Source organism: Thermobia domestica, chromosome 8 (genome assembly GCF_964235325.1).
Source record: "Thermobia domestica chromosome 8, izTheDome1.hap1.1, whole genome shotgun sequence".
Classification (NCBI taxonomy): Eukaryota; Metazoa; Arthropoda; class Insecta; order Zygentoma; family Lepismatidae; genus Thermobia; species Thermobia domestica.
In genome coordinates this window covers 213,364,730-213,508,908 of record NC_137461.1, presented here as the reverse complement: position 1 = coordinate 213,508,908, position 144,179 = coordinate 213,364,730, and the positions used below count along the sequence as shown (strand labels likewise).

The 144,179-nt window shown below is 33.3% G+C and overlaps 2 protein-coding genes across 2 annotated transcripts; both read left to right on the top strand.

Moving 5' to 3' along the window:
* The first annotated feature begins 40,928 nt into the window (after positions 1 to 40,928).
* Positions 40,929 to 64,598, top strand: LOC145692453 (pyrethroid hydrolase Ces2a-like). Its single transcript, XM_081767762.1, has 3 exons — positions 40,929 to 41,131; positions 62,742 to 62,876; positions 64,593 to 64,598. Exons 1-3 carry the CDS (start codon positions 40,946 to 40,948, stop codon positions 64,596 to 64,598), a joined length of 327 nt encoding a protein of 108 aa, XP_081623888.1. The 5' UTR covers positions 40,929 to 40,945.
* Positions 64,599 to 65,377: 779 nt separating this feature from the next.
* LOC145691944 (carboxylesterase 1F-like) lies at positions 65,378 to 102,513 on the top strand. Its single transcript, XM_081767247.1, has 9 exons — positions 65,378 to 65,518; positions 66,819 to 67,004; positions 69,515 to 69,705; positions 72,503 to 72,677; positions 80,812 to 80,904; positions 82,921 to 83,024; positions 83,726 to 83,861; positions 99,238 to 99,364; positions 102,256 to 102,513. The coding sequence occupies exons 1-9, from the start codon at positions 65,449 to 65,451 to the stop codon at positions 102,431 to 102,433; spliced, it is 1,260 nt and encodes a 419-aa protein (XP_081623373.1). The 5' UTR covers positions 65,378 to 65,448; the 3' UTR covers positions 102,434 to 102,513.
* The last annotated feature ends 41,666 nt before the right edge of the window (positions 102,514 to 144,179 follow it).

Here is a 144,179-nt window from a genome sequence, read left to right as displayed (position 1 = left end):
AGTCACTACACTAGCAGAGAAAATTGCTTATTGCATTCGTTCGAGTACAAAGGCTATATGACACGGTGACCTTCAATTTAAGGTAGAACCATAAGCACCGCAATACGATCAAATTTCAAGGCACTCCTCATCAGGACTCCAACCCAGGACACGGTGTAAGGAAGGCGCAAGTGCATGATTGTAAATATTTTGCCGTAATTTAAATGTGTTATACGGAGTATTCATATAGTTTTTGGCCAAGAAGAAAAGAAAAGTTGTAAGCTGTTGTAGTTTTATTCATTGCTTATAGCATTGTTTCAAATTCTTTAGAAATAAATAAATAATAATAAAAATAAAAAACTTCCACTGAAATCTAGTTACATACATTAAATCATACTATCCTTCGATATGGACAACAAACCCATGTGCAAAAATCCTGCTGCTCTGTAACAATAGATAGCAATTTCCAAGAATTGTCTCACTTCCCTCTATGCTCTGTACCTTCAACCATAAAATACAAGCATCATATGATCTCTGCATCTTTCGGAATGATGGGAGAATTTTGAAAACGCTACGTCTTATTCAGAGTTTACGAAGCAGAGATGGATATTTTTGCTAACTCTCACTCACACTGACCTACCAAAATGAGGGTGAGAGAGGGTGGCCCCCTTGAGAGCAAAAATGAGTGAGGGTTCCAATCTCTGGCTCAGACATCGTCAAGAATATGCTTTTCCTTCGTTTTGTAAAGTTTCTTCAATCTTCCTTTTCAATGCTCCACATGGAATGCGTTTCTTATGTTCTTGCCTCTGAAGCAAATGAGTCCACGTAAGCGCGAAGCGCGTGCGGGCTCGCGATCACACTCACTTCTTTCAACTGTGATCGCGCTCACTTGGGCTCGCGCTCAGTAATCTTAACTGTACTCGCGCTCGGTCGCACTCGCGCTCACTAATCGTAACTGGGCTCGCGCTCACTTCTCTCTACTGGACTCGCGCTCACTCGCGCTCGCGCTCACTTGGGCTCGCACTCACTTTTTTCAACTGGGCTCGCGCTCATTTTTTCAACTGGGCTCGCACTCACTCGGGCTCACGCTCACTAATCTCAAGTGGGCTCGTACTCACTCGGGCTCACGCTCACTAATCTCAAGTGGGCTCGCGCTCACTCGGGCTCGCGCTCACTTTTTTCAACTGGGCTCGCGCTCACTAATCTCAACTGGGCTCGCGCTCACTCGGGCTCGCGCTCACTTTTTTCAACTGGGCTCGCGCTCAATTATTGAGCGCGAGCCCGATTGAGTGCGAGTGCCGAGCTCACGAGCGCCGGGCTCGCGAGTTTGGACACCTATGCTCCGCACTCTGCCTTTTGGATTCTGGATCGTATTCGAACATCCAGGATTCGTCTCCAGTTACGACCGAGTCTAAAAAGTCCGGATCACTTTCACACAATGCCAACAACTCCTTGCAGCGCAAAACTCGAAGTTCTTTTTGTTCGTTCGTCAACACTTTCGGCACAAGCTTCGCACAGACCTTTCGCATTTGCAGGTCCTTGGTTACTATCCCATGTACCGCAAATGTGGACATGTTTAGGGTGTCCGCGATTTGTTGAATGCTCACACGCCGGTCTGAGCGCAACACTTCACGCTCAGTGTTGGGCCGTTGTTGGGCGTCCTGGCCGTTGTTGGGCGTCCAGAACGGGGCTCGTCGGCAACCTCCTCCCGACCCTCCTTGAACGAATTGTAACATTTTTCGATCTGGGATCTTGACAAACACTCCTGCCTGTAGGCCTTTTTCATCACCTGGTAAGTTTCCGTAGCATTCTTACCCAACTTGACGCAAAATGTTATGACGTAGCGTTGTTCTAGGGAATCCTGCATCGCGCCGTGTTACAACTTGTAAAAACGTGTTTCACGCACTGTCGCTGCTCGCAGCAGACTGACTCCGGGCGCGTTTGGAAGGACAGACAACCCACTACTTTTTCCGCGTCGGCAGCGCGCGCTGCGGTGGATTGTTGAGTCAGGGTAGCATCATGCTCATTACTTTCATAATGAACCCTATATACAATTATGCTTACATTATATTTGAAACCACTTTCTCAATCTGTAATTAGTCTTTTAAATATCTGATATTATATTTTTCGGCTATCGTAATCTTTGCCGATTTTCTATTCGCAGTGTTAGGATTATTCTTAATAATATATTTTCTTGTTTTCAGTTAATGAGTTTGTTATCTATGAGAGGACATACGTATAGAGCTCTTCAAATTAACTCCAAATACAACACAAGCTACTTTTATGCTTTTGACTATTATCAACCACAATATTCTCGACCTAATCAATACAATGTTGCAGGTAAAAACTTTGAACAATAATATTTTACAGTTACATATTAAAGAAATCTTAATTATTAATAATTTGAGTTACATCAATCTAAATCTTATTTTCATTTTGATTCATGTACAATTTATAGCATGAGGGGAAAATAAATATAAAATAGGCCTATTAGCCATTACAAGAATGGCGTAAGCTTTACATCTTAAACTCAAAGTCTGTCAGTTTTGTTTCGTAATTTATTCAGAGAGGAACGTTTTTCTTTAAAAATTGTATACAAAATAATAATAGAAATATTTAACTCGAATATATGTTCACTAGCAGCGTTCACCCCGCTTCGCTGCGGTCACCCCGGAACGCAATAAACTTTGTTACTTAGATAATTTTTACTTTTTCGCTTTCAAGTGATATGATAAAAACCATAGAAGATTGCAGTAAATCTTAACATTATATCGCCTGTCATTTATGTTAACCCGCCCCGCTTCGCTGCGGTCATCCCGGTGCTGGCATATTGTAAAAGTGTCTGTAAAAATAAGCAAATCAATTAAAAAATTTTAAACAGAAGATTCGAGCTATTTTCCGCTGTATATCGCCTGTCATTTATGTTAACCCGCCGAGTGACACGGTCATGCGGGTTGCATATAAATACGTTTATTTTTACCTATGATGAACTAATAACAAAGGATTTGTGGACACCTGAATGGTCAATTATCTCAAGACACTGGTAATTAAAAATTAAAGTGATATGATAAAAACCATCTAGGGTCCAAATCCTAATAACCCCCCAAAAATGAAAGAAATTGGTTCAGCCGTATTAGCGTGATGAGCGGACAAAAAATTGTACGTTCTCTTTTATATATATAGATAACGTTTTCCTTGCCATTTGAAATGATAATAGAAGTTAGATCTCCATTACAGACCTTCAAATAACATTTTTCTCGCCATTTAGATTGGAAACAAGAAACCTTTAAAAATGTTCTTTTTTCTTCAATATATTATGTATATAATTAGATTGTGCAATATAACATTTCATTTTAAAAATCGATTTATTTATGAAGAAATCATCTCGAAAGAGATAATTTAATAAGGTTGATCAAATATGATATACTTTCGTTTGTACTTCGGCATCATTTGTTACTGTTGAATTTCAAAGAAATCTTCTACAATACTTTGGTTTTGTGATGTCCTGTAGAAGTAATAAATGTGAGTTATTTTGTGTGTGTACTTAGAGAAAAAGTAGGTAAGTATATATTATAATTCACTTTGGGATTTTAAAATACCGTATGAAACCAGCTAAAACAGACGCAGGAGAGGAAGCTGAACTGGATTCCATTCCATGCAAATCTCGGTAAAGTGAGAACAATTATTATTCCACATGAATCCTGTAACCTAGTCTCTCTCATACATTTTATAAAGTCTGTTGGATATTCAGATAGAAAGTAGTCACAACCCCTTATGTTGTATGTAGTAGTTATGTCCCATAACAGTCTGCATATCCTTTGATTCAGATATTGAAAAAAGAAAACTTAGGACAAGTTATATTGATGACGGTTAAAAAAATACAAGAATTACTATCACAATATATTCCAATTCAAGAACTTGTTAGTTTGTAGCATAAACCAACACACTAAGAAAATTTTTTTAACCTCTTATAAACTAATCTGTGTAAAGTGCTAGCTGAGAATTGATATGTAAATATATATTTATTTTTCAAAAATTCAGGCGCTTTTTACTCAAAGTTATCCTCATAATTCCGACGTTGCTCTCTACAAGCAGAGAAACAATACAATTACGTTGTATCGACTTGCTTTTTGTTAATGAAAACATCAGAACTTTAAAATGATATTAACCACAATCTATAATGTTCTTTTTATTGTAAAAAACAAGCTATTAATGTCATTGTGTTTCAAAGATAAGGTCGTTCGAAAGTCCTCTTTTGTTCGTGGAATTTCACAAAAATTTGAAAAATATATAGTCCTATAAAATCACAATGGAGGATTCAATGTTCCCTTTCAGCTTACGAATTGTTCCTGCTATATTCTGATTGAGCTGAGAGTTAGCAAAGCATATAGCAAATTATCAGTAGAGAGTGATCACACGATATAGGTGACTAGTCACATTAACATTATTCTAGAGAACAGGTGTCGCATAAAGCTTTTCGTGCAATAAAAGGAGAATCTGGCGAGCTGCCTGGCAAGTTCCACCATCACGTTAAGAAATGTGCATGTCATGATTTATAACAGACTACTACACCCAGCTACAGTTTCATGTCACCAATTACAGCAGCGTTGCCATGAAATTATTTCAAAGTTACGACTGTCGGTAAATATTGAATAATATTATATATGTACAGAAACTTAATGGGTTTTCTTCATCTAATGATTTATTTAATTTGTTGGGTCTCAGAGGTATACTAGTAAGAATCATAATTTTTAAAGTTTCTTTGAAATCTTTTGAAAGTTTTCTATGAATTATTTTCAAAGTTTCATCTGAATCTATGGCTTTGTGTGTGAAAGTTTATAATATTCGATGAATCTTCGCGGAAAACTCACTCCCTATTGCAGTATATAGAAGATTAATTTTATCAAGGTGTCTTAATACTTTCGTTTTTAATTAAAAAATCTTTCTTCCCTGCAGTAAACTACTAAAATAATTATAGTTTAATTTATTAAACTTATTTATAAAATAATATAAAGTTAATCATCACATTCATTATATTTGTCTGTAATACGATACTCTTCTTTGTCCTTCAGGCGTTGATCATTCTGCAGAATTGAAATACCTGTATCCCAGAGATGAAAGAGGCGAACCACTGGATGAAGAAGGGGAACGGCTTTCCCGTAGATTAGTTAGATTATTTGCCAACTTTGCAATGTATGGGTAAGTATTCTTCTATATACATAACAAAATGACATTTATGTTGTTTTTTGTTTTGTATACTGCTAAAGAAACTTACAACTGCATATCAATTTATGTATTTTGTGAAACACTTCGGCGGAAAAAATATAATTTAAAAAAATTATGTTACTGTTTCACATGTACATACTTTGAATAATACAAGGTGTACCGGTTAATAATGTAAATTTTGTAAGCAAAGAAAACACTATAATTTTAAATTAGAAACAACACATGTATTTGATTGAAATTAATTACCATAACCATCTACACGTTTCTTCCATATTTCAGGGAATGTAGATACCATCCCAATAGAACGTTGCTTCCTTGGAGGCAAAACATTTTGAGACCCACTTTTCTACTTCTTCATACGTTATGAAGTGCAGCTTACAAAGTGCGTGTGCCTTCGAGCATACATGTAGTAATTTGAATAGGCAAGGTGTGGTGAAAATGGCGGTTGAACTAATATTTCCCAGGCAAAGTCCTTTAACATTGTCTATAACAAGTTTTAAATTGTGTGATGGTGCACTATTGTGGAGCACAATTATCCTGCTATGTCTTGTTGCCCTTTCTGGTTGTTTGATGATCAAAGCATGGTCATGACTGACTATTTGTTGTTGATAGCGATCATTGTTAACGATTTCATCGGGTTCTAGCAGGTCATAATAAACTACACCCTCGTGATCCCACCATACACAGACCATTGTCTTTTTTTCGAACCGATTTGCCGTGCTGTAGGTGCTTGCGGTTGACTGAAATGAACCGACGATTTTCTGAGTTAAAGATTTTAAAAGTAAATCCACTTTTCATCGCCAGTCACTATACTATGTAGAAAGGACTTTCTTTGGTGCCGTTGAAGCAAGAGTTCACTAGTAATTTTTCGATTATGCATTTGTCTTTCGGTGAGTTGATGTAGTACCCATTTCCCTTCCTTTAAAATAATTCTCATCGTTCTCAAACGATTAGAAATTATTTGCTGAGCAACGTTTAATCTTGCGGCAAGTTGTTTTTCAGTTTTACACGCATCTTCATCCAATAATGCTTGCAGTTCTTCGTCTTCAAACTTTTTTCACATGAACTGGCCGTTCGTTGTCGTTCACATCAAGATCACCACTTTTAAAAAGTTAAAACTATCGGTCACATGTATCTTGTTATGGAGCATATTCACCGTAAGCTTACCAGAGTATAGGATAATTTTCAGTACAATTTTCTTCAAAATAAAGTAATGAATCAACACCTTTTTTTGTCACGAACTTTGATATGTTTCAACGTAAATGGATTTCGCCCCACTTGACGAACGAGGATTTGATGTTTCTTGTCCCTCGAATGAAGTAAACTACATATCACCTCGCATCCCAAGCAGTGTACTGCAAATTCATCTATTGAAAACTATCCGCATGTTTAACCAATACACCAGGTAAAAATCAACAACGAAAAGTAAATAGAGAATTCTTAATACTAAAGAAAGTAAATACATGATATTCATATCTGTAATCATTATAGTGTACATAATTCGTGAACTCTTAAATTATTATCGTAACAAATGCTGAATATTACAGTATATGTATGAATGTTATAATAAAATAGCCATAGCTCTACGATAATTATATTAGCGCACGTGCGGTGGTGTACCAAAATTTTGGTTGGTAATACTAAACAATCTTTGATTATGTAGCTTGGTGATAGTCAAGATATACACATACATTCTTCGATCAATACGATTCAACCAACCACATTCTGTGATTTTCTAATCAGCAAAGGTGATGACTTTGTGTAACCTTATCACGTCCGATGAAGTTCAGCTAAGTGGTTATTCTACTAAAGAAAAATGTTAATCCCGGACAAAATCAGTAACTTATTCATGAAGTGCCATTTCACATTGTCTAGGTTATTATGTTGTGTGAAGTAAGTCATGTCTGTGTTAGATCTCTATTTTTTTTTTTTTTTTTTTTTTTTTGGAGAATGAACATAAAGATATTCCAACAGTCACCGCTGAGCGGCGAAACATAATGTTACGGATGTTTTTCATTCGATATGAGACGTCTTGACCTAAGAAATATGTAAATGGAACAAGATGGTGCTACTAATCATACGACAGTAGTGTCAATAGCAAGCTTTTGACGACACTTTCCAGGACTCCTCATCTCCACATTCGGTATTATCCATTTGCACCCAGATCTCCCAATCTAACCACACCGGACTATTTTCTATGGTGTTATCTAAGCGAAAAGATGTATACCAATATTCCGCTACTGTGAATTAACTGAAGAAAAGTATCCAAAGAGAGATATCAGCCATTTCTGCCGAAACCTTGCTCCAATTTATGCCGAACATAATTGTTAAGGATTGCTTTCGTTCAAGTGGTGCCCATCTAAGAAATTTAACTAAGCACAGCGCAAAACGTCCGTCCTGTGGCAACATGTTCTACATAATTGGTAATAAGTGTAGTATTCAATGTGCTTCATAAATGCATTTTAAATGTGTCCCACCAATATGTGTGATTTAACAGAAAAATGTCCAAAGGTATATACCAATTCATATATCTCATCGAGGTAAGCAAAATTATATGGGTGAATATAAATCCTGACGTGTAGCTTTTCAGAAAATCGTCAAAAATAATTCCTTTTCTATAGTTTTGTTGTACAGGAAGCACGAAATGCATGGAGATAAAATGTATAATGAAGTGTTCTCTCATTAAGCTTTTCATTAACACAAGAATAGTAAACAATATGGTTAATTAGATATAGCAGAAAATTATGATTGATACTAAAAATATTTTTTTAAACTATAATATAGTGAAAATTAAGGTACATATCAACTGATATGCTTCATTAAGCTGAACAAAATGGCACACTTGCGGAAAATTATCAAGTGTAGTTTTCGAGAAAATAGAAGAAAAACTAATTTTTGTGTATCATTCGTAGCCAATAATGACTGAAAGCTTTATTCAGCTGGAAAAAATAATTATTTATTTACTGTATGCGGATGAGGAAAGAGCACTATTAAGCAGTAGATTGTCTCAATTGCTGTTTATCTTCTAATAAGGTGACATACTCTAACTCCTATCAATAAGGTAATACTGCCTTTAAATACCCAACGGTCACTAAACCATACGTATCCGTTTTGAAGATCTGGCCAGACACCTTACGTACTACACTGTTACGGTACTTAATTCTCATATGATTTGTATTAACATATTCCTTGTTACTCTTATGCAGAAATCCTACAGCTGCAGACAATCCCGTGGATAGCGTTCCTGAATGGCCTCCTTATACATCAGAAGATGAACAATATTTGAAGATTGATAAAGAATTTGCTATTCTTCAGAATTTTAAAAATGAATTCACCATTTCTGCACAAGAAGGATTACCTCAACCTGAGCAGACCTTGCAATAAATGTATACTTCAATGAAGGAGGGAAGAGCATTTTTCACACTATGGAGTTTAGCAAATTAATATCAATAAAACAATACAATCAATTGTTTGTAAAATGCAATATAGCAATGTTCAGTGTATAAACTACGATATTGATAATATCTTCTATTTCCATTGCTGTTCTTTATAATTACAATAATAAAGGATTACGGAATATATTTACGTATCACATATGCCAAATAAACAATTAAAATGTCAAATTTAGAAACTAGCTGAATTAAATAAAAAGAAATGAAGTTTTCCCACATCTATCTTGACTGAGAAATTTTGTTTTTCGTTTCCAGGTCATTACCGATTACTTTTCGTTCAGATATTACATCCATAAAAGATATATTATAGTACGTTCCATCTTTTGTTTACCAACTTATATAAATAAAAAAATTATATCCGAAAGGAAAAAGTAGATAAACACTCAAAGAAGTAATAGGGCGGAGAATGTCAGCAAAGAGTGAAAAGTGCAATCGAATTATCTGTTTAGCTATTTGTTAGAGTAACATTTAGCGATAAAAATAATTTAGTTAGAAGGTCAATAGTGTTAATAAGAACTGCAGTCAAAATCAAATGGTTAGAACTTTCCAAAGGAATTATAATTTACAGTTATGGATGAGCTATTGCTTTAAGAGTTATAGACATATTTTACAATTAAGTTCAAATTGTAATTCAGAATCTGCAGAGTATCTGCAATTCAGAATGTTTCATAAACGTGAAGAAAATGTAAGAGTAACTTTATACAAAAAAAAGTTCTTTATACTCAAGGATATATTTTCTGGTCTGCTAGTAGACAATCTGAAACACTAATATGGAAACAAAAAAGTGTAACTTCAGGCACTCATAAGGCGGTTAGGTGGACAAAGAAACAACAACAACATGTTGTGTTTCATCCGAGTTTCGAGTTTTGTGCTGGCTTATTATCGTTTTGAAGTTACAGGTGTATGTCCATGCTTTCCATGTACATTATGTTGGCTGAGAGTATTTTCCACCTTATTTGTGTGACCGACACTGTAGCAATTCCCCAACATTTACCGTGGTTTAGGGGGCGGCTTCACAAGCCTTGATGTGCTATACAATTTGCATTTCCGTTTATTGGTTGTTATCGGTTCGATATGTGTTTCTTCTGGTGTTCAGCCAAGAGGTAGTTGACTGTAGTTCTCGTATTTCATGAAACATTAGAATATGTAGATTCTCATGACTGCCCTAATTTCATATATGACCAATTGTCACTCTGTCGGATTCTTTCTGAAACACTTTTTGTGTACCGTGTAGATATCGCACGTGGGCCATTGCTGCATGTTCCTGGGCCGAGTATTCATGCCCTTGAGATGTTATTAATCTGTTAATTATAAATGGCGCACTCATTTGGCCAACCTTTGGAGTACTGCTATTATTTCCTATATGCCTAGTGACGTTGCAAATTCATTGCCTTATGCAACAATAGTAACGACTTGTATCACTGATTGCGGAACACCCTTGCACCATCGGACTTTCACCTAGTAATGCGACCCTGTTGCTGCCACCGAAGAAGAAATGTGCCAACGTGCTTCCTCTCGACGTTTTTCCCATTGTGTGATTGTTTCAATGGTGGCACAACCAACCCCTGTTTCCATGTCGAATTTTGCAGATGAACCCGTTGGAGATATTCACGATACGCCACTGGTGTTGCTACTATTTTTATTGCATTCTACACATACGATTTGGTAGTTCAATTGTTTGTTTATCGGCTCTACGTACATTATTAGCTGAGATAAAGGCCTGCTACGGGTAGTCAAATACAAGTCTGCAACAACGCCACTAGAGGCTAAATGGAAAACGATATGTCAAAGTTTGTCCTCTAAAATTGCATGACATTTAATGTCCTTTCGAACGATTCCAACAGTTATACCACATTCCTTTTCAAATTTTGGAGTTGTCCTCCCGTTGGAGGTATTCACGAGACGCCAGTGGTCTCGCTACTATTTTTATTGCGTTCTACACATACGATTTGGTAATGCAATTTTTTGTTTGAAGGGTCTACGGGCGGTATTAGCTGTGATATAGGCCTGGTACGTTCTTATTGAATCGCTCGGTATATATATATATATATATATATATATATATATATATATATAGAGAGAGAGAGAGAGAGAGAGAGAGAGAGAGAGAGAAAGAGAGAAAGAGAGAATGAGAGAGAGGGGGGAATGAGTAGATGGATGGATATAACTCTTTTAGGAAACAGACCATACAAGGTAGGCAAAAGCAAATATTTTACTGGATACCATAAATGACAAGTAGAGACCTGTACAACATCCTAATAATCGTATGATGAAAATAGGCAGCACTGCGAATATCCTGGAAACGAATTGTCCAAGATAGATGGCTGTTAGAAAATATTGGAAAAATATTAATCCAAGAATGGATTGAAAATTGTTGATAATGGTATGTATGCGATTTCAAATATACATAACCTTCACTACTACATATGCGATCCCGGTTCCCATTGTTGATATCTGAGGATTTGATATTAAGAAATAAATGCTTATTCCTTGTTCTGAAATATCATATGTTTAACCCTGTAGCTGTAAGAAATTCTAGAAACAAAGATAGTTAAACGACAATTTACTGTTCCTGGTTATTATTAGATAAAATTGCTTTTGTGTCTGGCTATAACAAACCAGTCTGCCAACTCGAAATATTTTAACAACCAGTTCAAGTGAACCGGTGCAAACAGGTTAAATAGTACCACTGAAAAAGACTGAACATTAACTTAAAAATCTGGAGACATGATACACGTTTTATATATATTCCTAGTCTCCGTCTTAATTTTGTATCAACATCGGTGATCCAACGAAATTTACCGAATCAAGACTCGAAAAGGGGCTCGTGCATCAGCCAACTGACTGCCAAGGAACACTTCGGAGATACAGTTACGCTTAGAATATTTTGACCAAGAAAATAAACTATGTACTCAAACTGTTTTCTTTACCAAAATATTAAAATACGTTTCTTTAAGTAAAGAGCACGTGAACATATACGAGTATGTCCGGAGAAAAGTTTTTTTCTAATCTGCTTTTAAAATTTAATCATCCCATTACAGAAATCTTACAAAATATTCTATGTAAACCAACTACTTTTATGAACTGACCATTGAACTGTTAAAGATGTCGCCTGTTTTCATATATTAGCGCAAATTTCATTCTTTAAAAATATATATATATTCTCCCTTTAGTTTACCCCTTTAACCCTAAGTACTCGCGCGGGGTGTTCATAGACCCCAACCAGGTAACTTTTGTATTGCTAGCCAGAAGTCCTGATGAAAAAAATATTAAAAAGTGTCTCAAAACGAGTTCAAAAAATCTGATTGCAGCAAATACTTTTAAAAACATGTGTAAAGTTACGCTACATTGTCTTAATTATTTAAAAAAAATATATTTTTATTTTAATAAAACAAATATCAATTTGGCGGTCTACTGGACCCCCTCGCGAGTACTAGTGCCACAAAAAGGGCGAGTAAAAATTTTCTTTGCGTGGTCTGAAATAGAAAAAAATCAAAAATTAAAATGCTCATTCTACTGTATGCATATGGCTCATGACTCAGGATGGATACGGTGAAAAACATAACGAAAGGAATATTGTCACGTGATCTCGTCAGTCAATGAAACTGACAAGTAAACCTTACGTTTGGGTGAATCGAGTTGCTGACTGAGACACATATGAGAAAGTAGTATTAAATGTGGCCAGTATTTTAGCGAAGTTGTAGGTGCGAAACTCCAGGGGACTAGGAGATACAGCTACCAGAACATCACATGGAAGTACAGAATAGTCTTCATACAGTTGGAGTTGAAAGCCCGGTAAGACCTCTTGTAACGACAAAAAGTGAATAACAAATATATGGATACATATTAGGACTAGGGGGAAGTCATATAGTAAGGGTATATCTGACGGCGGACATCTTGAAATCCGCTATTTTGAATAAAGGTTAAGTTTTTAAAATAGGAATAGGGTCATGTGATACATGATTTAAGGCGCAAATTTAATCAGAAGAACAATGGTGACGTTAATTTTGATTTACACGCAATTGGTAAAAAGTTACAGGGAAATTAAATATTGTTGCAGCATATGTAGTAGTCCTTTACCCCACCTTGTAAATTTTGTGTTAATGATAATAATTAAATAAAAAGAAGGTGGATAAATATGAGGTCTATGGTAAGAAATGCCTTGATGGCGGCCATGTTCAAATCCGCTATTTTGAATCAGACAAAAGTTTTAAACAAAACGCATAACAGTGACACCTTGTTAATAGCAAATTTTACCAAAAATCCAACGGTATAACCATTTTTTATTTATCATTAACCAGCATTTGTTATCGCATAAACAAGTTGTTAATTTAAGGAAAAATGACCAAAATGGAATTGAGTCATAATTAAACTTGGGTCTTTCTTCCAGTACAGCATCAAACAACTAACATTGTAACGCCAACATTGTATTTCTGATTAACTTCTAGCCCGAAGTCATCTATTCCATTATTTTATTCCCATTTAATTTTGTGCTGGTTAATGATAAAGCAAAAATGTTTATACCATGTATCACATGACCCTATTCCTATTTTAAAAACTTAACCTTTATTAAAAATGGCGGATTTCAAGATGTCCGCAATCAGGTATACCCTTACTATATGACTTCCTCCTACTCCTAATACGTACCCATATATTTGTTATTCATCTTTTGTCGTTATAAGAGGTCTTACAGGGCTTTCACCTCCAACTGTATGAAGACTATTCTGTACTTTCATGTGATGTTCTGGTAGCTGTATCTCCTAATCCCCTGGAGCTTCGCACCTACAACTTCGCTAAAATACTGACCACATTTAGTACTACTTTCTCATATGTGTCTCAGTCAGCAACTCGATTCACCCAAACGTAAGGTTTATTTGTGAGTCTTGGCTAGGCTGGGTCAGGAAAGAAAATATGCGACCAAGACATAGACTTACATTGAACTGACAATATCTATTCACAGAATTAAGCTGTAAACTTCGTTCTTGTTTCAGTTTTAAGTTCATAGAAAAGATTTACGAATGCAATTTTGCATCAATGCTGGAAAATGGCCGAGATTATGTAAAAAAAATATATAGTTATTCTCATTTAACCCTAGGAACATCAAAGTACTTTTGGGTTACATGGAACACCAACGGGGAGGCCTCTGAGGCCCATAGCTTAAAGGTCATTATTTCTCACGAAAAATAATTTGTCTTGTCCGATATGAACTTGGGGTGTCTATTTTGTCTTACTGCTAGGTTTCTAAGTACAGTGTTGCCAACGATATGTGTGTAATTGTTTAAGTTACCATTTTTTTAAATTTATGTCAGTAACTATGACCTATTTATTTTATTTGTTTGTGTAGAAAAAAAAACTATCAAACAGATCAATAGCAACTTAGTATAGTGTAGTATGTGTACAAAGGCGGCTTCTAAAAGCATTTTGGTGTGACACTGTAAAATGGGGTAGAATGGGGGACGAGTGAGGTATACTTCAGTATTCCAATGAATTCAGGATTAATCATGTGTAATTCCATCCCGGTTATCCTTGCAATGGCGAAATTATTTCAAATTTTGTTTCCACGAAAAGATGGTCAGTGTAAAGAACGTTCATTAGACACTATAGAGGATGTTACAAGAGAAGCAGTGTTGCCAACCCAACAAAACTTACAATTTTTCTACTAGCACAACGTCAAGTTTTTGCACCTATGGAATGAACATGTAAGACGTAAGCAAACAAGATACGACTTGTCTGTCAGTTTTGTAAACTAACACCACTACAGCATTATGAATATTACAATGGATTCACTGCAAGCACTGGCGCAAATTCCGGGGGGACGAGGGGGACCTGTCCCCCCAATCTTGGACCTGGGGGGACTGTCCCCCCAATAATCTGACTTAAAAAGTGCTTATTGGGATAAGTGTGATGATTTGTGTCCGACTGCCACAAAGGAATGTGAGATGAAATTGATTTCTCTTGGCTTTTCCATTTTTAATGAAAATGAAGGTGTGCGACTGTGTGTGACGTAACCTGATTTGAAATATTATCTCCTCCTCTCCCCTAGGCCCTAGAACACGAAGAGTATATAGACTACCCAATGTCAGTAGAACCCATCTTTTCAGTAAATGCGCATTTCATCTATTTGTAGTATCAGCCTAAGCATCTACTCATGCTTCGTAAGCCAACTCTATGGCCTATGGAACCCGGAGGTTCAATGCCGTGTTCACAAAAGCTCTCCATTGACTTCTATCCTTAGCCAACTGGATCCAGTTTCTACCTTGCATTCCTATTTTTGCGAGATGCATCTTAATATTGTCTTTCCATCTGCGCCTACGTCTTCCTAATGGTCGTTTTCCGATTGTTTTACCGCTAACACTTTGAAAGCGTTCATACACCGTGTACTTTCTTCCATCCTGGCTATATGTCCTGCTCACCTAAGCCTCCTAGACTTGATGACCCTAACAATGTTTGGAAAGTCGTATAATTTACGTAGTTCCTCGTTATGAAGTTTTCTCCATTCCCCATTCTCGTTCCTCTTGGATCCGAATATTAGTCTGAGGATTTTGTTCTAACCATACAAAACATAGGCAAGATTATCGTTTTATATATCTTAAGTTTCAAATTCCTCGATAGAATTCGCGACGACAAGAGATTTTGAACTGAATAATAACACGAATTCCCTGTTTTTAGTCGATATTTAATTTCTTCGTGAATATGATTTTCGTCTGCTAATATTGATCCTAGATTTTTGAAAGAATCCCCTTTATCAAAAGTATTATTTAATATTTTAACGCATTCATAATTTGCCGTGTTACGGTCCCGACGCACTTCCATTTATTTAGTTTTATCTGTATTTCTTTCTATTGTTCTCATTTCATCCCCTATTAAATTTACATCTCAGCGTACGCATAACCTAGTGAACACCGTTCAACTCTAGGCCCTGGTTGCCATCTTTGATTTTCCTTATAGCGTATTGCCGGGCAAAGTTGAATAATAATGGCGACAACGCATCTCCTTGTTTCAGACCATTCTCGATGTGAAAGCTCGTGGCCAAAAATTTTCCTACCCGGACTTTACTTTGGGATTCATTTAAACATGCCTTAATTAATTAATCTAATTAGCTTTTTCGGTATTCCAAATTCTGTAAGAACGTTGTACAATATTTCTCTCCTAACCGAATCGTAAGCCTTTCTAAAATCAATAAATAGTCAGTGTGCTGGGCTACTGTATTTCCACTTCTTTTTGAGTATTTGGCGAATGGTATATATTTGGTCGAAAGTTGATCGATTTCGTTTAAATACGCACTGATAATCTCCAATAATTTCTTCTGCGTATGGGGTCAGTCTTGCTAATAGAATGTTTGAAAGGATTTTATAGGATGTTGACAGAAGAGAGATGTCTCGATAATTATTAGTCAGTTTTGTCGACTTTCTTGTAGATTGGAACAATGATTGATTCTTTCCACTCTTGTGGCAATTTTCCCTTTTTGTAGATAAGGAGGATGACTTTCTGTATCTTGTTCTATAACTTTTCGCCTCCAGGTAAAATTAACTCAGCCGGAATTTCGTTTACACCCGGAGATTTGTATGTCTTTAATTTCTTTATAGCGATTTCTACTTCTATTCGGTTGGGTTCTGGAATATACGGTTCTGTGGTGTGTATCTCCCTTTCGCCCCGCACATTAATTTTTGGCTGCGTGTTAAGCAACTCGTCAAAGAAATCTTTTCATCTATTTAAAATGCTATCTGTATCAGTGAGAACCGTTCCATCAGCTTTCTTTAATATAAGCACGAGGTTGATAGCCTTTCTTAAATTCGTTGATCCCTTTCTACATGTAGCGAATGTTTTTATTTTTATTTTTATTTTTACTATTATCTTCAAGTTCCTTAATTTTAGTTTTCAAAAAATCGCGTTTCTTTGTTCTAAAAGTTTTGGAAGTTTCCTGCCTGATGTCTATGAAATTTTTGTAGTTATTTCATTCGGATTTTGTAGCCACCGTAATGTTGCCTGTTTTCTCTCTCTGCTAGTTCGAACCATAGTTTGTTCCTACGTATTTCCACGGTTTCCAATTTTTCTTTTGAGAGAGGATGTTTTGTAAGCATAAAAAAGAATTCAATTGCTGGAATATTTTTCTCCATAATCTTAACGTTACATCTGTTAACTAAAGAGTATATGACATGCGTCAGTTTTCTGTAACGACTCCTGTAATGTTATTGAGATTATAATCATTTTGCTCAAATACGAGTATTGTTGCGTCATACATAATTGATATTCTTTCTTCATAGTTTTGGGGAAATCATTATTTATATTATTATAAAACAATTTTAACGTTGATCTTTGTGAATGCCTAATTAGAAACATACCAATTATAAATGTGCATGTATTCAAATTTCAGAATGTGTTCACGGCAGTGATTTGTAATACTGATATGTACTACTACTTCATCTACATCGACTAATATATAATATACTCTACAACCAGTTCACCTCAGAAATTAGATTCATCTACCGTAATATGAGTTTCATCTCCCTTCTCTAGTATAAGCCTCAAATCTGCCCACCAACCAATTTTGAAGACAACGAATGGCGTATTTAGGATTTTGTTTCGAAGGGCTATGTCCAACACAAGGAAGGAAGAAGTGGGCAATTGCCCACCTGAGTTTGAAAATTAAATATATTTTAATTTATGCATAAATTGAAGTTATAATGACAAGAATTGCAGACCGATAAATCCTATATGATATGATACAAAAAATTAGGAGTGATTCTAACCCTTCATTCTATTCATACAAGAGAAAGGAAGCATCCTCTTGGCCTTCCTAATTTCCCGGGCTAATTATTCCCCCGTTTTGATTTTCTTTAATTAAAACATTTAATTCAAACAGTTCTTTTAAAAGTAAGTAACCGATATAATTTTTCCTTTGTTATAAGAACCAAAGTCCTGTCATGTTGATATCCGCGCAAGTTGGTGTGGAACACCAGTTTCGCTTATCAACTCCTCTTAGTTTTGGTGTTACTGATGACGGCCGACTTGAATCACAACTGACAATGGTCGATAAAGTATGATAGACGAAATGAAAGAAAGTAACGTCAAGAAAAAGAAACAGAAAAGTAGAAAGGACGAAAGAAAGAACAAAAGGATACAGTTCTTACATGGAATGAAATTGACTACTGTATTATTTCTAAACAAAGAGCATAAGAAAATGGAAAATCAATGACATTCTTAGAAATGGTAAGAAGGATAATTGTTGTGCGTAGAATGCGAAAAACTAACAAATTTATTTCGGGAGGAGCTTGAGCCCAGTCCGATAGTCCCCTAATACGCCACTGAAGACAATTCTGCTCCCCTGATCCTTCACAGCATTGTTTTTCAACTTCATAAATATCTTGAACATCGCTTTATATATATATATATATATATATATATATATATATATATATTATGGAACGGTCTTACCTGTCCCCCCAATGTTGAAGACACATTTGCGCCGATGACTGCAAGGCATAGTTCCTTTCCATTACTATTGAAACTATTGAATATATATATATATATATATATATATATATATATATATATATATATATATATATATATATATATATGTATGTGTGTGTGTGTGTGTGTGTGTAGCAGGATTGAAGGAATAAACTAATGGAAAATAAAATATTTAGGTGCCAGAAATTAATAAGAAAAAATATATACTTATATACTAATTTTTATATTGTGCAGTTGGCAACACTGCACCAGAATAATAGCTTAGAGTGACCCTTCATGTTGTAATACTAAAATTGTTTCAAAGGAAAGTAAAACAAGTAGCCCTAACACTGGAATATAACAGTTAGTGTATGCGATGAATAGCCCCTTAGTACTACCAAGAGAGAACTCTGAGGCCCACAACAGTTTCTTTATTTATAAATAGAAAAAACAAAACACTAAAAACTAAGCAAGTACGTTTTTTGATTAATGGGTCAAGCTTGAAAATATCATTTTTTTTCAGATTTTTTATGCAATTAGAAATGTTAGAAAATATAACAAAAATAATATGTGGACCTCCGAGGCCCTCCGTTGGTGTTCCTAGGGTTAACAATAACACTAGTCAATAAAATGTTACTGTTTTGCTGTAACTGGAAAGGAAACAGCTAATCTTTGTTTTGGGATATCCTGAAAATGAAAATGTTAATGAAAATGCAAAATTAGCTCTCTTTTTAAAGTTATGGCAAATTTACTTTACTGTCTATATAAGTTCTGCATGTATTTATTTCGTTATTTTTCCTCGGAGAAAGATCAGTGAAGGTGCAACCTCTTTGCCTGGAGTTAGTAGTTTACTGCTAGTGATTCCATGATTAATGCCCAATAGTAATCTGCTATCATTGATGCACACCACTTTCACTGGTGTCTCATTTTCATGTCTAAAATTTGCTGGTGGAAGAGTTCCCCGTGCTCGTCGCTTACAACACCACAGTTGTCAAGAAAGGAGTAAAAGTGGGAAACTGAGAAATGTAACTTTAAGGACATGTTGCACCGTGATCTAGCGTAGCAATGCAGAAGATTTACCACAAGATCCTTATAGTTTTCTGCCCTCTTATTTCCCAAATTTTTTTTTGACACTTGAACAAAGACAGGTGGGACTGGAACAGGCAGTCCGTCTCCGTGAGGCACTAGTCAGATGGCCAACGGTATGCTGGGGTATGTCAAGGAAGACTTTTTCTTCTTGGAAATTTCATGAGTTAATGGAGTTGTCATAAAAAGTAACAATCATATACATAGTTTGATAGTTTTCGCCACATCATGGGTATCGCAAAGTCCATGGAAGATCCTTTACATTTCCACCACGAACGAAGACTGGAGACACAAGGTAAGCAACATACATGAGGAGCCCAGGGTTTGTACTGGTCCCCGATTTCACATCCAAAGTACAGTCTGTACGCCTTTTAAAACATATACTATGGCGTTATTGGCCTCCTTCGCGATTTCAATGTACCCTGTCCGCAAATGTAGCAAAAATTATCAGCACTGTTTACGCATTTGCCAGGCATGTTGAATCAGAAGAATTACAATGACCACATGCGCGAACTGCACTTCAATAACACGCACTTCTAGCACAAGAAGAACACAGCTTGTAAGAGACTGGAACTACGCTTAAACGAAACATGCTTCGCTCTTCCCTGCCTATTCCTCTTCTACTCCCCCTTGTTGCTACAAGCCCAGGCTAAAAATAGTGACAAAATACACATAGCTATGGTTGCTTGTAAAAAACTTAATCACTATGTCTACCATCAACGGGATTTCGAAGTCGATATGGGAAGGGATTTACAACGACTGTTAATAAAATATAATACTTATAATGAAATGCCCCCCCCCCTCTTTAACTTGGAAACGAGAGCTAATTCGAGTTTTTCATTGCCGTTTTCGTTATCAGCGTGGTCGATATAGTTAAAAAGACATTTATTTCATTCCAGTTACATTTTCACTGTTGGCTAGTGTAATGTTTTATTGGCATATAACTCAGAAACTAACCTAGATATTAAAAACTGAGTCGACATAAACGTCATAGAGTATAATCGTATCTCTCAAACGATGCGACTTGTGTTGGTCTATCTTAAAAATTAAGGGAGATAGTCTAATATTTGTGAAATTGGGTGTGCAATTTTTGGTAAAATTACATCCTTCTCAGGTGCCTGCTATAATGGTTTCGGGTGCACTCACATGTCTCCTCTATTCAGCTTGTGATACTTCCTTAAGGTTCTTAAAACATAAAAAAGTATTTAGTCAGATGATCTGAATATGGTCAATAACACCGCCATTTAGGATTCAATATGGCATCCAGATGAAGAGGCCAATGTAACACTTTGACAGTAATATGTTGTTACAAAATTAAGCTGGAAACTTCGTTCTTTTTGTCAATTTCAAGATAATAATTATTTCCTTCTTACCTATCGTTTATTACTAAAATATGGCTGTTATTGTTATAAAAGAGTGATTTTTCCGGTTTCTAAATGCTGTATCAGCGGTAATTCTTTCTGCTGCAAAAGACAGTGAAAATCTAAATCAAAAGAATAATTTTCGAAATCTTTGATGAGCCAATTTGTCATAAAACCTTTGAACTTCTGTCATCAGCTGCATCTGCGGACTTCATCTGTAGACAAGGAAGTCCGTGTAGTAGGATTTAACCTCTGAACCGTCTATTCTGTGTTTAATCAGTAACGTTATGGGAGTAAGTGGCTTAAATCTTCGGAATATAGTGTATGCAAGTAACAGTGTAGTTCAAATGATGAGTTCTCGCCAGTACTCAAGAGCTTACACATTTTCATACACTAAGCTTTGGCTGAACTAAAGTTTTAGCTATTAACTGAAGAAGTTGTTTTCAGGCGTCAGTTGGAGGCTAGATTTTTTTCTTGTTATGGTTTCATTGTATATTTAACCCATAAAAATAAATTTACGGGTTGGATGTGGTAAAATACTTTTATGCGCTATTATGGTTCAAATCAGATTACTCGCACTTCGTTTCTTAGAAGGACGGTGGGTCAGGGTTTTTTATCTCTAGTGCATGGAGTCCCTGCATCGATCTCCTGCCAATTAAATTTATGGTGAGCAAGATACTTTAATCCGTGGGTTGTTTCGGGGTAATCCTGTTACTTCCAAATTCTCATGCTTTTTTGTCATCCATCATATTTTACTTTTCCCAAGCTAGGTGTTCCTTAGACTAAAGGACGTAAATGTGAAACATTAAACTGAAGGATTTTAGTTCACTTAATTTTCAACTTGTATATATAGTCACTTAATAAAAAATATATCATTACTATATACAAAGTGCTTACACCTCAGTTAGATAGTTTGAAAATTCATTTAAACCTTTCCGACTGAGTGACCAAATTGTAAACAAATTACGGACATCTGACATGAAAGGAAATCTCGTTATCACTTATGTTATAAGGGACCGTCCCGATCAAAATTACTTGCATGAGAATTTGTTTCAATATCAACACGTAGGCGTGAACTCCGGTGACCACCATCTGTCAAGAATGGAAGCTGTTTTCTTGTTTTTTCATTGTCAAATGATACAATAATATTAGTATTACAGTATATTTTTTCAGCCATAACTACTACTATTCAAGTTAATTTATTAATTCAGGAATCAAGATTATTAGCGTAAATCCTTCGTATGTGAAGTCCGACAAAGAAAAGAGAATCAGGCACTAGTCAAAGGTACTACCTAAAACTTTGTATATTCTTGATTGCTTACACGTATTAGGGAAAATTATTTCTTGGTTTTAGGAAATTACTTATTTAGTTATAATAAAACCTTTATTTAATATGGATACCCTTAGTTTAATTTTCTGTAAAGACATTTATAAATAAACACATGTTTTATCATCTACGTTGGACACGGAATTTCGAGTAAAGACAGACTTATTGTTAGTGAATGACTTCAAATATTTATATATTTAATAGATAATCGTATCATATTTAATATGTGTTGGTTTATCATTGAATGTTTTCACTTTGCTTAACAATGTAACTTATCCCTAAACACTGTAAAATGCATTTTAATGTAGTTTTAGTGTATTTCATATTTTTATTTTAGATAGTAATTTCTTTAAAATCAGTAGACAAACAGTAGATAGTAGTAAGTAGTAGATAGTAGTAGTAGTAGTAAACAGTAGACAAACAGTAATATTGTTTAGTTTTCATTCTAGGAGGTGCAGATTATTTAGTCCAGGAAATGTACGAAATGACCGAGAACAAATTGCAACAGAAATATTTTTTTTTTTTTCATTTTCTGCACCTATGAAGTGTTCTGAATAACATATCAAAAGTATATCAAAATCCCATTGGAGGAAACCTGCCATATTGACCGCCATTTTGAAAACTCTTATTTTGAACTGTAAAAGACAGTTTGCAGTACAGAATTCACTGTAGCTTGGCTCCTATCCGTACGATTGCTACAAATGCCATGTCAAAATGTAGGAAAATGTTTGCACTAAGCGACGCATATATTTATATATTCTAGAGAAACAAACAAGGAAACTGTATTTTTTAATGTTAAATTGTGTAACTTACCTTATGAGATGAATAGAGTGGTGTTTCACTGTAGGTAACAAACTTAAATGTTTGAAACTTCTTTATCACTTTCACTTTCGTCTTCTGGTCTGGTTGCAGTTTATACAAAAAGTATCCTTGCCTTCAGAACAAGCCGGAGAACAGTCGGTGCCATGCTTCCGGCAAGAGCAACGGTTTGATTTACATTCTGATTTAGAGCCACACCGTATGACGGAAAGCAGAGTCGATGGTGCTGGCTCCATATCAGTCAAAATAGGAAGCAATGCACCATTCAATACTTGCCATCCCCATTCTATTGGTTGTAATGTACGATTTCCAAGCCATTGCTGTACCTGGTAGTATACACGCAAGCTATAAAACTTTGCAGCCGCTGATCTTGGTGGTAAAGATTTAGGATGCACTGGAGTTACATTTCGCGATATCTTGTGCAAAAAAAATCTATATCGAAGTGTGTTTGGATATTCTTATTTTTCCCCATTATAGATAACAACTAGGACTTTTCTCCAGCATATATCACCTATTCTTTGGTTACTGGTGATCGATTAAAGATATCAACACACTCCATTAGTACCTGACGATGAGTGGTAAGAAATTTCATTGTATTTCCTTTTCCAATACCAAACAATTGAGACGTTGTATCACATCCTAACAAAGCATGAAGAAATTGTAGTACATGACGAACGTCGTCGCCTATCTCCTGTACTAGCGAAATTATCCCAAGTTTTAGACTTCTGGTCGTGGGTCTTGACCTCTGGTTAAAAGAGAATTCTTTTGCATGTTGTGAATACATAGCAGCAAACAACTAATATATCAGCGTCATCAGCTACTACGATTGTTTCATGTTCAAAAGCAGTAGATATTGCTATGTCTACTATAAGAACATCAGCATCACCTGGTAAATGCTTGATCTCGTATCCTGCTTGAACGAGACTGTTGCTAAGCAACTAAATAAACTTTTGTTTATTCTGGTTATTTGCTAGGAAGTATTCTTTCTTTATGGTCAATGTCATTTCAGCTATTACCTTAGCGAAAGGTGTACTACGACCTTTCCTCCGTCGCATATGTGCTGCAACCTTAGTAGAGAGAGCCTCTGAACATCCATCATCTATGATTATAGCCTACTTATACCTTCTCTGAACGTACATTACGCACTTCTGACATATATCTGAAAACCTTATTCCACTGGACCAGAATATCCGAAGTAAAAGAGCGCCTCCGTCAATTATGTACATAGTGATCTGTAAATACGTCTGAGAACTAGGTATAGGAAGCCAGAGCGTATCTGACCTTGGTGATTGGTTGGCTAGGCGAGGTAGAAGGCAGCTATTAAATAAAAATGCTGGAAAACTACATAGTACGCAAATAAAGATTTCGTCACTTATATTTCCGAGTGCAGAAACCACAATTATAAGACGCTGGAAGAGCAGAAATGGATCAATTTGAACAATGTCGTCTTGAATGGGGATATATATTGTCACTCCCATTGTAAGAGCTTGTGTTTTATGACTAAACTTGTGATCCACTACTTTCTTTCCTGTCATTTATTGCAACACACTGATTTCTAGTGTCTCTGCTATATCTATATTTACATTGGCAGGGACAATCACAATGGAAGTTAAACTTTGCAGCGATTTATCCGTTTGAAATGTGTTTAGTGTGCTTAAGAATTCTAGAATTTTACGAACATCTTGAGAATCACGCAGCTGTCATCTTTCAGAGGCATACTTGTGCTCTTCACTAGTTTCGTATATGATCCCTGTAAAATCTTGGAGTGCGCTATTAACTTCAGAACAGGTTGCCATTGACTGAACCCATATTTGCCGTTGCTATTCAGTCATATCCCGTCCTCTAGTAAGTTCACCCCTTCCTTTGTGGACTCAAGTGCACTTGGATCTCATGAGCACTTGCTCAATTACGAAGTCCGTTGATAACCCACCCCAAAATTGATCACTTCGTCTCACTACGAGAAAACCATAAAGAGACTTTTCGTAGACAGCAGGATGAGTAACATGAAGCTGCTACATATTCTGAAGATGTAAGTAAATGCATTTTGTATATTGGTTGTGACCTGCTGCTGCATAAAAGGGAAGCATGTCGTGAAGACTTTGCAATGTAGAAGCCAGTTTCCAGTTCTTTCTGCAATCAGAAACTTCTTCAATATATCGACCATTCTTCTATACATTTTCCATAGCGAGCTCCTTCCACTAGGCCCTTTCTTTTGGATTTTCAGTTCATTGAAGTATTCTGATATTACACGAACTTGTTCAAAGCAAAAGTATCTGAGTCTGAACCATAGTTTATAGAGAATATTACTGTGTTGCAAAGATGCTTGATGTTATTGAGATGTTTCTCAATATTCACTTGATCACTCGTGTGTTTCTCTTCATAGTCGTGAGAATTTTCTACAGACCGTTCTACGCTGATATAATCGACTTCATTGGTGTAAGAATTTCCTGAAGTATTATCTGTTTCAATAGTTTAGGCTTCAAAATTGTAAGAGTCTCCTAGATCTACAGGGATTCTTAATACTTCACCTAAGAGAAGGACATTCATAGCAGCATCAACGAGAATATATCCTCTCCTTCCTCTGGTTACTGCATTCCCACTTAACATGTGTGTAACAGCATTAAGTGCATACACTACCTTCAAAATTTTCTGCAGACCACTATTTTCCATAAGACGACCGATACTACCAAGGAACCTCATTTCCGTATGTAGCCCACCAAGTGAAATAACTACCAAGTAAAAGAACTACATATTTAATGTCACTGCTGCAGGGTTCATTTGATACAAGTACTATGGTTAACGCTTTGCAGCACACAGGCTGATCGAATGTGACCACAGGTGAAGCCTTCTGCTTCTTTGCTTGCTTTGATACAAGCAATAGCGCAGAGTATATGCACGTGAGATTCGTTGAACCCATGTCTATAATAGGTACACCTACTGTCCCAAATCCCGGGGGATGAGGTGGACATGCGAATCCCCAATCGTAGAACTGAGGGGGACTATCCCCCCAAAAATCCGACTTGAAGTGTGTTTTTTTAAAAAAAAATTGATGATTTTTATCCGATTGTCCACCTCAAATCTGCTCCTCTAATCCTCCACAACAACTTCATAAATATTTTGAACTTCATAAATATTTTGAACATCGCTTAAAAATACGGGAACGGTCTTACCCGTCTCCTTCCCCCCAGCAATTTTGAAGACAGATTTGCGCCGCTGGGTAGACCGATGATTTTCGTGGATAATTACCCTTATGTAGCATATACATTGTTGCAGACCAACCAGGACAAGGGAACTTTGCGAAGTGGAATAGTTTCCACAGTAGATCAGGAAGTAATTTCTCCTTATTACGGTCACTGCGTATAGTTTCTAGCTCCGTATATGACATACAATTAGCATTCGTTATTGAGTTATAACTTGTGATGTTAATGTTTCCTGCACTGATAACATCTTTTACTGATACATTTTACCTTGGAATGATTTTGCGTACTTCGCCAAAATTTCCAGGAGTTACACTTGCAATGATACCCATCCCATGAAAAGTTCCATGTCAATCAAGGGTTCTACGGTCTACGTTATCTGTCGCATGGTGTAGGAATTGATGTGCATTTACGTTAAGATTCATAGGAGATACAGCTGCATTGCGTTCAATGTATGAAGAATATAAATCATACTTGTTCAAGGAATCTATAAGGAATCTGGAGCCGAAATGATGATATATTTGTACTCCTAGACCTATTTGCGAAGGTGCGATGAGTATTTGGGGCCTCATAGCTTGAATGATTGACTGACCAATGGGTGCTACTTTGTCGTGCCTCGGTCCAATTAATCCGAAAGGTAGTTCACATAGACTTTGTGGAATATATTCAAGAGCTTTGTTCACAGATGCCATGTCACTAATTTCTGGATAATTATCTCCATGCACTGGAATATCTTTGATGTCAGTATTCAATAATTTCGCAGCCGTTTTAATAATGCGTATCTTTTCACAGGTGGGATCATCATCTCTTGGATTGCTGTAGTGTCCTTAAAAAAATCGATCAGCAGTATGTACTTTTGAATGTCAATACATTTTATCGTCCTAGCATCTCAGTTATCACTACCGAATCTTTAAAATGTTTCGTCATTTGCTGCTTCATGTATTTTTCACAGAATGGCTGCTCCGAAGATCCTCCCTGCTCTAGATATTGCTTCATTAATTCCACTAGATCAGTCACGCTTCTTTGTTCATTGCAGACTACTTTATTATACTTACATTAGTATGGGTATACGTATAAGAATGACCAGAAATTAGCGCCTTCACCAATATCTCCACTGCAATCACATATTCCTCAGAAAACTACTTCATATACATACATTAGAATTAAAATTAGTAAGTTATAACAGGAAGATTATTTTATGAAAATATATACATCGCTTAGTGCAAACTTTTTCCTACATTTTGACATGATATTTGTAGCAATCGTAAGGATGGGAACAAAGCTGAAGTGAATTATGTACTGCAAAATGTGTTTTACAGTTCTATATAATAATTTTCAAAATGGCGGTCAATATGGAGGGTTTCCTCCAAGAGATTTCGGTAACTTTCGATATATTGTTCAGGGCACTTCATAGGATCAGAAAATAAAAAAAAAAATCATTTCTGTTGCAATTTGTTCTAGGTTACCCCTATTTTTTCAGTACCGCTCCTGGACTATTTTCTACGATACATTGTGTATTCTTGGTTCCTACATTTCCATAGGATGTTTTGTGTATTACCTTCTTTTCTCAGATAACTTAATAACGGAGTAGCATTCTCCTTTTACTATAGCGAGACCCCTCGTGGCTAAGCGGTTGGCGTATCCGCCTGTGGTGGGTGAGGGCCCGGGTTCGATTTCCGGCAGGAGCTTATGTGGTTCGGATTCGCTGCTTAACGGGACGTTAAACTCAAAGTCAACTCAACTTTTACTATAGCAAAATGTATTTATCCTTCTTTAGTATTAAGCCTTTCAGACCCAGATCATTTTTGGCTTCTTCCTACATTTTCAATTAGTGACTTATTGCTCAAAAACTATTTATCCGATATGGTTAAGTCTTTGTACTTTAGAAGATGGATATGATTATTTTTTTTGGTGTAAGTTACATTGCAGTATTACCAACGCGATGAAATTATTGACAGAGATGTAGGTGTGAAACTTAACAAAATAATCCCTAACCGAACTTCAAGATTTTATGTAGCTGCCACCACTGTTGCCACATGGGTCCAAGTAACCTAAAAAATTGTTTGGTATGTTTCAATCCTTCCGACAGGGGCTGGATTTCATTAAAACGGATTGTAGCAGCTAAAAAGAAGGCCACTGCAATGAAAATTACGTCTGAACTCAATTCCGGCCTACAGAACTCGGTTTCATCGAAAACAGAGCGACGAGAACTTCATACAGTGAAAATTCATGGCAGGGCCGCTATCGCCAAACACCTGGTCACAGCAGTAGATGCGAAGAGGCGTATCCAGTGGTGCAAGAAATACAAAACGTTTACTAATGAGCAGTGGAAACATAATGTGGTCCGACGAATCGCCCTTCATTTTGCTTCCAACAACCGATCGTGTTTACGTATGGAGAACACCGTCGCAGGCCTATGATACAGACTGTCTGCTCCCAACTGTAAAGCATGAGAGTGGTTCTGTAATGGTATGGGCAGTAATATCTGGTAACATAATAGCCCTGTAATAATGGTAATAATGGTTTTCTGCAGGTCCAATATAGCCCTGTATGGGATTATGAATGCTAAGGCATATGAGGCTATTTTGGGGGACTCAGTTCTACTCATTGCCCAAAATATTGTTCCCTGATGGTGATGGCATCTACCAAGGTAATTTGGCACCGTGTCACGCTGCAAAAACGGTGAAATCAGGGATTCAGAAGCATGACCAGGAGCTATCACACTTCCCCTGGGTCCCACAATCACCAGATCTGAACATCATTGAGCCATTTTGGTTTGAGTTAGAAAGGCGTGTTCGGCCTCATAACCCTACACGAGCATCTCTTAAGGAACTGGAACATGTTTTGGAGGAACAATGGTACAAAATTCCACACACTACGATTCAGGAGCTGTATACGTCCATTCCGCGTCGGATCCAAGCTGTTTTGGACGCAAAAGAAGGCCCCATACCATACTAGGTATGATTTTCACACTTTTGCAAAGGTTTTAGATTTTTTGTCCAACTCCTGCATATATAGAAATTATTACAATTAGTACGATGAGACAATAGAAGTAGCATTATTTACGTTAAACGTTAGATATTGAGTGAATGCATCAAATGGTTTGTAACCATAAAGCAATTATCACACCATATACAAATCGCTTGACAATTCACGAATAACTGATACATGAATAGGCTAAATGGCAGTTCTTTCTTTAAGTGAACAATTATTTAGATTCAAGTTGAATATTTAAGAAAAAAAACAAGGCATAAAGAACAAGAAGAATTCAGTAAAGTCACAAAGGATGAATATTAGTCTTTGGTATTAGCTCTTTTAAGATCACAGTTGGCTATTGATATCTCACGAAAAATATTTTCGGTTCTTTAGTCAATACCTTACACAATATATAACGATTTATACGCAGTACTACTGATAAGTTCTTATTTGTACTTGAAGAAATTAATTTATATTAAGTCTTTCCCTTGTAAACGATTTCAAAATAAGGTAATTTGTCGAAAGTAATTGTTTACACAGTTAAAATCTCCTTATTGTAAATTGGTCCAATGATTGTTGTCAGATTGAGTTACTATCCCTTGAATTGCTTAATAGCTTGGTCTCAAAATGTATTAACGTTTTGATGAATAGAGTTGTTTGATGAATATAATGAATTATTTGTAGATAATCCTATGAGCTGCTATTAAGTGTTGGTCGATATAAATATCTCGAAGGCAGAAAGTTGTTCAATATGCACTTATACTGAATTAGTAAGGTTGGCCTAAATTAAAGAAGTCACTAATAACTTTACATTTGATACTTTATATACTTGTACTTGGATTCAGCTAACACTGAATGTTAACAGAGACTAACGGTTTATAGATCTTTCCTATGCAATGATATTAAATTAACGAGGATTGCCTGACTATTTGTATTACATCTCACTAATAATATTTTAATAACAATTATAATACAATTTATGTCAAGAAACATGATTTATGAAACAAATTCTTTTCATTATTATTATTTATTTATCATATGTGTCTGTTACGACGACGAATCGAAGTTCAGTGCGAGAGGGTCAACGATAGTTTTGATTTACTTCCTTTAAATACTCTAGGGAATCTAGATACAAGCGATTCTATCTAGATTCCCTAGAGTATTTAAAGTATCTAGATACAAGAGATTTAGGCACATTGGTAAATAGAGTTCTTCTTTATAATCAGACGCAACGAGCTCTTCCCGATTTACTTGAATAACTACGTCGATGTACATTGAAACATGTCTCAATATAGGATTTAGTATAATAAGTAAATATTTAGTAAAAAGTAAATATCCAGGCATAACCATGGAAAAATGCAACTAAGGGTTGAAATCTTCCATCTCAGGAAATACTAATTATTAACAAAAGAAAAAAAAACATGTAGATTACTAAATTGTCAACAATACGTCATGTCGTAGCTAGTAGTTTACGTTGACAAATAAGTACATTGACGAAGTTCCATGCTCTCAATCATACGGTGTAATACTTCAAAATATATTCCAAACAAGGAAATTAAGAAGAGTAATTCCTCTTTAAGCGTAAACTGTGTGGTAAACTGCAAAACGGGGAAAATTGACGAAAGTTTCAATAAGAAACTTCTTTTTCAAGCAATATATTCGAAAGAGTAAAACGAAATTGAAGTTATTATCTGGGTAAGTTACACTAACTGTTCTGTACCTGAGTAGGAGAAATCTTGTTTAAATATACAAGAATTACTACAGAGACAGTTGTTCCACAAATGCAAAGTCGTTAAAAAGAAACAAGTACTATCAACCTTGGCTGATCGTTCACTTCGATAAGTGTACTAAGAACTTTTTTATTTAATATGTATAAAACTATACTTAATATTCACCTTTATTGTTTTGCTTTCATAGTTTCATCTTATTATTATTAGAGAGGAAGAAATGAATACTGACTTTAGTAGGAATCTTCCATTTCAATTACTGTCTGCTTTAAGTATGCAGTTTTATACTGGAATTAAGTGAAAATTATTAACTATTTGCATGAAGGGATAAGGTAGATTAGTTATATAACATCAGGTAACAGAGAACATTAATATGCGAACTAAAATCTTAAGTTATGGTAACTTTAATACTACTAGAGTGGCAACACTGTGACAAGTTTCGTATGCATGAGATTAGTAAAACATAAAACCTTTTGCTCTCTTAAATAGTTAATATTTTGATACTAAAACAGAGATCTCACTCCTAAATTGTCATATAGGCTCACATAACTTCCGATCTCAAGTAATCTTAAGTTATGGTAACTTTAATACTACTAGAGTGACAACACTGTGACAAGTTTCGTATGCATGAGATTAGTAAAACATAAAACCTTTTGCTCTCTTAAATAGTTAATATTTTGATACTAAAACAGAGATCTCACTCCTAAATTGTCATATAGGCTCACATAACTTCCGGTCTCAAGTAGGGAAAGGTGCAAGCTTCACTACAATTAGCGGAAATATCCTTTAATTTAGATTGTCCACTTCAATAAGAGCAGATGACAAAAATAGCCACTAAATGGCGAAATGTTTTAGACCGTGATTCATACTCACGCTTTTAAATGAGTATGTAACATTAATATTATGAATATTATGAATCTGTAACATTAATTCTTTAGTTATTAGTAGACTGTCTCCAACGTGAAGGCGAAAAAAGAAAACGTGAACTACAATGGTGAACTACAACTGTAAAATTTGACTTCCTTGAAAAGACTCATCAGAAATAATTTACTTTGATGTATTTAGCGTAAACTATATCGGCATTCTAATATTATCACTTTCTACAACTTCTGTTGTATTAATAAAAATAATCAAAAGCCAAGTAGACATAACTGTATAATTTCTACTGTCTGATATGTACTAAACTTGATCTGATCAGTAACAGATTTTTAAGATATAAAGGAACGGAGAAAATTTTGAAATCCAGAGGAAGTTAAGTTACATGACCTATCAACTTCAATAAGGTGGCAGCAATCAAGAGCTTAGATATATTCAGCAGATATTAGATGACTTTCATTGGTTATATTTTAGGTACACTAGCTCTTGATATGAATTAACTTTAGCCTATCTCAACTACTTAGATGAGAATCAACCTGCTAGATCACACACTATAACGATGGATACTTTCATGATGGTATTGAGGAAATACATCAATAGTAAAAGCTATGCACCATACTCAAATTATAAATTCAGTACTCCTTGTGTCTGAGAAACGAGGAGCCCAAACTCGACTCAATATAAACGAAGTTTATAACAATTGCCATGAACTATAACGAGAAACGAGAAGAATAGAGAGCAACTGCACTCTAATCCACTCAGGAACTAAACAGCATATACAACACCCACACTATTTGTACTATGTCGACGTAAATTCACGTGCTACACAGCAATAAAAGTAACAGTCATTACGTAAACAAAGTGAGCAACTGGTGCCTGTATGTAAAGAACTTATTACACTCAATTATTTAATCACACTGTTATTTATTAAAGAGCACTCGCTACCATAATCTGAAAACTGCATAATTATACTCGCAATTTACCTGTCCATCATTTGTTTTTCTTAATAGGGGATAGCTACACTTAAATGCTGTTAACTAACGTACAGTTAACAAAGAAATATTCATTACAATATTGGCACACCCACGTACCAAAATTTACTGCCACTGCATAGCCATCGGATAGTGTTCATAAAGGATGCCACAATTTTATGTAATAACATTAATAATAGATAACAATAATGCTGATTCTGACCAGTGACTAAAGGCTGAAGCACTTCCTCTAAATATTCGTATCGGCGATGAAACTCTAAAATTGAAGCAACAGGCATTACACTTTGTTTTTCAGTTGTCGTGTAATTTTATTAACCTTAAATTCAATTTATAAGGAAACACTATTGACAGATCATAATACGTGTTTACTGTACGACTCTAGTAAGTTAACGCAACTGCCTGTTTTCTAACTATATTATGAACTATTTCAATCTTATGAGAGTTTCTAGAAAGTGCTCATTTGGGGGGAGAAAAAAGTTAAAGGCTTGAGAATATCATGACTGCACATTCTATTATGCAATAACATAAAATAGCTGATTACAGATACATTTCAGAAATACACACAAGAAGTTACTAAAATAAACATAATAATACCAACACAAAAGAAGTGACCATTTACATACTAACTTAACACATGCATCTAAATTTAGTTCTTAGACACTTAAATTGTTGCTTTAAATATGTGCTTTTAGGCTTAAAGAACAAAAAAATTACAGTCACGGTATTCCAACAAGACGATTACATTGACATATTGTCGGAGCACTAGAGATAATTCCGAGGAGCTAAGATGTTAAGTCATTTTGATTATTTTGGTCGTCCTATCAGGGAGCGACCACTGACAGCAACTTCCTACATAGCTAGCAGTTCACATTTGAACTTACTCGCACATTGTAACGCTTGTTATCATGCCAGATAATACAAAAACTACGACTGTCATTTTCCAATACATAAAATCCTTCAATCCTGCAATCTTAATTTATACTCTATACCTACTGCGTTAAAGTTATAAACGCGCCTTCCAACATTAGCATTCCACTTTGGAGACTATTTAATTTTGCTGAAGACCCATGTCGACTCTTTAGGACTGTTTGGAGCAGCACCTGGGTTACTACGTGGGATTATCCCGGCGACACTTACCCCAGTGCTAATCCCTCAAGTGCGTCAATGGTGTGAGAAAAGCATTTATAGTGAAATCTCAATTATAAACTCCTGTATATATATATATATATATATATATATATATATATATATATATATATGTATATATCAAAGTGATAAAGGGCTACAGTATAGTGAAAAAGTAAATTGTGATTTTGATAAAGGAAATAATTACACATATTCAGTGTTAAGTGTTGTGATCATTTCTCTTCCTTATTTTTCTTTTTCTTTTTCTTTTTCTTTTTAATAGTATTCTAATAAATAAGTATAGTGTCATTTAACCCAGTGTGTATTCGTTGTGTGTGTGTGTGATATTTGTGTGTGTTATGGTCTGGATGACTGTCTGAGGCTTTCGAGACGAGACATCCGAACCTCCCGGCGCCTAATGCTCATCACATCATTGAGACCGACGAGCAATTTTCGAACAATTTTGTAATCCCTTCTTGGAGAGCTCCTTCAATGTCCTATCCAGTTAAGTCCGGGCCTCAGGAGAATACTCATTGGCCGGACCACGTATTACAACGGAGGACAGACTACGACCAGAAGATTACAAATAAATGGCAGCCCGAACGGCGACTCGATACCTGGACGAGTACAAATAAATGGTCCCCGAACAATGACCCGATACTCTGGGCGGTTACACAGCCTTTGGTAATAAGGTTTGAAAAGAAAAAGCCATAGCCTTTTATAATTTTTGCTATGTTAAATAAGGGTTGGAGAACGTACCATGAATAAGAATAAGTAAACAACATTATTCTCTGTTCCTTAAATGGGGGTTGCGAGAATGGTCGTAAAAAGAACGAGTTGTGCATGGCACTCATTGTTCCATACTTTAACGTTACTAGTGGTGCCACATATCATGCTGCCATGGAAAATGGACTACATGCTGCAGTAGTACTCCCTTGTGTAGATTGAGCCGAGTCAGCAAAATTTTAGACGTCATAGGTAAAAGGTGAGTGGCCCGGGGTCAATGACCCAGGGGTACCTAGGACCACCCACTCCAGATGCGGGCAGGGGTACCTTGGTCTTCCCCTTAAATTCTTCACAGGTACATAGGACCACACCCCTTAAATTTTGGAAATTGCCAAATCTAAAAATTTGGTATGGTAGCCTAGGACCAGGGTATGTACCTCTATCAATACCGGGGGGATCAATTTCGTTCCCTACCATGGGTAAAAAAATTGCCAAAAAGTTAAATTTCGGGGTTTTTGACCTATTTTATCTCCTTTGATGAGGTTTAATTACCCTATATGGTTATATGGGCGTATATAGGGGTCCATTACCTTTCATAAGACATGATTATATTGATGAACCCCTTTAAACTTTTCGGAGAGGTACATTGACCAACCCCTTTAATTTTGGAAATTGCCCAATTTAAACATTTGGTATTATAGTATAGAACCCTAATATATATCATGATAAATTTGGGTGGTCCACCCCGTTTCTTTTTAGGGGTACAAAATTGCCAAAATATAAATGTAAGCAATACGTTGTACCACGTGTTTGGTTTTGGCCCATTTTATACCCTTGAATGAGGTCATATTACATTATATGGTTATATGGTCATGTGTAGGGGTCCATTTCCTATCATAAGACAGGAGTACTTTGGTGCACCCCTTTAAATTTTAGGAGGGGCATATTGGCCACCCCTTCAATTTGGGAAATTCTCCAATTTAAGCATTTGGTATCATAGTACAGGACCTCAACATGTATCATGATAAATTTGGATGGTCCACCTCGTTCCCTATCATGGGTAAAAAATTGACTAAATATTAACCTAAGCAATACTTTTACCACGTGTTTGGTTTTTACCTAAGTTATCCCCTTTTATATGGTCCTATTATCTTATATGATTATATGGGCATGTATAGGAGTCAATTATCTTACAGAAGACATAAAGGAAAAATTTTAAAAGAAAAATTTCCAAACTAAATTTTACACGAAAAATTTCAAACAAAAAATTTCAATCTAAAATTTGGAAACGAAAAATTTTTCGATTTTTCGGAAACGAAAAAAGTTTAAAATGTGACAATGTCCTGGGCTCCTAATCTCATCATAGGTCAATAACTGATCACGTGACCATGCTAATATTTGACAATGATTTACCCAATAAATGAGATACCACCCAATTCTAAAAACAGTTACCAATTATTGATTTAACAATAAGAAATGTAGCCCTCCCAAAATTTAAGATTGGTACATAAATACACCGGTGTCTTATGAAAAAGCAATGAATCTTGTACTCATTCAATAATAAAGCTGTATCAAAAAATATGTCAATAACCTTTAAAATTTGAATATTTGGCCATAAGAGGGACACCAACTTGTTATTTGAAAATTCCCAAATTTAAGGAATGATTCTATATACCCCTACAAAATTTAAAAGGGAACATAAAAATACAGAGGTAATAAACCTCTGTACACATTTGTTCTTATCAAAGGGAATAATCACTTCGGAAATTTACATTTTTGACAATTTTTACCCATGAAAAGAAACGAGATTTATAATGGTATATATTAAGAACCTATACTATTATACCGAATTGGGCAATTTTCTAACTTTAAGCTTGAACCATTGTACCTCTGCCAAATTTTAAAATTGAAGCATCGATGTACCTAAGAAATAAAATAGATCCCTGTACACATTCATATATTCATATAAGGTAATAAAACCGCATTAAAAGGGGCAATCAATAACCTCCGAAATTTGAATTTTTAACAATTTTTTATCCATAAAAGAGAACAAATTGGACCACCCAAATTTATGCTAATACATAATAGGGTCCTATAGTACTATATTAAATGTTTAAATTTGGCAACTTTCAAAATTTTTCAACGGGTGCACTAATATATCTATGTCTAATGTAAGATAATTGACCCCTATACATGACCATATAATCATATAAGGTAATAAGACCTCATAAAAGAGGATAACTTAGGTCAAAACCAAACACGTGGTACAACATATTGCTTACGTTTATATTTTGGCAATTTTTACCCATGAAAGGAACGAGGTGGACAACACAAATTTATAGTAATACATATTGGGGTCCTATGCTATGCTACCGAATTTTTAAATTAAACAAATTCCAAAATTTAAGGGGTGCGCCAAGGTACCCCTCCCAAATTTTAAGAAGGGTGCACTAATATACCTATGTCTTATGTAAGATATTTTACCCCTATACATACCCATATAATCATATAAGATATTAGAACAACATAAAAGGGAATAACTTAGGTCAAAATCAAACGCGTGATACAACGTATTGCTTACGTTTATGTTTTGGCAATTTTTTACCTATGAAAGGGAATGGTGGACTATTCAAATTTATCATGATACATATTGAGGTCCTGTACTATGATACCAAATGCTTAAATTGGAGAATTTCCCAAATTGAAGGGATGGGTCAATGTATCTCTCCTAAAATTTAAAGGGGTGCACCAATGTACTCATGTCTTATGATAGGAAATGGACCCTTATACATGACCATATAACCATATAAGGTAACAGAATCTCATCCAAGGGGATAAAATCAACCTAAAACAAACACGTGGTACAACGTATTGCTTACATTTATATTTTGGCAATTTTGTACCCCTAAAAGGGAACGAAGTGGACCACCCAAATTTATCATGATATATATTAGAGTCCTATACAATAATACCAAATGTTTAAATTGTGCAATTTCCAAAATTAAAGGGGTGGGCCAATGTACCTCTCCGAAAAATTTAAAGGTGTGCATCAATATGCCCATGTCTTACGAAAGGTAATGGACCCTTATATACGCCCATATAACCATATAGGGTAATTAAACCTCATCAAAGGGGATAAAATAATTCAAAATCCCCCGAAATTTAACTTTTTGGCATTTTTTTACCCATGAAAGGGAACGAAATGGACCCCCGGAATTGGTAGAGGTACATACCCTGGTCCTAGGCTACCATACCAAAATTTTAGATTTGGCAATTCCCAACTATTTTCTTTACTCGTTATTGTTGTGTCATAGCATGTATGAACAGAAGATGGCAGAAATGTTGCGTATGTAACTGTTGTCAGACAATTCGCAGGTTTACAATATTATTGTGACCGATTACAGAAAGCATAGGACATTATTCGTTACTTGGCATAAGTGGCAAATATATTTCACAAAGCTTTGCTCTTATTAAATGATAAATACCAATGCAAATTCTCTCAGGTAGTAATGAATTATTTTTGATATGGTCGGAATCGATGTACTTGGTGCTGAATTAACACACAAGTAACACGCTAAAGTGGTAGACATTTTGTGTTGTTTCAAAACCTCATTTTTTACAGTGTACAAATGTACATTGCCAGGGGTAGTTTTTTAAATGAAATTGTATATTAAATTAATGTGAATGCACTTAAATAAACAAATAGAAAAATTGAGCTTGAAGAACTTCCCGTTAATATTTTTTAAACATTGTTTGGCTAAGACAAGAGAATCGGAGGGGGAATCATTCATGGATAGGCAAATAGGTTTGATATTGCAACCGCTGCTTCTGGAGTCCACGAATCGTTATGTATTCTACAAGCTTCCATAAACTTTGAATGTGGGATAGAAACAATACAAAATTTTGTGACTAAGAATTTCTACCTGAGGAGAATTGCGGAAGCAGGAGTTGATGAAACTCAGTGCTACATTTAATTTTGCTTAATCTGTTAGAATTCCAATAAATACTGTCAGAAGTTATAAATAGGACACGATATCTCGTACAATTCTTATCACGGAATACAGACTTAAATCCTGTTTTCATTTATTATGGGATGAGCGAAAGAAAACGTGTATCAGAATAACCCTTAGGTTTGAAAATAGTATCCGAGAGCAATATACCGCCGTACTTTCCACTTTGCTAATAGAGATTTACCAGAAAGTTTACCGGCCAGTTTACTAGAAAATATTTTGCTCCGTTCAGAAAAAAAAAATGAGAGCCCAAAGTCAACATCAACACGTAATTTTAGGAAAATAATGCAACAAAATAAACAAGTTGTTTTGAAAAATTATGTGACTCTAATCAATTTTAGAAGACACCCATTCCTTACTTTTAGAAGAAGTACGCATTCCTCACTTTTAAAACACCAAAAAATGTTACATTTAATGAAGATTGTAACTTGCTTTCAAATTTATAGTTCGATCTTCCAAATAGTGCCGCAATGGCTCAGCGGTAGAATATTCACCTCTGGGCATCGGGTTCCTGATTCGATCCCAGTTCACACCAAGTGAGCTTTGTGTTGAACAAAGACCATGTGTGTGAGATTTCTCGTTTCCTCCCACTTTCTTCATTCCACCATTTCATTCGTCATTTTTGTTTTCAGTCTTCGGAATGATTTCCGTGGCATTTTACAGCACGTTATTTTCGTACATCACTTTTGAAGTCAATATTTTTAGCTGTTCAAGGTAGTTCATCTACTGTATCAATATTTTTTCACCATATCCTTATGAACTGCATGCTTATTTCACATTGCCTTTGTATTCCTTGAAATAATGGTACTTATTTTTTAATCTTTAGTCTCTCAATTCTTACATTTTGTTCTGTAACTTTACTGGACTTGTACTGAGTGGTATTATTATACCAGATTATACCAGACTGGTATTATTGTACTGACTGGTATTATTATTATTTTCAGCAGATCTAATGTGATCGTGCTATTCACAATTAATCGTTACATCAGTTTATTTCCGGTTTAATTACCTGAACATGTTTTCTAACCTTGCTGGGACTAAGGGGGTTCGGTGGCTCAGTGGTAGAGTGTTCACCTTCAGTGCTTAGGGTCCCTATTTTGATCCCAGTTCACGCCGTACAGACCTTGTGATGGACAAACACTTTGCTCGTGGGTTTTCTCGGGGTTGTCCGGTTCCCTCACACTTTCTTCATTCCACTATTTCATTCATTTCCCATAATCACCGTCTCCTTTAACCTAATCGGCATAATCGTGGGACGTGAAAATGAAAAATTATCTTGCTGGTACTAATTTTAGACAAATTGTTTCTTCTTCCTTACATACGTTACAATTTTGAATTTTCATTTTATAATAGTCTATAAAGTGGTATAGCATTTTAGTAAACAGTTTGTAGTAATCCAATACAGGAACGTTAGACTTCTTAACATTAATTAAGTACTACTCAATGAAGTAACTATGCATTCTAAGTCTAGGTATCCTAAATACAGCTGAAGTTTGCAGTCACTATTTCTTTAAATAAATTATGTAGTACAAAGCACAAAATCCACTATGAAACCAGACCTTTTTCCCCTTCCATGATCCAATATAGATATATTGGTGGAATTACGTGAGTGTGCTTGGAAACTCTACCAAAGTTGCTTTAGTTCTCAAGTTATAGATTTTTTTATGTATTTTCCTTTCTTTATTTCGGTAGTATTTTTTCTTAAATGTCGCATTTTACAATTTAAATCGTTTTAATAAATTTCTATTTTAATTAGATTTTTCTTTAGCCTCATGTTTATATAGTTCCTGACACTTTTTAAGCAATTTTCATAACACAAGTAAACATTCCAATTCTGAACAACAGATGAATATATTGCAACAGTTTTATCGCAGCGGTTTATATACTTATCGAAAATTAAAGTTTCTTGTCATCAATGAGGATATAAGAGACATATACCTACAGTTTAAAGTGGAATCTGAACAATCATAATGCGTTCAAATTTTAGAGCTGCCTCGTCAGGAATCGAAACTAGGACTACTTGCACGAATGACGCACTCGCTAGTATTTATGGGAACCAGAGAAGATGGCTCTGTGGTAATGGTGTTATATAAAATAGTTCAGTAAACCTAACAATGTTAATTTAGATGTAGACTGACAACTATATGTCCCAAAGATTTTTTAAATCAATAACGAATCAAAATCCCATGCAATTGGAAATAATCATAAAATTATTATACAATCTCATATGTTGAAAGTTTATAATAAGATAAAAAAACATTTAGAAAATAAAGATGAAAAGAAGATAAGATAAGATAAGTGTTAGTTTTACCTTGAACTTGAATTTATTGAATATTATCAAGATTGACCTACAAAATATCCCCACACGTATGTTTCTAAATGTAATAACTGATAAATTTAATCATGAGTAGTGACTAAATGAAGTTATTGATACAGACTTCACTAAGAGAAATGTCTGCAAAAAGTGTAATTATTTTTGTTATCTTATGATACGAATTTGGTTTTTCATAATTGAAATATTTATCTTCGCTTGATTACATTTAGAAACTTTATATAAGAGGAAAGATATGTTTTCACAACGAAAGCAGTACTTCAGTGTGTTTGATCGTAGAGATGATTCAGCAGTGGATAATTTTGACTATTGCTCTGGTTGTGTATGCCCAAGATGCACCAGTGGTCGATCTTCCAGGATTAGGGACATTGAGGGGAACAAACCTCGTGACAAGAGGAAATAGAACCGTACAATCTTTCTTAGCCATTCCTTATGCTAAACCACCAAGCGGGGAAAGAAGGTTTCTGGTATGTACATAACATGTTCCTGAGAGTGGGAAGAATTCTTGTGTTTACTTCGAATAGAGCACATTCATGAAGAGCTACTTTTACTAAAATGTTCTCATTATTACTAATTCTTTTAATCACGTGAATGCAGAACTAATCACTTCTTACAAGTTTTTACCTTTTGAAAACAGTAATAAGTAGGGAATTCGTAATGCTGAAGAGTTGAACACAGGTCTATATTTTTATTCCTTTCTGCACATACTTGATTCACTGCAGATATTTTTTCCATGAAAGTTTTTCGTTCACATTCCTTATTCATTTGGTTTCAAATAATCCAATAATAATACAGAAATGACAATTGAAACGCACATTCAATTAGGTTATATGTTTCATGAACGTCTGTTACTTGATGGTTCTCTTTGCAAATTCCCAACATTTTCAATTATGTCTAGAATATTAACGAATGTTTAAGAAAGCAAATTGATAGCCAAATGACCAGTATTAAGATATTTTTTAGGTTTATGATTTATAAAGTTGTATAATTCCCCTTCATGTATAGACAGTCTCAATTATTTTTCTATCTTGAAACACTTTTGTAACTATCGAGCTAATAAACAAAATGCGCGTAAGGTTTGTACGAAGAGAATTTAAAAAGGAAGCATTATGAACCACACTCCAATATCACCATATTAAAGGTGTTGCCAATTCAATATAAAAATCCATGAGATTTTAAAGAGAAATATGTCGAAAACTATTAGCGCAATATATTTGTGCTACTGATGAAAGGAAATAACACATTTGAAAGTTAATTTTTTTTTCAAAATTTCTGCAAAATATATTAACTTCTAGGGAAGAATCCCTGAGAAAGAAGCAAAAAGAACAAATATCTCCGGCTCTACTGTACTTCAGCAGTAAAAGAGAGAAGTAACAACATACAAGTATATATATATATACATATATATAGGGTAAACCTACCTAACTTCGTGGTATAGGTTATTTCGTGATACGAGACAAATTATTCTTCACAGAGAGAGGTATACATTATAGATAGAGTTACAGTGGTGCTCAAGTGAGGGTAGGGATACCGACAAGTGGTGAAAAGGTTTCCTAGTGGCAATTGTTACCGTGCGGCCGTCACTCGCGATGTTAGTTGATGCACAGGATAGAAAGCGATTTTCAGTCATCTGACCTTCGAAGACAAAAAATATTTTGTGTCTGTGTACGGTGTTATTGTGTAGCTTTTGTTACAGACGTTTACACTAAAAATTATCTGGTTGTCATTTTGTGTGAACTCTTGAAGTAATGCAACTGTAAAGCAATAGACGCTTATCAAATTGCATCATATTCTTATAAATTTTGTGTCAGAATGGATCATGGTCGTTTTGAGTTTCACTCTCTCTTCATCTTTTCCTTCATTAAAACATTTTCCATAAACAATATCATATCTGGTTTCACTAAAACGGAAATATTTCCTCCGAATCCTCACACAGTATCCAGTGAAGCACTTACAAGAGCTCCAAGAAGTCTCGATTCCTCCCTGGACGCAACTAGGTCTGTACGCGCTAAGGATAAATCACTCGCTTAGAACAATAGTTTTACATCACCGATGGATAGTCTTCTGTGTGCAACGAATTTAATCCTGCCTGACAAAAACAATACTGTTTCTAGCAGAAAAGCTAACGAGACATGAAGGCAACAGTTCATCTTCCTGATCAGGCCACAAGTCAACGGAAAATGTCATTACAGTGCAACATGATTCTCCAGGTAAAAAGAACAAGTGACAGGTAATCAAAATGATGAGTTGAGCACTGGTAGTAACGAGCGCTAAGGTTCGGGAAGAAATTGTAGCCCCTGGATACAGTGCTGCTCCTGTTTACGGTGGTTTCATGAAAGGAGCTAGAGTTTTAATTCAGCTGACATAACCATTTTCAAGTGCAGCATATGTGCAATGACAAATGAGTGATAGAGACGGTGATAATTAATATAACGTGAGTACACTACCGTATCACGAAATTAGGTACACACCCGAATAAGGTATGGTATTACGAGGTTAGGTAGCTCAAACATATTGTGTATTATGTTTCTTTATATTCTTTGTTTTGTATTGTTTACGCTTCTCTTACTACAACAATTGTGTTTATGTTCGGAATTCCTAATATAGAAATTACATCTATCCTGCATGCGTGGAAATGTGTATTTTTTCAGTCATCCTTCTTAATATCACCGAGTTAGGTAAGTTTACCCTACATTTATATATATATATATATATATATATATATATATATATATATATATATATATATATACGTGTTATTTGTTCTTCAATACTTTTATAAGTAAAATAAATAAATAAATACATTTTCTTAAGCTTGACTCATGTCTTCAGATGGTACCATATGCCTCCTTTTAAGAAAGAAAATTTGTGTCTATACAACAGAAAGTATTCGGTGCTTTGAAATATGAGAAGTGTTTTTTTCGTTGTTACGATACAGCATACATTTCCTTGACAGTTATCTACTACATCGCCAATTCAGAAAAGCACTCTGAGATGGTATTAGCATTACCTTCTTGTTTAAGTGTAAAAGTCTGGGAGGTACAAACGTTTCTGATGAAACAGTCGGGTGAGTCCGTACGTATACTGCAGAAGTCAACACGGCACGACAATCTGGAACTACATATTCCGCAACCAACTGTTCCGAAGATTTTTTTAACACGATTGTGATGAAGGGGTTGCAAAGGCAGTTAACGCAAATTTCGTTACCTGGCGATCTTGCTAAATTATAAACATTTTGTAATTGTATACAGAACGCTACGGAGAATGACGATTTCCTTGATTTTCTACTGTTTAATGACGAAGTGTCATTCTATTTGAGTGGTAAGTTCAATCGCGGTACTGTTCGTATCTGAGGTGTTCAACAACTACAAAATACATTATAACATGAACGAGATTCTCTAAAAGTCAACGTGTTTGTTACAGTGTCTAAATGAGGAGTGTACTGTCTGCTTTTCTTAGCGGAGAACACATGATTGGTATGCCATTCCTCGACATACTACAAAATGAAATGATATGAAACCTTTGAGTTTTAGGTCCCAAGTTATTCCGGCTATGCTAAAGGATATGGTGATGATGAAATAATGAATGAAATGGTGAAACGAAGAAAATGGAAGGACACCGAAAAACCCCGAGTACACCCACGCACACGGTGTTTGTCCACCACAAAATTCATTTACCGCGAGCTAGAATCCAACTAAGGCCTCCAAACACCAGAGATGAACGCTCTACCGCTGAGCAACCGCGGCCCCTTGACATACTACATTTATGGTCGTTTTCATAAGTAAATGGGGATTCCAAAAATTTCATATTCTAATTTGTTGGAATACTGCTCTGTTGGCATGAAGTGCGTTGCTACCTGATTAAAGAACTCTTATTCCATTGGATCGTGCGATATCTTGAAGATGACTTGTCGGTTTTTCCTTGGCATCCTAGCTCTCTCAATATGAAGCTTTCCGATTTTTCCTTTAGGGAAGGTAAAATATGCAGTAAACATACCTCAACTTCCATGAAATTTGAATGAACTTCACAATCGCATTACAGGCGTGTTTACGACCATTAGTAGATATATACTAGATTGAGCGTAAGCGCATCTAAACTACGGCATAGATATATGTCGTGTGACGAATGGCGACCACATCTAACATTTGTAAAACTGTATTTGAACCATGGACAATTTTTCTGTATTTCTATGTAGCATTTGACTCCAAAGAAGAAAGAAAACACTATAGGCGGGCCAATATAATTTATTAGAAACAATGGTAATCAGTACGTTTACTTATCAGATTAGAAATTATATCGCAGGTCGGATACCGCTGGAAGACTACATCTGACCCACTGGGTGTAGTTTACGTATCACTGATCTAATCAATCATATAATTATGCACACAAAGTTTTAAACAATCCAATTGAAAAAGTGACACTGAATTTACAAAATAGAATATTGAACGATTATTAATTTCTAGTGAATAAATGAATCAGTAACCTGCAAGAAGAGATTATTAGACTAATGAGATTGGACCAAACTCAATATGCATATTTGGTATTATTATAAATTCAAATACGTGATAATTAGTAGTTTTCTAACTGTTAATAATACATTGTTCGTTTCTGGATAAAATAGACTCTTCAAAGTTACACTGAAACATTGATGCATATTGTTCCTTATATAACTGAATCTGTCGTTTTCTCAACTTTTTTATGTATGTTGTTCCGTATATGATGGTAATACAAATTTTACCAAACTTTTCGAAATAAAAGAGGTTTCTTAAAAATCACGTTTATTTTGATGTACTTACATCAAAACAAGTTAAATATATATGTTTTATATTTTTAAAAATTCATGCAGAAAGGGGTAACAAAATCGATTTTAAAGAAATTTGTATCTTAGAATATAACGTCTGGTTAATGATGCTTTAAATTTCCCAGACATCTGTATGTTCAGATTGCGTCCCATAGTAATTAGTCCGGATAATTACAGGTTTATTATAAATAATCTCATGATGAACTAGTACACGCTTAGGTACTTTGGTATTGTAAGGTCTGTCTCACTTGCTTTTGTACTCTTATAAAGCTCTCCAAAATTTGATGTTTGTGGAATTATCACTTCGTTAGTTTGCAGTATTAAATAATGAATAAGTTGTAGTAAGTTTCTATTCAAAATGTAGCTTTGAAAAATGTGATAATCTATTGTAGATAGTTTCAAACAAATGCGTTGTTTCAACAAGAGTAACAATCTCGTGGTAGCGCAGAATATATAAAACAATTACTTCCTAATTATATTTACGTCACTCAAAATTTCAGTGATTTTCATCTATTGGAGGTAAGAAGGATGTTTCTAGATAAATTGACCGCACATTACATCAAGATCTATAAAATATACAAGTATCAATGCACACAGAGTACATATGTAATAATTGGTAACAAATAGAAGTAGTGAGGGAATGGGGATTCTGCAGAAAAATTTATTATTAGCCCATTTTAACTATATGTCACCCTATCATCTCTAATAACTTCTAATCTACCCCCTAATAATTTTTAGCGCACTCCCTATCCCAAATAACTTCTATCACATCTCAAATAACTTCTATCTTACTCATAAAAACTTCTAATGCATTCTATCACTAAATTTAGTTGCAAAAACAATCACTAAATCTGGTTATAACCGGTTTTGACTTCAAAAATCATTAAATCTGGTTATAACCGGTTTTGACTTCAAAAATCATTAAATCTGGGTATAACCGGTTTTGACTTCAAAAATCATTAAATCTGGTTATAACCGGTTTTAACTTCAAAAATCATTAATCTGGATACAAAAAATCGTTAAATCTGGTTACAAAAACAAAAAAAATCACTAAATCTGGTTACAAAAATCTGGTTATAACCGGTTTTAACTTCAAAAATCATTAAATCTGGTTAAAAAAATCACTAAATCTAGTTACAAAAACAAAAAAAATCCTAAATCTAACAACATTTAACAAGAATGAACAATTGCATTTTAAACTCTGGTACATACTCTTTCAAATGCCGTTTGAATTATCAAAATCGGATAAAAAAATAACGAATTTAGCATTTTGCCGCCTGTATTTATATAACCCAACACAGAAGGTTTGTGCACACACACACACACATTTACAATTCAGTTTGCTCGAGAGAAGCAACAGCATACATGTATGTATTTAGATTTATATAGTCTCCCTCTTTTTCTTTCTTTCTTAGCGTGGGAACGCGACTTGCTTACATCATCATACATTCATCCACACTCACATTCTCTTCAGTCAACCGGAGCAGCAACAACATATTTTCTTTCTTTTTAGAAGCAACTCCGCCAGCATTAACCCAGATGAAACCTTTGCCGGAGTGTCTGTCTTTCATTTCTTGATTCACAATCGTTGCTCATGAAAATTTCTGATCGGACAACTTCAACTATGCAAATTAAAAAACTTTCCGTGTTACTTAGCTAGCATGAACGAGAAACTGTTTAAATAAACCGCCAACAAAACTAATGTTTTACCATGCAGTGTCTCCAACTCAATATTTTTTTCGGAACGTTCCAGGATTTTAATTTTTCAAGATATCGCTTTAAAACATATAGGGATGAATTCACCCCATTACTAATAAATATGATAATTGTTAAAAATGAGTTGGCAACACATAGTTATACCCCCAAATAAAGTTAACATTCAATAGCTCAGTCCCTAATTAACCGATTTCAAAAATTCAAACGGCAAATGAATACCAATAACATAACCAATTTTATAAAATGCATAAATGGTTGCATAACTCTCAGGATATGTTTTCCTTTTTCAATATCTCTACTAATTTTCATCAAATCGAAAAATAAAAAATACTACCATAACCACAATAAAATTCTAAGACTTTTTTAAAGAATAACATTTTCCAGAAAACTCAAAAATAAACCCGTAAAAAATTCCCGAAACTTTGATTTTGTTATAACTTCACCAAATATTCATCGATTTTAAAAATTTAAACGGTAAATGGTTTATATTTTCTTATAATGTTTTTCTAACGTGTTACTGGTTGCCTATGTCTAAGGATAAAATTACAAAAACAACTTTTATGACTTAAAAATATAAATTTTACCTAAAACTAAACTATATATAATTACTCACTAACACCTATCAACTACACCACACATAAAAGTTAACTAAATTTTACCTAAAACTAAACTATACATAATTACTCCTAACACCTATCAACTACACCACACATAAAAGTTAATTAAATTCTACCTAAAACTAAACTATACATAATTACTCCTAACACCTATCAATTACACCACACATAAAAGTTAATTAAATTTTACCTAAAACTAAACTATACATAAAAGTTAATTAAATATGACTTAAAACTAAACTACACATAAATACATTTTAACTATATCTTATAATGCCCCCAAGCTAAGGTACTTATACCACCTTCTAGTATATATCTTTTGTCATCATTCGAATCTAATGCTAACTTATTTACAGCTATAGTATATACATCATGCTTACAACTTCGAATTAGATTTATATTTTTATATGTTTTCACATCATTGAATAGGGTTTGCTTATAATCATCAAATTGTAACTCTTTTGCTACTACACATTTCGTTATTCCTTTTGCTTTTTTCTCCTCTTCATTCTCAACTTTAAAGGCATACATCTTTGATCTTAACCCAATAAACTCCGTCATTATTTTACCTTTGTTTTCATCCTTCATCTTTCCTAATACTTTTTTGTTTACTAGTGGTATTCCATATTGATTATCCTTTCCATAATCACTTGTGTCAAATAGATCAACCATTTCCTTTAAGTCTTTGTAGAAGTCATCTGTATTAATTTCATATATAAAACTATCAGTATCCGTGTAACATAAGTCTATATCGATATCATATTTAGGTTTCATAATGTTGTAATGGAAGTCATACATTAATAGTTTTGACAAATCTAGCACACTCATACCAACATATATTGGTTTGTTGAAGGTCAATTTTTCTTTTTTCATATGTATCGCACACAAATTTTCACTAAATATTGTTCTGTAATCAAAGTTCGGTTTCGCTATTAACTTTTCCACCATCATTGGATCACATTCTAAGGTAATAGATGGTCTCTTCCTAATGTTTTCCATTCTTTTACCAAATACGCTATTGTTCATTAACTTGTAAAAATCTTTCTCGAAATCATTCTTAGCTTTTGTTCTCATATTTGTATTTAGATCAATATATTCCTTTAACCAGTTTGATTGCTTGAACTCTAATACTCTATGAATTTTCTTTAATATCATCCCAAGTGACATATACAATTTTAAGTTTCTGTAGTGAATAACATATCTTTCTTTATTGTAAAGCGTTGTTAATAATTTTGAATGTTTCGATCCTGGTGGACACATATTTTCTGGAGCTAATGGTAGATCTGTATGTTTATCATGTAAGTATTCTGGATATTCTAAATCAACTTCTAATATGTAGCCAGTTTCTGAATCATCTGGAATATTCATTATGTTTATGTAAGGTTGAACCCATTTAAAGTCTTTGTAAGGCATGTATTGACTCATAGCCCATCCATATAAATTATTTGCATCTAGATAAGCTAAATACTTTGAAGGTTCGTCTTTGTTATAATTTTTCATATGCTTATTATTTGCTTTTACATATCTCTTACTACATTGTGAAATTCCACCTCTTATACCTTTTTCTATCATTAATATTTTGTCATAGTCAGTTAACATTTCTAGTTTGATCTTAGTCATCTTTAACATTGAATCCCACGATAAACCAGGAGCAGTGAAATACCAAGCAGGATCTAAACCATATGCTTTTAAACACACATCTCTAAAACTTTCAAATACATCAGCTAATATTAATACATCTGTCTTGTTATAAAGTTCTGTATATTCACCTATATTTTTAATATTGAATGACTTCCAAACATTTTCCGCATGCTCATAATCTTCATCACTGATGTGGGTTTTAGTAAGTTTATTAAAGAACATTTCTTTTGAGGGTAGTTTTGTTTCTTCTAATCTTTCAATTGAGTCAATATAATCATATGGGTACACACCTTTTTTAATTAATAAATCTAACAAATCATTAGGGAAGTACTTTGACGTTTCTCTATATTGTTCTTTTGTAAGGTTATTTGCTAGTTCTGCTAAACTCCTTGACATAAACCTAAATGAATCTAGAAATCGTAAATTAATTCCATTCTTTTTATCAACCTTCACATATTTTGAGTATGTTATATATTTTTCCTCATTATTTGCAATTAGTTTTATTTCATTCTTATCATAAGCAAGTTCTTTAACAAACAAGTGAGTATCATAACCACTTAAGTTGTGAATAAATACTGGAATAAAATTAGGATTTCGATAGCTTAAGTTACAATAACTGTGAGCTGCACCTCTAAACTTTCCAGTTAAATGATCATGATCTCTTACTTTTGCTTTATTTTTATTTATATCCTTTAAACATTTTCCTAATTCATGTTTCGATTCTTCTAACTTTTGAATCATGCTATCATTATCTTTAGCGAATTGTATTTTCTTATTTAACATATTTATTTGTTTTTCAATTGCTGGTGGTAAATCATTCAAGTTTCTCTCACATATATGACAACTATTGGAATTATTATATATCTCGTTCTCATCTTTAGTTAGGTTATTCATTTCAACTTTTTTGTTATATATTTTCTTTATTTCTATTGCTTCTGGTTTTAACTTCTTCACAAACACCTTTGCAGCATCTAAACCAATATAACTAACAGGACTTTTATACATACCATTTGAGTAGTTGATGTAATAACAGAAACTCATTGGTAAATGCTTTTGATACTTCACAGTTTTAGAACAATTATGGTCTACTTCCATTTTACATAACAAACATTCAAAATCGGCATATATCGTAAATGGTACTCTTAATGATCTATTATAATTTTGGAATTGTATTTGATTGTCATATGGTTTTGGAAGTTCTATTCTAACAGATTCATGCTCCTTACAATATAGCTCATGTTGTTGTAATTGCTTCTCATTTCTAAAATGTCTTACCAAACATCTATCACAAAAGTACAATTTCTCCTTATGTTTTGTTACTTGACTTCTTATTAATCTCGATAAATCCTTTATCCAACAAAAATGACTATTATAATCATCTTTTACATATAATAAATTGACGTGTTTGTCCTGCTTATTTTTTGTGATTTGAAGTGGGTATATATTATATTCATCATCATAACTATACACGTTAATGGATATGTTACTTCTCTTTTCAAACTTTACTATATCTTTTAATTGTACAGGAAATTCAATACCATTACAATATTTATCTTGTAACTCATTCACAATTTCTGTATAGTGTGAAGGTCGTTGATATTGAGAACATCTATCAATAGGTTTTAAATAACTTGCAATTGAATATAATAAACATTTATTATCTTGATTTTTAATATTGATTACTGCTTTCTTATCTTTAATTGGTTTAGGAAGGTCAATATAGGAAGAAGCTCGTAATGGTACATATTTATTTAGTCTGATTTCTAAATGTTTAATTTGATGTAATGTCCATCCTGATCCTCTACCTTGAAATTCCTCCATCTCTCTATATAGTTTTTGTTTAGCATGGGTTATATATTCATCTAAGTCAGTTGATTGTAATATTCTTTCATTTATAGTTTTAAAGTTGCGTTCTTGTACTTCTTTATCTTTAATATAATCACAAATGAATACAAGGTTGACTTTTAATGGGTGATGCTTTAATTCTTCCTTGATTTTGTTAATAATTACTTTCCCACTTATATTTAAAAACTTCACCGGATCTTTATATCCTCCTATGTTTTCAATTGTGATAGTTTGTAATCGTTTCTGTATTGCTGTTTCCTTTCTTTCTACTTTAATTGGTATTCGTTGTAGTTTCGATTCTTCAAAAACATCTTGTTTAAATGGAAATATGTTTCTAATTTGTGATTTGTTTTGTTCATCTTCATATTTTTTAATACGATCAATAAGTTCAGCCCTTCTTAATTTAGAATAACCTTTTATTCCTTTCCTTTTACAATGGTTTTTTAATTCATCAACTTTCATTGTGTATATAACTTTCAATTCATCTGGTTCATTTTGATATTGTTCGATTTTTTTGATTAATTCACTCTTATTTAAATAACTATAGTTACGGATTTTCTTGACTTTACATATTAGTTTTAGTTTTGTAATCGACATCTCCCTCATCTCCTCACCAGTAAAATTAACATTATTTATACTCATCTTATATGAAAAAGTACTGTATCGTTTTTTTATATTTACCAAATTTTTTAGTTCATTTTCATGATATTTTTTTCATGTTATATATACCAACATTAGCATACTTATTTTTCCTAACACAACTGCTAATACTTGTACACTCCTGCCATTGTCTACATATATTAGTGTGTTGTGTTAGTACAGGGCTTTTATGGGATCACCCCATCAAAGTCATTATTAATATGATAAAAACTGAATCATTTTCATAAACTCACACATTATCATAATTATCATTCACCTTCTTATCCTATTTACTTTTAATGAAATAACTATAAAAGATAACATTTATAATATTATATTACTTTTGTTTATTTATTTAATTATTATGCAAATTATTAAACCCTAACCATTTAATAAATCCTAATTATTTAACAAACACTTTATTGCCTTTTATGAAATAACATTTATAATATTATATTACTTTTATTTATTTAATTATTATGCAAATTATTAAACCCTAACCATTTAATAAACCCTAATTATTTAACAAACACTTTATTACCTTTTATGAAATAACCAAAAAAATAACATTTATAACATTTATAATATTATATTACTTTTATTTATTTAATTATTATGCAATTATTAAACCCTAACCATTTAATAAACACTTTATTACCTTTTATGAAAAATATTCATAAAAGTTAAACACATTAAATTTACACTACAACATTTTCCTTATCTTATCAAACTATTATGTGAATTATTAAACCATAAAATATAACATTTATAATAGTATATTATTTAATTATGTGAATTATTATACCATAATTATAACATTTATAATATTATATTACTTTTATTTATTTATTTAATTATTATGCAAATTATTAAACCCTAACCATTTAATAAACACTTTATACCTTTTATGAAATAATCATAAAATATAATATTTACAATACTACATTATTTTTATCTATCCAACAATTATGTGAATCATCAAACCCTAACCATTTAACAAACACTTTATTACCTTTCTTTCTCAATATTTTTTCAACCAAATACTCATCCTTATATTTAGTTTTCAATAATTCTGGTTCATAAAATCTTGCTCTAACTTCTTCATTGTTTAAATCTTTAATTTTATATGTTGGTAGATTAGATGGAATAACTTCACTAATAACAAATACTTCTGTTGACTAATTTGGTGTATAACCTTTTTCAAACAAACCTTTAATTTTACTTATACGAACATAATCACCAATCTTATACTTTAACTTAACAGACTTATATTCTTTCTTATACACTTTTTTCAATATCACATGCTCATTTTTCTTATTCACTTCTACAGGTTTCACACCAATTGTTCTATGTACTTTGTTATTATATTCATCAAGCAAACCTTGCAATATTTTTAACCACTTATAATTACCTTGAACAGTAAATTTCTTCCACATATTTTGTTTAAGTGTTCTATTAAATCTTTCAACAACAGAAGCTTTTTTACCACTATATGTTGAGTAATGATTGATATTGTTTTTTCTCATCAAATCTTCAAATTCTTTATTGTAAAACTCTTTACCTTGATCAGTTTGTAAGTTACTAGGTTTTCTTACTTTTAACACTGATTCAAATACTTCTGTAACATTCTTCCCACTCTTATCTTTAACAGGAACAGCAAATGCATATTTTGAAAACACATCTATAATCGTTAGCAGATACTTATAGCCTTTATTTAATTCTGAAACACCTTTTAACACACCACTATCCATTTCCACTAGATCAGCTTGCCATGATCTATACCTTTAACAATAACACTTAACCTAGGATAATTCTTTCTAGATGGTTTATGAATTTCTTCTATAATGTCTTCTCTAATACCTTCACCTTCATATAGTCAATCGGGTTTTTTAATGAATTGGGATTTATTAGCACCACATACAACACATATACATTTCTTAACATATGTTCCATTCTTTGTTTGTTCTATTCTAATGTTATTTTTTTGTATCTGTTGATTTCTTACACTTAACACAATACATCATACTATTTATTATATGGAAAATTATTAACCTCAATCTATAATTCAAACACTATATCAACTAACAACATTATTCTAAAGATCGGCCTAATTCAAACTATAATTCAACCATATGTTTGTTTGATGCTGTTGTCGATATTTGATGATTAATACTATAATTAACGGGTGTCGATATTTGATGATTAATACTATAATTAACGGGTATCGGTATTTGATGATTAATATTATAATTAATGCTGTTGTTGATTAATACTATAATTAATGCTGTTGTTGGTATTTGTTGATTAATACTATAATTGATCAAGAACTTCAATCTATAATTCAATCTATAATCAATCTATATAATTTAATCAATATAACATTCTATAACTTAGTCTATAATTCAAACAATAATTCAATCTATATAACAATTCATAATTCATCTGTATAATTCAATCTATATAAAAACTTCTACAATTCAAACACTGTTCATCTATATAATTTAATCAATATAACATTCTATAACTTAGTCTATAATTCAATCTATATAACAATTTATAATTCGTCTGTATAATTCAATATAGAATGTTGTTATATAGATTGAATTAAAATGTTGTTATATAGATTGAATTAGAATGTTGTTATATAGATTGAATATAGCAAATGGTTTTATAAAAGTTCTCTTTCTATGTACATTACAACAAACAATAATTGCCCTTCTTCCATAGCTGAATTTTTATTTGGTTTAATCGTTATTATATCATTCTTCTTAAAACCAAAAGGTATATTTTCAATCAAAGTATCGCCTAAATATATGTCTAAAAAGTATTTATCCCAACTTAATTCCATGTGCATTATTTTCCCATTATAGAGAAATGTGTAACCATTAGAAAGATTGAATATTTTAAAGATTGGCTCCTTAACATTCTTAGTTCTCAATCGACATAAAAAGGGTATAGTTTCTTTCTGCATAATCAATTTAGTAGTATCCATCCTAACCTTTTGAAAATCTTCTTTCTTTATATATGTGTCTTGTAATGTTTTTAATACATCTTCAAATTTGTTTCTATCACCTTCCAATTGACTATTAACATTACTATTTATTAAATCTAGCTGTTGTAAAGTTACTACATCTTGTTGGTCAATTGCATCACCTACATTAACAAGTCTTTTGTTTTTGAAATCAATCCATGTTATATTATTTGATGTAAAAACTTCACTTACATGATTGAGGTTTGTAGTCCTCCTTTTAGTATTACCAAAATATCCATATTTATTATATAATAATTTGAATTATTTAACAGCAAGTAAAAGAGTTATACGAGCTCCACCAAAATCAATCAAATCACCATTCTCATCTTTAATTGAAATTTTCAAATTATTAAATTTGTTCTGATGTATTGGAAAAAATATCTTTTCATTAGGTTCATATATAATTGGTTCTCTAAACTCCGCATTTGTTCTAAATGTTGCAATTAAGTCTGTTTCGTTGTGTGTTGTGTCATTGTGTTTTAAAATCATACCTTCTGCTAAATCACAGTGAATATTTATAGTATCAAACGGATGAAACTTTGGAGGCTTATCTCCAACATGTTCTATATTATTAGCTAACTTTTTCTCACTAAAACCTAATACAGTATTAATGGTATCTAAGGTTATATCACAAACCTCACTAAATATTTTAACTCTATTTATCTTCCTGTCTTCCGTAATTTCAAAAGTATCTTTAAATTCATCAGTGTAGAATGGAAGGTTTGATTTAATATATTCTTCTAATTCTTTTAAACTATATTGATCAGGTTGAACTATGGCTTGTCTTGTAACTTCAGGTTCTTCACTGCAAAATGTTAATTTATTGTTCTTTTCTGTAATGTTTGGAGTTAAGTATGTTGTGTAAAATCCTGCAACAGCTACTTCTAAATCGTTTTCAAATGGGTAATGCAATGACATGTTTAATACAGATGAATAAGCATTTAAATTAAATACTTTCATTTATTATATAATAAATAACTAATATGGATAATTGGGATATTAAAGTAAGGTTAACAGAAGAAACGGCGAAGAGAAAGAGGAATGGTGAGTTGTTACCTGATGATATAAGATGTTTAATAGTTGGACCTAGTGGGTGTGGTAAGACAACGCTAATGATTGATAATTTTTTGTTGGCACCTAAATGGTTAAAATATGCAAATGTTTATATCTATTCTAAAAGTTTAAATCAACCTAAATACCAACACTTAATACAACTTTTTCGAGATATAGAACGTAATATTAAAGACACAATAGCAATAATAAAAGGAAACAATGAAGAGATTATTCCATTAGATGAATGTGAGGACTATTCTGTGGTAGTATTTGATGATTTCATATTAGAAGAACAAAATCACGTTAGATAATATTTTACTCGAGGTCGTCATAAGGGTTTGAACTGTTTCTATCTTGGACAAACATATTCTAAAGTACCAAAACAATTAATTAGAGATAACCTAAACTTTCTTTGTATATTTAGACAGGACAATGTAAATTTAAAACATATATATGATGAATTTGTTGCATCTGATATGTCGTTTGAAAAATTACAATTATTATGTAGCAAGTGTTGGAGTGAAGAACATGGTTTCTTAACAATAGATATGACTAGGAAGGCGAATAATGGTAAATATAGAAATAAAATTAAAGAATTTCTAAAAGTGTAAACAAAACGTATATGAATGCAGGTGAACATATATGTTAAAATTATGTTATGTTATGATATGTTATGTTATGTTATGTTTTTAATTTTTTCTTTATATAATAAATGGATGTTAATAAAGCTATGAAGTATATTAAGTTAAAAGAAGAACTTATTAAAAGATTTAAGGAAATTAAACAAAGTAATCGAAATAAGTATGAGAACTTTAAAGAACAAGATCAGCCTGTTATTGATGCAATTAAAAATTTAGGGCAAGATATCAAAAGTAGCAGAAGAAAATAAAAATCTAATTCAAGAGTTAGTTCCAGTTGTGTATAAAAGTGCGAGAGTGGATTCAAGCTTATTAGAAACACCACCTTTGTATGACAGTCCTATAAATGAAAGTGATACGCCTATAACAGAAGAAATAAAACACATGAAAAACAAATTAAAGATAAAGTAGAAGGAATAGAATCTCTAGCAACAACTCATTTTGGTAAGATTGCCTCAAGATATTATGCAACTAGAAATGATAAAAGTTTTGGAATACAACCATATGATGAAGATGGGAAAATTATACATATGATAGGAAATGCAGAAGTTAAAATACATGGTGATGATTTAGTTATTAATAATCGACATTATACAGGAACAGAAGGTTTATGGGAATTATTGACAAAACATAATCCAACAAATTATAATGATGATGATCTAGAAAAATATAAACAAATAGTAATTGATTCTAGTGTTGCATTTCATAATAATGATCCAAGTACAAGAAAACAAAAATCTAGTAAAGGTAAAAAATATAAAGAGATTATCAGACCTATTTGGGATGAATATATAAAACCAACAACACCTCCAAAAAAGACACCAAAATCTGGAGAAGGAATAAAGGTATATAACGAATTATCAAAAGAATACATATGGATGGATGATGTTAGAAAACTGATTGATCGCTTGATTGTTATTGATGGGGAAGAAAAATCTGGAAATGATAACTTTTATAATGAGAAAGTAGGTATTATGGATATGATTAATTCTAAACTCATACAATTTATTCCTAATGATCCAAAAGGTATAGGTTATTTGATTAAGATATTGAATACGCTGCCACCAAAATTTTGGAATAGTGAGAAGTATGGTAAAGGCTTAGTAAATGATTTGATTAATAAACTTCCATTTGAGTTACATATTCCAGGATTTCAATATTGTGGTCCGGGTACAACACTTCAAGAAAGGTTAGAGAGAGGTGATGAAGGTATTAACCCATTAGATGAGGCTTGTAAAGAACATGATATATACTATAGGGATAATAAAGATACAGAATCAAGACATATTGCAGATAAGGAATTAGAAAATAAAGCTTGGGAAAGAGTTTTTGCTAAAGATGCTAATTTAATAACTGAAAAACTACCTGTTCTTGGTACTGCTTTATTGATGAATACAAAAGTAAGATTTGGTTTAGGTTTATAAGTAATGAAAGTAAGATTTGGTTTAGGTTTATAAGTATTTTTTAGATTTAGGTTTATATGTACTTTTTATGGAAATTTTTCATAAAAAGCTTTTAATTATATAATAAATACGCAGTTAAAAGGTTTTACATTTACGATTCCTAATCAGGAACTTAAACAATTAAATATAGATCACATTTTAACTAACAAACAACTCAAACAAAAGGAAGCAAAACTAAGTAAAGGACAATGTATGTCTCTATCTCTTTGTATACCACAACTCAAGAAAATAAACAAAGAAATGAAGACAAATGATAATAAAGTTCATTATGGTGGTTTTATATTTACTATTCCAACGATTTTAGCTTTAATAGGTGCTCTAGGTTCTGTTGCTGGAGGTGCGGCTGCTATTGCTAAGACTGTAGATGATGCAAAAAAGAATAAAATGGAATTAGAAGAACAAAAGCGACATAACTTAGCAATGGAAGAAAAACAAGGTGGTAAGCTTTCAAAAAACGTAAACTCCAAAACAGTAAAGAAAAAGAAGAAATTAAACCTTTAAGTAATTTAGACCTAATACAACTTGTTAAAAAACTTAAGATAAGAAACTTTAGAGGTGTATTTATGAGTGGTGAATTACCTAAACAACCAAGGAAGAATGAGTGTGGTATTTTTAATTTTGATACGTCTAAAATATAGGAACGCATTAGATTTGTTATTGGAAAAAAGGAAATAGAAAGTATGTATTTGATTCGTTTGGAGGTAATCCGCCAAAAACACTCGTAAAATATCTTGGTCATAATATAGAGTACAATAGCAACCGTATACAACATTTTAACGAGGTAATTTGTGGACATTTATGCATTACAGTGTTAAAAATGTTTACAGATGGGTATAGTTTTTCAGAAATTATTAGTCAGATGAATAGGAATAAGGATATTTGGAGAAGTTATATTTAAGTTTTATGGGTTTATTTTATGAGCTTAATTCATAAAACGATTACAAATATTTTTTTATAATAAATAAGGATAAGATAGAATCATATGAATTACAATCCTTTAAACCTAATCAAAAAACAATCGAGAATTTAAATAAGCCAAACAGGTCTATTGAATTTGATATTGACGTGGGTGATGGCTTCATACATCCTTATTATGCTGATATTTATGTAACTTTTGAAATTAGAGGTAGAGATGCTGATGGAGAATATACTACTGGTCAAAATATTAGACTTATTAATAATTTCTTCCCACATTTGTTTTCTCAAATTCAAGTTAATAAGCATGGACAGATATTAGATATTATAGATTATCCTGGTTTAACTTCAATAGCTGTAAACACATGTACGATTTCAAAACCAGAGGCAAATCACTATGATGAATGTGGATGGGAAGGAATTACGTGGGCAAGAACAGATGAAGAAATAGTGTTTTTGCTAAGACTTTTGCCAGGATTTTGTTCAGATTTTAAAGATATTATGTGGAAAGGAGGTTTGAAATATACATTTAAAAGAAGTGGTTCTGATGATAATGCATTTGCTATTTGGAAAACAAAAAAGCAGGATGGAACATATGAAGACAATCAACGGCATCCAGGTAAAATTAAGATTACAAATATGGAGTTAAGAATGCCTATTGTTAATTATGAACCTAACTATGCCACCTTGTTAAGATCTAATATGTTAAAAGAAGGTAAGATTCCTATTTCATTCAACACGCATCAATGTTTACATAAATCAGTTAGTGGCAAATATTTAGAATTCGATTTAACCACACAATTTAACTCAAGTGAATTTGATATGCCTAATTTCGTAATTGCCTTTTACCAAACTGATAGAAATGATAATCAAGAAAAAGATTCAAGCTATTTTGATCATTGTAAAGTTCAGAATAACCATTTTCGTAATTCTAGAAATGAATCTTTCCCATTGGAATCTTTAAACTTAGATTTTGCAAAACATAAGTATTTGAAAGTTTATGAAATGTATACGGTATATAAGCGAGCTACAATTGGAAATACTGAGATGTTTTATTATCCTAAAGAGTTTTTAGAAAATAGACCAATGTTCGTAATTAACACAAGCAAGCATAAATCAGTAACTGTAAGTGATAGAACTAATTTGAAACTGACTGTTAATTTTGAAAGCGATGTACCAGATAAAACAATTTGCTATGTTGTTATGATTGGTAAGAAAAATTTAGAGTATGATGTTGAGAAAGAAAAAAATAATTGAGAAGATATAAATCAATCATATGTTTATTAGATTTGTTTAGTTTGTAAGTGTTTTTTATGACAATATCATAAAAACTTATTTAATAAAATGACTATTCCAGATAACATTCCACGTGAGAATTTAATTGCGTTAATTGAAGATATTATATTAAATCTTGAGAAGTTATTAATGAAAAACAAAAGGAAGTTCAAGAGAATAAAATGTGTTTATACTACTCTTATTACATTATCAATTCTATTATCAGCTTCTACAGGGTTCATCAATGTGTTTATTCCTGTTACAGTATATTCAATTATTACATCTGCATTTGCTTCGGCTTCTGCTGTTATCACTGGTCTATCAACACGGTTTAATATAGCTTCAAAGAAAGAATATATAAAAATATGGTGAATCGAATTGGGCTGTTTAAAGATGAGCTTAATGTAATTAAGCTCATGAATGGTGAATTAACAGATGAAAATGTAAGAGATGTTGTTAACAGAATCAATGACATACTTAATGAAATTCGTGACTATTAGAAAAAATTCTATATAATAAATACGATGGCGAGTCATATTGAACTTTTAAATAAACTTGGAAGTCTTGAACAAAAACAGGTTATTGGATTAAGAGAATTAGAATTAAATACAGAATATAAGATTGTGAAAATGGAAAAGATTAAAACTAAGTTTGGAAAGAGTATTTTAGTTGAGTGTGAGGAGTTTAAGATATTTCTTCCACCTAGATTTACAAAACACTGAACAGATAAAATGATTGATGAGATCGTTAAAGATGGAATAAAAATCAAATACACTGGTTTAAAAGATAATTATCCAACTGTTGAGTTCTGTATGTAACAAAATTGATGCAAATAAAAACAATCTTATAAAAAAGTGAGCTGTTAGTAATGGAGCCTCAGAAGAAATTTATTCTTACTAATTCATTCAATGTGATTGTGAAAGATGTACAAGATCAAACACAAGTAATATTTGAAATCAATGGATGTTTATTCAGTTTGAACTATGATCAATGGAGTTTAAGAAATCATTATTTTCAATAGAGAATGAAGTTAGCAGAAGATTTCACTATCAATATCCTAATTTGTAACTATCAGTATACTAATTTGTAACTATTATGTAATTATGTAGAATTTAGTTAACTTTTATGGTAATATCATAAAAGTGTTTTTAATTTTATTTTACTAGATTTAGTGATTTTTTATAACTAGATTTAGTGATTTTTTATTTTTTAACTAGATTTAGTGACTTTTTTATTTTTTAACGAGATTTAGTGACTTTTGTAACTAGATTTAGTGATTTTTGTAACCAGATTTAGTGATTTTTGAAGTCAAAACCGGTTATAACCAGATTTTTGTAACCAGATTTAGTGATTTTTTTGTTTTTTGTAACTAGATTTAGTGATTTTTTGTAACCAGATTTAATGATTTTTGAAGTCAAAACCGGTTATAACCAGAGTTAGTGATTTTTTTGCAACTGAATTTAGTGATAGAATGCATTAGAAGTTATTATGAGTAAGATAGAAGTTATTTGAGATGTGATAGAAGTTATTTGGGATAGGGAGTGTGCTAAAAATTATTAGGGGGTAGATTAGAAGTTATTAGAGATGATAGGGTGACATATAGTTAAAATGGGCTAATAATAAATTTGTCTGCAGAATCCCCATTCCCCCACTACTAATAGAATTACAATTAAAAGTAAAATGAGAAGTAATTTTTTAATGTAAGTTCCCATGCCTATAATACAATTATAATGGAAATTTAAATTTGCAGTTTCTAACAATTAACTTAACAGGCGGTACGAAACTTAAACAGAAGCGTAGTAATAGGAATATTCAAAATTTTAAATTTTACACTAGGTAAAATTCCAATCTAGTAAGTGTAAATAGCTTGACAATTTCCCTAAATGAGTTTTAAATATATTTCGTTTATCTTTTAGTGAAAAAGAACATTCAAAATAATTGAAAATTCCTTAGAATCGAATTAAATCCAGATAACTGGATTGAAAAAGTTATAAATTGGAGAACAAGTAAGAGAAAGATGTGTTAACAACTATATATAAAAGAACTTAAAAAGAAACAAAATCTGAAGAAAAACCTCCTTTTGTAAGTGTTTTTCTAAGTGTTTAAAAGTTTATGTGGGTATGTACTATGTCTATAAGAGTGTAGCAAATAAAATTTGCTACGCTCTTTAAAAAAGGAAATTGAAGTATATGCAGTTTAAATATATTTTAAGGTCATATTCAAATATAGAAAACAATAAACTGATAACACTATTTAACAAATCGATGAATGAAAACAAAATAGTTTTTACAACACTATCTTCATGATCTTTGGCAATTGTTGTTTAAGTGAGAGATCAAGATTGTACCTGTTATTATTAGACACACTATGTTCTGCTGTCTTCACCTGCTAATGGCATGGAATTCATCTGTAATTATAGAATTTGTTTTTGCATATTTTACAGCCTCCAGTAGATATTGATCCATGGGATGGAGAACTGGACGTATCACAAGAAGGAAGAAAATGCCCACAGAACGACATCACAAATACGGAGGGAGATATTGAAGATTGTCTTACATTAGATATATACACACACGAGGTAATAAATATATTTTTTAAATCAAAACATCATAATAAATTTTCTATTTTTGTTACTATACTTAGGACTTATAAGAATACTTCAATCATATTTTAAAGATTGAGCCAATATTAAACGATAAGATCAATATTATGACGGCTGTGGCAAAGATTAATTTACATATTAAATCAATCACTCTGTACGAAGATTAAAAATAAACTTTAAGAAAAAACTACTGTAGATTGTTTGAAGAATTCTATCGACTATTAGAAGTGGCTATATATACAGGGTGGTAGGTAACTCCAACGACAAACTTTGGGAGGTGATTCCTTATATGAAATGAAAGAAAAAAGTTCTTATAAACATAGTTCGAAAAACGTCTCATTTCAGAGTTATGAACCGCCGAAAATTCGAAAACTCATGTTTCGAAACGCCCTGCCTTCTAACCTATAGGACCTATAACAAGTGGTTTAAGGAATTACACAGGAACTAGTATGCGAACTATCTAAATATTCATGTTTTACCATCCTCCGTTATCGGCAAAACGAACGCGTTATTAGTACTTAAAGGAGTATCCCTATACCTCAACTACCTTTTTACAGTTAGTCTCGCCGATAACGGAGGATGGTAAAACATGGATATTTAGATAGTTCGCATACTAGTTGCTTTGTAATTCCTTAAACCGCTTGGGATCGGTCCTGTAGTTTCTAAGGCAGAGCGTTTCGAAACGTGAATATTCGAATTCTCGGCGGTTCATAACTCTGAAAGGAGACGTTTTTAGTCCCATGTTTATTAGAACTTTTTTCTTTCATTTCACATAAGGAATCACCTCCCAATGTTTGTCGGTGGAGTTACCTACCTCCCTGTATATATATATATATATATATATATATATATATATATATATATATATATATACTATAGACTATAATACGTACAGTATTTTTGATGCTATTGAGTTTTGAATTGGAAGAAATAGATAATAGAGTTTAATATGGTATACATACAATATTTAAAATACGAGAAAAATATAGAAAGCCCTTCAAGTTTTTAGTACTAATGATATCTTTATTATGGTCCTTCATTATAGTTTTCCGTTTTTAAAATTACTATTATTTTTTTGTATTCTGTGAAAATGATACCGGAGTTTTGTTAATCTCTTCAATGCATTAAAATTCTACTTAATCAAAAGAAGCTCTGAAAGTCGAAATCAAATATTCCATTATCGTTCTACAGAGAAGCCTATTACTGCAGGAACTTTCTTGTAATAATCCAGAGTAATAGGAAATATGTTAGAGACAAATTTTAAGTCATGTCTTTATGTGATTGTATTCAGTACTGAACTTGAACAATTATATATGACTCTTTTCCCCATAATATTAGTAATAGTGGGTTATTCGCTGTTATATGATTTTACTAGCATATGCTTCCAACGAAGAAAACGTTCTTCTTCACCTTCGTGTTTTCTTTATAGAGTCTCTCTAGGGTTAAGCTGACATTCCTAAATCTATCTACAGCCATGAAATAGTGCACAACAATGTTGTAATATGTGTAATTAGTATTATTTGTATATACATAGGAAATAACTTATAGCTTCCCATTTGAAAAAAAATCTCAGAAACCTACAATATTCTAAGCTAAACTTCAACAATTAAGAACTTGCTTGTAATAATCCAGAGTAATAGCAAATACGTTAGACACAAATTTTAAGTCATGTCTTTATGTGATTGTTTTTAGTACTGAACTTGAACAATTACATATGACTCTTTTCCCCATAATATTAGTAATAGTGTGTTATTCGCTGTTATGTGATTTTACTAGCATATGCTTCCAACGAAGAAAACGTTCTTCTTCACCTTCGTGTTTTCTTTATAGAGTCTCTCTAGGGTTAAGCTGACATTCCTAAAGCTATCTACAGCCATGAAATAGTGCACAACAATGTTGTAATATGTGTAATTAGTGTTATTTGTATATACATAGGAAATAACTTATAGCTTCCCATTTGAAAAAAAAATCTCAGAAACCTATAATATTCTAAGCTAAACTTCAACAATTAAGACAATTGGTAATCCTTTTTATATGTCAAATACAAACCTTAACTTGAGAAACTCGTTAACTATTTGCCTTCTACATTGTATATTTAATTATAATAATTATAATTTTAATCGTACTTACCATACATAATTTTCAATGGTACAGTAATAACATCGCACAATTGATAGCTTTTAATTATACAAAGCCAAAAATTTAACCAGCTTTGAACTACTAGTTTATACACCTTAGAGAAATTTCATGTTTTTGGCTGAATCATTCCAAGCATGGAACTGACGATCAGCGCAAGCAATTATAACTTCAAAATCGTTTTTACGGTACCCTATTAGACTCCATTTGGTTAATTCTTTGCTTTCAGTAAACCTATACGAATTTAAAGTAAACGGAGATAGTCACAATATGTTTAGCTATGTCTTATTAATTATTGAATGCTGTACATCTACATTTTTGGTTTCTTTTATAGGCAAGTGCTAATGCAAACACACCTGTATTGCTGTTTATCCATGGAGGTGGTTGGACGTTTGGTTCAAGCAAAACTGAAATGAAACACGACTTTTTCATGGATGAAGACATTGTATTAGTTAGTATTCAGTATCGTCTTGGACTTCTAGGTAAAAGTGTAATTTTTGTCGTTTTAGTCTTTTTAAAAGTAATAGGTTAAATGTTAATTGTAGTAACATTTACACTATTTAGTAACAGTGAGATAATGTTTATATTAAGTTGAAATCAGAATTTTTACTTCATCGAGATCGGTAACGCAATAAACTGTTAACAGATTGCATAGGTTAAATGTGTGCGATATGGTTGAAAGCAAGAAATATTGGAACTCCATATCCCGAATCATGTCGAAATGGGAACAATAGAAGCTACGCAAGTTTCATGTTCAGATGGCTCTCTAAGTTTCATATTTTAGCATAGGCAAAATCACAGGGCAAAAAACACATCAAATTCTTCGTAATTCTTGGCAGATCTGGTGCGAAAGCTTCTGAAATGAAGGAGCATGTTTATGGAATGAAGGCCTTGATTTGAATTTTGTATTTAAATTAGAGCATTAATAGAGACGAAGAGTATCACTAGCAAGCTACATAAAAACATGGTAACATTCAATGTACTCAATATTTATATGTATAAAAAAAGAATTTGCCTTACGTGCATGAGGATCCTGCAGCCTACACATTTAAATCTTGTAATACTTGAATTACTGTTGCATAAAGAGCATTTCTTAATTGATTCGTCGCCTTACTAACCAAATTTAGACCTATAACATTTCTTAATTTCTCTAAGAATTTGCAAGGTACACGGTCGTGCTTAGCATAGATGAATCCAGTAAAAATCGTATACGAAGCCAAAAATATAACTTTTAATAGTATGCATAAAGTGGCAACATAGCTGGAATCAATATATCGCTTCACAAAGGTGCTATTTTGAAGTGAATAAAAGATTTTAAATTAACCGAGTAAGTCACAATGTTTAGGTTCAGCCTAATAACTTTCGGATGTAACATTGTAGGTTTAATTATAGTCGAAATAAGAGACTACACTGTATTCATGTTTGAGGACATTGTATTGATGTATGCATATTCCCCTTCTTAGAACTAAGAATTTATGTGCTTAATTTGAGGCTAAGCAATTAAATATGGTTATGAGCTGAAACAGAATAATTTTAAAGATCAAGTGAAGTTATTAGTCTAACCAGTCCAGAAAATACTATGACTGTGAGTAACTTCTGAAACAGAAATTAAATGCTGTAAGCAATAAAAAAGTGAATTGTTGTGGTTAGAAGTTCTTCTTAGAATTGATCTTGATTATATACGTAATTATTAGATGATTTTCTAATTAGAAAATGATTTTAGTAATTACATATTATCGTAACATTATTACAAAAACAATATGTTATTCATTTATTTCAAAGGTTTCCTCTCACTGCAAACCGAAGACATTCCTGGTAATGCAGGACTATTAGATCAACTGAAAGCTATTCAGTGGGTCAATAAGAACATTCAATATTTTGGTGGTGATCCTAATCGTATTACTATATGGGGACAAAGCGCTGGATCATGGAGTGTTCATTTACACTTAATCAGCCCACTCTCTGCAAGTAAGTATTGATATTTCTACTACCTAGAAAGTATTTAATTAATCATAAAACGCAGAAAACATACTTCATTATTCACATACATCGCATTTCTCCTAAATTCCTTGAAATCATTGAGTGAATAAACCTTGATAGAAATAAAAATTACATATGCAAAAAACACATCAATTACACCATTCTAAGAATTTATTTATAGAGTAAAAGTTATTCGGAACACTACTAACGAATAAAATATGGTGGAAGTCTAGTAGATATCTCAATACAATAATATATGAATAACACTTGTTGGATTTTCGAAAGAACTGTCAAAACCATTTTACATACTGAAACAATATTAATTCATGAACTTCTTGATTCATATCTGTGAACAACAAATGTTAAAATTCATTGTTCTTTTACTTAAATGAAAATGATTTTTGTTTCTAAATTTATATGGATATACGTGCGGATGATATGATGAAAAAATATTAATCTAATTGATTTTTAATAGAATAGCATTTGATGAAAGACAAAATCACGCGTATATTTACTTGAAGATTATAATTAGGTATAGGGAGAAATTTAAATTGTAAACACGTTTTAGTTTTTAAATAAACGTGTTATATACTTGTGCACAAGTATAAGATATTTTCTAGTTAGAGAGAAATTTATAAGATTAATATACAATAGGTAAAGTTATATCATCTCAATGGATTATACTTTCAATGGTCTTAAAGACAAACCGTATCGCTTTCTAATTCTTCTGTAAACAACTTATTAACAGTAAATAATACGATGATTTTCAAACACTTGAAGGTTTACGCCTAAAGAATGCTATTAGATAAACTATTACCAGAATTATTAGTTTCAAAAAGTTTCATAAATGGAGAAATTTGAGTACTGCTAATTATCTCTAAGTTTCCAGATTTGTCATCTTTAGGAAATGGTCTGGATGGAGTTATTGATAATTTATTAATAATCATAATCCAAACCTTCACATTCCGAATGAGCGAAGGAGAAATTGTGGTCCATCACGTTCAACTACAGCAGAGGACGATCTGTACATGGACTTTGGGGGATGAGATCTTTGCCTTACAGCCACTACTTGTTTACCGTCAACATTTACACATCAGCACCACCGTTGTTTTCGGTTCCAAGCACACCAAGACTGGATCGAGGATTAGTGAGTTCCCGTTATCTTCTTCAAAAGTGCAAATTGCGTCTGGGTAGTGATTCTGGACACAACGAAACCAGGAATATTGTCCAACATTTTCAGATTGGTTGTTTGGTGTTCTTAGATGAGAAGGCATAATATTCCATGGACATGACGACTTCTCAATACTCGAACTCGGTATAATCACCAGTCAATATTATTGTGACACTGTAGTATTTTCAAACGTGCGTGTTTTCAGAAGTGCAGTCGATCCAATTCCTTTATGGGTGGTAATGCGCGATCGCATCGAACTGCACAAGCAGCGGACTTCTTAGTGGCATGCATCGTTGTGGCGATAATCACAAATCTTATTAAGGACCATTTCATTTCTTCTGTACTATCAAGGAAAGATCGTGAACCGCAATGCATTTAGTAGGTTATTACCTATGTATAAATTTTTTTCTATTCTAATCATGTTTATTGTCATTTCCTGTATTATATTGTATTACTACTTTCAAATTTAAAAACGTGATTCAAGTTGCACGAATTTATGCTTCTTAAAAGTAATAAAGCAGGGGAAACGTATTTCCATTTTTAAGTTTTGCATACCAGAGTAATTAAAACCAAGATGCTACGTAAATGTCTATTTCTAATTGCCAGATACCTGTTTCTTGTTGCTAGAAAATATAAGAAATGAAAGTTTACAGTGCTTGCCGTCTACATTTTAACAGTAACGAATTCGTCCAAAACGGTGTAATTGATAGGATTTTCCTAAAATCATGAAATTTAAAATACATATTCGAACAAATTTCAGGATTTTAGGAAATATTATATTTCAAGTACCGGTATAAGAATTAGACACAATTCAGATCATAATAAGTTAGTGTAGTCAATCGATAGAATTTCATTTCCAAGATTGGACAGCAAACCAACTGGTGCGTACTTGAAACATTTTTTCAATAATAAACAGTCTTTCGTAGTTTAGGACCGTATGTATTTAAATCTTATCTGTTTAAGAAAATATTTCTGATCAGCTAAGAAAAACTTCGAATCTATTACATTTTCTTAAACGGAAATGGATACAATAAAAGTATTTGCGCTAATGACGCACTCCATACTATCTTAGAGGAACTCACCAAAAATAGAATTTGTATTTCATGCAGTTAGTCTTTAAGCGCAATGAGTGCCCTTAAAAACGCTAAAACATATCTCTCTATAAAAATACATCTTAGGCTAATAAGGTAGAAAAGCTAGAATAACACTTCCTCATCACTTCGTTTCTCATCCTATGCCATATATGAAGTCAAAAATAATTAGTAAATTAAATTGTTCATAGATATTTTTTTATGAAAAATAATCTTTAATTATAAACTTTTTAAAGATCTATTTCACCAAGCAATCCTTGAAAGTGGATCAATTCTTACTCCTGGATCTGTCGACAGAGATCCTCGAGCAACAGCCTTTGAAATAGCAGAAATACTGGGTTGCTCCCTGGACAACTTGACTACTGTCACTACTTGCTTCCAATCTACTCCTGCTCTCGACTTAGTATCAGCCCTTGGACAATATCAGGTAATTGAAAATAAAGTGCTCTACTATTAATACACGTTTGCTTTTAATGTTCAATATAATCAATCTCATAATCTGTACGTTTTTCGTAATAACCTATAACATGGAAGATAGCTCAATATAATACCATTCTGGTGTTACGAGCATGAGTCCAGGAAATAGGTGTGTGAACGATTAAATTGCTCATAAATGATGGTTTTTGGGAAAATTTATTCTGACATATAATTTGAGACCAAAGCTTCGCGACTCAGCTGCATCGTGCGCGTTAAAGGAATTCTAAAATTATTATCGCCACGGTAGGATACACACTTGTGAGTAATGCTGGAAACAGGTACGAACAGAGTATACTGTGCTCAACAATATCAAAGCGGCAAATCATATCGGTACAAACTAAATGACGCGCTATGCTGAAAGAGAATAAACGTGCCTAATGCATTAATTCTTTACATCAGTTCTTTTTCTCTTTCCTTTACACGTAAGTAATAGCAAAAATATAACGCATTTATTATCTCACGTTCATATATTCAGTTTGATTCTTACATAGTGAATATTGAACTTAATTTTAAATAAATTACTCGGCACGGTGTCTTCCCGTTGTGCCTACTTCCCGTTATGCCTACAGGCCCTCCAGCACTTTGTAGAAAATATTTTTAATGATCTTATCTGTAGGCAGAACGGTAATTCCCGTTGTGCCTACTTCCCGTTCTGCCTACTCTTTCGAGACGGGGAATTCTGTGCAGGGAGGGATCTTTTCTAGGGATTTTTTCTTTAGTAATTCTAATAGATTCTGTAAGAAGAATAACTATTCCTTTAAATTTCATCATATATTTTAAATGTTATCTTACTTGCTCTTCTCAGAAAAAATGACTAGGTATAGTTTTGTTATTAGCAGCGTTATTCACGTCTACTTTAGTAGAGATGTGTTTTTTTAATACTTACAGAGAAATGGAGAATTAATTGATTCAGTTACAAGAAAATAAACTTATTTCGGTCTAATATCAAGTCATTTCACAACAAAATTTTATTCAGTTTTCCAGTAGTTCATCTCCAACATTCTAAGGCTCGCAGTACGTAATAGGTGCTACAGTTCACATCCTCAAAATATATTTGGCCATATATTAAACAAACAATGCAAGAAGATGCATAATTCGGTCTCTTTTCTTTTTCTAAAAAAAGCCTTTGTCTTCTACATCACAGATCTTTTTCCGGCATCACCTCTATATATGATCAGGTGCTTTGTCCTCTATACATGATTCTGTATTACACGCAATATGTCGTACTTATATTGTAAAAAAAGAAAAAAATGGGACCGCAATGGCTCAGGGGTAGAGCGTTCACCTCTGGTGCATGGGGTCCATGGTTCGATCCCAGCTCGAGCCAGGTGAGCTTTGTGGTGGACAAACACCGTGTGCGTTGGTTTTCTCGGTGTTCTACCGTTTTCTCCTACTTTCCACTATTTCATTCATTTCTCATCATCACCGTCTCCATAAGGGGGCCCTTAAGAAAGGGTCTTAGTCTCCTACATTAAAATTACTTTTTCGGCATCACCTTATCAGCTGATTTGTCTTCTATACGTGATTCTATACTATATGCCATAATATCATACATACTTCTATTTTCATATTTATATTGTCAATGTAAATAGCAGGAATACAAAATACAAATATCATAATTGAATGTTTTTGTAGAGTTTCAACTCAAATCAAAAGGTCAGATAATCGGGGAGGGAAAGGGATTTATAAGATTTTGTTTCAGTTTGGTACTCTTGAAGGTGATTGGCTACTGTGTTCACCGGTAGCCAATCAGCGTTCAGAACACCTGACTGCCCCTGAAATTTTGTTCTGAAATTGCTTGATATTAGATCTTTTTTTTTTTTTTTTTTTAATGTTTGTTTCACATACAATGTCTAACATTCTTGCAACTGAGTCAACCAATTTTCCATGTATGATGAAACTTGTAGAGGTGGTGGTTGTTTTTACAGAAGCTTTTAGAAATACTAAAGAAATATTCCCTACAAAAATTCCTCCCTGCACATAATTCCCCGTCTCGAAAGAGTAGGCACAACGGGAATTACCGTTCTGCCTAGAGATAAGATAATTAAAAATATTTTCTTTAAAGTGCTGGAGGGTCTGTAGGCAGAACGGGAAGTAGGCACAACGGGAATGAACCCTCGGCACAAGACAATTTATGCTATTCAAGAAGTAAAACTTGGTTTAGGGGAAAACATTTTACGTTTCGAATAGTGTTCAATTTATTTTTTCAATTTGAAATTCTCAGCGAATTATGAAAATTATTCGATTACATAACCAGTAATGCACATACGTATGAAAAAATGATATAATTTAAAACTACAACTAATAACTAAGTAATGGTAAAAAGTTAAATAGCCCAATTTCTCATAAAGTAACTTTAAAACAGGTGACATGCAGTGATGTGCCGTGAAAAATCAGCGTCCGAGGCGAAAGTATACGACATTGTCCTCATATGTATATTCCAAGTAATTTTTCCTGTCTTTTTGCTGTTTTCTCCTGAATTTTCCACCTATTCGGCGCCCGCGGCTACTGAACCCACAAGGCAAGGTGCTGAACATATGTACTTTCATGGTATACTGAATTAAAGTTTCTACTTGATTTCGATTCTTTCCGAAGCAAATGGGTATTTCATTAGTCATTCACACACAACCCATGAGCTTAATGTAGAATTTGAATTACATATACTTCTAGAAGCAATAAAATCTTGGTGTTTCATGATCTATTCTACAGAATTAAACTGAGTTACTGTATATTTCTACATTTACTAGGGTACATATGGTCGACTTGGTTTGAGTTCATCTTCACCAAGAGTTGTCGTTCAAACTACAGGAGACATTCGATTTATGGAACAGGATCCAGTTGAATTGTATACATCTGGAAATTTTAACCACGTTCCGTTGATGTCAGGAACTACCAAGAATGAAGCATTGGGTGGTTTTCTTGGTAAGATGACATGATTATGTTGTGTTCTCTCTTTAGTAAATGTAGTTTAAAACTGTCTTCTGAGATAGATGTATTATTATTATTATTATTATTATTATTATTATTATTATTTTAAGTTTGTATAATGTATGTATTTACATACGTTTTCCCATGATATTCTTTCCAGAGATTTAACAAGACATCTTGATATTCAGCAAGATAATACGTAAACCTTGCATAATAACCAGGTAGAATATTTAGAAAGGAGAGCAACATGAGTTCATTGAGAGAAGTTTTGTAAGCTGTTTCCCTCATGGTTATATTGTTTGTGTATTTACTACTGGTGGGCACAAAAACCGGTTTATCGATTGCCGGTTTTTAGGAAAACCGAAACAGTTTATTTTTTTTAAAAAAAAAGTGGTTTCTCGCAGAAACTGGTTTCGGTTTTCCCCAAAAACGTGTTCGGTTTCCACCGAAACCGGTTATATGTGTTCTATAAACTGGTTAGTTTTTACCGAATCCGATTCGGTTTACTGGAAAACCGGCTTAGTTTTTCATCACAACTGGTTTTAGGTTTTCCAAAACTGGTTCTATTTCTTACGAGAATAGTGTCGCGTTGGAACCGATTCCGTTTCCACAGAAATAGTTTTATGTGTTTTCAAAAACCGTTTTATCTTTTAAGTTTCGGTAAAAACAGAACCACATTTGGGGATAATCGAAATCGGTTTCGACGAAAATTCGAACCGTATCTTGCAGAAAACCAAAACCGGACTCGGTGAAAAACCGAAGCGGATTTGGAGGAAACCGTAATATCGGTTTTTCGGATTTCGGTTTTTTAAAAAACTTTTTTTGCAGGTCTCTAGTATATAACTTGAGCCCAGGAAACCGTCGTTGTATGCCTGATGGAAACTCATGTGGCTCGAATCCTCCATGACGATTTAGATCCAGGATTAAAAAACGTCAGTGTTGAACAGGACATTAACTCCAAACGAACCAACCGTCAAATTATTAAATGAACCGATAGAACATCTTAGCTTCTATGGAACGAAAGTTTCAACTTACAGTCTCACTAAAATTGAAAAGTAAAATAGAAATACAACTGAGAATTGGAATTGGAAAACGATTGTACTAACGAAAACTAAAACTAATGTTAAGCTTCAATTTTAAAGGATTTTTCAATATAAGGCTTCTAATTGGAGAGGAAATTAAAACATGACATTATTTTTAGTTTGTAGCCTAACCGGGGCTGGTGTTACGGTCTCGTAATACAGGGCTCTTCAAGGCAATATACTGTAGTGGAGAACAGCGTACTCTATGAAAGATGATCTTGCATTATGGTCTGTGTAGCAACCAATTGTATCGAATACAAATCCGGTTCATGATTCAGACTCCACGCTAATAGTAAATCTTTCATAAACTGGATGTTACATAAAGACGCAAAGTACATTGAAAATCATTAGTGCCTACTGTATTAAAATATCATGGTTTCAAGGAGCATTCTGTCAAGAAGCCCAGTAGAAATATAAAAATTAATACGAAGAAAATTAACACTTTTTCTAAGGGTGATACTGAAAATTGTCTTACACTATTTAAGGAAACTTGGAAACTGATAATTTGTACAACAGACCTAACAACATAGTTTCCAAATATTAATTAGAAATGTCAATTCAGCTTCTTTCATGCCAGCATTAATCAACCACAAAAGAAGCCGAAAGTTAACTTCCATATGTGTCTAAGCTCCCCGATAAACGCTACTTTTATTAAGACATTTATGTATTAGGTGGGAGAATTGAGTGTTACAGTAAACTTTAGAGCAATGGTGAGAGTAGTTCACTGGCAGAAGGGCTAAACTATCGAACAGATCTGAATGGAGTAGCCGAAGAGTGTTCTGGAAGAAAGCTGCAGCCAAATTCTAGTAGCCAAATTGGCAACAATCATAGTAATTGATGCGGCAACATAAACTTTAGTCTGAGAAGTGGTCAGAGGGACTAATGGTTGGGATACTACAAGGTGGAACTCAATGGAAACCACCACTCTATTTTCCACAGTTTATTGACAACAGAAGGAAAGCACATGCACAATGGTTTTTGGAAGATCAAAGCATAGTAATCAAAATGGCGGTCATAATGTCGTAGGAATAATTTTTGATAAGTGCTTACAAGATAAGGTATGAAATAAAATTACTTGATAATAGGGAAATGATGTTACAACTTAAAGGAAAGAACAAGGATCTCTTAGTGATACAGACATAGGGACCAACGACTTCGCATACAACTGAAGAAGTAGAGGAAAATTATGAGGAAATAGAAGAAAATATATGTAGATAGGAAGAAGAAGAGTGTATAGGTAAATGCAATGAGAGATTTCAATGCAATTGTAGAAAAAATAGGAAAATATGATTTAGGAAATAGGAAAATATGTAGGTCGTAGGAAAATATGATTTAGGCGAAAGAAATGAAAAGGGAGAGCGATTGGTCAATTTCTGTACTCACAATTCACTAGTAACTGGAGACAATAGATTCAATCAGCACTAGAGAGAAAGATATACACAGAAGTCCTTAAAAGACAGCTGAAGATATCAGATAGACTATGTTATGATTCAAGACAGGCATTTCAATAGCTTGAACAACGCGAAGAAATTTCCGAGTGTCGACTTTTTCTCTTATTATAACCTTATGCTGGCCGAAGTGGATACTCAACTGAAAATGTAGACAGAAGAAAAGTAGGCAATAGGTTGAAAATAGGAACAGGAGAAATAGGCAGTAGGAGAAAACTAAAAGTTTATAAACGATGAAGTGAGAAATATTTTATTTGAAAAATTAGAAGCAAAATACTCAAACGAGGAAAGGATAAGTGTAGGTTGTATTAGACGGTGGGAGTATATTAAACTTGGAATACAACAAGCTGCAGAAGAAGTAGTAGGTTACAGCGGAAACAAAACGGGTAAGAAACCATGGGTTACAGAACTGATGTTGGACAAGATTAGGGGAAGAAAGACCAGGAATCAGGTTGATACGGAAGAAGGCAGAAAGAAATACAGGAAGTTGAAAAACGAGTTACGAAGGGAAAGAAATTGAACAATTGGAGAGTTTTACAAAAGAAAATGTGAGGACATAGAAGAATTATAAAGAGTTGGAAAAGATGAGGAAGTGTACATAAAAATGAAATCTATGGAACTTTGTGAGAAAACTTAAGGTAAGATGTTAGAGGAAAATAAGAGTGGGTAAGTAGTCACTAAGAGAAGAGAACTATTCTTCTTCGAACATTTATAAACTATTTAGTGAAACACTGAATGGTTTCCAATTATTTAGTCACATCTACGTTTTAGATTGTGTCTTGGATTAAACTCCTGAGCTTTAACGTATAAAATTAATACTGTATATTAATAAATTTGTTTAATTAATTATCAAGTTCGAAGTTCAAAAATTTAATATCAAAGACATAAGGATCGAGTCATTCTACACTTCGAAACTTTAAACTTTAAAAAGGTTTTCAATCAGTGATCTAAAACTTTTTAATCTATACTTTCCGAAATGAAAAGCTTTGAAATTGATCAACCTATCAGTATGCAGCACGAATATGTTTTTCACCAATGGCCTTAATACTGTGAATCGTTAACTACAATCCTAGATTATATTTTTAGCATATGAATAAAGTAGAATAATCACCTACCAAATTTCTAAACCAAAATTTCTTTTAATCAGATTTTAACTAAAATACCACCAACGAACTTACAATATATCGTGTACTTATACATGTTACCATGTGATATAATAACGTCTTTCATGTTAGATAAGGTCCAAAAAATGAAATGAAATCTTTAAGTTTTACGTCCCACAGTTATGCTGGTTAGACTAAAGGAGACGGTCGCATTTCAAATATCATTGCAGATAAAATTTATCATTTTTTTTTCAGAATTCGTAAATTTAAGGAAGGTCGAAAGTTTTGACAGAATTTAAAAACAATGTCTCAAGGTACTGATGTTCAATGAAGAAGAATGGTACCTTCTATTCATCCAGAAGATTATACGTTAGAATTTATCTTAGTGCATATTAAGAACAGCATTTACAACTCGCGTCTCATGCTAATTCAATGTTGGTGCCAAAATTTAAAATCTTTGCCAAGTATTAAGTGTTATATTTGATCATTTTGTACCCATAAAAAGAGGATAAGCATAACCAACAAAATTTAAAGAAGTATATATTCATGTCCTACAGAACGTTTACCAACTTTTAGTTTCGAAAATTTCCAAATTTAAGGGGTGGGTCAATGTAACACTGCGAAGTTTTAAAGGAAAAATATCAATACTAATCTTCTGTAAAAGAGAATCAACCCATACACACTTCTATGTAAGAATATAATACACAAAAATTTATTAAAGAGGACACAATAGATCATAAACTTCCAAATCTTTACAAGTTTTACCTTTGAAATGGAAGAAGCGGTACCAACCAAATTTACAAAAAAATATATATTCAAGTCTGGCGAATATTTATCATTTTTCTCACAATTCGTAAATGTGAAAAGTGGGCCAATGCAGCGTTTTCAAAATTTAAGAGAAGTGCATCAATGCACTTGTTTCCAATGAAAGGAGAATTGACCATGCACTCAGCCACATAAACATATGTTGTAGTGAAGCCTCGTCTAAAATGATAAATGATGTCATTGATCGACCACATAATAATCTGACTATTTTGTCTATTTAATACTTATAGAAGGAGATAAGCAGATCACCCAAATTTATAAGCTATATGATGGAGTTCTAGACAATTTATTTTATTTTAACAATTCCCGAATTTCAAGAGAGGTTCTTTGTATCTTCCCAAATTTTGTGAAGAGAGTATCTATATACCTATGCTTTATAAAAGAGAATGGATCCATACACTTAAACATGCAATCATATAATGTGTCAACGGGTCATAATAACATAAATTAAGTCAATAACCTAACACGTTGAAATAATAATAACATTTGGCAAGTCTTTACCCATGCAAGGAGATGAGCAAGACCAACTACATTTAATAATACATTTCAGTACTTGCTAACGTTTACCAATTTTTATTTTTCTGATCACTCCTAAATTTAGGTACAGGTCCTATGTGCTCCCTCTCAAATTTTGAAAGGGGGAAATATATCTATATCTAACGAAAGAAAACAGACTCTGTACTCATTCTTATAACTATATAATATGATAAAAATCATATTAAAGAGAATAAAATTGGTCCAAAATCTCCGAAAAATATATTTTTCGATTCTTACCCATAAATGTAAACGACATTGACAACTCTAACTTATAGACGTACATACCCCCGTCTTGTGGTAGCATCTACATTTTTTTAACTGTCAATTCCTAGATTTAAGTGGTGGTCCTATGTACCGTTCCCAAAATTTAAAAGGGTTGCGTCCATGTACCCATTACCTATGAAAGTCAATGGACTCTGTACTCAACTATTTTAAAATATAACTTGATAAATCAAAAGGGATAAGAACCTTAAAATCTGAAATTTTGGCGCTGTTTTATAGATAAAAAGGACAAGATGGATAACCATAACTTACAGAAATATATACCGTGGTTCCACTTAAACATATTCAAATAATCAAATCAGCTAAGGTAGAGGAGAAGATTAGAGAGAAATGATTGCGTAATTAATATAAATAATGGAGCAGTTATCATATCTTTGCCAGATATTCCCTTGCTCACTTGAAAGCTAATATTGATTGTACATTCTTTCACATTTGTCATCATAATATCCAGAAGCCTGATTCCAGGGACAGGTGCTTTGTTTATAATAAAACATCAATTTTTTTCTTCATAAATTCTTAAGCTTTAATTTCTTTATTCGGTAAACGTGCTTCAAAACCCCAGTAAAGCATGTGTTCCGGAGTTGATGTAAAGAGTAGACACAACTTTTTGAACCATCAATGCTGCATAATAGTGCAATGCACCTAAAAAGAATAGCTAGTATTTCCTTCTGCATACACTGTAAACCTTCCTTGATGTATTTTGAAATATTTTAAACATAGTTTTAGATTACGTTTTTCTAGTCATTCGAGATGAGACAAGACATATCACGACTTGTCTCAAAAATTCGAAACGGAAGAAGAATTAATTGTCTTGAATCATCTCATGTACGAGAAAAGACAATACTGAAACATGTCTTGTCTAGCGCACGTTTTCAGAGACATATTACACTTATTACAATATTGTAAATTAAATAAGTGTACATGTGTTAATAGAAATATCATTTTAATACTGCAATATAAACTAAGATTGTAGGAGTTTTACATAGACATAAGAAATGTATTGAGGGGTCGCATGCAATATTGTACTAATACCTAATTTAAGGAAATGTTATCTGGAGTTATAGCAACTACACCAATAATACAACAAATTGAAATTTATTACTTTTATTTTTGTTGAGAATTTCAGTAAAACAGTAGAATAATTACAATAGCTTCCATTTGGAAATGTATGAAATTTCTTGAATTTATGCGAAACGTTGCATGCAATTGCTACCACCATCTGATACTGCTAGTACTCCTTCCAATCTTAATACGCATCCGAAATTTCCAACTGTCCTCCTATATTTCACTTACATCTGTAGGAACATACACAGATAAAGTAAGGAAGTGGGAAGGATATTCATCCTCATATTGTAATGGCGCGCATTAAAACCGTTGTTGCTTCAATAAATTGCTCATATGTAATTATATAGATTACATATGTGTAAGTATAAATTAAAACACTGCCTTGTTTGCTCTGACCAGCAGAAGAATTTTTTATCTTTGTACAACATTATATTTATTTAGTTTAAAATAATCATCTGCAATAAAGACAGACACACAGACAGAAAAAGGGAGTTTCATGGGATATATATATATATATATATATGGGGTGGAAGGTAACTCTACCGGAAAACTTTGGGAGGTGATTCGTTATATGAAATGGAAGAAACAGGTTCTAATAAACCTGGGTCGAAAATCGTCTCCTTTCAGAATTATCAATCACCGAAAATTCGAAAAATCACTTTCCGAAACACCCAGCCTTAGAAACTATAGGCCCTATCCCAAGCGGTTTAAGAAACTACACAGGAACTAGTATAGGCTCTATCTAAATATCCATGTTTCAGAATTCACCAGTACCAGCTAAACGAATGCACCATTAGTACTTAAAGGAGTATCCCTATAAGTGATCATCCCTTTTACAGTCCGTTTTGTCGATAACGGAAGATGGTAAAACGTGGATATTTAGATAGAGTTCATACTAATTCCTGTGTAACTCCTTAAATCGCTTGGGGTGAGTCCTGTAGTTTCAAAGGCAGGGTGTTTCGAAACGTGATTTTTCGAATGTTGGGAGGTTCATAGCTCTAAAAGGAGACGTTTATCGACCCATGTTTATTATAACTTTCCTCTTTCATTTCATATAAGGAATCACCTCACGAAGTTTTTCGGTGGAGTTACTTCTCTCTTTCTCTCTCTCTCTCTCTCTCTCTGTATATATATATATATATATATATATATATATATATATATATATATATATATATATATATATATATATATATATATATATATAAAATCCATGAAAGTCCACTTTATGAGTAGGAATGTTCCAGATTACTGATAGTAAATCTTCATACTGAAATCGGAATTAATATTTTAGTCACACGTTAATTTCTGAAACAGCCTGGTGTTATAGAATGTCGGAATTTAGAAAAGTCGGAATTCCGGAATCTGAGCACGAAATTCCGAAACCACGAAATTTCGAAATCATGAGGTTCCAAAATTTCGTAACTCCAAAATTTCGAAAAATTTCAAAATTATAAATGTTCCGAGTTTTGGGATCAAAATCGTAATTTCTAACACTCCTATTACCAATCCGACTGCTGTACGGAGAGGAAATGCAGCCTACGATTTTCGTGTTACTAAAGATGGTTCAGTATCTTTCAAATAATCATTTTAATTCAAAAACACAAAGACGTTCATTATTGAATCTCATATTATTTTTCAGCAGTATAACTAACTTGTGTATTATAACAAAGGAGTAAAATTATTAAACGTAGGTACATTTTATTATGGTTATAGTTCTCTGGAGGCTTTACAATTTCCCTTCAATATTTTATTTCATGTTAATATACCTTCGTTTTCTACGCAGGTTTTGTAAGCAGCTACCTAGAACCAAACAACTTTACAACAGATGCTGATCTTAGAAGGGATCGTTTGGTAGAAGTAATATTAAGGCAAAATGGTAAGCAGTCTAATTTAGTCAATTACGTTTAATAAATTAATGTAAATAAAACTGTGCTCCTGTGTTCATGTATTTTAACTAATGCAAACGATTATAAATAGCACATTCATGGTATGGATAACAGTGGTGGCTGGTACTATATGTTGCATGGTTGTGCAACCGGATATTTTTTTAAATACTAAAAATATTTTTAAGTGTTAAAGTAGTGTATCAGTAAAAAATAAACCTTTGCTCTTGAGCGCAAAACAGTATTGATGCATTTCTGAAAAAAGTCAATTAAAAAACGGAAAGAAAGAGAGAGATTTACCTTTCCAGTGGCAGCGAACACTGCCACTGGAAGCAGTAACATTGAGCACATGGCAGCGATCTCCTATCTCTTAACATGGGGAAGTGGATTTATTCTTGCAACGCTCCTATCTTTCCGTATTGGTCCCTTACGGTTGCATTTTTTCCGCAACTGGTCAGCTTCTGTAATAGTTACGAATTCCTCCGCTTAGCAGCGCTTGACTCAGTTAATAGGGTGAGGAAGATACAGACGGGTGGAAGAAAGAAGTTATTCACAAAACATAAACTCGCAAAGAACAAATATAAGTCTGGTGGTAGCAGGGACGGATCCAAGCTGAGAGTTTGGGGGGCGGTCGTTCGAAGTCAATAGATTTTATTTAACATTTATAATACAAAGGTGAAAATTCTTGGGATAAGATTTATTTTTTAAAAAATCCTATTCTGGGGGGAAGGGGGGTCAATCGAGTCTCCAAGAAGAAAATGTCTTACTACGGGTCTAATTCCTAGCTCTGTGTCCTTCGTGCACATTATTACGTGTTCGATTTCCGGCGGAGAGCATAAATTAATATCAAATCATTCACTTCCAATACTCATCTGTCTTCTTTAGCCTAATTTGCTGGAACGTTAAACTATTTTTTTCTCATTTTCAAAGAAAAACATCGTAGATTTCATGCTTCTTTACAGACAAAAAAAAAAATACGTGGTTCCTGAAAATTGACTTTTTGTTCCGTATATTTATACAAAGAAATGCTAACAAAATGCATATTGTCGGAGGAGAGAGGTGTTTCTGGACCCTAAAGAAAATAAAGCGGAAAATATTTGCGGTAGCGATGCTTTCTATTCAGAGAAACTTGGCGAGCAGCATTTCAGATTTCAATAAAGTCATAGAAAAATTTGAAGCCCGAAAGATCGAAGAAAGACCTTCCATTCTAAAATAATGCATAGTTTATATAATTAAATAATTTTGTTTAACTGCGTGCATGCAATTTTCTTGCTTTTTTTCTTCTTTTCGGATTAACGCCATCATTCATGGCTTACAGCACATACTATATATTCGATTTATCTCGTGTTCAATAACATGAGTGTAGAGGTTTTGTATATAAATAGTGTCTAAACGTACATTGATAGTGGTTGTTTGAAAAAAAAGGAAATAGCTTATATATTAAATTAATATTAGAGAAATAATTTAATCAATAATATACAAATAGAGCTTAAAAGACTTTCCTCTTCATATTTCCTGAATATTTCTTGGATAGGACTCAAGAATGCTGGGGGAGGGGAACACTTGCGCGTACCTACATACCTTTGATATTGCAACATTGCAACCGGTGCTTGTACAGACTACGAGCCGCTACTGATGGATAATGGATACGAAGATGAAAAGATGGGAGTCAATTTTGTAAAGGGGTAGTAGTTACAATAATGTGCTACTGGTTACATGTTATTCATAATGAGAATAAGAGAGTAAATACAAACTATTAGAAAGATTACAAAAACACAAATATAGACGTATGAAATAAACCAACAAGAAGAACGTCACCATGTATTAAATCTTGAATTTCTCCCTCTACTTTTTAATTATTCGTTTTTTTAAAAAAAGTTGCAGTGATAAAAAAGTAATTTGAAAACATTAAAAAAATTAAATGTTTATGTATGTTTAGTTTAGAATTATATTCTTTTTTAATTGTGCTTTAGGGTTATTGTCTGTTTAGGAATGTGATCATCTTTCAGGTATTTTGGATCCTGGTCATGTCGTGGTTGATGCTGTTCAAGAAAAGTATTTAGGCTACGCTAATATGGACAACTTCACCGAACTAATACCAGGCATTGTTGACGTAAGTACCATTTATACGTAAACTTGTAAGACTCTCTATTGCAGATAAATGTGTGTTCCATTTATTTTAAAACTTTTAACTTTAAACACAAACTTCATTTATAACAACTATGAATTTATTTACTTTATTATGATTGGAAGACAATTTAACACGTTACACAATTTAACCCTGTTGTTACTTGCAATTGCTGATTTTCTTTATTGAAAATTTAACTAAGATTAAGCTTCAGCCTTAATGATTCTTAATTCAAGAGCAACAGTTCTACTCAGGAAAATATCACACATTCATACCCAACATGTCGAAGTCTATATCCTTGTTAAGTTTGATTAAGATTTGTTGATTTTTGAGAATCGTTCTTGGAAACGAATGGTTTTAGAAAATAAACAGTCGTATAATATTTCAAGATTGACCAATTTTAGTATAAACACATAGTGCTTTCCAACTCCATTTTTATATTGATTATGAACTCAGGTATCATATCAGTGAAACTTAAATTTAAAAACAATATTTTGCCTGTCTTTCTCTTATTTTCAATTGCAGTGCATGATAAATTACTGTATTGAGGTTATCTTTGAAACCACTTTCTTAACATGTAGTGAATCTGCTAAATATTTGATTTTATGCTATCTAAGGTTATCTTCGGCGAAGTTTCTATTCGTAGTAACAGAAGTATTCTTAAAATTCCATTTTCTTATTTTCAGTTAATGAGTTTGTTGTCTATGAGAGGACATACGTATAGAGCTCTTCAAATTAACTCCAGATATAATACAAGTTACTGGTATGCTTTCGACTATTATCAACCACAATATTCTGGACCTAATGAATATAATGTTGCGGGTAAGAAATTATTAGTATAATAATTGTAATAATTTGAGTTACATCAATCTAAATTTTAATGTAATTGAGATACACATATAATTTATTGCATAACGTGGAAAAAATATATGAAATATTATCGATGGAAGAGAATGATAAGAGCTTTACGTTTTAAACTCAAATCTCCCAGCTTTGTCCAGTATAGGTGTCCAAACTCGCGAGCCCGACGCTCGTGAGCTCGGCACTCACGCTCAATCGGGCTCGGGCCCAATAATTGAGCGCGAGCCCGAGCTCCAATGAAATAAGTGAGCGCGAGACCGAGTGAGCGCGAGCTCAGTTAACAGAAGTGATCGCGAGCCCGAGTGAGCGCGAGCCCAGTTGGGAGAAGTGAGCGCGAGTGCGAGTGAGTGCGAGCCCAGTCGAGAGACATGAGCGCGAGCCCGAGTGAGTGCGAGCCCAGTCGAGGGAGATGAGCGCGAGCGCGAGGGAGCGCGAGCCCAGTTGGGAGAAGTGAGTCGCGAGTCCAGTTGAGACTGGTTGCGCGAACGCGAGTGAGTGCGAGCCCAGTCCAGAGAGATGAGCGCGAGCCCGCGCTCACTTCACACTCACTTGGACTAATTTGCTTTAGAGTAAAAAAAATAGGAAATTCATTCCATGTGCAGAATTGTAAAGGAAGAGTTAAACAACTTTACAAAATGAAAAATCACATTCTTGAGGTCTGACAAGTAAGGGACCATATGGTTGTCGCGCAAATCAGATGCAGACATACGCCATCTGATTGAGCATGAAAAGATATGGAGAACACAGAAATTTAAGGTGCTAAGGGCCATAGGGAGCGGAGCGAGGAAAGAGGAAACATTGAATGTAGGCAAAATTGAAGAAAGTAAGGAATGACGAGAAAAGTTAATTTCTTGCAAACAGGGAAAGAAAGTCAACCAAAAGAAACGAACTAAACATAACAAGGGCATCAAGGACGAAGAAAGATCATAATCAGGGTTGCCATCCGGACCGCAGTGTTGCCAGTTCTGCATAACATTGATATGGAAGATGTAGTACAGTATAGCAATTCATGCACAAGGAAAAGTATTAGTAACACAAAAGACAATTGAAAAGACTCTGTACACGTGCGTAAAATGGTTTAACGATACTCGTGAGTGAATAATTTACATGAGGGAGGACAAATATAGACATGAAAGTGAAGGGGGACACATGATAACACAGAAACGAAAGTGTTTGGGAGCATTGTTCCATGATGATGATGATGATCGTTCATCACAGATACATTAGTGTTCTCCAGTATTAACGTGTGGCAACGTGAGAACTTTCTCCGCCTTCAGTCATTTGTTCATTACCAGTTTTCCTCTAGGCGATTCCAAAAGATGATACGCTTAGCGTTTTTCAAATGTGGCTACTCCAATGAACATCCTGGACAGTTTGAAACACCTTCCGTATATTGCTTTGAAAATGGACTCACAGAGGAATGCTGCAGAGACGCGTGTGACCAGCTTGCTTTTATCCGCTGTGCTCACTGCGAGAAATGTTTGTGTGTTGACCACGCATTCGTTCGTGATCTTCACGTCAACTGCAATTAAACTACAAATGGTGCGTACTGTTCTCTATTTTCCTCCACGCGGGTGTGATATTCACTCACGACTACGTTAAACCATTTTACGCACGTGTACAGAGTCTTTTCAATTGTCTTTTGTGTTATTAATATTTTTCCTTGTGCATGAATTGCTATACTGTGCTATATCTTCCATATCAATGTTATGCAGAGCTGGCAACACTGCGGTCCGGATGGCAACCCTGATTATGATCTTTCTTCGTCCTTGATGCTCTTGTTATGTTTAGTTCGTTTCTATTGGTTGACTTTCTTTCCCTGTTTGCAAGAAATTAACTTTTCCCGTCATTCCCGACTTTCTTCAATTTTGCCGACATTCAATGTTTCCTCTTTCATCGCTCCGCTCCCTATGGCCCTTAGCACCTTAAATTTCTGTGTTCTCCATATCTTTTCATACTCAGTCAGATGGCGTATGTCTGCATCTGATTTGCGCGACAACCATTTGGTCCCTTACTTGTGAGCTGTCATTTTATTGTCCAGAGGACTTCAAACACCTTTCGATAGAGAACCGACTTTTTCATGGCTATTATGAGAGGATGGTATTTGAGGCAGGTATTTGTTTTTGTTGTTTTAGTAAGAACTTCCATGACCCAAGCTTTGTGTGTGTGTGTGTGTGTGTGTGTGTGTGTGTGCGAGATCATAGAATAAGGAAACTACTTGACCTTCCGAAGTAGGAAATTTATTTACTAACAACTAATGAAGCTGTGCGTTCATAGAAAAGTCGAGCGAAATAATTATGTATTATTTAATTATAGGTTCTTTAAATCCCAATAAACAAAAATGAAATGAAATCTTTGAGTTTTACGTCCCACGGTTATGCCGGTTAGGCTAAAGGAGACGGTGATGGTGAGTAATGAATGAAATGGTGGAATGAAGAAAGTGGGAGGAAACGGGAGAACCCCGAGAAAACCCACGCACACGGTGTTTGTCCACCACAAGGTTCACTTGGCGGGGCTGGGATCGAGCCCGCGACCCCAAGCACCAGAGGTGAACGCTCTACCACTGAGCCACCGCACCCCCCCCCCCAATAAACAAAAGTAGCTCTTAGGAATGCTGATAACTTGCATCGTAATGGTTATTCAGCCCATTAATTTATATGAGGAAACAAAGAATTTTAGCCAGTTAATTTTACTGACTACTTCTTCTTGAGATCTTTAAATGTATTCTATGCGAAATTTAACCACTGTATTATGTAATTTTAATATATATAAATAAAAACTAAAACAATATTACATTGAATATTTTTAAAGCAAGGAACCCCGAAATAGGCCAGAAGAAGAAATTAGTAAAATTGAATAAGTAAACTCTCGTCTATTTAAAAGAAAAATACTTCCTCAAATAAGTCAATTGGCTATTAGAAGAAAGAAAGATAACAATTCAACATCCCCCCCCCCCCAAAAAAAAACACACACACCTCCTTTCATTAAAATCTTTTTTCGAAAGCTACCCTAAAACGATGGCGTGTCGTTTGTTGCAACCAGAGTTAAAAGTGAAGGAAAACATGGGGGACGTCATCTCCCACTTCCAAAAATATCTATGACGTCTCTCCACTTCCTAAAAAAATATAGTGGACAAAGATAGGCACAAGGGATGACATGACGTCATGCGTTTCCCAACCTTTTCAGATCAATTTTTACCCTTGGTTACAACTCGATTTTGATGTTGTTTGACAATATGTTCATTGCGGATTTATCAAATCTTATTACCGTGAAGATTAGCACATACCTGACGAAATATCTAACGGTTGCCAGGCACTTATTCTAATTGATTTACTGTGAATAAGTGTTAAGTATTCTCATCTTCCAGACGAGCGAGATCTCATATAACCTCACTGATGAAAAATAATATTAAGCTCCAAACAAACAAACACAAAACATTCTAAATTTCACGATAGCTTCGTAAATTGACATAATTACATTTCCTCTTTTAACGCAGTTCTTATTATTACCTTATTTTATATAAGTTCTATTTTTCCGTTATGTTACGCCATTAAAGAACCGGCTTTTAATATACATAAGGAAATGTACAGATGAATTGAAAACTAGAACCACAATATGCTTACCATTTTCGATAGTATTACACATAACTTCTTGACTCAAACTGATGTTATGACGTAAATTTCATTCATAAGCATCTTTATTGAGCTTTCATTAACTTTTAATTTTCTTTGGTGTTGTTTTAACAAAATACAGGCTATAATCAACGCATACTTTCAAATTTTCAGTTTTAATACTCTTAAACTTGGCCTAAATTAAGAAATATTCATATTTAATGTATTTTAGCAGGACAATATGCTTTAAAATACATAATTAAAAGTATTGGTTGCTCCTGAGGGAAGTCACAAAGTTAAAAAATTATTTCTTGCTTCAAAGTAAGGGGTAAAAGTAATCTAATGGACTTAGAAGATGCAGACCCGAATGGGAACACTATTGTGGGACTCCCGGTTCCAGAAAAACAAGTAACGAAATCGCATTAAGACTATATCATCCTGGTATTCATTGAGATGTCATATCACTTAATAGGCCTATTTTTTCATCGGAAGTTGGAAAATTAAAGAAATAAAGAAACTACTGCAGAATTAACTTTAGAAAATATTGTTTGTTTGTTAATACAAACTATTCACTCCCTCAAATTCTAGATAGAGGCCAACAGGATATACGCTCCCTTGTTTATGTTCATGGATGTACATGTATTACAATATGTTATCGTGAGTATTTCACAAGCCAAGAGTAAGAGCCATCCAACAGTCTGATGATCACTTGGCCGAGGGACCCACGAGCAGAATGTATTAATTGCATGTATTACTTGCAGAATTTAGTCATAGGAGCCACACTGGTTTCCACAGGGGAACATTATGCTGCTAAGACGGCACTGAATAGTAGATTACACTCTAGCGCGGGACTCGACTGGGAACAATCGGTCCAATCCGCTGAAGTCCGGCCCTGATTGTTGTATACGACAATTAATATAGTAGGGAAGTTTTCTTCTTTTAGTTTGAAGCAAAAAAGTCTTTTAATTTTTATCCGTGTACTTCTCTTGCAAGCTCCCTCCGATTAAAAGTACATTTTTAAAAATTTAGAAAATATTTTTCTACTTTTCCTTCTCTCTATATATAAAAGTTATTGCTCTGGAGGTATACACTACCAAAATTTCTCAAAAATCTCTAATTTTTAGTGCTTTGATTAACACATCCCTGTAGGATAGGCGGGAACTCCTGCAAGTATTACTGGAGCCTATGAGACCATTGACATTGCAATACCCTCTGAAGTACTATTATTTCGTTGTGTTACATTCAAACCGATATAAAGGGATCAGAGAAAGTTCCCTTTTACCTTTTGGTTTGCTTTTAGCTTCCGCAGAGGTAGCTGTTTTATTATACGAGTAAAATGGTTTTAACAAACACTTAGAGTCACTGACATCAGATCCTGTTACTTCCTTTACCAAACGTTTAGCAGATTTTAGGGAAACGTTTAGCTCTTGTTATTATAAGTTCTGTAATTTCACGAATGTTGAATACCTGTAATGTCTTCCTAAATTTCTACTTCTAATTTTACTTCTAAAGCTGTCTTCTCACAAAAATGTAAATAAATAAAAAATTAAAACTAAGAATCTGTGTGTTAGTTAAAAACAAGAGATATCTATGCGTAATGTGGGTGTTGGACATAAGCTCAACGGCAAAAAGCTCACCGACAGTCTCATATTACAGGGATGGACAAAAGCTCACCGATAGCAAACATAAGCTTCCTTGAAGGACTTGTAATAAAATTCGCCGAATATTGAAATTCAGGTGTTAGTTACTTCCTAAGCAGAAAATGGAGCTACTATCTTATATGACTTATCTATCAGGTATACAAAAAACAATAATAAGGACGTTGCGTAGTTGCGTTGTATTAAACGTGGGCAGACCTTGAGGAAGTTGTAATAAAATGCCCTGGATATTAAAATCTAGCTTTTGACTACAATTACAAATAGGCCAAATAACTCGGTAGAAAGTAAAGCTACTAATGTCGTATAGCAGTTATCAGATATCAGAATAAAATAGGGATGTTGCAGGTTTAATGTGTGAAACATGGGCGACAGTAAGCCTAATTTTGGCCCTGGAAATTTTCGAACCAAATTTTTCTTATAAGCCTGACAATTCATCAACTGCATTAAAATAATTTCATGATAAGGCATGAGTACTTACATAATAGAATTTGTTTGCTAACAGGACTGGTGTTTTTTTTTTCGAAATCATCATACTCAGATATATTTAGGCTTTGCTTCTTAGTGCTGCCGTCGTGCTTGTAGACAAACACTCAAACATGTTTCTTTCTTATTTGCTAACACTAAGCTTTTCTTTTTGTTCATAAGTTGTTTTGATCTTAGTAAACAAGAAAGAGATTCATTTGATGAGTATTGGTCTGCAAATGTGATGACAGCCTTAAGACTTGAACTCTTAATATTTTATTCTGATGTCTGATAACTTCTATATGACGTTAGTCATATAGCCTATTTTCTATTGAGAAACTAGGCCTACTAGTAGTCAAAGCCCAGATTTAAATATCAGGAGCATTTTATTTCAAGTTCCTCAAAGTCCGCCCACGTTTAATACATTAAACCCTGCAACATTTTTATTATTTTATTTTTATATCTGACAACTGATATATAGCATTCATAGCTCTATTTTCTACTGAATTAGGCCTACTGCTAGTCAAAGTCTAGATTTTAATACCTCTTTATACCCATCATATACCCGCGAGCTCAATTAAGGCAAGTGAGCGTGAGCCCGGGTGAGCGCAAGCCTATTGGAGAGAAGTAAGCGCGAGCCCGAGTGAGTGCGAGCCCAGTTGGGAGAAATGATCGCGAGCGCGAGTGAGTGCGAGCCCAGTCGAGAGACATGAACGCGAGCCCGAGTGAGTGCGAGCGCGAGTGAGCGCGAGTCCAGTTGGGAGAAGTGATCGCGTGCGCTAGTGATCGCGAGTTTAGTTGAGACTGGTGAGCGCGAGCCCGAGTGAGTGCGAGCCCAGTTGGGAGAAGTGATCGCGAGCCTAGCTGAGACAGGTGAGTGCGAGCCCGAGCGAGCCCAGTGAAAAATGGCCACCTTTGGTGTCCAGTAGTCTATTTACAGCCAAAGTCGACATTTTTTTTTAAATAATAATTAAACAGTGTAACTTGCACATTTGACCACAACGTTTTCCTTGCCATTAAATGACAATAAAGTTTAGTGCTCTATTGAAGACATACTAATCACATTTTTTCACTTTATTTTAATGCCAAATGAGGAACAGTTTGAAACAGAATTTTCTTGATTTCTTGATTATATTGCGTATATGATTAGAACGTACATTATTTAATTTTTTGTATCGACTTATTTCTGAAGAAATTATCTCTCAAGATATCATTTAGTTAATTGATCAAATATTGATATATTTCGGCTAGTACTTCCGGCATCATTTGTTTCTGTTGTATGTGAGGTTCTTTGTGCAGTTAGAGAAGAAGTAGATAAACATATATCATAAGTAACTTTGGAATTTCCAAACTCTATAGGCAAACAACAAAAACAGATGCAGAAGAGCATGACAATTGGATTTCATAACATGAAAAATTCAGTAACATAAAAACAGTAAATATCTCACATTAATTCTGTAACCTAGTTCCTCTCATGCATTTTATAAAATCTGTTGCACAATCATATAACCTGCGGTCACAACTTTTTATGCTATATATTCCTTATATATAGGAATTTACAAGTATGCAAACATTTTGATTAACGATAATGAAAGAAGAAAAGATGTGACATACAATTTTGATGACGATACAGAATAGAAGAATTATTATCACAAGAGATTCTAACCCAAAAGCATGTTCGGTAGAAACACAATGTTAATACACTGAAAAAAAATTCTGAACCTCTTACAAACTAATGTGTCTGTAGAGGCTAGTTGAGAATCGATATGTGTTTTTATTCTTAATTAAGTGCTTATTATTCATCGTTACCCTACAATTTCGACATTACCATCTCCTAGCAGAGAAACAATGCAATTATCCTGCATCTACTTCCTTGCTTGTATGATTTACTAATAAAAACATGAGAACTTTTGAAAGAGATATATTATAATTGGCAGTGTTCTTATTATTGCAAATACCAATTAAAGCAAGTTCCTCAAATTCCCTCCCTTGTTTCGGTAGGTGGAATTGATTCTGAAACGGGAGGTTCACGAAGTGGCTCCGCTGAGATCCAAACGAGACATTTGTGTTTGCATTTGATGTTATAACTAGACGAATCCCAAAGTTATAGTGCCACGGGACAAGATATCGTGAGTTACAACATATTTTGTAATGAAAAAACTACAAAAAAAAATTACCTGGCAGAATAGTTTGAACCGAGTCATTTGTTCTGAAGCGGTTTGGTAAATGGAAAGCTCGGCCTATATATGTCCCATCATTTTCAAGGACAAACTTTTTGGGATAAAAAGCTTTGTCCCAGGGTCCCCCACAGGGTCCCAGACGGAATCCAACTAAAAAATTTCAAATGGCAAGGGAGGTTAAGAACACATCGTTTGAAACCTGTTGTGAAATGAAAGGAAATGGTGCAAGTCTCGACTCTCTGTGACAACCCTATGTAAAATGGCGGTTGGTCAAAATGTAAACAAAAACTTAATTGAAAGTCAATGTCCACCCCTATAAATCAGAAACAGTGGAACAAATGTGAAGACAGGAAAGTACCTGTGGCATTATTTTGAAAGTACAAATTTAAGTTAAAACCTCTTGTCCCAGGGCTTCCCCTGGGTCACAGGTGGGATCCAAAATTGATGTTAAATGAAAGAAGATGGAACAAGTCTCGACTCTCTACGACAACCCTATGGAAAATTTAGGTGGCTGAAAATGTAAACAAAAGCTTAATTGAAAAATCTACGGCTACCTTGAATCCAAGATGGCCGCTTAAAACCTATGTCGAAAGGATAGGCTGAAGCTAGGAAAATCAAATTCGGTATGAATATTGATCAGTAGGTGACGAGAAGATACGAAATATTAAAAAAGGTGACATCTTGAGTTCAAATTGCCGTACTATTTATCAAACGCATGTCCAATCCAAACTACTGAAGTTGGAGAAGCGAAAGGTTGTATTTACGTTTATGGTCAATAATAAATATCCCAAAAATATTAAAGACGTATCATCTGTTATCCAATATGGCTGCCAGCTTGAAAAATGAGTTTTTATTTAATTATGTTATTTCTTGGAATATTGTGACCAAACCAACAAAGTTTGACGCAGCTTTATGTACTGAAATGATTTACACGTGGTTTGGTGTTGCTCGCGAATCTTGTAAATAGTTTTTCGTATATTTGATATTGCTAGAAATATTTTGATCAAAGCAACGAATAGCACACAAATGTAACCATCACGAATACGTTACAATAGAGTCCCTAACCTGACTGGTGAAGCGAGTCCTTTATGTATGAACTAGGTATGATAAAATCAGATAATTCTTGAAGGTATTCAACTTTTGGTTAGCAGTGTGTTCATTGCATTTTTGTTATATTCACATAAATGATATCGATAGAACCGTGATGAATGTGTATTAGGGAGAACGGAATGAAATAATAGTTGAAGTAAATTGAACTTCAATTGTTCTTTAGTCTTTCTAACGTCTTTAAATACATAATAGAGAAAAATAGAGATTTAGATTCGTAGCGTTATGAATGAAGTAGGTTGTAAGCGGCCATCTTGGATTCAAGGTGGCCAGAGCCTTTTCAATTAAGTTTGTGTTTACATTTTGACCCATCGCCATTTTGCACATGCTTATCGCAAGTAGTCGATACATGCTTCATCTTCTTTTATTTAACAACTCTTTCAAAGATGCGCTACTTAACCCCTCTTGTATTTGAAACTTTTCACTTGCACCCACCCTGGACCCTGTGGGGGTCCTCGGACAAGACGTTTCAACTTAAATTTGTACGTTGAAAATAATGGCACATGTACTTTCCTGTTTTTACATTTGTCTTACCTTTTCCGGTTTATAGGGGTGACAATGAACTTTCAATTTATTTATCTATTTAAAGAAGAAAATTAATATATTGGATGTATCCAATATATTAAGGAATACATATAAAAATACATAAACATATTAAATTATAAAGTAACAATATACAAAATATTAATGAAAATAAAATAGAAGAATGAGAAAATAACTGTTACAGAAATTAACAAGTAAATTTTCTACTTATAAGTGCTATTACTTCTCTAAAGGAAATCGGACTTCCTAGATTCCCTTTATTAGTAGAGTTTAACGTATCCGGTATTCAGAGATGACAGGACTTCGGACTTCCAAAAGTCATGTCTATCTCCCAGTGTCGGGTAACTTAATTCAATGCACTTATTTCTATATTGCGATTTTTTGTATTATTTTTTATGCAAAGTATAAAAAAGATAGAAAATGGCTCACATAAGCAAATGCTTGTGTGTGAGCCTGATTCTCGTGTTTTATTTATTTTATTATCGTAACATATGAGGTTTATTCTTACTTTTAGCTAACAGTAGTTTTTTTAAACAGTTTTCAATTCTTTTAACCACTGTAAAATTAACCTTTTATATGTTTTGAAATTACTTTCATCTTTGATTAGGAGTAGGAGTTCATTATAGATCTTCGGAGCTCTGTAATATGTTTGGTATTGAGTTATAGATTTACTCGTTACTCTAATTTCTAAATTTTTGTTTGTCACATTTCTGGTTATATACGTATGTTTTATTACTTCCAATTTGTTTCTGTTCTTTTTAACATATATTAATACATTCTGCAAATGTAATTTTGAAAGTGGTAATACTGAGAATTGGTCATAGAGTCTATCTAGTCTACTTTCAAGTCCCTTTTTTAAACATATTCTTACAATATTATTTTGCTGAACAATCAGAGGTTTTAAATGAGTAGGGTAAGCAGCACCCCAAATTAATATACCATATGTAAGTATGCTATTTACAAGAGCATAATATACAGTTCATAATATTTTTATGCTTACAATGTTTCGAAATTGAACAAATTTATATAATAATTTTCTTAGTATTGTGGCGATATGTGTAATGTGAGATGACCATTTTAGATGCTTATCAATAAATATATCTAAGTATTTTACTTTATTTTCACTAATAAGAGGACTACAGTTACATTTTTCAGTATTTTGACAATAATGCAATTTTAGTGACATGTTTTCTGGCTGTCCTGTTATAGTTGGTGAAAACGTTATATATCTGTTTTTTTTTCAGCATTTAATACTAACTGATGATTATCAAGCCATTGTTTTACTTTCTTCATTTCTGCTTCAGTTTTTTTGAATACATCTGTCCATGTTTTACCAGTAAATATAAGTGAGGTGTCATCAGCAAATGATTGTATATGCCCGTACATTTTTAAATTACACAAATCGTTTATATAAATTAAAAATAATATTGGGCCTAATACAGTTCCTTGAGGGACTCCTTGTTTTACATATAAATAATTGCTTTGAAAATTACCTATTTGGACGGCCTGTTTTCTGTCTTTCAAATAACTGTTAAACCAAGATAGTGATATACCCCTTATTCCACATCCTTCTAGTTTATTTAAGAGAATTTTGTGTGATATTGTGTCGAATGCTTTAGCTAGGTTTAGGAAAACTTTAATTACTTTTTCAGCTTTATCAACAGTTTTACAAACAATCTCTGTTAAATTATATACCGCATCTGATGTACTTTTACCTTTTTGAAATCCATATTGATTTGAAGAAAAGAATTTATTTTGTTCAAGAAAATTAACTAATCTTCTCTTCATACATTTCTCTAATAGTTTAGCACAATTACTGAGGATTGATATAGGTCTATAGTTATTAGGGTCAGCCTTTGACCCTTTTTTATATATAGGTTTTATTACAGCAGTCTTAAAATCATCAGGAAATACACCTGTTTCTAAGCTTAGGTTAAAGATATACTGCAAAGGTTTTAATATATTTGATTTCGTATGTTTCAATACACTTGCTGATAAACCGTCTATACCAGATGTTGTTTCTGGTGATAATTCATTTATGAAGCGCTCAATTTCCTGTTCAGTGATTGGAGTGAAGAATATAGAGTTTACTACTTTAGTTTGGGAATTGAAATTCAAATTCAAATTTATTTTATCATCGATCTCTTTGTTAACTATTTTTTTGCCAACACTGGAAAATGCTCATTAAAACTTTCAACTATTAACACTGGATCACGTTCAAACGTTACTAGACCATTTTTAGTGTTTAGTTCATTTATTTCTACATACTTTTTGTAATTTTTATCTATAATATCTGTTATTACCTTCCATAATTTACTAACATTGTTATTACATAATGTAATTTGTTTTCTATAGTAGTCATTTTTAACTTCTTTTATTAATTGTCTAAGTTTATTTCTATACCTTCTGTAATATTCCTTAAATTCTAAATCGTTTTGGTTTTTTATTACTAAACGACTTAATCTATCTCTTTCTCTTACAGAGTTGACTAATCCTTTTGTTATCCATGGTTTTATTTTGCGATATTTACTACTAACATTTTTATTTTTATTGTTAATACGTGAATTACTTATACAATTTTTCATTATTTGGATGAAATTCGAAGTTCCAGTATTAACACAATTACTGTGTATTACCAGATTCCAGTTACATTTTTTCAATTCTTCATTTAATAAAGTATAATCTATAATTGTTGTTTCATATGATATTTTTCCCTCTTTTGCATTGTAATGGAAACATTTATACTAGTGAGAAAGTGGTCAATTATACTTGTTTGCAACACAGCTGATGTGACATTCAGTGGACTTTGGTACTTTAAAAATATATGATCTATACAAGTCTTACTATATTCTGTAACTCTAGTGTGTTTATTTATGCATGAAACATAACCATGACTATATAGTAAGTTTACGTGTCTATATTTTCACAGTATTTGTCACTTAATATATCTAGATTGACATCACCTAAAACCAAAGAGCAAGTTGATGAATTTTTAAGCTCATCATTTAGTGATTGTAGAAATGCTTTCTCATCACCACTTGGAGTGCGATATATAGCTATTATGTTACAACCTTCTGCATTATTTAGATGTAAGCGCATTCCAGTGGCGTCAACAAGATTCAGTTCCGTCACCTTGTCAATGTCAACTTGCTCGTTTACAAATATCATGACTCCATCTGCACGTGTTAAAGACCTATTTGTATAATAACAGCGATATCCGTTTATGTTAATGTTACAAGTTGCTTCATTTTTTCCATATTTCTGTTAAGACAATTATATCTATATTTATAGCAATATTTTGTAACAATACTAAAAATTCATCTAAATTTTTTCTAACACTTCTAATATTCAATTGAATAATTGTGATTCAGGTTTTATCATTAAATAATTCATTAAAAGAGTCTATATTATTACAGATGTTAGTGTCTATATTTTGGTATAAGAAAATTTCATTAATTACCTGTTCCATCTTGAGTGAAGTTGAAGTCCTGTTGAGCCATTTAGTTTTGCATGTTTTGTAGGTTTTCTAGCTTTTTGATATGTTTCACTCGGGATGTTTCGTCTTTCCTTAGAAGCACTTTTCCATCACGCACCCAAACAAATCGGAAACCATTGTTCCTGGCGAATTGTTTTGTTTCGTATAGCACTTTTCGATTGCTTGGTGTTAATTATTCATTAACAAAAACTCGATTGTTCGGGAACTCAGGTTTGACTTCTGACGCTAATAAACTCTTCTTTTCTCGAAACTTCTGAATCCAGTTGTCCCTAATTACTTTTGAAGAAAGTTTAGCAATAATTATTTTGGGCTTGTCTCTTTTTGATGTGGGCAGTCTATAGGATTTTTGTATATCTTCACTTTTTGTTATTATTCCAGCTGCCTTCGCTACCTTCATTACCATTTCATTGGTTTGTTCTTCTTTTGTCTCGGGAATTCCAACTATTTCAATAGTTTCATCTAACTGTTTTTGTTCTAGTTCACTTACTTTGTCCTCTAGTGTTCCAATTGCTTCTTTCAGTTTTTTGTTTTCTGTTTCCAAAGTTTCCGACTTTTTCGTTAGATCACTAACTGATTTCTTTAGATCACAAATTTCCTTAGCAAAGTCATCAAATTTATCCGATAGAAAGTTTATGGTTTTCTCTAGATCACGAATATTATCTTTCATTTGCATAATTTCTGGCAAATTTGCATGAATTTCACTCACTTGCTGCACTAGCTTCTTCAAGTCAGTATCTTGGTTTAGCGTACACTCCGCACTATTGCCCGATTTGCACACATCGCATTTCCACTGTTCTTTTCTTGCTCCTAGTTTTCGAATATTTTCAGCATTTTTCAAGGATGTACATTTGGCGTGAAAATAATTATCACAACCACCGGTACACGAAATAATTTCTTTCAGATTGACGGCTGAAATTTCTTTCTTGCAACTACCACACAAGTCAGACATATTTGCAATGAAAGCAAATTTGTAGAAGCGGTTGTATTACACGTCTTGCTTGCACGAGCGCTGAAACAAGAATTAAGTTTTTGTTTACATTTTTACCCGCCGCCATTTTAAACAGGATAGTCGTAGAGAATCGTGACTTGCGCCATTTTCTTTCAATTCAAAACAGTTTTTAAACGATGTGCTACTTAACCTCCCTTGCCATTTGACATTTGTGAGTTGGATCCTGTCTGGGACTCTGTGCTACACTCTGAGGCAAACATTTTTACCCCAAAAAGTGTGCCCTTGAAATTGATGGGATGTGTGTTCGCCGAGCTTCTCATTTAGTCAACCGTCTCCGAACAAATTACCCGGTTCGAACTATTCTCCCAGCTAATAGCTTTTACATTACACAATATGTTGTAACTCACAATTTCCTGCCTGGTGGTACGTATAACCTTCGGGTTCGTCTAGTTATAACATCTCAAATGTCTCGTTCGGATTTCAGCGGAGCCACTTCGTGACCTTCCCTTGTGAGAGTGCAATGTTCAACCTCCTTGACAGACATATTGAGCTGTAAAATCGCCAATGGTGCATTCAATGTTCCTTTCCGTTTACGAGGTTCTCGTGACATATTCTCATAGAGCTGAGATTTGGCAAACTATAAAGAAAATAATCAAGAGGGGTGAGCTAGTTGGCAACTCACAGTACCATTTTTCTACAGAACAGTTATTGCAAGGAACTTTTTGTATAAGTTGAGAGTCTGGTGAGCTACGTGACAAGTTGCACCGTGTCGTTAGAAAAATGTAGGTTACGATTGGCAAAATATTATTGCAAATAGCTGAAGTTTAATGACACTAATCCCGTCAGCTTTACCAAAAAAATAATTAATAAATAAAAAATAAATAAAATAAAATAAATAAAAGTTCTGACTACCAGTAAATATTGGTAAATCTTATATACACAAATTCAAATCTTTTGAGTTTATCAAATAATATATTTCATTTCTCTGGTTTCAGAAGTAATTTGCTATGAACTATAAGAGTTTGCATTTGTAAACCCAATGTAAATCTGAACTCTTTTGAAACTTTTAGCTAAACTTATTTTTGCGTGTGAAAGTTCATAATATTTTATGAATTTTAAGAAAGACTGGATTCTTATTGCAATGTTTTGGAAGACTAATTTCATTAACTATTGTTAATAGTTTTGTTTTTAATTACGAAATTTTGTTTTCCTTATAGTAAACTATTAAGATAATTTTAAATTCATTTCTTAAAGTTTAAGAAAAATAATATAAATTAATCTTTATAGTCATTATGTTTATTTGTAATACAAGACCATTCTATTTTCTTCAGGTGTTGGTCATTCTGCAGAATTAAAATACCTCTATCCTAGAGATGAAAGAGGCGAACCGTTGGACGAAGAAGGGGAACAGCTTTCCCGTAGATTAGTTAGATTATTTGCCAATTTTGCAATTTATGGGTAAGTGTTATTCTATATAAATTCCAAAATTACACTTGTTGTTTTTTTTCGTTTTTTAAGCTGCTAGATAAATTTAAACTTATATTTCATCCTATATGTTTTAAATAACATTCTCAGGAAAAATATAATAGTAGTTATAATTTTATTTTACAATTGAACACACATATTTGAGTAATAAAAATCAACAATGAATAGCAAATAGAGAAAAAGATAAATATATATTTAAAAAGTACTGCCAGCATTTTTGCCGATCCCAAACGTTTCAGCATTCTTGTCAATTTGATGTCGAGAACATAATCCAAACAACCCCTGCGGGGCTTCTAACCCGTTCCTACTACTACTACTACTACAACTACTACTACATTAGCTGTGGATCTATATAGTACAAGGGCAAACGTACTACTACTACTACTACATTTGCTGTGGATCTATATAGTACAAGGGCAAATTTTATTTTAATGGAAGACGTTTAATGAAAATTTTAAAACAATTATCGTTAAATCACTTTTTGAATATTATTTTTAACCTTATTTTAACGAAAGAAGTGTTATAAACATTTTTAAAAGTAGTAAAAAAAACTCCGTAGGCAGGATTCGAACCCTCGCCAAAAACATTTTTAATACTAGCATATTACGCTAGACCACACTTTGTTCGTTTACTTTGTATTATATGTAGATCATGTCTTGTGATATCGCATCTGTATCGACCAATCAGATCAGAGGATATGCTGAAACGTTTGGGATCCGCAAATATGCGTACTGCCAGTCAAAAGTAAGTAAGTTGTTACCTGATTTTGTCAGAGGTATAACTACAAGATACGCATGTAAGGAATATAATCTACAAACTGAACACAGTATAAAACTTCCGTCCTTTGGCAACGGGTTCCATATAGTTGACAATAAATTTTGTGTTCAGCATGCTTTGCAAAGGCAACTATCTTTAAATCACACTTCTCCTTTTTGCTACGGTCTTCAGACAGCCTAGAAGACAAGGCTAGAATAATTGCTGCATCATCCATAGAAGGAGGAGCTTGGCTTAAAGCTTTACCTTCGTCCCCTCTAGGCCTTCATCTCAGTAATGAGAGTTTTCGAATAGCTGTTGCGTTACGGTTGGGAGCAAATATATGTGAACCTCATAAATGTCAGTCATGTAAGAATCCAGTAGATAAAAAAGGACTGCATGGACTGTCTTGCATAAAAAGTACAGGTAGATATCCCCGACACTCTAATGTCAATGACATTATAATGAGAGCACTCATTTCAGCAGGTATACTGGCAATAAGGGAGCCAAATGGATGTAGTAGAGCTGATGGTAAAAGACCAGATGGGATGACCTTAATACCTTGGAAGAGAGGCAAATCATTGATTTGGGATTTTACATGCACAGATACTTTCGCCCCTTCCAACCTTCCTTTCTCCTCACTCCAAGCGGGCAATGTAGCCAGTCGAAAGGAAACAGAAAAAAGAAGAAAATACAGTAACCTAATAGAGAAGTACCAATTTGTTCCCATTGCCATTGAATCCAGTGGATCCTGGGGCAAAGAAGGCTTCAGTTTTATAAAGGAAGTAGGTAAACGCATCACTCAATTATCTGGTGATGATAGAGCAAGCACCTTCCTAATTCAGAGAATAAGTATGGCAGTGTAAAGAGGTAATGACCTCTATATTAGGAACCATACCACCAGGTAAAGAGCTAGAGGAGATTTTTCTCCTTTAAAACACCTTTCTTTATGTTATCTGATTTTCTTATGCTTGAAGAAGAAGAAATTGATTTGTATATAAAGTTATCTCTACTGTGAGATTTGCTTTAGGATTGTTCTGTTTATATACATGTTATTTATTCTTGTAATAGTTAAAATTTAATTTTTATCACTTGTTTGACTAGTATTTGCAAGAAATAATCATATCATTATGTTATGATTTTTTCAGTAATAGATTGTATTTTCGCAGGTTTAATCTTCCAGTTATTGTATTTTCTATACTTGTACGGTATTACTCAGCTCTTGTTTTTGTAAATTTGTTAAATTTTAAATGTAAAATAATTAGGCAAAAATTATAATATGTTAAAACATATTGTTAAATAAATATTCTGATTATGAAATGGAAAAAAAAAATTAACTAAGTCCAATCATCATGCCCTATTCTTTAGTTTAACACAGAAAGACACCCAAAGATGTATACCAATTGATAAAACTCATCGACCGAATAAGATTATATAAGTGAATGTAAATGTTGATATGCCATTAAAAAATACAAAAGCACCGAATAATTTTATATCTATTATTTTGTGCGATAAGCACTCAACGTATAATATTGATATCAAATATTCTCTCATTAATGTTTTTATTATGACACGATCACAAGATTAGTATCCATTATGAATAATGAGATTTAGTACAAAATTATGATTAATACTAAAACCTTATTTTCTCAAACTATAACATTACAAAGATTAAGATACGTATCAACTGATATATCTCATTCAGCTGAACAAAATGATTTTACGGATAAATTCTAATGTTTAGTCTTCGAGAAATAAGAGAAAAACTAATTTTATGGCTCTAGAAAGTAAGTCATGCGTTGTCAATCATGACTAAAAGTTTCTAATCAGCTGCAACAAACAGTTTATTTATTACAAATGCGTATGAGAAAAGAATACTGTTAAGTAGTAAATTGTGTCAATTGTTTAATTTCTTCTAGGGTGAGACACTTGAAATCCTAATAATGACACAACACTACCTATAAAAGTCATCCCAGCGATCAGTAAACCACAGGCTGCTGTTTTGTAGGTCTGCCCAAACGCCTTACATCTGTCGTGGCACTTTATTTTTGTATGATTTGTATTATTTCACTTGTGATTCCTATTAACATATTCCTTGTTCCTCTTTGTAGAAATCCTACAGCTGCAGACAATCCCGTGGATAGCGTCCCTGAATGGCCTCCTTATACATCAGAAGATGAACAATACTTGAAGATTGACAAAGAATTTGTTATTCTTCAGAATTTTAAAAACGAATTCACCGTTTCTGCCCAAGAAGGATTACCTCAACCTGAGCAGACCTTTCATTAAATGTATACTATTATGAACGGAAAAATTTTGTTTTCCGCAATATCAAGATCATTTAAATGACAATAAAACAATAAATTGGTTGTTTGTTAAATGAAATATACTGTTTAGTGTGTAAACTGTAATATGAATAATAACATCTTCCATTTCCATTGCTTTTTCTGTACAGTTAGTAAAGAAAAACGGGATATGTTTGAGTAGATCATATGCAAAACTCAGTAGTCCATATAGACCACCATCTGGACACTTCTGGATCCTATTGATTGCTCCAATTGTGCATAACGTAGGCATAAAGTAACTATCTATTTTTTAAGTTGCTTAACTATTAGAATTATGCAGACGTACACCGTAACTTATTTTTTACTATGTAATGTAACAGTTCCAGTGCGCTTTCTTTACACGAGGAGAATAGATGTATAGAAAAGATTTAAACTCTCTTATTTTCTTAAGATAAGCATTTCAATGGAAGTGCAATGATAAAAACCTATAATCTATTCTATTTTTGACATGTTTTGAAATTCCCTTCTTTCTTACGTCCTCTAATCAAAGCGGCATGATGAAAACCCAACCTGAAATGGGTAACAACTATGTTCAAAAATTCATTTAAATGGACACTGTAGTCCGTGATGCTATCACAAGCAATATACAACGTTCATATTAATGCTGTCAACACTTTTATCAGGGTTGGAACACATATTCAAAGATATGCAATCAGAAGTAACTCAGTTTCAATTTCCTGTCTCGAGGATCTCATGAAATATTATACTGTTTTTCTCACATAAACATTCAACCTTCCATACTCAACTTAAGATAGCTATTTAATTAACGTGATATGATGAAAGCATACTCCAGGTTCCAAAATTCCTTTCAACTGGTAAGACATTTTCCCGTGGTGCTTTATAATCAACAAAAACTGTCCATTTCAATATTGCAAAAAATATAAAAAACTTTTCCCCTTCCCGCACAAACCTAATTTTGGAAAACATAACCACACGTATCCGTTAATATTAGTCTTCCCTAAATTTGTCACAGACACATTTTTTATAATCATATAGCGTGTACACATAGCAATTAATTTATGGCACCAAAAGTTTTTCCTATCACGTGTATATATTTTTAAATGAAACCTATGTGAATTATATATGAAAAATAAATTGAGATGTTACTATTATTTATTACAATTTACAACAGCGATATAGACACATTTTTAGTTCAAGTTTGATTAGTGAAGAATTAGAGATAGTCTTGTCAGAGCTTGTCACATCCTGAACATTTTGTGATCAATGCAGTTCTCAACTTCCTCAGTCCTTTGTACAATAGGCTCCTGAAGTGATAGTTGCTATTTCTTTTTATTAGTAACTTTGTTCTACATGTGCAAATTTAAATATGCTGAGCTAGTATCTTAATCATGAGGATAATTACTGATAGGTATGTATTGACTCGACATTTAGATCTCAGTGATACAATTACACTCCTTCAAGTTGAAATTATTATCATGCTTTTTTTGACTGCAAGGTAGGAAACCAGAACAAGTTGGGTTCATCACCTTTGTTTTATTACTTTTTTCAAGGCTTTCGATAGGGTTATCGTCATATTCCGTTTACTGTTTCTGTGGTTAGATAGATCCCACATCTGACAACTGTACGGTTGTAGTAAAATATTTACAGAAAACACACTGAGATTTCAGATGTAATAAATATGTTCTTCAGAATCCATTTCGTTTTCCAGCACTAGGATTTTGTCTAAAAATGGGAGCTGTAAGCAACTAACCGGTGAACACTTTGACCAGAACACTTAAATCATGCAGAAAGGTATTAACGACTCTGGAAAGTAAAACTCCTTTGAGAAAACTCTAAAATATCAATTAACGATTTTTAAGTCCATTGAATAGTTGGTGATCTTTATTGTAAATACTATAACTGGAAATGTTTTACCTAACTGTCCAAGCTCAGAGAAAAAACTATTGTCTTTTTGAATTCTGGTTATATATTCCTATAAAAATCAGCCAGCAACTGTTTTGAAGGCAAAAGTGTTTCTTTTGTAAACCAATGTTATTATTAACAGAGTTTGTGTACTGTGATTCATCTTCCTAATTGGAACTGCTTCGTGATCTTTGTCCCAACAGTATGTGTGCATGTAAGTGTATATGTTCCATTGTAACTCTGAAATGTCCGGAGCAATTTTAATTAGACTTGCTACGTGTATGACTTACACCATGGAAACAATACTGTGGAATATGACACTCTTGATTCCGCTAGAAGTGGAGTAGAAAGGAGTGATATGTGTAAACAATAGAAAATGACAGATATTTATGTCGAATGTATAGTTTCTGGTGTCACTAAAATCAATATTGATATTCCCGATATCATTTAATATAATGTGGTGCCATGGTGGATGAAAAGGAAAACCAAAATAAAATCCTTACCGAGAATTGTCTCTAGTCCATAGTTTTCAGTATCGCGGAAACTAAGGAGTCTTTTCAATTAACTTTCAAAATAATATCAACCTCAAGCTAGGGTTTTATTACGTTTCTATATACATACAAAGAATATTCTACCTCATTCAATACGTGGATCCTTGCAGCTTCATTGCAGAAAAAGAAGAATGGAACCTGGTCAGTTCCCAGTAATTGTTCCATCTATTACTTTCCAGAAAATATATTGACTTTATATATTACGAAACTACAACGACGTATAAAGTTTCGCCAGAAATGAGATGGGCAATTGAATACATTCATTATACACATCATAATTTACTGAACATCAACAGTGAAAACAATAAAAATATATCACAAACTACCAGTAGTGGTCTGGAACCAAGGAAGGTTTAACAATCCCTGTACGCTACTATAACAATATACAGGATCTTATTCATGCAATAAATACGCATAAAAACAAACCAATTTAATTATATGTCATGATGCAACCTGTGATATGTACCTAATAAGGTATCTCAATAAGGAAATCCATGCTTCTGTACAATTCTCACCAAGTGTTAGTTTAATGCTTGTCTTTGAACTGAAAAGTGATTTAAAAGATATGCAAAAGGGACAATATACATTTGATGTACGATTGGATTCACCATCACAGGTATACGTCTACTGTGACAGTATTGAATGTGTCATTGTTGGAGATATTTTTGCGGGTGCTTAAATTGAAATGGGAACAGAAAAAGAGCTGTGTGTTTACTAGATTTACTTGAGATGTGACTTATTGCTAGATAACGTAGCACATTGACGAGACTGGTTTTAAAACAAAAGAATTAAAAATGAGTATTTTTTTTAGAAAAATTGGCAAGAGATTATCGGGAAAGGAAGTGGGAGGCAATGACTTGTAAAATCACTGTACCTGTCGATTCTCCTTCTTTTCTGCTTGATTCCCTGTTGCCCTCTCTGGGCTTGTCCTTCTGCGAAGGCGCGTTGATTAGGAAGTGTCTGATTTAATTTAGCCTAAAGATTGCTACTTTCCAGACTCGTGATGCGGCTAGTAGTAGGTTGACAGATCGTTTACAATGTCTGTCGTACTGATTACAAACAAAATCTTTCTCATTAGCCACTCAGCTAGAACCTGAAGATTTAAAAAGCAGGTCGATAAACTATCGGAAGACTAACTATTCGCATCTAATCTCCTCTACCACTGAGAGTATTAACAAATGACACCATTAGAAGGAGAAAAGATGAAACGCTAAATTTTCAAAATTTTTTACAAATTTTTGTTTGAAGAGTACCCAAATAAAACGTAACCCCTGGGTACCATCATGCGCAAAAAAGCGCGTATACTGTAACCCACGAATTTTTGCAATTATTCCATTTTCCTTACTTTTATAGGTAACATTCAGTTTAGTGCTCTCAAACGGGTCGGGTCGGTCGGGTGAGCTCGGGTCGGGTTATTGGGGTCGGGTCAATCGGGTCAGCTCAGGTCGGGTTGTCGGGTCGGGTCAATCGGGTCGGGTTATCGGGTCGGGTCAGTCGGGTCAGCTCAGTTCGGTCAACTGAGTTTAGGTTGAGCTTAAACTCAGCTGGAGTCGAAAGCTGCTGTTTTTCACGAGCTGCCTAATTAAAAATAGTAATTTTCAATTGATTTTATACAAGCCATAAATCTATTTTGAACACTTGCAGCTAGTGTTTTTATGGTAAATGCTTATTTTTGTACTTGTGTATACTTTAATTTGTAAATGTGAAAGACTGATTTTACCAATCGACTGTAGTATTAATATCTACGTCAATATGGAGTCTGGATTTAGAATAAAACTAGAAGTTGTTTAACACGTTAGCTGCCAAGGGTGAATTTTGTTGTTCACCGGTAGAGTGCCAAGCGTACTTACTTACATTATTCTTGTTTTGTTCATATTTTTTAAACATAATATTAAAATGGAACATAATCTAAGGCATGGTAGTGAATCCGCGTGCATAAAAGTTGGGGGTCCGATCGGACCTACGTGTGTATATTTTGTTTATGGGCAAGGGGATAAATTACAGTTGAACTGGCAACTCTGTTAGAAAGTTATTTGTTTATTACTACATGTGCAGAAGTGAGAAGTGTGGATATATTAATGTTGCTTTTAGTGCTAATAAGTAATATCTTTGTGCAATGAAAAACGAAGAAATATGCGCAGAACTCGATCTCATTAGTAATAGCAGTGTAGTGATCTAGACTTTTCTGAAAATTCAGCAAATGACAGGGACACTGACATCTTGTGAAAATAAATTAGAATAAATAATGAATCCATTGTTAAATTTTTAACATGTCACTGAAAAAGCAAAACATAGGTCCGATCGGATCTACAAAAGCAACAAATGCTTGTTACTTGGTATTTAGCGCCCCTAGCGGCGTTAATAATCAATATCAAAGAGCAAAACCTACATGTGTAATAAAAACACTACATTTCAATAACAGTAGAAACAGGATTTAACAATACTAGCACTCTAACGTCAATTCGACGAATTAGAAATTGTGGGTCCGATCGGACCTACAAGAACATTTTCTTAGATCACTCCAGTAGGTCCGATCGGACCCACATGGCAGCTAACGTGTTAAGCAAGGCTAAAAGAAAGATTGGATATGGACGACCACGCCCAAGCAGGGCTGCGGTGGCTCAGTGGTAGAGAGTTCATCTCTGGTGCATAATGTCCATGGTTCGATCCCAGCTTGTGTTAAGTAGGCTTTGTGGTGGAGAAACCCCGTGTAGTTGGTTTTCTCAGGGTTCTGTTGACTCCCACTTTCTTCATTGCACCATTTCATTCATTTCTCATGGTCACCGTATCCTTTAGCCTCGGTGCAGAATCGAGGGACCTTAAACTGAATATTTCATTTTATTTCACCAAGCCCAAGGACATCGATACAAGAACAAGATAAAGATTGGATATGCAAGACGACTTGCATAGTAATCCTGCTCTTGGCCTTGTTTTGGTGATCACCAAGTACCGATGAACATATTTTCTTGCTTTCCGTATAGTATGAAAGACCATAATCAAAATCACACTTGGTCTTCATTTGTACCGATGAGGCGAGCGTTCTTGGCTCTTTTATAGAATGAAAGACCACCAAAACTACGAAATGCAGGACCAAGACTTGACTGCAAGACAAAGAATAAGACACAGTATTGATGACCAAGACCCAGGGAGCGAACTGTTTGAATTTCATTTGTTGGGCTGAAAGTGATGAAAAAAAAATAGTACTTTGTAATTAAATATCATACTGTATTTTTAAATTTTAAATTACAAAATTCATATTATGTATCTTCTTACGTGCAACTATATATACTGTAAAATACGTTTTAATTACCAAGAAGGAAAAATCAAAGTGGCACGGGTCCCGGAATCATAAGAATCTATTTTGGAATGAAAGTTGAAGGGTTGGAAAAAATCACAGGTGTTCTCCTGTTTCCTCAATCCTTATCATTGTAGTTAAACGATTTCCTTTTGTCTCCGCCAAGAGACTCTTGTATTGCCTTCCGAGAAGACCCCCTGCCGTCCAAGCAGGTAAGAACACTGACCTTGAATAAAAATTTCGTCACATAGAACTAAAGCAAGAAAAAAAATAAACTTCTCCCACGTCGGACATTGGTATCAGTTATAAAAAAAAATAACCAAACCTCAAAAGTGCCAAATATTCATTAAGATGCATATACAAATCCACCTCTTGATCTAGCTAGTGGTTAACGTGTAAGACTTCGGTACACGTGGTCCGGGTTTAATTCCCAATGGGAGTGCATTTTGGCGTTCACCCAGTATCGTGACCTTAGTGCTCTCAAATAAATCGGGTTGACCCGACCCGTGACCCAACCCAAACCGACCCTACTCGGATCGGGTCAGCTCGGGTCGGGTCGGGTCGTGTTGCCGGGTCGGCTCAGTCGGGTCAACTCGGGTCGGGTTGTCGGGTCATGCTACTCGGGTCGGGTTGTCGGGTCAGATCAATGAGGTCGGATCACGGTTCGGGTCAGTCGTGCTGGGACGGGTCAGTCAATTCGGGTCACGGGTCGGTCTTCAACCCGACCCGACCCGTTGAGAGCACTAATTCAGTTATTAGTAAGTGAAGATAATAGGAAGCAACCATCTAAGAAGATATTTCCAAAAAAGGTAATAAAACAATAAAAATATAAGCAAAAATAAAATTATGCTCCATTTTGTGTATGCTGGCAATAATGCTTTTGAGGGAATTTTGCAGTAGTAGAGCACGACTGCAGAGGGAATTTCACGATTGGTAGTATCGTACTATCCAGAAGTTGAATCAAGGAAGTAGAAAGTGGAGTAAAATATTGCATTTATTGGTTTAAACCTAGGGCGTAAATTGTCTGAAAAATATAAATTATCTTCTGTAAACAAGATATTCTACGGAAATATAGAAAAAAGAGGAAAATATTTTCATAAGTTTGGAAGTGACATGCTCTATAGCCATGAGCATTTATTTGTTAAAAAAAAGACATGCAACAAAACATAGTCTTTGTTGTCAAGTGGGTAGAGTGGGGGTAGAGTGGGTAGAGTGGGTAGAGAGTCAGTGATCTTATACTGTTTTGGCACTAGATCGAATCCCATCCCATCCATTTTACTTCTTTTTTTTTACAAAACATTACAGAAAGTGTATAATTTTTATGTTAATAAGAACCAAAACAATATAATAAAAAATAACTTTTTGTTCCCTCTAATGACGTATTTATTCAGAATTATTGTACTATTAGTAATAGCGATTGTTTTCAGTTTATGGTATGGGATGCCTATTTCTCTCCTCTCCGTTTTTGCACAGCAGAAGAAACTTCAGCTCACTTCGAGTGTGTCTGCGAGTGAGGAACAGAAAAGAAAATATACGCGACCTGCAGCCTTACAGTCATAGTGAATGAAGTATAATAGCTCGTTTTCATAAAAGAAGCTGATGTTAAATTATTGTTGTAGTGTTTGTGTCTGTGTTTCTTTCTAGAATATTGACTCTCTCTGTCTCCCCTTTTTTTTCATATCCACAAGTGCAAGAAATACAATCATAAGTCTGTGTAAGGAATAAAGAATGCTTTCTTTAAACAAAACTAAATTATACAGCTTTATTTGTGAGGAATACGAATACTTCCAAAATATGCCATAGATATTAACTATAATCATACAGTTCTTCCGAATTATACGGTAGCGTGAAAAACATGTAATAAAATGGTGTAACAGGGATAAGTTTTTTCTAGTAAGATAACACATTAAACATAACAAATTAAATTTTTAGGATAACAAATTATCACCTTACGGGTCGGTGTAGGCCTATTCGTTTTCACATTCGAGCGAAGAAACAAGAAAGTGTGGTGATAGTTATAGAAATCGATTATGAGTTTTCAATGAATTCGAGTTACATGGTCCCCACATTTCGAAAAAATGATTTTTCGATTTCTGCCCATCTATTCGTCTGTCGGATCGTCACACTTTTACATGCACTCAAATAGAGGCCATACTGTTCAAGGTATTTTTACCGAATTCTAGACATAACGTTTTAATAACATATTATCGTTTGGAATTTAATGTCCTTCGATACCTAAAGGTAAGATTAATTTACTGAAGGATGAAGATTTAAAATAGTACAATTTTCTAAAAAAAAACTGTTGTGACGATTTTATTTATTTTTATAAATATGTATTTTGCAGTATTAGCAACTCTCCATCGTAGTATCAATCATTTTTTGAAAAACATACATATGGTGTAATTTACTCTATGGTATGTGTTCTTTTTGCACAATTTTCTCAACCACATTTCGTAAATAAACGTATCATCAAGAACCTAACGATACAACAACTCGTTCGTCATGTAAACATTCAGAAGGAGCAGTTTACTCTTAGGGTGAGCTTTCCCCCGATCATTTTACAATTAACGCTTAAGGCAATTTTGTTCATATTTCGTAAAGAGATAGGGGCATTAATAAACAAACATACAGCATAAATTGTTTATCCCGATAACATACAGTAGGAGACGTTTTCTCAAAGGTTGATTATTGTACAATTTTCTCAGTAATAACTGAGACAAATTTGTTGTAATTTTAGTAAACATATTTTATGTAGTAATCTTACAATAAGACATAACACGCTTGTTCCGAAAAGCAAAAATCCAAAAAAGAGAGTTTACTATCACAGTAAAATTTTTCCCGACGATTTGCTTAAAAATTAATCGATATACTTGGTTCGTACAGATTATAAATAATTTACAATAAGGCATAAATCGTAAATCCTCAATATTACAGATTGAATAGTTTACTTTTGGGGGTAAGTTTTCCGGATGACCTTCCCAAAAAGAACTTAGGAGATGTTTGCTGTTCATATTTCATAAATAAGTGTGATATAAATAACCTAGCTATATGGTATAACTCCCTCATCCCGAAAATCTAGAAGTGGTATATTACTTTCGACAGTAAGTTTTACCCTGCGATTTTCTCCAGAACGACTCAGGCAACTGTGTTCGTATTTCATAAATAAATGTTTTATGGAAACACTAACAATATAGCATAGCTCGTTTGTCCTGAAAAGATCCACAACGGATAATTTATTCTTGGGGTGACTTTTTTATGATTTTCTCAGAAATTACTCAGACGCTATTGCTTATAGTTCACATACAATTATACCCTTAATAATTCTAATATATGGCTTAAGTTATTTCTAACGGAAATATGACCAATGGGTACTTTTACTTTTGGGCCTAAATTTCTTCTAGCAAAGTTTTCCAAAACACATTATTTTATTCGCAAGTTGCCAAATACATGTTTCAAAAATAGCTGCAGCCTAACATGAGTCGGTGTAAGAAATTCGAGCGAGAAATATTGTGCGTTTGCTCCGTATCCTTTCTTAAATATATTTTTAAATGTTACATCTAATCAAAAAATCGAAACTTCTTTTTAAATGTGCCTTCTTGTAGTCAAGTGCATTGTTTCTGGATTTGATTTCTAGTAAGAGTTAGTGTATTTTCATCCAAGGGATGTGACACATTGGTGCAAAGAAAAAAGTGTTTAAATAAGCTTAACGAAGGTAATCTATAATACAAAGAAATAGTACAATGTTACGAAATTATCGAAGAAACGTTGTTAATGTTAGGTAGGTGAGACTGAAATGGCCAAACGATGATTGTCAATTCCAAAGGTAAGAAAGTAAAAAATTGAATGCCAGGTTAATCAGTGGCCTCTAGATAAAGCTATCCTACTAAGAAGTGATTGAGATCCCAAAAAATGTTGTAATCGCTGGGAGACATGTTAGGAAAATACAGAAGGTGAGAGAGAGTTTAATACTGCAAATCACGGATAGTCTGCACCTTCGTCTGAGGCGAGTATTGAAGTCCGTAGGCCTACATAGGTTAATATTGAAATGAACATTACAACACAATACTTGTTTAATATTGATACGGGCTTGCTGACAGGTTTGCAGAGTATTTGACGGGGTTTGATATTTTAACGGTCCATGCGAACTACTGAGCCTAACCCACTGTAAACTGTAATTAAATTCGTGCTTAATTAAAACTATATTTGTTTAAATTTTAAACTGTTGACCGTTATTACCTGCGCATCACGAGCAGCAATCGCCAGTAATTCTCTGTTTCCGCCCGGCGGGAGCTCATCTGGTTCGGATTTCACGTTAATCAGTAGATCCACGCCTCATATAGCCTCGCTGCTAAAAGGGACGATAAACACAAAATCACATCACACGTCTTTGCTTTCGCCTTTGTTTTAGCCTATAAGTGTCTTTGTTCATGAGCTCCTCCGTGGCTAAGCGGTTAGCAAACGTGCCTTTAGCGTGGGAAACTCGCGTGGATCCGAGTCCAAGTTAATTAATTGGTCGACGTCTCATATATCTTCGTTGCTGAACGAGATGTTAAACTAAAACTCAATGTCTTTGTTCATAAATTTCTTTGTGTGGTTTCGCATATACGTGGCATGGACATTAGATTTTGATTTTTTTGCCATATGTCTCTAATTACGTACACAATTATGGATCGAACACAACAAACTTGGAATATCTATATTGTTTGTGTATGGAAAATAATCACGCGGCGCTGCATAGGAAAGCCATGTGTATGGAATTCCATACATATGGCAATCGACGTGTTAAGAAATATATAACAATAATAATAATAATAATAATAATAATAATAATAATAATAATAATAGTAATAATAATAAACAGAAAACGATACTATCACTTACATAATTTATAAACATAAGTTAACATTTATTAAAGCATATAACTGCAATGGAATTAAGTTGTTTCTTTCTCTCCCTGAACGGAACAGCCCTTATTGTGTCAAAGTGTAGAAAAGAACTTGTGGCACTCACCACTTTAGGACGGTGTGTGGTCAGAACATCGGATCCGTTTCTTATTAGTCCTAACTTTCTAGACGGATGCAGTTATTCCCGATAGAATATACAAGCAAATAGACTTTTCTATTACTATTAAAGTGAATAATTATAATCATTCCCTCAATGTGGTGCTTCTGGTTTCTTAACTGTATACAGACAACTGATCCATGGAAAAACCGCTGATAATAATAATAATAAATAATTAATAACAGATACTCGACAAATATTCTTGCAAATAATAGGAAAAAGTTTGCCTCACATTGTTCACTTTGCTGGACACTCTAGTGTGCCGCGTCATAGTGATTGTGGCACACTGGAATATAGGATATGTCTTTTTAATTTTTCTCAACCATTTCAACTGCTTCAATTGAAACGGATCTATAATAATAAGAAAGTGAATTTATTATTCTTACCCTTCGATTTAGAAATAAAGTTCGCGTGAATTTCAATAAAAAAATATGTACTCAGAATTTTATATAATAGATTCTTTTATTAGAAATTACATACATCCTGCAACTGTTTTTGATTGAAATTATTTGAAATGAAATGTTTAAGTTCAACATCCCACGTTTATGCCGGCTAGGCTAAAGGAGACAGTGATAATGAGAAATGAATGAAATGGTGGAATTAAGAAAGTGGAAGAAAACGAGTGAACTCCGAGAAAACCCACGTACACAGTGTTCGTCCAGCATAAGGTTCACTTGGGGCGAGTTGGGATCCAATCAAGGACTCCATGCACCAGAGGTGAACGCTCTATCACTGAAACACTGTAGCCTCTGAAGAGACTACTTTACGAAAACTTGATGACGAACGCATTTGTTAAAAAAAGTACCAGTTTTTCGTGAAATATTGCTTATAGACAGGGAAGGATTAAGCCTTTTGGGAATCTGGAGCCGACTATATCAAGGGGGCCCTATGTTACGAATATTTCCAGCGCATAAATTTTCTTTGCTGCCTTTCACTGCCTCATAGGCTAATCGAACCACCGAGAACTATCCTGTAATATTTTAATGTGCTCCAATTCTACAATAATTAGTTTAGTCATATTCATTATTAACAGTTAAATAATTATATTCATTATTAATAGTAAAATACTGCTGATAGAAAGACTTAAGTCTAGCGATACTGCAAGCGTAACGAGCCGGAAGAAATTTAGCATAGGTCTGAAGCCTATAATATAATAAGTTGATTGCTATATTTTAGAATTAAACAAAGGAATTTTAAGGGATTCCTTGACATTTGTGTCCCGGAGACTGGGATCGATTCATACATGTAATGCCATTCATACAAGGTAGAATTAAAGAACACTTCTAAATGGGATTACAATTTCGATTCCGTTCTGTTTATAACTTTAATGTATTAGAACGATACACTCATTGTCAATGCTATTTTTGTTATGTGATATACGTAGCAGACAGTCTTCCTTATATGTGTCTCGAAAATATTTTTGGAATTCATTTGTGATACAATGCAGCTTATTTAAAGTAAACCGGTTCATAAATGAAAAGTAAGAAATACAGAGCTGTTGCATTATTATTATTATTATTATTATTATTATTATTATTATTATTATTATTATTATTATTATTATTATTATTGATATTTGTGAAACATAAGAATTATGTGCTTACGAGGATTCATGTTAGGCCTTCTCCGAAAAGAAAACCTGGATACGTGCCTGTACTGAATGATAGACGTATGAGTCATGGTGTAGACGGAAGTGCTAGACGATAGAATCCAGAGCATCAAAAACAGACTAAGACCACAATTTGCAGTTCTTGCCGATTGATGCTTCTTTTACCTGCAATGATATGTCGGATAATACGGTATGTGGAACAAACGAAGGTCAGATAAGCGAGACCATGACGTATTGGTGATAATGCACCTAAACCTGTACAATATTTGTGCAGAAAACATCTTTCACTCACTAGCTAAATCTGTGTTTATGATCGCACATCTTGACTTATAAAGTATAGCATTATAAAGAATACATATAAATTTAGCATGCCAGAAACCTAAAGAAAACCAAGTTCAATAATTTTCTTTAGCTTTCTTTTTTAATAAGAGGAAACTTGTTCTTTCATTACGATAAATCACGTTCCTTACTAAGATGTCTGTTTCTCTATATATATATATTTCACACTTTATTGGACACAACATTGTTCTTTTTCCAAGAAAAGACGATGAGAGAAAAGTTATACAATAGCATAAACTGGAAACAATTGCTATTACGGATAGTACACAAATTCTGAATAAATACGTCATCGGTCGAAACAAAAAGTTATTTCCTTATTATAATGTTTCGGTTCTTATTAACATAAAAACTATAAACTTTCTATAATGTTTTGTAAAAAAATGGATGGGATGGGATTCAATCTGGTGTCAAAACTGTATAAGAACTAACACTCTGCTACTCTACCCACTTGATCACAGTGACTACGTAAGAAATCAATGCTCATGGCTATAGAGCATTTCATTCCAAACTTAAGAAAACAGTTTTCCTCTTTGAATCTATATTTCCGTAGAACATCTTGGTCGCAGAAGCTAATTTATATTTGGCAGACAATTTAAACCTTAGATTTAAACCAATAAATGCAATATTTTACTCCACTTTCGAGTTCCTTGATTCAGCTCTCCCCTTACCAATCGTGCCATTGCCTTTGCAATCATGCTCTGCTACTGCAAGATCCCTCGACAACAGTGTTGCCAGTATATACACAAAATCGAGCAAATTTTTGTTTTTTGCTTATATTTTTATTATTTTATTATCTTTTTTGGAAATATCGTCTTAGATGGATTGCTTTCTATTATCTCCACTTACTAATACCTGAATGTTACCCACAAACGTAAGGAAAATTGAATAATTGCGAAAAATCGTTGGTTAGAGTATACGCCATTTTTTTCTTTGCGTACGAGGGTACCAATTCCAAGTAAATCATTAATGCACCCATGCCTTATGAGACGGTATATACCAATATACACGTCCAAAAAGTATTAAGATTTCATCAGAGAAGGTATGTTACATCAATCGAACACCTTCCACTATAAATATTTTGGCATTTTTATTCATGTAAGGTAACAATATGGACCACCTAAACTTTCGAAAGTACATATCTTGTTCATATAAAACCATACAAAATTTATAAATTCTGCAATTTCTGAAATTAATTGAGGGTGGGCGAATGTAGCCCTCCCGAAATTTGAGGTGATGCAAAGTACCCATGTCTTATGAAAGGAAATGGACCCGTATACACATTAATATAACCATATAAGGTGATAAAACCTTAAGAAATGTGATAAATTAGGCTGAGAACCGATCTTGTCGCAAACACGTGGTTGTACTAATTTTTTAATCCATGAAATCGAACGACATGGACCATCCAAATTTATATTGATACATACCAGGGTTCCATGCTACTGTACCCGGCTGGGATTGAACCCGAGACGCAAAGCACCTGCACCAATATACAGTACCTATGTCTTACGAAAGAGAATGGACCGCTGTACCCACCCATATAACCATATAACGTAATAAGACAGCAACAAGGGGAATAAATTTGGTAAAATATCTCCAAAATTTGAATTTGTGGCAATTTTGTACTCATGAATGTGAACGAGATGGACCCCCAATACTTACTATGGAACATACGCTGGTTCTATACTATCATACCATTTTTATTTAAATTTTGCAATTTACAAAATTTAAAGGGAGTAATCCTACATTCCCATGCTAAAGTGTACAGGGTTGGCCAAAGTACCAATGACAAAACATAGAAGTAGTGGTCCTAAGTACCCCTGGTCATACACACCGAGCTAAGGCATTGTCCTTTTATTTTTGACTTCTCAAAACTTTTTGCTGACTAGACGCGATATAGTGCGTAGTATTACCTCCTAGATAACTTCTCAAACTAAAGAATTTCAAAATGAAATTTTCAAACTAAAAGTTTCCAACCAACTTTGTCAAACTTCTTCTTAAGTTCTTAAAGCTGAATTTCTAACTAATCATTTCAAAACTTATACTGTGATCGAAAAAACTGAAATAATAGGTTTTGAAAATTTATTTAAATATTAAGCAAGGATATAAAAATGATGAAATAATCAAATTTCAAGAACAAAATTTTCACTGATCAGTAAATCAGAGTGCACCAAGAATCATTATTTAATAAATTAATAAATGATTTTAAAATTAAGGAAAATTGTGGAAAACTTTTCAAATTCTTAATCAAGATTTGAAAGTGATCAGTGATCAGAGTGCATCAACAATAACGTTTCAGTTATTAACGAGTCGAATTGCACCAAGATTAACTGTTCCATCAACGTTCTTACACTGTAAGTCAGCGTTTCCCAACCTTTTTCAACTTACGGCACACTTCAGGTGTAACATGGATTCTCACGGCACACATACAGATATTATTATTTGTAAATATAAAAAACAGTGTTATTTATTTGATTAGGTGGTTAGAGGTAGGGTTAGGTGGTAGAGCAGCCAGGGCTGCACCTCGCCCTCTTCAATAAAGACATTTTTTTCATTGATTACTGATTTCCTTCACACAGAGAAGAAAACTCGATCACTGGTTTTTCCCCGTGGTAAATCATTATGCTTATTTTCCATTCTAATTTAAAAAACAGAAAACAATTGCAATAAAATATTGGATTCAGGTTTTTAAAAATACGCTTTCTTTTTCGAAAACTGTATCCAAACTTTTACTAAGAAGGAAGATCATTAAACAACGAACGAACAAACAAATCTCTTTTACTTTTAAAACACAAATGTAGGTAATTTGTCGAAAGGATTGAATGATATTTTAAATTTTCAAGTTACGAAATAGTCTGCTACAATAAAGAAGCAATAATGGTCATAACAATAACAAATACTTTTTTCAACATTAGAAATGTACAGAAAAGTAACACGGTATGGAACTTAAAATTCCAGATTCATAGTAGAGGTTCACAGCAACGTGCAATACAAATATACATTTTCTCCTACGTTTTGCAATTAGATTGCTATAGAATTAATACTTTTGTTTTGATTTCCTCGCGGCACACCAGCGGTCCATTTACGACACACCACTGTGCCGCGGCACACCGGTTGGGAAACGCTGCTGTAAGTTATGACTAAATACAGAAGTGTGAAAATGTGGCACTTGCATGTCTGTGAATTTTCTTAATTATGTTTAACCATCAAACCTTATATTATTTTTTAAAATGAAACTATATATTAGGGGTCAAAGATACAATTTAGAGTTAAAATTTTCCAATTCTTATGTATATCATTAAGTTACAATATTTCCCTCTTAAATTTTAATTCCAAAATTAGGAGTTTAGAGTTCAATCAATCAGATTTCACTAAACATAACTTTTCATCAATGATTAAACTCTGAGTTGCTTTTAAAGTTCAAAATATGAAATAGCTTTTGTTACATATCAAGCGCTTGGAAATTTTTCGTTCAGATATGAACGAATAATGGGATATGAATCAGAAGGGACGCCATCATGTATAAACCACATACACTGTCGTGTGCTCAGTGGCACGTCTTTAAGTAGAATAGGTAGGCCCTAGGTCAGAAACTGTAGATATGATATTGCTTGCGTCCAATCGCTGTAGTAAGAAGTGTTGTTTCACAACGTCGTCATCAGTAATACCAGCCAACGCATGGAATTGGAAACGCTGATGATGCTTCGTCTCTACAATTGCATGTGGGTTGTTGGGTGTCCAGCGATGGTCCTTGCGGACATTTGTGATGCCATGCCGTATGAATGCCTCATCTGAGAACAACATGTGCTAGAATTTTCTCCGCGTTTCATTCACTTTCTTTGTGCCCCTTGGGCCGCCACTGCTTCGCCATCACTTATACATAATTGGATTATTTGGATGTGCTTTCCTTTGATATCTTTTGATCCGAGATTCTTATTTCTTTCCGTTCCAAAGATACTGTATTCCTATATTCCACCTCCCATAGCGTCCCTACAGCGTAGACATTGTTGCCTTTGTTCATTAACATTTGTTGCTGCATGTTCGAAGTAACATCCCCACCTACAATTTTTCACTGTAAATTTTACTTTTTTTCATGTTTCTTTCACTTTCTTTGTGCCCCCCTCTAGCGCTGCCACTGTTTTGCCATTACTTATGCATAATTGGATTCTTCGGATGATGTTTCCTTTGATATGTTTTGACCCGACATTCGTAGTTCTCTACTGCAAATTGCCGTCTCAGAAGGTGACATTTCAGACGTCTCTAGCGTCCAGACGAAGCCGCATTCACCCAATGTTCATATGGCATTTTTGCTTGTTTACCTGTAGATTCATCTCCCGAATTTTCCGTCATTGATCCACGGCCACCCTGCATAAGAAGATAATTTAGATCAACAATACCACATTTTAATATGAATATTTTGACAATTTTTACCCTTAGAAGAGGACAAGAAGAACGACACAAATTTTCAAATGATATACTTGAATCCTAGAGAGCGAGTGTGAATTTTTGGACAATTGTCAAACCTAAGTGATGATTCTATGTAAATTTACAATTTTTTTCGAAGAAAGAATCTATGTATTGATGTCTTATCAAAAAATGATTCTTCACTGTTATCTTCATTATAATGATATAAAATGTTAAAGGCTCGTGGAAGAAGACAAATTAGATCAATAAGTGTCTATGGTACGTGGGAATAAAAATATTTGACAACTTTAAATGCGTGAAAGCGAATGATATGAATAAGTCCAATTTACCATGGTATGTTATTTGAGTGCTGGAAAACATTTACCAAAATTTACTTTTAAAAATTTCTAACTTTAATGAATGAGTCAATATACCTAAGTCGTCTAAAACTGTGTACAGACATTCTACCGTAACTAACACTATATTGTTGAAACTAAACGAGGGTAAGACCACTTCCGGACTACCCTATATAACATCATACCACGTGATCAGGTCATGTCACGTTCCTCAGCAAAGAAGAGAAAAGTTACATCAAGTCATGTCAATAAGCTGATAGTAAACATTAAAATTCAATTAGAAATATTAAATTTACTAGACAATGTGCTTTATGTTAATCTTTTATCTTTTATTGGGTAACCAATATAGAAGAAAGTAAAGTTTAAATAAAGAAATGCATATATATATATATATATATATATATATATATATATATATATATATATATATATATATATATATATATATATATGTATATATATACGAGGTGTGACAATTAAATAACGAGACTGACCACCTCCTGTTGCGCAGGATCGCGGGGGAAGGTAGCTAATGATGTGTTGTTGATCTTGAACCTGGACGACTAGCCTCTGTTTGTTTCATTATTCTGAAAGCTTTTCTTTTCTTTGCAGGCTTGCATGAAGAGGAAAGTGTTCTGTAGTAGTGCCGGTATCATGCTGAACAGCAAAATTGAGCAGCGCATTAACATCAAATTCCTGGTGAAATTAAACAAACCACCGATGGAATGTTGTACGAGGGCCATCCAGAAAGTTGTTCCCGTTTGCGCCGCATGAAGCACTGACGACTCGGGGAGCCGCTGGGCAAGCCCAGACCGCGTCAGTGGCTTGTCTGCCTGCTCTATGCGCGGTTGCGTGACGCTAGCAGTGCCTGTATCGTGTCTGTGCAGGTTCAAAATGATTAAACGAATTGAAACCCCCGCCAGTTGTGAAGTGAGGGCCGTGATTAAATTTCTTAATGCACGAAACGTTCGACCTTGTGAAATTCATCGCCAATTAAAGGAGATGTATCGAGACAATGTGATGGACGAGTCGTTTGTCCGGCGTTGGTGTCGCAGCTTCAACCTGGGGAGGGGGAGTACACCCGACGAGGAGCGTTCAGGGAGACCATCTGTTATTACATACGAACTGTTGAGGTCAGTAGACAAGTGCGTGAGGAACGATCGGCGCGTCACAATTGATAAACTCTGTGAACATTTTCCTAATGTGTCTCAAACAATTGTTCATGAAATTGTCAAAGACCATCTACAGTATTCAAAAATCTGAGCAAGATGGGTCCGTCGCATGCTCACAGATGGGCACAAAAACAACATCGTATGGCCCCAGCACGGACGTTTCTGGGATGTTATTCCGATGAAGGAGGCTCTTTCATGAGTCCCATCATTACAGGGGACGAAACATGGGTTTGTTATGCATCACCTGAGAGTAAACGACAGTCCTTGGAGTTGCATCACGCTCATTCACCAACCAAACCAAAAAAAAAAAAAAAAAAAAAATACAAGACAGTTCCGCCCACCAGGAAGCTCATGGCAACCATATTCTCGAATCGACGAGGTGTATTGCACATTGATTTTATGGCCCGTGGAGACACAATTAATGCTAATGCGTATTCTGAAATATTGAAGAAATTACGACGGGTAATACAAAATCGACGGCGAAGTCTGTTGTCTACAGGTGTCATTCTCCTTCATGACAATGCCAGGCTCCATGCAGATGCGAAAACACAACAACTTCTACAGCAATTCAAGTGGGAAACCTTCGACCATCCACTGTATATCCCGGACTTGGCCCTGTCGGATTTTCGTCTCTTTACGAAGCTTAAAGACTTTCTGGCAGGAAAAAAGATTTGACTGCGATGAAGAACGTAAACGAGACGTGACTATATATCTCAATACGCTGGCGGGGGAGGACTATGACGCTGGAATACAAAAGCTCGTCACACGGTATGACAAATGCCTCAATTTGCTTGGCGATTATATGGAGAAGTAGTGTAAAGTATGCTCTTTTCAATAAAAATGTGTATATTTATTAATATGTACTACTGTATTTTTATTGCACAAACGGGTACCACTTTCCGGATGGAACTCGTACAATGTTAAAAGAGGTGTATGGTGATAATGCTATGTTTAATTTATTTTGAGCTTTATTTTTTAAATTTGTTTCAGCTTCTTGCCACCGATTTTGCAAAGACTCTTCAATAGGTCTATTATTATTTAGTACAGCTCCTGCTACATTAATTCCTGTACGTATCAACTCTTTACCAACAGTTTTTGCACCTTGTTTTAATAAAGGAAATACAGTACGAAATAAACCTCCTAGTAAACTACCAATGCCATAACCTTCTTGATATGCTGTACCTTTATACACGTTATAATCACCTCCTGCTTGACGCGTATAGTAATTAAAGTACGGCTCAATCATCTTTCTTTCTTTCTATATACTTAAAAATTTCAATAGATTACAATACAATATTATTTTTATTGCTTATAAGTACACCATTTGCGTTTACGGGGTGGAGGACCATCCTCTTCGTCCTCTTCGTCTTCTGTTAGTTTTCTAATATAATCTATTCGTTAAGGATTACCAATGTACTCTAAGGGTATATTAGCTTTTGCTAATAATGTAGCAAAAGGTTTCCAGCCGGCACCTGAAATATTTTTCTTACGACATCTAACAAAATCGGATATCAAATCCACTATATTTGCACCTGGAATTAATTTATTATTACTATTCACATTTCCATTATCGTCCCATTGAATATTTGGATTTTTTTTTTCAATTTACGTAATAAAGGTCTTGCTTTACGTTTACAAATTTCAGGGAGAGTAGATATTATTTCATAATCATCCTCCTCCTCCTCATCCTCTTCTTCTTCTTCCTCCGTAGTAGTAGTAGTAGTAGTTGCTGTTGTAACTGCTGTCGGTTTTTGAATAATATTTAAATATTTTTGTAAGACTTCTCTATATCTTGTCCATTTTTCTTCTGCATTTAAACTTTTATTATTTAAAATTTCTTTCATTTCATCATCAAGATTAGATATCGTTTGATAATGATGCAATTTTTCTGGTGAGATTAAAATAAGTTTTTGTGCGTTTTGCATAATTATTTAATTAAACTAGATAGTATACCCCCTAAAATAGGTGCAAGCAATGCAGTAAGAAAACCAACTTTTTGTATAATTATTCGTTTTTTCTTTTGTTTTAATGACGGAACTTTTTTCACCAAATATCTCAGTTCCTTTTTATATTTTTTATCTTATTTATCTCTGTTTTATTTAATGGAACATTTCCCTGTAATACGTTATAGGAACATTCACAAATAGAGCGAATTAAATCAGGATCTGCATTTTGTAAAATTGCCTTACGTGCTTTCGGTTTTGACTTTGCTAAAAGTTTTAACAAATGTGCATTTTCCTTACTAATCATTTGTTTACGGCTATTAAAGCACAAATAGTTGTTAGAATATAAACCATATTACAATTATTTTTTACAGGCACATAAACATAATTAAAAGAATCTGTTGGAAAGATATTTGTTCGAACTCGCTGCTCATCAGGAGTATTTTGTTTTAAATCAAAAAGTAAATAACCATGTGCAATTCGAGTTGCATCTTCATATGCTACTTGAATAAATTTTGTATTACCTGGATACAATTGTCGTGCCAGATAATTAATTTGAGCTTGGTCTCTAGGATTTTTAAAACAAACAATATAATGACAATTTAACGAAATATCCCGCATTCCTTTTTGTTGATGAAAAATATTCTGTGTTATAAATATTACACTTATATTTCTATGATGGCTACCCTTAGTAGAAATATCTACAATCCGATGGTCACACTCACGCATTAAGTCATCAATAATGACAAGATGTGGACCCTCATGTGCTTGAAATTCATTATTTTGAGGTAAACCTTTTTTAAACGTGCAGTCTGAAAGAGTATCATACAATGGTTGCCATTCACCATAACACCATACAATATTTTTAAATAACTTACTATAATGGTCAAGAAATGTTTTAACAAAATATGATTTTCCACATCCTGTAGGACCTGCTACCATACATGTAAAAGGAATTTTCCATTCCATCTCTATTACAGATATATCACATTTATTTTAAATAGCGTTTTTAAATATTTTGCTTTCTTTTCTTCTTTACATAAAAAGACAGCGTTTGTTGAAGAACAAATTTGATTTAATATACTTTTTACTTGTGATACTGATAAACCTCGTGATGATGATGACAATTTAACTAAGCAACGGAAATTTACAGTGTTGCTAGAATTTAAAATATAAAATTCACCTTTTGAAATACTTGTGACGACATGCTTCATCTATAAATTCTTAATTTTTCTTTTTTTTACAATATAGTATGCTTTAAATCAATCCAAGAATTTTCACTTTTTGGCAGACCCAACCATTTCACATAGGCCTTATTATTTTTCTTTCGCAAAACTTTTTCAATTAAATATGTTTTTGGAAATTTCGTTAATTGTAATTCGTGTCCGTAAAATCTTCCTTCAATAGGTTAATTATTGGAGTCTACTAAGTGATATGTTGGAGGACTAGTGAGGAAAATTTTAGGAATTCGAAAAATTTCTGTACTCCAATTGCGTGTAAAACCTCTATCAAAACCAGGACGCTTAAGTTTACTAATTCTTACATATTCACCTATCTTAAATTTACTTTTTCTTTTTATCACAGAAAACTTTTTGCAATATATGTTTGTCAATAAATGTTTTTCATTTTCTTTTTTAATAGCGTCGATAGGTTTCATTTTAATAGTGGAATGAGTAGTATTATTATATTTATGTAGTAATTCCGGCAGAATGCCAATCCATTTATAATTTCCCTGCAGTGTAAATTGTCTCCACGTTAAATTACGTAATGATCTATTAAATCTTTGAATAATACTTGCTTTCACATCACTGTACGTGGAATAATGTTTAATGTTATTTTGGTTCATCGCCTTCTGAAATTTTGAATTATAAAATTCTCGACCCCTGTCAGTTTGTAAAAATTTGGGGCTTTTGTTTGCTTTTCACAGTACTGTTATAAATGCTTGTGTAATTTCTTTCCCAGTTTTACTTTTCACAGGAATAGCCCAAGCATATTTAGAGAATGTATCTATCACAGTTAATAAATATTTGAAATTTCTATTAATTTTTGCTAGACCTTTCAATTTTCCACTATTCATTTCAACTAAATCAGCTTGCCATAAATCATGAATACCTTTCGTTATAACGGGTACTCGAGGATAGTTTCGTCTAGCACTTTTATGTAATTCTGCAACTATTTGTTCTCGAACTGATTGTGACATATTTTTTTTTGTTTATCAATAATAATATATCAAAAAATTATCATATTTACATTATACAAATCTTACATGTTAAATCTTTATTATGATACCCCCAAGGAACAGTATGTATATTACAATTTAAAATTTTTCTCTTGTCATCATACGGATCTAGCGCTAATTTTGTTACCTGATTTGTTGTTAAATTGTGATATTTGCTTTTAATTTCAAATTGTGTTTTATGAATCGTTTCGTTTTGAAATAGACATGATTTATAATCGTTAAACGTAATTTGTTCTTTAACTACATTTTTCTTGATCCCTTTACATTTTTTCAATTCTTTATTTTCATCAGTTTTTATTGCATAATTTTTTGCTCGTAAACCAACATATTCAATGATAGGAACTCCACTTAACTCATCTTTCATTTTACCCAAAACGTGTTTTTTTGTTATATAAAGCATGATTTTCTGCATAATTAGAAGTATCAAAATAATCGTTCATGTCTTTTATATCTTTATAAATATCGTCGGTTTTAATGTAGTAAATGAAAGAGTCAGTATCCATATAAGTAATGCTAATCTTATCTCCATATCGAGGTTTCATTATATTGTAATGGAATTCATACATTGCTAATTTTGATAGTTCCAAAACTGTTGCTCCTACAGAGATCGGTTTATTTAAAGTTACAGATTTTTTTAACATATGGAATAATGCAAGATTATCTCCTAATTTTACCCAATTTTGAAACTGATCTTGCGCTACTAATGTTTACACTATTTTCATTGTTAATTAATTTTATATCAATGCGTTTTCGTACATTCTCCATTGTCTTTCCGTATACAGAATTATTTAATAACTTATAGAAATCTTTTTCAAATTCAATTGTGGCCTTTGCACGACGTTGAGTATTTTCTTGTATATATGATGCAAGCCATTTACATTGACGAAACCATAATATTTATATGTACTTTTACCAGTATTAAACCTTGTTTTAGATAAAATTGTAATACTCTATAATGCAAGATATAATTCGATTTCGATTTAAGTGTTAATAGTAATTTTGAGTATTTACCATTCGGTGGAACTCCATTAGTGGGAGCACACGGAAAATCAGAATGGTATTCGTGTAAATAATTTGGATACTCTAAATCCACTTCTAGAAGAAAACCCATTCACTATCCGTGGGCCAATTGATAATTTTATTCTTGTCTTGCCAATTGTGCATTTTATCCTGCCACCGAAAACCACAATATGGTAAATAGTCAATCATTGATAGTCCATACAGATTGTTCATGTCAATATACAGTAAATAAGATTTTTCTTTTTCCGCATCAAAATCATGTACGTAGGTAATTATTAGCTTTGGCATACCTTAATACAGCTTGTGTAATACCTCCGCGAATCGATTTTTCTACAAACATATACATATTGATATCTGATAAAAGTTGAAGTTGAATTTTTGTTTTATATAACATGGCTTGCCATGCCAAACCACGTGCAGTAAAACAATTAATTGGATCAATGGATTTAAACACGTCTTTCGAAAATTCTTCAACACATCTGCTGTGAGAAGTACATCACATTTTAAATATAGATCATGGTAGTCCCCTAAATTTTCACATTTAAACACACGCCAAATCAGTTTTGCACATTGATAACCAGTCTCGGAAATTTGTGTTCCATTCAATTTGCTATTAAATGCCTCTCTTTCAGGAAATTCAGTTACTTTAAATGTATCTAAATTTGTTATGTAATCATAATAATAAATTCCCTTTCGGAGAATTAAAGGGAACTTATCATCAGAAAAATATTGCTTTGTATAGACAAATTGCTCAGGTTTTAATTTTGACACCAAATTTTCGAGACTGTACGGAAGAAACATAAATAAGTGTACAAAACCTAACTCGATAGGTCTACCATTAAAATTAAAGTGCTTAGAGAATGTGATGTATTTCTCAGTGCTTTCAGCGATTACAGAAATATTGCCAGGTGTGCAACCTAATTCTTTCACAAATAAATGTGCATCATAGGCAGACAAATTATGGAAAAATACAGGGATAAAATTACTTTGACGTTTAATTTGCAAATTTCAATTATTGCACACCGTGGCGATATATTCACCAGTTAAATGGTTATGATGTTTAACTTTTCTATTGCTACTCATATATTTACTATCGCAAACAGAGCATTCAATGGATAGATTAAACTCCTGTAACTGAGAACTATTTAATGGTATTAATGGTTTTTGTTGATCTAATATGTTTATGATTTTTCTTAATTCATTCTCCATAGCAGACATAAACTTCATCGATACATTTTCTAATCGATAAATAACTAGATCTGATTTCATATATTTGTTACTCCAACACACAATATAACCAAAACTGCATGGCATATGTTGCTGAATTTGTATTGTATGAGATTCGCTTTGTTTATTTATAGGTTTTTATAAACTTTCGAAATCTGCAACTATTATCACATCATTCTGTAATAACAATTTCAGATTTCGAAATTTTAAAACATCTCCTTATTTCGGCATGTTATTTTGGTTGGAGTGTGTTCTTTACATAATTTCTCATGTTCATCTAATTTTGATTTGTTATAAAAAGATACTAAACATCATCTACAAATAAATGTTTGATGAGTACCAAACCGATGTCTAACTAAACCATTTAAATTTGTAATTAAATAATAATGAGAGTTTAAATATAATAAATCTATATGTTTAAAGACACCTGTATTTTCGCTTATACGTAATGGAAAAATTGTTTCATTATCATAATTAATGCCATATATATTAATAGAAATTTGTTCCTTAGTAAATGCAGAATGATACATATGTTCAAATTTGCTTATGTGTTCTACTTCAACAGGGAATTTTATATTCGTTTTTTCAAATAACGGTAATAAAGTATTAATATATTGTATGTAATTATTCACACGATGTGGATGTTCCTTTACTGGATATAAAGCAGCTAGAATGCAGTACATAAAACATCTATTATCGTTATTTTGAATATTTAGAACACAATTCTTTTTAGATAAAATCCATTGAGGCAATTTTTAAAAGATGCAGCTGACAGGGGATCATATTTACTGATTTTAATTTTTAAGTGATGGTTTGGTTCAGAACATAAAGAGCATCCTGATTTCTTAATTGCTCTGTTTTCTTGTTCAAATAAAATTTTATTAAATAGTTTTTCAATTACAGAATTCACATCTGTACTCAGTAAAATAATTTCGTTACCACTATTTACAAAGAATCTACATGTTTCTAAATCTACTGGTTTTATAAAAGTTGTAGCCAAAGAAAAAATTACTTTAAAAGATGTATTAGTTTGTTCCTGTTTTAGTATATCTAAACAGTCTTTTCTTTTATTATTTAAAAAACAACCTCTATCCTCATTTAAAACAGTATCACATTTTAAAATGATTTTGTTTTCAAATTATTATTAAATAGAGTATCAGTTGGTGAATTGATAGTATTTGGTTTAACCTTTTTTGTTGCCATTTTTTAAAAATAACTCAATGTTACTATAATAATTTTGAAGTGAGTTTTTATAATATGATATTATTGTTATAAAATGCCTTACCTAAAAACAAAACCACGCTAATAATATAAACACACACAAAAAATCTGAACTTTACACCTGAAACACTAACAAGGAACTGATTAAAAACAACTTCTCGTTTTTTTAAAAAAATAACTCAATGTTACTATAATAATTCTGAAGTGAGTTTTTATAATATGATATTATGGTTATAAGATGTCTTACCTAAAAACAAAACCACACTAATAAAACCACACAAAAAATCAGAACTTTACACCTGAAACACCAAGAAGGAACTGATTACAAAAAAACATCTCAATCAGTCTTTTATACCTGTGTGAATGCATTGCGCTGTATTGCGCAATAGGGACGAGTCACGGTCAGGGATTCCCCCTTTTTTAATCCTATCGTTGAACGACAAGTTATACCGCGAGCGATCAACATATACCTTTGTGATTGATTGCATTACGTAATATTACGCAATATAGATGATATCATCAAATCACGTTCAAGGATTCATTTTTTTCAATCCTATCGTTGAATGACAAGTTATACTATTAAATCCGTATTGTCTGTTAAAGAGAAAACTAGCTCAATGTTTTTTTAAGATCCGGATGAATGACGTAATGAGAATTATCCACATATGGCGGATGTTATTATGTAACTGATAACAAAACACGGAAGTTCGCATTCCTTTGCAATCTTTAAATAATCTTTTTTATGTTCAAATATAGGTTAGAACAAGTTCACTCCTTAAAAGAATCTTTGCTATAGGGTTCGAATGTATGTTATGTTCAAATAGGGGTTGAAAAATGAGAATGAGTACACCCCCGTAGTCTTATGTCTGCTATGTGTTATGTGCTATGTTCAAATAGAGGTTGAAAAGTGAGCCATACTCTTTTACTAGCCCTGCTATGTTTATAGTTAAAAATAAGGGTTGAAAAAAAATGGTCATTAAAGAGAACGAGTTCACCCCTGTTATGTTTCATATTGTCTGCTATGTTCGTTATGTTAAAATAGGGGATGAAAACGAGTTCACTATGTTTCGTAGTCTCTGTCTGATGCGCTATGTTCAATTAAGGGTTGAATCTGTTATATTACGTAGTCTGATGTTCTGCTATGTGTTCATAGGGGTTGGAACGAGTACACCCCCTATAAGGGTTGGAAAATATACCATACTCTTTTACTAGTTCTGCTATGTTAAAATAGGGGTTGAAAAAAGGGGGAAGGAGTTCACCCCTAAAATGTGCTCATAAAAGAGAACGAGTTCACCATTGTTATGTGTTGATAGTCTCATGTTCAAATAGGGGTTGGAAAATATGCTCATAAAAGGGAACGAGTTCACCCTTGCCATGTTTCGTAGTCTTAAGTATTATCTTCTATGTGTTCGTAATTTCTGCTATGTTAAAATAGGGGTTGGAAAATATGCTCATAAAAGGGAACGAGTTCACCCTTGCCATGTTTCGTAGTCTTAAGTATTATCTTCTATGTGTTCGTAACGGTTGGAAAATATGCTCATAAAAGAGAACGAGTTCACCCTTAAAAGTATGCTCGGTTCAAATAGGGGTGGAGCAGGTCTTATGTATTCTCCGCTCTGCTGTATGTTCGTTATGTTACGTAGTCTGATGTTCTGCTATGTGTTCGTAGGAGTTGAAAAATATGCTCATAAAAGGGAACGAGATCATCCCTTAAAAATATGTTCATAAAAGGGAACGAGTACACCCCCTAAAAAGTGCTTATAAAAGGGAACAAATACACCCCTAAAATGGAGGTCGTAAAAGACCGTGGGTTCACGGTGTAAGGTGCTCGATTTCCCAGGGGCTCCTGAGTTGTTCTATGTTGGCCTAGGTTGTTCCAGATCGATCCATTTTCTACTACTGAAGCTATATTAAGACAAAATAGTAAGCAACTATTTAAATTATTCTAAGTACATTATATGTGTATTTTGTTATAACTTCTTATAGCTTGTATTGTGTTAAAGAAATAACAGCTATTCTATCTGGAATGCTCGTTTCTCACAGGGAATAAATAATATTTGTGAAAGACATTTTAATTAAACTTATTTATAATTAATATTTAAACACTTTTTTATCCTTGTTACAGTATTTCTATTAAAGATAAATGGTAAATATCACTATGAAGATAACCTCATGTCAATTGATTCAGCTCTTTTCTTACTTCGGACATTTTAGGAATACAAGATCAGAAATGTAAATATAATAAATAATGTCCTATTTTCCATTTAGAAGCAGTATTTCTGAAAATGATGCTATACATGTTCAGTAATGATTAGTTTAATGTCTAGTTTCGTTTTACTAACTTGAGGGCTGTAAAATTGCTACTACTTTTCTGGAAAACAATTTTAATTCAATTTGATTCCTCTTACAATATACATTTTAATCCACATGAATTTCACAAATGCCTCTCCTGTTAAGAGCTATCTTCAAAAATTCATTTCAAACAGTTTCATTGTTTCCTCATATTGCACACATTATAAGCACAAAATCTTAAATTAAAGTATTATAATAATTTGCCTTGCTCTCCTCTTTAAAATTGGAATTTCCTGGAAATGTAGGGCACGTGTACACTAATTTCTTAAGACAAGTTTATATTTCGATTTTCACCTGTCTAGCTTGAGGTGCTTGTGAGCTGCTCCGTTTTATGTTTACCATATAAAGCAACTTGCTCACTCTGAGGATACTTTTTTGTTTTGTTTTGTTTTTTTTAATCAAAATAATGTATATGCAAGGCTTCAGCAATTTTTTCTATGTATGTTCAAAAATTACCTTCAAATGCCTTCTGCATTTTCTCTTGAAAGGGCGACATGTAATTTAATTATTTTTAACCCAATTATTAATAATATCTGCTGAAAATAAACAAGATGACATAAAAATAATGGTATAGTGTTTATAATATGGATTAAGAATGTTTTTGCCTAGATGCTACGCATCTTAAGTGTTTTGAGGTTTCTGTATTAGCAATACGCGAAACGTATATTAATGAATGATTACGATATTTTCGACATGGTTAAAGAACCGTTACCTGTGATAAAGTTAACGGATTGATTCTAATAACGAGTTCGACCACGATTGTCTTTCTAGCAATCTGTTGCAATATAAAAATCAAAAAAGCATTTTGTTTTAAAGTTTGTTGTAAAAAGTAACATACGTACTAATATTATAAACTTACAAGACACACTTGCCTCATTCTAGTAAATACATATATAGAGATTTCAGATTATTTCAGATTTATTCCTCTTTTACTCAAAAGGAGTTCACTTATTTTCCCGCTTTATTTAGTTATTTTGTATATAATTCACCTAGATCATGACGTTGCCTATGATGAGTAAGAATTTGGGTGTGTGTATGAGAAAGCAAATTGTAATCAGAATATTTACATAGGAAATTATTTAATAAACTATAGTAAAATAGATAAGGTATCATAAGTATTTGTGTAACTTAATGAATATATAGCAATTACGTAATTAATTCCAAGCACGAAAGTTTTAAAATACTTTCCTTTGGATTACAAAGTTGCGAGAGAGTCCCACAGAATGCTTTCCAAAAATGACATTCAGGTAGTCTAGAAAACAAAATAAAATTGAATGTTAATTTAGGTATATTAAAGAAGTGACTAATTATATTGGTGGTGTTACTAATGCTTAAAGACGGTAACTGGCAACAACATTATTTCGGTAAACAAAGATCAAATAGAGAATAAACGTTTTGAAGCTTTTTCTTGTTTTAAGAATGAATGTGTAATTGAGTGCTGGTGTTGTGTCATATTTAATCAGGAGATTAATAGGCGCTCATGTTTGAACAGAATAAAATGCACTGAATTTTGATATGAGGAAAGGTCATCTGAATCTATGAATTAAGTTGTTATATAGTTAAGTAATAAGAATGTAAATTTTACTAATCCACATAAATAAGATAGGTAGATTAGTTGATTATTTTGGACATTATATTAAGTAGTACAATACAATAGTACATTTACTTTCGTATTATGTGTCTTAATATTTATTTTCGATGGTACGCAGGCGTACAACAAGTTATATATATCATCGTCTTAGAACTAATTTTGTGAGTATCCGTGATTCACACCAAACTACAAGACGTAAAGATAATTCATAATTCTCGGTTTTAAAGTACATTATTTTTATACGACATACTGTTAAATAATAATAATCATCATCATTGGTATTCTTCTATTATTGGCAGGTAACTTGCGGCAGGTGAGAAGTTTCCATACTTCATTGTCTTTACTTAACTTGCTTCTTCAGGTACGATATTTCCTTCTTGTTATCGTCTTTCATTGTAGTGTCCTTCGCCCCCTCTCACTCTTTCCTGCCACCATACCTTCTACCGCGTTCCTCATGATATACTTCCTACTTAGTCAATACCCCAACCAGTTTTCCTTGCTCTTCTTCATAATATATAGGATTGCTTTAACCCCTACTGTATCTAACACCTTCTCAGTCGTATTTTACTTGATCCAGCCAATTCTTTCCATTCTTCTCCACACCTACATTTTCAAAAAGTTTCCAGTAGTTTTTCATCACTTTTGAGTAATGCTCATGTTTCTGCACTATAAAAGTTTATATTATGTCAATTTTCACCAATGAAAGCTTTTGAAAAACATACTATTCTTAATTTCTTGTAACTTAATTCCTATTTATTTGAAAATATGTCATATTATGATCTTATTATTCGACTTTAAGGTGTCGTGGATGCGCTTTCATCTCGCTTGCATTGTTCGTATTTTGTGGCTTTTTGTGTTATTATAACGTCCTTATATTCTAACATTGTATAATAAACGCAGAATTATAGGTTTTGTTTCCTACTCAGATTTGAAATATGTAATATTTTAATATAGTTCATTTTCAAAAATAATACATCTTTATACTGGGATAGTAACAGTATTAGTCTGGCGGTATTTCATTGTATGTTACACAATGTCCTTCTGTTTACGTTTCCATAGTGCACAATTTCTTTGTTTAAGTTCAAGTTAGTATAAACGTGTCAGAAACGTTTGAAGATAAATGGTTCACCACGTATGTAAAAAGATTACGAAACGTAGAGTTTACCATTTTACTTTTCTTGATTAAACCCAATAATTTACGTTATTATCTAACATTGAATTCTATTTGCTTACTCATCATTGCGGTTTTCTTTTGCCAAGTTACTAACCAGCGTACTTCTTGTGTATAAGACCGCGTGTTCAAATCTAGGTTTGAACACAAAGAATAGTAGTGGTTTTGAGTACACCTTAAGCACTAAATAACATATAAATATTGGCTGAAAATGAACGTTAAGTTTTAATCAATAGTTTTATTATCTCTGAAATTTATATTTTATTCCATTATTTCATCGACGGGTAATGAATTAAAATATTTAACAACTATCGTAACAACAGTTATTTCCTTCTCTGTATTCCACATTTTGTGTGGAATTTGATACGTATTAACATATTTTTTGAATTGGCAATAAGCTTTGTACATATTTTTTTTTATTAATTAAGCTTTTAACAGATTGTAATCTTATTATTCTTTATTATATCTCTTGTTTTAAGATGATGAGTGTGTTGGCAGTGAGAGGGAATACCTACAGAGCTCTTCAAATTAACTCCAGATACAATACAAGCTACTGGTACGCCTTCAATTACTATCAACCTCAGTATTCAATTACTATCAACCCAACAAATATAATATTGCAGGTAATGCCTTAAAGGAAATTCAATATTTACTATTAAGTTTTACAAGTAACGATCACAATGGCTGATAAATTGCTTTAAATGTATTTATAATTGAAATTGAAAGCGGCCATTAGTCTTGCTTACACTTCTCATACCTCCCTAAACATTGAAGGAATTGAAGAAGTACATTAAAATACATTTACAGATTTCGGGTACAGAGCAATATGCGGTAGTGAGTACACATGATTATTTATTTGTCCTTTGTTAGATTAATACGGTGAACACCAAATTATTATAATAACAGTTAGGATATGTTAATGCTACACTACATCAGTTCATTAACAGCGATTAAAACATTAGTCGAACACAGTCTTTAACTATACATATGCAAACTACTACTTCTTGAAATTGCATTTATTTTATGCACGTAATGTGCCTCATTCATTTGTGGTTACTTTCTCATGAAATCTAAACTCATGTTCTCATTTCTCTAGATATTGATCACTCTGCTGAACTAAAATATCTTTATCCTAGGGATGAGAGAGGTGAACCATTAGATGAGGAAGGCGAACCACTGTCTCGTACATTAGTTAGATTGTTCGCAAACTTTGCGATCTATATGTATGTGATTCCAGTAATTGTTAATATTATTTGAGATCAATAGCGATTAGGCATCAAGGAAATAGAAGTTTTAAAATCTTGGATCCAAAATTAGAAAATATGTATGTATCGTTCCAAGAATTCATGTTTTTCTGCAATAGTTATATAAAAATATTAATTTACAAAAAATTAATAAAATAACATTGCAAAATTTTATAGGGATAGTTGCTAAAGAATGTCCAAACATTATTTTAAATTTATTTAACACGTGCAATTTAAGGAATATTTAATGGATATTTAACACGTGTAAATAATAGTTTACATGTAGATAAAAGAAAAAATATGCGATGATTTAACTTAAATTAGTATTAATTGTAAAATACTGGACCGTAGACATATTTAACGTTCAATAGAAAAAAATAAGTTTTTACAGGGAATACAGATGGTACTTTCGGCACTGATATCACATTTAACATTCAAATATTAGTTTTTGAACAAATTTTACTATAAATTGTGTAAACAGGACCGTGCTGGCCCAGTGGGTGCTTTATCCGAAACATCACACTTTATGTAAAGGTACATGTTTTTTTTTTTTTTTTTTTTTTAACTAATAAATTCTACAGTTGTCACTGATAAAGAACCCGTGATAAGTTCCTACAGTGCGCTCTTTACATAAGGCGTCCTTGCAAAACCACATCAAAGATAAACGGTTTTATTTATTATTCTGTATGACACAGTTGCGTATAATAAATACATTCTCTTATTGTTGATAAAGAACCCGTGAAAAGTACAGTGCGACCTGCGCATAGAGCGCCCTCTGAAACATAGCATTATTACTGGTTATACTTCTTTTTCTGTATATTAGTTCTGTATACTGAATTTATATAGATGCTGTTGGTAAAGAACCTGTAAAGGGTAGAGTCTATCCTTATAAAAGGCACCTGCGAAATATCAGATTATAAATACTTTTAAAATATTCTTATATCAGTTTTGTATTATTCATTCATACAGTTGCTATTGGCAGAGAACAGGAAAAGAGTACAGTCACTTTAAACGATATGCATAAAGAAAATGAAGTAATTAAAATGTAGATCTATTTGGTAAGATAATATGGGAATTGTTCGTAGTGCTACTCATTTATTGCCAACCAACTTTCAGATACAAAGCACAATCGGTACAGCGCAGTTCAAACAACTCCATTTTTTTTTAAAAAAATCTCTTTATTTACAAATTTGATTGTTCCTGTGTTTTAGAGCATTATTCGAACAATATGTGTATTTCTAAAACATGGCTATTTTGATTTATTGGTATACATTTAGCTTAATTTTCTTTCACAAAAAATCGTTACAACAACTAAAATGCGTTTCTCTAGTAGAGACGTTTTGATAGTTTAACTATTTACGTTACTAAACACATTTGATGGTTTTAATACATAAAATGGCATCCGAATATACAGGATGTAACTTAATTAGTATATCAAACGTCGGGAGCTGATTTCTGACACCAAGATAGAAAGAAAAGTATACACCAAACAGAGTGTAAAAACGAATCCTTTCGAAACCTTGATCACCCGAAAGTTTGTCGGAAAAATGTAAAAACAGCCATAACTCAAGAACAGAACGTCGGATCGAAGTCGGGTAAAAGATAATGTCCATTATTTTTAGCCGTACGTTCCATTAGTGTACAGTTAAATATAGTGCGGTGGCGGCGCAAGGATAACTCAAAAAAATGGAGTATTCCTTTGAGTATTTTATCTAACGTTGAATGAGGGAAATTAATAACAATCAAGTACCAGATTCAAAAATAAGAGTATATCGTTCAACTTAGAAGAAGAATACTTAGAATTCGTAAAAAGGAGAATACATATGTGTGAGTGATCTGTTTTATCTCAGTGCAGAATAAACTCCAGAAAGAACTTAAATGAAACGAAATCTTTAACGTATCATAGGAATATCTTCTAGGCTAATGGTGACAAATGATAAATGAACTGCTTCCTGTACTAGTTACGAGTGTGTGGAAATGGAAAAAGAACTTTGATCCAGATTAGGTTTAAAACGATTATGCATAGACAGTCAGGCGGCATGTAAAGAATCATAACATGTACTATCAAAAATGCAAAGATCATACGTGATGAAGGAGTGCACATGAGATTCTGCACATTACGAAGGTATTCCCATACATTTCGTGAATACATATTGGGCAAAAGTAAGCTGCATTATAGGGTTTCCTTACAATATGTAGCTCCATCGAATATGATACATATATGTATAGAAGCAACAAATATGGACGAAACACGAGATGTTGTATACGTTGCATAACGTCTGTGGCGTATTTAGGGGGGCTCAGCCGGCTCCAGCCTCTCCCTCGTTGAGTGCAAAGTTTTTTTAATGTACTTGCAGCTATAAAAGAAAAACTCTCGAAATTGTCATCTAATCCTCTTGTCGAAATGCAGAACAAAAGGCAGCATATCTACAACATAATGACCTATCCATCTTCACCTCCAACCCCCACCACACACACACAAAAAATACACACTTTTAAAGAGCGAATATATTATTGCAGGGGAATATTGTTATTAAAATCCTACTCCAATTCGGCTCTCTATGTTTCTCGTACTTTTCTCCTGCGCATGTTTGTTATGTATAGATACAATACATACACATACACACACACACTCACACACACATACATAGCCTACATACATACATACATACATACATACATACATACATACATACATACATATATACATACATACATACATAATTTAACATGAATTTAATAATTGTTTTACCTCAATAAGAATCATCATATCTAACATACATCTTCTTATTATGGAAGTGTTTACATAATATATATGAAGATATATGCATAAGAGACATTCAAGTGGCATTATTATTAGTCACGCCGCCACCATACAGTATAATATGCATATAAACTTGTACTTTAATTCCTGTTAATCTTTGAAATATTAGAGTGTCGAGATCGATCCGTCTCAACAGCGAAGCTATATAAAGCTTATGTCTACATCATAATGTGGAATACAAGTCACATGGGCTAACATCGCTTAACGAACCTGGATCGTGTGCTAGTCCTAGAGCTAGGAGGTATCTATATCGAGTGTATAGTTGGAAATACACGAAATATGTTGATTGTGTATGGTAGTGCGAAAGATCGCGATCGCGACTTAGAAGTGAAAGAATAATACCTACATTTCTGTATGTAGTTTTGTAGACAATCAAAAATACTACTAAGTAACCTAAGCAATGATTCTAAGATGGTTTTGTTTCTACTTAGTTAATCTTCTAAGGCAATAAAATTATAATATCAATAAATGTGACGACTTATTATTTCAGATTAGAGAATATATCAAAAACATAAACAATAATTCAAATTTCAGGGTGCACAGGCATCTTTCGCGTGAGTTTTCTCAGAGTTCTCCCAGTTCCTCCTACTCTTTTCACACCACAATGTCATTCCTTCTCATTAGTACAATCTTCTATAGCCTACACTGCAAAAACGTGAGACGTAAAACCGGAAGATATCATTTTACACATACATTTCACTAAGTCGTATGTTCTAAATACTATACCGAATTATTCAAAATATAGAGCGAAGATTTAAAAGATTTATTAATAATGAACGACAATAGACACAGACATACTATACATCATCGGACAGAGGAGGATTAAATGTTCTAAAAAGAGTTTAAATAAACTATAATCAAAAAGTCAGACAGCCCAAAAATGCTGAAAATATTTTAACGTTAACACTGAGTCCATCATCCCTGTGTTATCAGAATATCAGTTGTTGGTGTCACAGCTTCTGGGATTTGCTGGTTGATGATCAGAATGTTGCAAATTTTAAGACATTTAATATTAACTTTTCGCTGGCTCAGTAGCTCTGTGGTAGAGCGGTGGCTCAGTGGTAGAGCGTTCACCTCTGGTTCGATCCCCGTCCCCGCCAATTGAACTTTGAGGTGGACAAACAAGGCGAGCGTGGGTTTCCTCGGAATTCTCCCGTTTCCTTTCACAGTCTTCATTCCAGTGTTTCATCCATTACTCATCATGACCGTCTCCTATAGCCTAACCGACATAATCGTGGGACGTAAAACTCAAAGATTTCATTTCATCTCACTTTCTCATTCAACTCAGCCCTGGTTGCTATCTTTGATTTTTCGTATAGCGTATTCCAGAACAAAGTTGAATAATAATGGGGAAAACGCATCTTCTTGTTTCAGGTCATTCTCGACGTGAAAGCTCATGCACAAAAATTTTCCTACCTCGACTTTACTTCGGGATTCATTTAAACATATTTTAATTAATTCAATTAGCTTTTTTCACATCCTAAATTTTGTAAGAATATTGTACATTGCCTCTCTCCAAACTGAATCGTAAACCTTTCTAAAGTCAATGAACAGTGGATGTACCGGGGTGTTGTATTCCTAATTCTTTTCAAGTAGAATGGTAAATATTTTGTTGATTGTTGATCGATTTCGTCTAACTCCGCACTGATAATATCCAATAATTTCAGTGCGCATGGGGGTCAATCTTGGTAATAGAATGTTTGAGAGGATCTTATATTACGTTGAAAGAAGAGAAATGCTTCGAAAATTATTACAGTCAGTTTTGTCGCCTTTCTTGTGAACTGAAACAATGATTGATTCTTTCCACTGTTGTGGTAATTCTTCTTTGCTGCTGACAAGAAAAATGAGTTTGTGTATCTTGTTCCTGAATTTTTCGCCTCTAGCTAAAATTAACTAGCTCAAATTAGTAGAATCTCACCTACATCCGGAATTTGTGTTTGTTTAATTTCTTTATAGCGATTTATACTTCTGTTCGGTTAGGTTCTGAAATATACGCACATTAGTTTTTGGCTGCGTGTTAAGCAAATCGAAAAAAAAAAATCTTTCTGTCTATTTAAGATGCTATCTGCATCAGTCAGAACTGTTCTGTCAGCTTTCTTTCATATATAAACACGAGTTGATAGCCTTTCTTAAATTCGTTGAACCCCTTATACAGTTCAGAATGTTTTTTTTACTATTATCTTCAAGTTCCTTAATTTCAAGTTTCAAAAAAAAATCGCGCTTCTTTGTTTTAAAAGTTTTGGAAGTTTCCCGCCTGATGTCCAAGTACTTTTGTGTAGTTATTTCATTCGGATTTTGTAGCCAACATAATTTTGTCATTTTCCTCTTCTCCGCTAGTTGAATGCATCCCTTGTAACGATTATAACTTGTTATTCTTATATTATTATCTTTTACACGTTACATGTAGCCCACAGTTTGCATAGATTTTAAAATATGTCAACACGACCAACTTATTTGAAGTCAAATACGTCACCTTGTAACAACATTACCTTTTATTATTCTTTTCACAACTCCATTAATCAATAATGTTCTTTTTCATAGCAATCGTCATAGCAACCTTTAGATAAACAACTATTTGCTGTTACGGTAACTAAGAGTACATTTTATACATATAAAATCAACATAGATTTTCAGCTACTACGATTAAATCTTATTTTTTTATATTTAGAATCAACAGCATATTATCTCTTTTCTTCTTCTGCTACTGAACAGATTGTGTACTTTTACGCACCGTTGCCAAAAATCAATATACAAAAATGGAAGTAATTCATCGAATATATATACAATATCGTATATATGGCTTCCGATTATGACGTCTTGAGTAGGTTACAATTTAAGAAAGAATCCTGGACAGTTACATAATTTTACATATATGCTTACATTACTTTTGGAATAACCCTCGTATACATATAAATTACTATATATATATATATATATATATATATATATATATATATATATATATATATATATATCAATTTCATTTTATCTCATTCTTATATACTTTTAACAATTAATTCCATTTTAATTGCATAAAATTATCGACAAAGAGGAATTATTCTAAAATATGATCAATTTATTAACTATTTAGGTCCTAAAATAGATTCTTTAAATCAATATTATAGGAGCTCATTGACGAATCAACTCCGTATATGCTGACATACTATATAACTTATTTCTTCCATTTGGGCATAATTAGCATAGCTTTGATAAACAATATTTGTATCAATGCATAGATGTAAATAGCATAGAATTCAGAAGGAGTAGAAATTACAAAGAAATTATAACAATATTCAAAATGAAACACAATAATCAATATCGTAAGAAGAATTAATACAAGTAAAGGAAGTATTGTATTAAGAATCAAAAATGTTTGAGTGGGTTAAAAACAGTATAAACACGTTTTATTTATTCTAGCATATTTATCATAACTTTTAGTAAGCAATAATCGTGTTCATATCACAACGTGCTGAAATATAGTATCCATTATTCTTATTATCTGTATGGAATTCAAACAAAGTACGAATAACAAACGAAATCATAATTGGATTCAAAGTGAAAACAAACAAAAAAACAATTGAATATATTTTCTCAGAGGCCACAAAATTAGCTTAAGCCACATTGCCAAAGAATTCGGTTAAGTTACATTGCACGCCACAATCTTGAATACAGTTCTGTCTATTATTTGCTTCCACGGTACTTTTGTTTCTATTTTGAGAATTTCTGCCACCTATGGATCTATTATGAAATCCATTTCGTGGAAAATTAAACTTATTGTTCGCTTGATTCCTAAATGTATTACGTTTATTCTTCCTGTTTCTCCTAAAATTAGACTCAGTTCTGTTACCGGTAAAATTAGGTTCAATTCTATTCTCGAACAAAGTTGAATAATAATGGCGAAAACGCATCTTCTTGTTTCAGGTCATTCTCGACGTGAAAGCTCGTGCACAAATTTTTCCTACCTGGACTTTACTTCGGGATTCATTTAAACTTATTTTAATTAATCTAATTAGCTTTTTCCACATTCCAAATTTTGTAAGAATATTGTACATTGCTTCTCTCCGAACTGAATCGTAAACCTTTCTAAAGTCAATGAACAGTTATGGAATGGAATCTATTATTATTTCTAGCATTAAGATCACCTTTTTCTCTGACATTAATGTTGTGAACAGGTACATAACTAACTTGATTACGATTAGTATTCGCTTGATTACAATTATTATTAGCCTGTAACATAGATTGACTTTCAAAATTTTGCACTATCATAATAAGGTGGTTGAAATTAATGCACTGTGCAGAAATCAACATTTGTTGCAACTAAAAAGGTAAAAAGATTCGGATTGATGCTATTACTCTTGATTCTTGTTGGCATGTATTAATTAGCTTCAATTCATTATAAACATATATCACAAAACCAGTGAGACTCTTACCTAATTTTGGATCATAAGTCTATTTTGAACTAACGCGTCTCTATTGGCCAACATGAGATCATTTTCAAAATTGGAAAATAAGGCATTTTTAGAATCTAAATAATTACATAAATTACTTCTGATTGCTTTAAATCATACTGAACACGGTGGTAATAAAACATGAGGCAGAATTTTCAAAATTTACAATATTGTTGTACCCTGGTCGAATCATGGTTTGTTCCTACGTATTTCAGAGTTTTCTAATTTTTCTTTTGTTGAAATTTTAAGGCTATCTCTAATTTCAATCCAAGTATCCTCAACACTAGTGTACCCCAAATCTTCAAAAAGCGAGAATGTATTCAAAACTGCAATCTGGTATTCATCTATTACCTGGCTCTCTTCTAATATCTTTAAATTAAATCTCCCACTTCTCAGACATCGAATATTTCTTTTATTCAACGATAATCTCTCCCATATTATCGCTGCTACTAGGTAGTGATCAGTGTCAAAATCAGCTTTTCTAAATGATCAAACATCAGTTATGCTAGATTTTCTTCTTCTATCTACTAAAACGTAATGGATTTGATTATGTGTTTTCCCCCTGGTGAGGTCCAATTATATTTATGAACGTCGCAGTGTTGAAATGTTGTACTCTTTACGATAAGGTTTTTGGATGTCACGAATCAAATACTGTTGTCATTACTTTCCTTATGCAGACTTTCGTTCAGTATAATCGGTTTGAAAATATCCTCTTGTCCTACCTTTGCATTGAAATCCCGTAATAGAATTTTCATATGGTATCGCGAAAGTTTGTCAAATATCCGTTCGACTTCTTCGTAAAAACTGTCTTTTATATCGTCATTCTTATCTTCTGTTGCGGCATGTACATTTAAACCAGTAATATCACATCATCAATCCTTAAGAGGAATAATAGAAAGTCTATCAGTAACCAATTCAACTCGCTTAATTGCTAATATTATTCGTTTGTGAACGAAAAACCCAGCTCCTGATTGGTGATTTTTATTTCCTTCGTCGTAAAAGTACGTATAATTTCCGGAATCCACTGTTCTATATCCTTCCCACCTAACTTCGTGAACTCCTACTGGGTCCATCCTGTATTTCTCTAAATCATTTGTTACTGATTTTAATGCGCGTGCCCTTTAAAGACTTCTAATATTCCATGTTCCAAATCTCATGGCACTTTTCTTTTGCTAAGGTCGTTCCAAGTTATCAGTCCTGGTCCGATGCTTCTGTGAATATTTCTAAACAGGCGTACTTTTTTACATGATGAGGTTGTTAGACTCACTCAAACCCCCAAGCTGGAGGACCACTTCCTGTCTTCTGTACGCTACTGCTTATTCAGGATATTCGCAACTAACCTCTATATCTAGAGGCATTCTCCTAGATCCGCAACCTGAGGGAGCGCCATACTATGATGACAGGAACCCACATCACACGGCTTGTTACTATACGGAGAGACTAATCGAAAATTATTACAGTTAATCCTCTAAGACGTTACCAATTTAAGCACAAACAACTGAAATTTGCTAAAATGAATTTAGCTTGTGAGATTGGTAGCATTCTCTATTTAGTTTTGCTTCAATTAAAAAAAACAACTTTACAACGTTATGTTTCATAATGAGCAATAAAATGTCGGACACAGTTCACAATAGTCTCTCCCTGGCCTCGGGTATATACTTACTAATAAAATAAAAAGTCTAAACTAATAGAAATATAATTTTCTCTACTATCTACCTGTGAGGTTATAGAGCTTCTGTTTTATTGATATTTGTGGGTAC

What these genes read in the sequence shown, in the direction of transcription:
- LOC145692453 (XM_081767762.1), top strand. Translation starts at nt 40,946, where the DNA reads ATGATTCAGCAGTGGATAATTTTGACTATTGCTCTGGTTGTGTATGCC. An exon ending in GCGGGGAAAGAAGGTTTCTG is followed by an intron (nt 41,132 to 62,741) that starts GTATGTACATAA and finishes CATATTTTACAG; the next exon opens with CCTCCAGTAGATATTGATCC.
- LOC145691944 (XM_081767247.1), top strand. Translation starts at nt 65,449, where the DNA reads ATGAAACACGACTTTTTCATGGATGAAGACATTGTATTAGTTAGTATT. An exon ending in AGCATTGGGTGGTTTTCTTG is followed by an intron (nt 72,678 to 80,811) that starts GTAAGATGACAT and finishes TTTTCTACGCAG; the next exon opens with GTTTTGTAAGCAGCTACCTA. An exon ending in TAATACCAGGCATTGTTGAC is followed by an intron (nt 83,025 to 83,725) that starts GTAAGTACCATT and finishes TCTTATTTTCAG; the next exon opens with TTAATGAGTTTGTTGTCTAT.